The sequence below is a fragment of the Oryctolagus cuniculus genome, chromosome 3 (genome assembly GCF_051225735.1).
Source record: "Oryctolagus cuniculus isolate XC-2025 breed Fujian yellow rabbit chromosome 3, ASM5122573v1, whole genome shotgun sequence".
Taxonomy (NCBI): Eukaryota; Metazoa; Chordata; class Mammalia; order Lagomorpha; family Leporidae; genus Oryctolagus; species Oryctolagus cuniculus.
Genome location: NC_142869.1, coordinates 75,356,647 through 75,500,825, shown reverse-complemented (window position 1 = coordinate 75,500,825; position 144,179 = coordinate 75,356,647). Strand labels below are relative to the sequence as shown.

The following is a 144,179-nucleotide window of genomic DNA, read 5'->3' as shown; positions in this document are numbered from 1 at the left end:
AGTCTTCTCTACACACTGGTTAATCTGATTTCAAGAGGAAGAAATTATTATGAATTGCTGATAATTCTTTCTTCAAACAATTACCTTTCTTTGACAGTTTTAGACAGGGTCCAGGACATATGTTCAGTTCAGTGATTTAGAACTCATTTAGCAATTTAGAACTTATAACAAATAAAACAATGGAAACCCTAAATACAGTTACCACCATTGACTACAAAGTTGAGGGTATATGTCCCACAACCAATGTTTTATTTGGCTAAAAATGATTTTATCTCTTTTTTAGAAACATCAGATAGATGAAGGAAAAAGAGACTCTAAGTTGGATAAAGACACTACCAGGGGCCGACGCTGTGGCTCACTTGGTTAATCCTCTGCTTGTGGTGCTGGCATCCCATATGGGCGCCAGGTTCTAGTCCCGGTTGCCCCTCTTCCAGTCCAGCTCTCTGCTGTGGCCCGGGAAGGCAGTGGAGGATGGCCTAAGTGCTTGAGCCCCTGCACCCCATGGGAGACCAGGAAGAAGCACCTGGCTCCTGTCTTCGGATCGGCGCAGCACCAGCTGTAGCGGCCATTTGGGGGATGAACCAACAGAAGGAAGACCTTTCTGTCTCTCTCTCACTGTCTATAACTATAACTCTACCTGTCAAATAAATAAAAAATATTAAAAATATTTTTAAAAAGACACTACAGAGTTTATCTGTGTTCTTTGAGAACAATGAGGTGTTTTATGTAAGAGATTCATCACTTTGATCACTTGACGATTACTTCTTTTTGGTTAACCTCTTCCCCTTTAAAAAATGTTCTAGAGTGAATGAAAACTAACTCCCTGCCGTTAGGCATAGAATCTTGATGTACCCATCACTGGGTTTACTGTGCTGTAACACAGCGATGTCTATGAGGGCCACCAGAGCGTGAGGGCTTGTCATTGTGCACACAACTCTGAACTTCCACTCCTTTGTTACAAATCCATTCTGCCTTTCATTGCAGTTTTCCCCATCTTCTCTTACTTCTCTCTCTACCATGATTTTTTGCCCTTCCTTGGCAATCCTCCTGCCTGTTACAATCAGATTTTTTTTCTCCTGTGGGAAAGGAAACCATGAATTTGGGGACACCCATGTAGAGAAGTTAACTTTTTCCTTACTCAGTGTGCATGTGCATCCATCCATCTTACACACCCAAGGAAAATTCCAAAATTTTATGCTATCAAAAATGAGAAATATTTCCTGTTTGAACTTATTTTCTCATTTGATCTTATAACTTAGAAAATTTTTGATTCAGTTCATTTGAAAGCAGAGAGAGAGAGAGAGACAGAACCATCTACTGGTTTACTCCCCCAATGCCCTCAATAGCCAGGGCTGGGCCACACTGAGGAACTCACTAAAGATCTCTCATGTGATGGCAGGGACCCAAGGACTTGAGCCATCACCTGCTTTCTCCAAGGGTGCTTATGAGAAGGAAACTGGAACAAAAAGTGGAGGCAAGGTTTGAGTCTAGGCACTCCAGTACAGGATGTGGGTTTCCCAAGCCATGTTTTAACTGGTACACCAAACACTCCCTGCACCCACAATTTATTTTAAATCAAAATGTCAAGATTTTCACTTGGGATTTTGTATCTACCAATACATATATTTAGGGTTCACAGTTAATTTCCTTTTTTTTTAAAGATTTATTTATTTATTTGAGAAATAGAGTTACAGACAGTGAGAGGAAGAGACAGAAAGAAAGGTCTTCCTTCCACTGGTTCACTTCCCAAATGGCCACAACAGCCAGAACTGAACCAACCCAAAGCCAGGAGCCAGGAGCTTCTTCTGGATCTCCTACATGGGTGCAGGGGCCCAAGTGCTTGGGCCATCTTTTACTGCTTTCCCAGGCCATAGCAGAGAGCTGGATTGGAAGAGGAGCAGCTGGGACTAGAACCGGCACCCATCTGGGATGCCAGTGCTCCAGGCATAGGGTTAACCTTCTGTGCTACAGTGCTGGCCCCCACAGTTAATTTTGTTCTGCAGGATGATCAACCAGAAGCACAGACAACACTGAATTAGTACATACTTCATTTTGCAGCTCATGAATTTAACTGTTGAGTGCAAAATCGTTTAGTCCTTTTCTTTCTTCTGCTAACTCCAAAATTTTTGGAGACTAACAAAATCTGAATCATATTTGACTCTAGTTATAGCAACAGTAAAATTTGGCACTGGAAGGTACAAGCATTACATCATCTGAAGAGGTATGAATAAAACTTTGCAGCCTTTTTTCTCATTAGAATGCTACTCTCCAGACACATAGAGTAAACTTCATGCATGGAATTATGGCTGCATTGAGCTGTGGTGTTGTAACAAAGTCCTAGTAATCACCCTTTCATGAGAAGTCCTTGGATATTGGCTCTTAGTGTGACTGGCAGATCCTAAATAGTGATCTTCAAAAATCAACCCTTCAAACACCTATTCATAGAAAGTACTCTACAAATAGCAGAACATCATTTCCCTTCATTTAATCCTTAAAATGACTTTAAGTCGTAAACATTGTTCTCATTTTTGAGAACAAAAAATATAACAACAGCTTGGCAACTATAGTCACTATGAAAGACGATGTATCTGACTATCCCCACTATTTACACATGGCTCAGTGCAAAGAAATTTCGGAACTCATCTTCATTCTTCCTTAAGCATCAGCCACCATTCATCGTTGTTTACAGATTTTAAAATTTACTTTGGAAAACATTTAGATGTGTTTGACTAACAATCATTGTGCATATTTAGGAGGTACAGTGTGAAACTGCAACACCTGTACAATATGTACTGGCCAAATCATGATTATTAACATTTTCCCTCTTTGTTATTATTCATGATTGGTGCCTTGGAGCTTGTCTCTTGTTTTACAGAGAATATATAACATGTTATTATGAATTACAGCCACCCACTATGCTGTGTAACACCAGGCATTTGTTCCTTTTCGATGTGGTGCCTGTTATCCAAATCCTTCCGTCCACTCCTCTCCCCTTTGGCTGCCTCTATCCCTGCCATCTCTCTTTGCAGAAGTGCAACTGTTGAAGGAGGGGATGGTCTGGCTTCTTCACCAGGCGATGCACTGCCAGTGCATTCAAAGGACCACCAGAGCCGCTTGGGAACGACTTGAAAGCATACATGAATAATTCTCAGTTATTCTGACTGTGCTTATAGTCAGAAGGTACACAAGGATAGCAACACTTAAAAGGTCTAGAAAGCTGGCCTTTGAATTGCAACATGCTGGGCTCCTACAACCCAAAAGAGAGTGTTGGGCTCACTAATCTAATAATGTCTTAGACCTGTATTAAAAGAAAATCCTTTTCCAAGCGTTCATAGGTACTTTTCCTGAAAGAAATGAAACAATGCTAGATTATCTTCCAATTCTTATTAATGTTTCTTTAATATTATTAAATAAATAAAAATGCACAGTCAACCCTGACATTATATTTGGAAAAGGTTTCTATATAAATTTGGCATGCTCATTATGCTCTCAAGTCACAAATATGACTGTATCACAAGTTCACACATGATAGACATTCCTCCAGAAAGGACCTCATTCCTTAAAAGGTGACAGAGGTTTTAGGCATATTTATGAGCAGTAATAGACAGCTAACAATTTTCTTTTTCCATTAAATGAAATTAACTTAATCTTTTGTTTATTTTCATTTTATCTGAAAAGCAGACAGGGGGATCTTTCATTCACTGGATCACTCCATGAATGCCCATAACCACCAGGGCTGGGCCAGGTGAAGTCAGGAGCCCATGACCTTATCAGGTCTCTACATGGATTGAAGGGATCCTAGTCCTTGAACCATCTTCTGCTTCCTCCCAGGATGCACATTAGCAGGAAGCTGGACTGGAAGTGGAGTAGCTGAGACTCCAGCAGGCACTCTGATACAGGAATGCAGGTATCCCAAGTAACAACCTACCTGCTGTGCCAAATGCCCACTCAGGTGAAAACTTTCAATGAAGAAAATTATTGAAAGTAATAAAATCAGTTCACCACTAGTGGCAGAAATAAACTAGTTCATACCTGATGCATTCTGTGATATTACAAGAGTACTTCAAAAGTAGAAAACAGGAAAAATGATGTTCATTTTGTGCAAAAATGCTTCAAATCTGTACAAAGCTTCTATAATAATGTTTACCTTCTAGGAGCTTTTTGAAGACCCTCCCTCAAATAAAAACTTTTCAACGATGGTAAATGCAAAAATAAATACATGCAAATATAAAATTTTTTCTAGTGTGTAAACATGCATATAAATTAGAAGGAATATAGCAGAAATTAAAATTTTAATGAATTCTAAAACTTGGTAAAGAATGTCCAATGTAAAAGTTCTTTCAAAGAATAATACAACAACAATGAAAATATTTACAATTCATTAAATTTAAGAAGAATGCCATCCTTACACTTTCTACCTTAAAGGTCAACAGATAATCCATAATCCACATTATAACAATCCCTTCCATAATTTGTTTCAATTAAATAATATACTTGTAAGATAAATTTTTCTGTAACTTCCCTTTACTATTAAACAACTAAAAGTTTCTCAAAATGTAGGTATTTGGTTACTCTTGATATATAGCAGAAGATTCTTTTTTAGGAAAAGATTTATTTATTTATTTGAAATACACAGTGAAACTGAGAGAGCAGCTGAGATCAAGAAAAAGAATTCTTCCATCCATTGCTTCACTGTCCAAATGGTCACAATGGCAAGGGCTTAGGCTGAAACCAAGAGCCAGGAACTCCATCCAGGTCTCCTCCATGGGTTGCAGGGGCCCAAGTATTTGGGCCATCATTTGCTGCCTCCCATGTGCATCAGCAGGAAGCTGGATAGGAAGCAGAAGAGCCAGGACTTAAACTGGCACTCTGATATGGCTTAAGCCACTGTGCCACAAATCCAGCCCCAAGGGACTGCTTTTCAAAAAATACATGTGAAATGTGAGTGGGCATTCAATTATAGATTTTTCTTGGTCTAAATCAGGAGAGGGTAGAGGGGAAAATGCTCACAGTAAGGTAACTGTCATCCAGACTCCAATCAGTTCATTTTATGTTTTCTTACTGGATAAGAGAAACAGCAATCTTTTCCATTCCCAGTGAGTGACTCTGCAGTATATGCTTCCTCTGATCATCTACAGTCAGAGAAAAAAATACATATCTAATGTCACTGCCTTACTCCAGAAGACATTAAGATCAGCAAGAAAACTTTCTAGAAGAAATACAATGAAGTCACTGATGTAAACAGGCATTTACACAAACCATTGCAGGATGAACACTTTGCTAAATGATCTGCAAAATTAGGAGATGATTTAGATTCATTGTTGAAGCCCATTACGTAAAGAGTACACAGTGCCAGAAATTCTGTTGCTTCCTTCATGACAATCAATGTGACTGACATTAATAAGAATTGTGTAGCTTAAAAAAAAAAAAAAAGAAGAAAAATAGAGAACTACTATTAAGCCAAGAAACAAAAGGTGTCAACAATGTTCATTTCCCAATGTGGGAAAGGCTTACTGAAATAACATACCATCTTTTTCCTTCTTCTAGTATATATGAGTTAAACATCTCCAGTGCTTCTTTAAAAGACCTTCATCACAGGGTCCAGCATTGTAGCATAGCAGGTAAAGCCACTGCCTGCAGTTCCAGCATCTCATATTGGCACTGGCTCAAGTCCCAGCTGCTCCACTTCCAATCCAGCTCTGTGCTAATGTCCTGGGAAAATCAGTGAAGATGGCCCAAGTGTTTGGGCCCCTGCCATCCACGTGGAAGACCCAGATGAAGCTCCTGGCTCCTGGCTTCAGCCTGGCCCAGCCCTGCCTGTTGTAGCCATTTGGTGGGTGAACCAGTGGATAGAAGGGATAGAAGATCTCTCTCTCTCTCTCTCTCTCTCCTCTCCATCTGTAACTCTGCCTCTCAAATAAATAAATAATTTTTTTAAAAAAAGTTTATATCACAAACAATATACTCTAAATGCCATTGAAGAGTCATTCTTGAAATTTGGCTCAATTATATTTTTTTACTTAGCAAAAATGTCACTATGCATGCCAGTCAATGCCTTACCATTGCTTTGTGTCACGTGTACTAGTGTCAACAATTTTGCCTTATAACAGTGGTCTTCTTCCTTCTGTATCTGAATACACCTGATGTAAAGTTGATTCTCCCATCAGCAACAGAGATTCCTGGCAGCAGTCATGACATTCTCACAGGAGGGGTTAAAATGTGAAACTGTTTCTCCACTTGGAAGATAAGCAGGATGTGATCACCCATAGGTTGTCAAGACCTTCATTTTTGGAAAATCATGAATCTTCTCTGGGGGTTATAAAGTCTCTTCTTTAAGAATCAATGATTTTTGAATAAGCAATAAGAATTTGTACTTTTTCTTTACATCAGGTTAACATGATATATATGCTAGAACATTAATTAACCCACATTTGGTAGCACTTTCACTTTGATTCTTATAACAGTAAAAGATTTATGCCTGTCCACTGGCTTTGTTATGATCACTCGCATAAGAACGTTGTTTGGGGTCAAGGGTCTAGTCAGGGCATGGACTAGAGTGAAGTTTCACTTTGGTTTATTTGCTCAGCAATTTTAACCAAAGCTAATGAGCCATAGATCAAAGTGATATGTTGACAATAATATTAATGGGTAGCCTGGGGTCTAAGTGAATTATCTGGACCTTTTGCTTAGTTATTTGGCTGTCAGGAAGATAGAAGGAAGAGGTCAGGCATAGGCTGGGCTGTGGCTACATTCACTACCACCTGAAACAATTAGCTGTGGTAGCCAAACAAGTCTTTACAGATCCCTATGATTATTATTCTATCCAAGTGAGTGAGTAGAATTATGTGAAAATAATCTCTTTGTAAGTAGGTATCATCACCCTGCAGTAGATGCTATGGCAGGCTGCATCCTTCTATTGAGGATCAAGACATTCATCTACCAGAAGTCTAGAATTTCAGCTGTGAAGGACTCACAGCTAAACCCTTCTTTAGGAATTGTTCTTGGCCTAAGATTATATCCCCACTCTGGAAGAGATGAGAGCCATTTCTCATGTGCCTCAGCTTTGTCCATGTACAACACAGGGCCAGGACTAGGGTGAGGCATACGAGAAACTTGGCTTGTGCATGACACTTAACGGGTGTCAAAAACTCAGTCATCAAGATAATATTTTAATGTAATATTTTTAAAAATATAAATTGTAAAGATTCTGTGATCATCAAAATATCACAATTTTTAAATAAAGATGCCATCAGTATGGCAGTTTTTCCTTTTGCCATGGACTTCAATATGGCTTGACATAGCACTCTCACTGATCCCACCTTTTCTGTAAGATTTTAATTTGGGGACCTCTAGTGGTTAAGGGGTCCACACCGCTCACTGGAGAGTCTGTAATCAATTCCTGTCTCTAGTTCCTGACTCCAGCTTTCTGCTAATGACGACCATGGGAGCCAGCAGTTGATGGTTCAAGGAATTGAATTCCTGCCACCCAGATGGAGAACTGGATTGAGTTCTCAGCTCTTGGCTTGGGCATTTCAGGAGTAAACCAAGGGATGAGAGCTCTCTGTTTCTGTCTCACACACAAGTAAATAACAACTTTAAGATACTTTTAAAATGAAATTTTAATTTGTTTAGTGATTTTTAACAATGCATTAAAATATTGTTTGTCTTGGTTATTGAGTTTTGTTGCACTGCTAAACGTTGTCTTTGTGGCAAAAGCCCTCGTGTGGCCTCACTGCTGTCTGATTCTGACTCTCTTATTCCCTTATCAGTGTTATTCCCTAGAGCACCCCTGCAGGTAAGTCTGTCTGAGTCTCTCTTCTGGAACACTCCCATAGAAGAGAAGTGGAGACTGAGGCGCAGAGAGCTTGAGGAACTTGCCCAGGTTCTTAGAGATGTTAAGTGATGAGAGCTCAGTTCATTCTGATTTAAAGCCAGCATTTTTCATCGTATCACCCTGTAGAATTGGGGACTACTGCCCAAAACATCAAAGGAAAACCTAGATCCCAAGCATTCCAGTGTCCTACCCTGATTGAAATTCCTAATTTTGAACTAGAAATCAGGCTGCATGATTTCCAGAAAGTAGCAGTCTGATCGTGTTGGACTGTGTGACAAGCAGAATAATGAACTCCAACTATGTCCACACCCTACTCTTTATCATTGTAGACATGTTAATTTACATGGCAAGAGGCTTTGCAGTTGTGTTAAGGGTTTTGAGAGTATCCTGCATTATCTAGGTGGATCCAATATGATAAAACAAAAAAAAAAAAAGGCTTAGTAGAAAAAGAAGGAAGCAAGGAACTTAGGGAAGGAGATGTACTGACAGAAACAGAGGTGGGAATGCTGTAATCAGGAGCCAAAGAATACAGGTGGCCCTTGCAAGCTGAAAAAGTCAAGGATCAGCTTCTTGTAGAGCCTCCAAAGGAATACAGCTGTGTTGCCTCCTTGAGGTTAGCATTAAAGACCTATTTTGGACTTCCAACCTCCAGAAGTATAAGAAAAATATTTAATGTTTAGTGGGGCCAGCGCCCTGGCTCACTTGGTTAATCCACTGTCTGCAGCGCAGGCATCCCATATGGGCTCCGGGTTCTAGTCCCGGTTGCTCCTCTTCCAGTCCAGATCTCTGCTGTGGCCCGGGAAGGCAGTGGAGGATGGCCCAAGTGCTTGAGTCCTGCACCCGCATGGGAGACCAGGAGGAAGCACCTGGCTCCTGGCTTTGGATCGGTGCTGCCGCCGGCCGTAGCGGCCATTTGGGAGGTGAACCAACGGAAGGAAGACCTTTCTCTCTGTCTCTCTCTCACTGTCTAACTCTATCTGTCAAGTGAAAAAAATAAAGAAAAGAAAAGAAAAAAAATATGTGTTATTTGCAGCTACTGAGGTTGTGGCAATTTGTTATAATGGCAGTAGGAAGCTAGCACAGGTCGCTAGGGCGGTGTTTGATGCCCTGGTGTCCAGTCATGTCAGCCTGAGTCATAATGGAGCCCCAGCAGTCATCAGGCAGAACCGCTACAGGAGTGGAACAAAGACTTCTCAGTTGTATTATATTTTTTAAAAACAATATTTAAAGAACGTGGATATGTGGCAAGATTGATGATCTGTACTGACTCCAGATGGTCATGTTCTCCTGATGACAGATGGAAGTCTAGGACAGGCGGGGCCATCTACGCAAAAGCAGGAGAGAAATGATTGTTACAGGAAGGCCAGCACGATCCAGGAACTTGTTATACAAGCACAGTTTTTACTTTTCTGAATATTCAGTAATATTTTTTGAATTGTGGCAGGAGATGAACATTCCCATTACTTTAATATGGAACCAGCTGTTCTGTTTTTCTTCTCTTTCTTTGTGGTACTGGAAGTGTTTGGAATTTAAGCTCCTCTTGCATTTGAGCAGAAAATAGACATTTTGCAGGGAGGAGGTTCTTGTTGTTGATTAGACATTTCAGTCTAATGGGCCATCAAAGTTTATTATGTAAAAACTGAATGCTAGAGAATTCTTTTTTTTTTTTTTAAAGTTGGTTATAAGGAAGAGGACAAAATACCTTGGCTAGAAGCCAGAGTAAGAGATTTGGGAAGCACTGACAAAATATATTTAACGGAAACAGGAGAGCACGGCTTGTCTCCAGGCAAGGAAGCGGTTCTCCCAGTTCTCCCATGAGGATGGGCTAGAAGATGAGGGAGGAAAGAACCCTGTGGGTAGGAGTAGTGGACTGAAAGAGAGAGGTCAAGGGGACAGGGACAGTAATAGCTAAGTGCGTGGGACCTTGGGCAACCTTGAATGATATTCTTTCCCCAAGTGCATGCCAGCAAGATATGGCTTTTTTGCCAGAGACCTCATATGGGCATCTCCTGCCCCTGGGGGCTCAGCTACCACACTCACCATTGTCTCCCCAAGAGGTCCTCTTGTCAGGCAGAATTTTACTTGCTGAAGTCCCAGAAGGAGTGATACCAGCCCATCTCAAATTTTGCTTCATTCTTGGTTGACTTCCTCATACCTGTCAATGCTTCAGGACACGTGTGTATCCAAGAAACTGTGGGTGGAGTCTTAGACATTTACTGGGGCAGCGTGACAAGGAGTCCCAGGAGCTAAATTAAGTCAGCTTCCTAGCATCTCTGTCTTTCACATGAACTGGGACAGAAACTAAAAGTAAATTTTATTTTATAAATTATTTATTTATGAGAGAGAGGAGAGAGAGAGAGAGAGAGAGAGAGAGAGATGGCTTTCATCCATTGGTTTATTCCCGAATGTTCACAATGGCTCAGGCCAGGCTGAGCTGAAACTGAGAGCCAGGAACTCAATCCAGCTTTCCCATATGGATGGTAGGGACCCAACTACTTGAGCCATTACCTGCTGCCTCCCATGGTGCCCATTAACAAGAAGCTTGAATTAGGAGTAGAGCCACATATTGAACCCAGCACTCTGATAGCAGATGTAGACATCCCAACTGCATCTTTAATGCCAGGCCAAAGGCCTACCCTTGTGCTTGTTAGATGTAGTTGGTCATCTATGTAGTGCCTTAGTGCCATCTTTGCCCTTCCCCTGCCAAGCCCCTTTGCCTCTTGCCCCTTCCCATTGATATTTAAAAAAAAAAAAAAATCTTGCATTAAGTACTATGGAGGGAGAGGTGTGGATCAGAAAGCCTGTCTGTGGTGGGTCCTCTGGGGTTGTCTGTCCAGTAACCTTCTGATCCCTAGAGACAGACCTCGGTAACCTCTTCCAGGTGGCGACTTTCCTCCACCCTAGAGTAGAGGAGACTGGGGACAAAGGGACTACACATCAGGCGTTGTACGTGGCTAAACTTGCGGCACAGGAGCCATGAAATGTTTGTGAGAACTGGAGAAGGTACAATGGACCAGTGTGAGACCCTGCATCTACTGGGCACAGTGCTGGGTGCAGCAGAGGTTACATTTGTTAGTCTCTAATCATTTTAACTAAAATACCTCAAAGGAGCTTCATGGGAAGTGTTATTATTGAATCAGCAGCAGATAAAATGTTTACAGGAAAGTGTGCCAGAGGAGCTGGCACTGTGCCATAGCGGGTAAGTTTACTGCCTGCAGTGCTGGCATCCCATATGGGTGCCAGTTCAAGTCCCGGCTGCTCCACTTCTGATCCAGTTCTCTGCTATGGCCTGGGAAAGCAGTAGAAGTTGGCCCAAGTCCTTGGGCTCCTGCACCCTCGTGGGAGAGCTGGAAGAAGCTCCTGGATCCTGGCTTCTGATTGTTGCAGCTCTGGCTGTTGTGACCAACTGGGGAGTGAGCCAGTGGGTGGAAGACCTCTCTCTCTCTCTTTCTCTCTCTCTCTCTCTGCCTCTCCTTCTCTCTGTGTAAGCCTGACTTTCTAATAAATCAATGAATCTTTTAAAAAAAATTTGGCTGTACAACAGCAGTGAAGGTTTTCCCTGTGAACTGGCCCTGGAATACACCTACAAGGAGTGCCATGTTAGCACGCACAGCACGCTGGTGGAGATGGCATACAATTGGAAGTGTCAGAAAGGTGGATAACCAGCAGTCACGGTCCTCACGCTTAGCTGCCCTCTTTTAGGATGGGATCTCAAGATCCCTGCAACGTCAGGCACAGCATGGGGGCATGAACCAGGTGCTCATTAAACACTAGGTGGCTGGTTCAGCCAAATTCATAGACATTTGAATCAGGTGTGTATTTGCCTGTTTTCTGTTGCTATAACAAAATGCTTAAAGCTGAGTACTTTATAAAGAAAACAGATCCGAGGCCGGCATTGTGGTGTGTCAGGTTGGGCTACAATGCCAGCATCCTATACAGGCCCTGGTTTGAGTCCTGGCTGCTCCCTTTCTGATCCAGCTCCTTACTGATGTATCTGGGAAAGTAGCAGAGGATGGCCCAAGTCCTTGAGCCCCTGCACCCACGTGGGAGGCCTGGAAGAGGCTTTTTGTTCTTGGCTTTGGCCTGGCCCAGCCCCAGCCATTGCTGCCATTTGGGGAGTGAACCAGCAGATGGGCGATCTCTATGTATCTCTCTCCCCACCTCTCTGTGTAACTCTACCTTTCAAATAAATAAAATAAATCTTAAAAAAAATGAAAGAAAAAGAAAAAAAGTAAGCAGGTCTATGTGGCTCACAGCTTCTGATGTTTCAAGTCCCAGGTCATCTTTTTGGCTTCTGCTGAGGGCTCTCTTGGCTGCCTCACAGCATGGGAGGTGGCATCATGGTTGGAACATGTGTGAAAGAGGGCGATCACATGGTGAAACAGGAAGGCAGAGGGATTCAGGGACTTGGCATATTCTTTTCTTTTTTTAATAACCCACTCTCACAGGAAGGAATTATGGGCCTGTAAGAACTACATTAATCACTTCCAAACTGGCACACCTAATGACATATCCACCTTCCACTAGGCTGCACCTCTCCATGGTACCATCATATCAACACCAGCCTGGAGGACCAAGCTTCCAGTTCATGAAACTTTGGAGGATGCACTCAAATAACAGCAAGGTGTGTCACATAAACTTTTTTTTTATTATAAACACTTTTATTTAGTAAATATAATTTTCCAAAGTACAGTTTATGGATTACAATGGCTTTTTCTCCCCCATAACTTCCCTCCCACCTGCAACTCTCCCATCTCCCACTCCCTCTCTCATTCCATTCACATCAAGATTCATTTTCAATTATCTTTATATACAGAAGATCAATTTAGTATATATTAAGTAAGGATTTCATCAGTTTGCACCCACACAGAACATAAAGTGTAAAATACTGTTTGAGTACTAGTTATAGCATTAATTCACATTGGACAACAACAATTCACATTAAGGACAGAGATCCCACATGAGGAGTAAGTACACAGTGACTCCTGTTGTTGACTTAACAATTTGACACTCTTGTTTATGGCGTCAGAAATCTCCCTAGGCTCTAGTCATGAGTTGCCAAGGCTATGGAAACATTTTGAGTTCACCAACTCCGATTTTATTTAGACAGGGTCATAATCAAAGTGGAAGTTCTCTCCTCCCTTCAGAGAAAGGTACCTCCTCCTTTGATGGCCTGTTCTTTCTACTGGGATCTATTTGCAGAAATCTTTCATTTAGGTCCTTTTTTTTTTTTTTTTTTTTCCAGAGTGTCTTGGCTTTCCATGGCTAAAAACTCTCATGGGCTCTTCAGCCAGATCTGAGTGCCTTAAGGGCTGATTCTGAGGTCAGAGTGCTGAGTGCTATTTAGCACATCTGCCATTCTATGAGTCTGCTGTGTATCCCACTTCCCATGTTGGATCATTCTCTCCCTTTTTGATTCTATCAGTAGTCTCAGACACTAGTCTTGTTTGTGTGATCCCTTTGACTCTTAGACCTATCAGTGTGATCAATTGTGAACTGAAATTGATCACTTGGACTAGTGAGATGGCATTGGTACATGCAATCTTGATGGGATTGTTTTGGAATCCCCTGGCACGATTCTAACTCCACCATTTGAGGCAAGTCCGATTGAGCATGTCTCAAATTGTACATCTCCTCCCTCTCTTATTCCCACTCTTATATTTAACAGGGATCACTTTTCAGTTAAATTTCAACACCTAAGAATAAATGTGTGTTAACTACAGAGTTCAACCAATAGTATTAACTAGAACAAAAAAATACTAAAAGGGATAAAGTATTAAATTGTACACATAAAACTTTCTTATTTCACCCTATCAGCAACCTCTCGTTTAGTCCCATTTTACATATTAGGAAGCTGAGACATAGAAAACATCTGTGGGTCGGCATTGTCACCTAGCGGGTAAAACCGCCACCTGCGACACGGACCTTCCACCCAATATGAGTGCTGACCAAGTCCTGGTTGCTCCACTTCCAAGCCAGCTACCTGCTAATGGCCTGGGAAGAGCAGTGGAAAGATGGTCCAATTGCTTGGCCCCTGCCCCCATGTGGGAGATCCGGATGAAGCTTCTGGCCCCTGACATCTCTCTCTCTCTCTCTCTGTTTCTTTCTCCCCCCCCCCCCCCGTAACTCTGCCTTTCAAATTAAATAAAACAATTTTTTTTAAAAAAGAAAAAAACATTAGGAATTTGCCCTAAATCACATTACTGGTAAGTGGCAGAGGATGCAAAACCATGTTGTTTGACTTCAAAGCCCACTAGGCTATATTCCTCTCTTCTCACTCATAATGAGAGACAGCTGAACCTAGCATACTGCATTCTGCTGGGCACTTGTTTTAACTTACACAGACACTTATAAGACGACACCCGTGTGGGAGGCCTGGAAGAAGCTCCTGGCTCCTGGCTTTGGATTGGTGCAGCTCCGGCCATCACGGCCATCTGGGGAGTGAACCAGTGGATGGAAAAACCTGTCTCTTTCTCTCTACCTCTGCCTCTCTGTAACTCTGCCTTTCAAATAAATAAATCTTTTTTTTTTTTTTTTTGACAGGCAGAGTGGATAGTGGGAGAGAGAGAGAGACAGAGAGAAAGGTCTTCCTTTTGCCATTGGTTCACCCTCCAATGGCCGCCACGGCTGGCGTGCTGCGGCCCGCACAACGCGCTGATCCAAAGCCAGGAGCCAGGTGCTTATGCTGGTCTCCCATGGGGTGCAGGGCCCAAGCACTTGGGCCATCCTCCACTGCACTCCCTGGCCACAGCAGAGAGCTGGCCTGGAAGAGGGGCAACCGGGACAGAATCCGGCGCCCTGACCGGGACTAGAACCGGTGTGCCGGCGCCACAAGGCGGAGGATTAGCCTAGTGAGCCGGCATACATACATCTTTAAAATAAAGATGACACTGATCTGAACCATAATGTTCTCCTGTCTAGCATGATCTGCCTAAACAATACAAGGTAGCTTCCCAAAGATCATGGAAAAACAGAATTAAAAGACAATGTGAATTTTGCACAAACGTTCTGAAGGCCCCTCATAAGGCTGGGGTGGGGTTCATAAGTGATCTCCAGAACTGTACGTAAATATTGTGACAACACAAATTTCTATTTCTTCCCCATTGTGTTTTCAGAGATGTCCAAAAGGGCTGCACAGCTTGTCCAGCACTCTTCTCATCTCACATGGGTTTCACCTGCAAGATATCACTGGCCCCCTTTCTCCTGTGTGCTGAAGGTAGGGCACTTCTGTCACCACTGAAATTCATTTTTAAAAAGAGAACAGCTTTGAGGAAATAGCAGAGTGGTTTGTTCATTTTTTCAAGTTAGTATGGAGCAAAACGGATTGAGCAGGCTCTTTCCAGAAGTCTGATTTCTGGTCAGCATGCTGCTTGAGTCCCCTGGTTGAACACATTTCAGCCATCCTGTGCCTAAGGAGAAAACCATCACTCCTGGCTCACGTCGCTATGGTAACTGATGCTCAGCAGGCAGTTGCAGTTCCATTTAACATAACTGGCTTTAAGAACTTGAGGGGACAGTATGCTTTCATAGAAGAGAAAGGGGAAGCTGAGTGGTTTAATTAATGTGTCTCAGTTTTACGTAAGGATACGGGTCACTTTCACTGTTTGACCATATCATGTCTAGTCCTGTTTTATCTCTGTATCAGATCTAAGGCATCAAAGGCTGACTATTTCTCTCATCATGTGTGAAGTGCAGAGTGGGCAGAAGAGGAGAAACGGGTTGTGTTGGACCCTTTGCAAAAGGTTTTTCACTTTACAAAACCATCTCGGCTTGAGAGTGTGTAGAAGAATTGCTTTCTCTTCTCTCCTCCACAAAGGAGGCCTGAGAGATGGGTTGCTAGGCAACCTCACACCGAAGACTGGGGCGCTTTGAAATTAACATAGCTGACCTCCCCATCATCTCCGCAGTGATGCTATTCAAAATCATTTCATGAGGCCGTAGGACTCAAGGAGATAGATATAAAATGTAAACACTAAACTAAAGCATAAGGGAAATAAATCTAACTTTTTTCAAGATTTTCCAGGATTCACTCAATGAAAAAAAAAAAGGCAGCAGTTTGAAAGGACAGGTAGAGGGAGAAATATAGTTAATGGTTGTCAACCAGAAACTTGCATTATATAGGTAAAATATAGGAGGAAAATTTCCCTATTCTTTTAGAAATATAAATATTTTAATGGCCATGTAAGAGATTAACAGCAAAGGGTCTGAAAATACTGAAGGCCAAAGAAAAATAAATCCGTTTACAATCATGCGATTCTATTAAACATATATATTTTAAAAATTCTTAACTCTCAACCTTACCACGTGACAGTCTGTTTGATCTGCAGACTGCTCCTCTCCTCCCTGCCACTACCTCACTAATATGACACTGATTGGCGCGGGAAGGGATGGCATTTATTTTGCAGGCAGATGAATATTGGAAGGAAACTGCAAAGCTGGTCTATGAAGCAGATCATAGGCTCTCATCAGCAATCAATTGTTGAGTTTGAGTTTTAACATACCTCACACGACTGGGAAATGGTGATAGTGACATTTTAAGATAGGTTGTTAAATTTATCAACATTAAAAGTCGACTAAAGTTGGTGGTAGTGTGGGAGGTTGGGGACAGCAAACAAACACTGCATTTTTTTTCTGCAGGGTTTGTGTCTTTTACTATGGGCTTTCAGTGAAGCACTTCAGAAACTATTTTAGTTGGATTATAAGATTCAAGAAATGAACAAATATGTCGAGGTTTTAGGATTCAAGGTTTTACTGTGGAAGAAGGGTCATACAAATGAAAAATTGGGAAGGCAAGGAGGGCTCTTTGATGATGAAATGGAATTGGAGGCATTGAAGTAATTTTACGATTTTTAGATATATGTGCAAACACATATGTGTATGCACACATGTATGTATGTGTATGCATATGTACATATTCATGCATATGTTTCCATCTGTGGAAAGGGCCTGGAAACAATTACATATTCTCATAGCGATGAGCAGATTTGGGAGTAAGATCTTATTTCTAATATTCCTCAATAAGGAAAACCAGGGTTCACTGGAGAGATTACTGATTCCAAGGTAGGAGCAGGATACATTAGTAGCTGAGCCTGGGACACCTTGTTATGCTAGAAATAAGTGCATAATAAATAAGTAAATAAAAATAAAACAAGAATCTTGGGGACAGTCACAAGGTCATAGGAGCCAGCTTGAAGAGGCGCCTACTGGCCAAATAGGAAAATAATTAAGCCCCACAATTAGGCAGGACATTAATGAACATTGAAAAAAACAGCATCTTCCAAGCCTACATTTTTACATTTAAAAGGTAAAATAAAAATTAAAGTAAGCAAGGGAGAGGCTCTTGCTTAAAGTAAAATGCTGAGTGCTGAGTGCTGGGTACATGTGGAGGAAGCGCTGATGTGAGAATGCTGTCCTTTATAACTATGATAGTGATGACAGATCAGGCAAGAATCATGATAATGCAGGGGGATATTTTTGAAGAGGAGCAGGATATTTTTATGATCCAAAAGTGTCTTCTTACAGATTGCTTATTAATTGCAAGGGAAAAATAATAACTACATAGTGGAGAAATTTGTCTGAGTAATCAAAATTAATTCACCAATCAGGGCAGATGGACATATGGGCTTCCAGATGTCATACCCTGAGGACACAACATCATTTATAGAGCGGCAGGGCCAGGAATTCTTAGCTCACAGCGATTCTTGAGAAAGTATTAGACAAACCCCAAACGAGGAATCTTCTCTTCCAAAAAAGGAGAGGAGGGGAGAGGACCGAATTCTTTAAAAATGTCTATGTTATAAAAGATGGAGAGAGGCTGTGAGGATGCCCCAGGGTGAAAATACCACAGAAACTCAATGATAAATGCAGTGTCCGATCCCAGGGAGGATCTGGACTGAAGGGACAAGGGGCATGACTGGATCAACTGGTGCTGTTGATTACTGTGTCCATGTTAAATTTACTGAAGTTGATAGCTGCATCCCTATTTGTAAATAAGACACCAAAGTATTTAGGGGTACAAGGGTGTATGTATAATGTATGCAACTTCCTCCCAGAAAGACATTTTATGTATTTATATATGTGTAAGTATATATATATATATATGAATGTGTAAGTGCATATGGAAAGTACAAATGATCAAGTAAAAAGGGTAAAACATTAACAGTATTTTACTATTATGTATTTTACTAAATTTATATTTACTGGGTAAATATATATACTGGTATGTGGCTGCTTTTTACATTCTTATTCATCCAACTTCCCATATACTTGGAATGATTCCCAAATTAAAAGTTTAAATCATGTTTTCTCTTTTCATGAAAACAAAATAATTTTATTGTAACCAGAATTATGAATATTTGACATTTTAAGAAATCTATAAAACAACAACTCAACATGGAGTAAGACACACTTTAAAAGGCAGATTTCTGTGCCTAAGCCAGAAAAGTGACATCAGAATCCAGACACATCTCATCTGTCCCATTTCTTCCCCTTGCCTCTTCATGTTCTATGCATTCAATCATAACGTTGCTCTTGGTTTTTCTCAGTATCCTGGACTCTCCCCATGTCTACACTCTGAGACTATCCCCTGCAGTTTGTGACATAAGTCAACGTGAAAAGGGGACTGAAAGATTTTCAAGAACCGGTATGTCAGGAGAGTTTTCCTTTATCGACTGAAGCAACTTCAAGTATGTAACTTAAACTGTATAAAAAGAGCATTTATGTAACTGTTTAGCACTTCTGTGAATGTCCTTCTAAGTGCTTTCAAAGTTTAACCTCTACATAACAAGACCTAGGACCCTGACCGCATTGTAAGTCAGGATACTACTGAACACTTCACAGCTCTGTTCTTCATGCCTCGAGTATTTCTCAAGGTTCTTACATCATTTTACTGGTTAAAAATAACACTAGGCTGCCTTTGCCGGAAACGGAAATAGTAATTACTCTCTCAAAATATCCTTATTTTTTTTTTTTAGAGTTTTCTTTTACAGTGCCAAAAGGATTTGTTTAAAGAAAGATAAAAATAACATGCATACTATTTGAAAACAGCCCCGGTTTAAAGATTGCCATTGGTTCCAAGGTTATGCCGCTTGGAAGGAAGACATTTAGAACCTGCTCATTACTCAGCTTTCCTCATTTACGGGATCACATTTCTTTTATGGGCACTGTGCCAGACTCATTGATGTGCACTGGGAGGCGGATTGTGGAGGGAAGCTCTTTTCTAGAAAACATCTGGTTCTTAAGAAAGTATTAGAAGGAGGGTAGTACATTTTCCCTCTTCGCTGTGATTTATTATGTTACAGTAACCCCCTTCTCATCTGGCAGGCCCGCTCCCAGCAACCACAACCCGGAACCTGGAAATAAGTGAAAAATATCTCAGAGTCCAAGGAAAACAGAGGCCTAAATTCCATTGCATATGAAGGAGCAGTGGTGCCCTTGGGTCAAAGTCTGTGTTATTTGTTATAAAACTGTTGGAGCCAATTAACATAAGGGCTCCTGAGGCCACCTTTCTATGTGGTGCCTTTCTTTGCAGTTATTTTGTTCCATCTCTCTCCTTAACTAAACTCATCCATTCCCCCTTTTCCTACTCAGTTTTTCTCTTCTCTTCTCATAACTCAACATTGACTGCCTTTTTCACATGAGCATTTCAAGATGTTCGGGAAAATCTTCTCTCAGACCTCTGCAGTCATGGCCCCCTTGCCCCCTTCCCTCAGCCTTCTGTGTACACAATTTTCTCTACTGTCCTTAGTTCCAGTCCCAGGGCTGCCCCCCCCACCCCCCACCTAGGGGACAGTTTTGCTCAAATAAGAAAAGGGAGACCTTGTCCTCTGAGGAGACGCAGTCGGGAGTGTGCGATCTGGAGGCCTTCAGCCTCATCGACCGCCCCCTGGGCTGGCTCCCTGTGACACAGCCCATGCACTGCACAGCCACACACTGTACTCCTGTTGGGCTTCACTGATTTCCACGGGGTCTTCAACTTGTTACATTTGCAATGACTGACATTAAGACTCTGTTCCTAGGATGATGGACTAGAAGTGCAGAGACGTGGTCCTGCTCTCAGTTCTTTCTGAAGCTGCAGAACTGTGTCCTGGCCCCCGTGGCAGGAGAGCCTCTGGATATTCCCTTGGGAACCCCTCTTCTCCCGCCACTGCTGTCATCACCGCCATCACCACTTTCAGGCAGTCTTTCCTCATCTTACACTTCCTGAATCTTTCCCTCTGACAACTGAAGTAAATTAGATTACATTTTTTATGAACAACTGGAAGTAAAGCACGAGTGTTCAGAGTTGAAAGAATATCTGCTTTTGTTTATTTTTTTCCTCACTCATCTTTGCTCAGTAAAATCGCTTAAACAGGCAGCAACAAGCAAGTTTGAGGCTGATGTTAAAAAGCAAACAAGAAAAACCTTTTACTTTTAATGTAGACTACACATTCATTGCAGAACTTTTACAATCGCAAAGAAATAAAAATTCTCTGGTATGTCATCACTCACATATAACCATGTTAACAACTGAGTTTCATTGAGCTTCTGTGTTATCTATTATACACACTTTTTTTTTTTTTACAAATTAATGCACTGTTTCTAGTTTTATGCTTTTTAAATTACTTTGTGAGAATTTTAACAGTTAAAAAATCTGTGAGGGGTGGGTGCTGTGGAACAGTGGGTTGCCACTTGGGATAGCCACATTCCATATCCGAGGGCCTGGGATAAGGTTCTGCCTCTGCTTCTGATTGGGCTTCCTGCTGATGTGCACTCTGGGATGCGACAGATGATGTCTGAGGTACTGGGGCTCCTGCCACTCCTGTTGCAGTCCTGGATGGAGTTCCTGGCTCCTTCCTAAGGCATGGCCCAGCCCTGACTAGTGCATACATTTGAGAAGTGAACCAGTGGATTGAAGTTCTTTTTCCATTCATCTCTTTCTCTGTTTGCTTTTTAAACAAATAGAAATCAATTAAAAAATATGTGGGAGGCAGGTATTTGAGTGTAAAGGTTTAAGCTGCCACTTAGGATACCTGCCATACTGGAGTGCCAGTTTGAGTTCCTGCTACCCCACTTCCAATCCAGTCCTGTGCCAATGCACCCGGGAAGCAGTGGATGATGGTTCAACTACTCCAGTCCTTGCCTCCCATGTGTGTGACCCAAAGGAAGTTCCTGGCTCCTCAGTTCAGACTGATCCAGCCTTTGTTGGTGAAGGTATTTGGGAAGTGATTAGCAGGTGGGAGATGTCTTTCACATAAATAATTTTTAAAAAGGATTTTTTTTTATTTGAGCGGCAGAATTACAGACACAGAGAGGGAGAGACAGAGATGTCTTCCATCTGCTGGTTTACTCCCTAAATGGCCGCAACAGCCAGAGCTGGGCTAACCTGAAGCCAGGAGCCAGGAGCCTCCTACAGGTTTTCCACGTGGGTGCAGAGGCCTAAGAACTTGGGTCATCTTCCACTGCTTATCAGGCCACTGGCAGAGAGCTGGATTGGAAGAGGAGCAGCCAGGACATGAACTGGTGCCCATATGGGATGCCGACAATTTCAGTGTGGGCTTAACCTACTATGCCACAGCGCTGGTCCCAACACATAATTTTTTAAAAAATAACTGTGAAAGAAGTTTAAACACATATTTTTAAAGTTTTTAAGGACCACATAGTACTCCATTATTGGAAAAATCTTAATGTATTTGACCACGTCTTTCATGTTAGATGTTTTGGTAACAACTAAAAATAGCAAAAAACATTGCTGTCACACCTTTTTTAGCTGAAAAACTTTTGAGAAAGTTTTTGAATACTTCCCATGATGGATTTCCCTAAATGGGACCACTTGATCAAAGGCCAGGCTCTTAATTCATATTGCCCAGTTCCCTGTCAGGAAGGCAATGCTGCACTTCTACTAGCATTGTATGTACATGGTAGTTATCTTTGTACCTTTGCCCAAGCTTGCTTTTAAAAACTGCTACTAATCTATATGATCCTATTTTAAAACTACTCAGTTGTCATCTACAGTGCCAGGATGGCTGTTGTCAGATTCTTAATTGGTCTTTTGGTTTCCATAGCGATTTCAGTATCTCCTTATACCCTAGTGCAAAGTTCAAGGAAGCTTCCTCAGCTGTGCAGCATAAAAGGGCATTTCCAGATTTGCTCAAGGTCCCTGACCTCTAGGGAAGAAAGCTATTTCCTCTGGGGACCCAGTTTGTTATACTGGCTGGATTAAGGTCAAAAGTGAATTAAACTTACAAATGTAGATCTCAGGTTCACAGAAAATTCTTTCATTCCAGCTATGTCTCTCTTTTCCATCCTGAAAACCTGGAAGTCTCATTTAACATTACTGGTTCCTTTAAGTAGCAGTTCAGAGCAGTCTGGAATCAATACTGCCTAGTTTGAGTCACAACTGTCACAGATTTGTGGTCCTGGGCATAAGATATGTTTCATAGAGAGTTTAAAAATGGCGGCATGATAGAATCACAGGATGCTGCTTTAGATTGTGATCCTGGACGTAGACAGGTCTGAGATGACAATTGATACTTGATGCAAAGAAAAGATTAAGTCTAAAGGGGGAAACTTGGGAACCAGAGGCAGGGCAAGGAATAGGGAGAGAATACCAGATAGAAGAGGTAAGGGCAAAAGTATGCCTGGAGGTGCATGAAATGAGAGTCTGCATGTCAAGAGTCTAGCCTAATGTTTGGTGTGGAGAGACAGAAAAAGAAGGAAGGAAGAAGACAGGGAATGAATGAGAATCCTGAGTCCTGGATGGCCGAGCTTTCTAAGGGAATTTACTTATCCTTCAATCTCGCTTTGGACATTGTCTCTTTTCGTCCATGAAGGTTCTTTTCTCAGTTGCAATTTCTACATGGAGTATAAGAAGCAAGGAGAGCTAACATTTTAAGAGCCTCAGTCATTCATCATACGTTTTATATATGTTCCCTCCTTCCACCCTGAGGCAGGTTATTATGCTTATAAACTTCTTTATGAATGAGTGAACTGAGACTCAGACTTCTACTAAGTGGTAGAGTCAAAATTTAAACCCAGTTTGGTCTGACTGCAAATCCATGCTCCTGACTATTATAGCACACTTATCCTCAATTGATTCCTCTTTGATAATATCTACACCGGTAGGAACTGTTCATTCCACTCAGTTCATCTTGTTCCTCATTACTTAGCTATGTCTGAGATAGAACACTTTGTTTCATTTGACAGACAGATGTAGACAAGAGAACATTTTCTTATAGATACTTTCTCCCTTAGGTTTGAAAGGCATTTCAAACAGTAAATAGGCACAAGCTTCAAAGATGGCTAGGACAGGATGAAATAAAATTCTGACTTTTTTTTTCCATGACCCTGAGCAAATCACTCACTCCAAGTCTTCTCTTCCTCATCTGAAATATAGGAATATTATTTCTGTGGCAAGTTGAGAATTCAAGACATAAAGTAAGGAAAGTCCCTAGAATAGCATCTAACAAATGGCAGTTGCAAAAAAAAAAGTCATCTTAAGAAACAAAAACAAAATCTTCATTTTACAGATAGAAACACTGATTTGCAAATGTCTTGCTGGGAGAACAGATGCTCGACTTTATCCAATTTTCATGACTGTAGCATCCCATGATCCAAGTTCACTTGGATTTACAAAGCATTCTGTTATATGATTTCTGCCTCTGTCAGCTCCCGCTGCTATAACGAAATATCATAAACTGGTTGGTTCACCAACAGCATGAATTTCTTTTTCACAGTCCTGGAGGCTGGATTCTGAGATTCTGGTTTAGGCACGGCCAGGTCCTAGTGAGGGCCTATTTCTGAGTAACAGATGGCTGACTTTTTAAAAAAAGACTTTATTTCAATTTATTTATTTGAAAGGCACAGTGATAAAAGGAGGGACAGAAAGAGGCAAATCGAGAGAGTGAGAGAGAGAGAGAGAGAGAGAGAGAGAGAGAGAAAGAGAGAGAATCAACCATCCACTGGTATACTTCCCAAAAAGGGTCAGGTTGAAGCCAGGAGCCAAAAATTCCATTTGGGTCTCCCATGAGAGTGGTAAGAATCCAAATACAAGGGCCATCAGCTGCCTCCAAGGTGTATTAGCAAGAAGTTCAATGAAAAACGTGGAGTACCCAGGACTCGAATAAGCATTCTAATACGAGATTTTTTTTTTTTTTTTTTTTTTGACAGGCAGAGTGGACAGTGAGAGAGAGACAGAGAGAAAGATCTTCCTTTTGCCGTTGGTTCACCCTCCAATGGCCGCTGCGGCCGGCGCGCTGCACCACGCTGATCTGAAGCCAGGAGCCAGGTGCTTCCTCCTGGTCTCCCATGCGGGCACAGGGCCCAAGCACTTGGGCCATCCTCTACTGCACTCCCTGGCCACAGCAGAGAGCTGGCCTGGAAGAGGGGCAACCGGGACAGAATCTGGCGCCCCGACCAGGACTAGAACCCAGAGTGCCAGCACCGCAGGTGGAGGATTAGCCTGTTGAGCTGCAGCTCTGGCCTCAAGTGGTGTCTTAACCCACTGTGTTGCAATGCCTGCCCTAAAGCTTAGCTCTCCGAGTCTGGAGTCTGACTTCTTGTTATGGCTTCACCTGTTGGGAAAGACAGCCAGAGAACACTCTCAGATCTCTCTCTCTTTTTTTTTTTTTAAAGGCACTCATCCCATCCCACCCTCCTGCTTCCTGAAGGCCCTACCTCTGAATACTACCACATGTGGGATTAGGATGTTAACATGAATTTTGGGGGATACTCAGTCTATGCCTTGTGCTCAATAATGCCCATTCAGGCTGTAAGATATTTTTCCTCTTGAATTGATGATAAAGAAATAATTTTTTCACAGCTTCAGTCTGAGAACAGGGATAATGATGCCTGTATTATATGGTTGTGAAGATCAAACATAATAAGACATGTATAAGTATTTAACAGACATGAAAGTCTTCACATATTCTATTATTGTTAAATGTTTTCATGAAACACCATAAATAAAAGGTAGGTGGAAAAAGTGGACTGATTAGAATTTTATAACGTAGAATTAGAATTAAAAAGAGTTTTGAAAACTTGGAGAAGTGATCAGTCACAAGAGAATACAGCTCAACATGGGCATTCATTGTTTTAAAATTTGCTTTATTTATTTGAAAGGTAGAGAGACAGAGAGAGATGTAGACAGAGATCTCCTACCAGCTGGGTTACTCCAAAATGCTAGCAACAGCCTGTGCTGGTCAGGCCAAAGCCAAGGGTTGGGAACCTAATCCTGGTCTCCCATGTGGGTGGCAGGGAACCAAACACCTGAGCCACTACTGCTTACCAGGGTGTGCAGGGATAAGGAGCTGGAATCAGAAGTAGAGCTGGGACTCAAATCCAGGCCCTCTGATATGAGATGACAGCATCCTAAATGGTATCTTAATTGCTATGCCAAATGCCTTCCCCAGGTAGAAGACACTTAAAGAAAAGCAGCAAATGACTTTTAAAAACACTCTGTGTTCATTGCAAATGTAGGAATATTGAAAATCGTGTTTTTGATTTTTGAAGACAATTGAGAAATATGTAGACAAAAAATTTAAAATAATGATAAGGACTGTATTTATTAAGAAGAGGTTAAATTTAGTGTAAAAGAGGGATAACTGCTCTGATTGGGTATTGTTAGGCATAGCTGGGTGAGCAAGTGATTTTCACATGGTGAATCTTGTGAGCTCCTTTTTCAAATCACATTGGAAGAATGAGCAGAAAGGGAAACTGACACTCTGTACTTTGCCAGAAAAGGCTTACCTAAGAAAGTCCTATTTTCTGCAATATTGCCCTGAGGAGTTTAACCTGATTTTGCAAAACTTTTGACGCCATGTGATTTCTAAGAGGAATATAAAAAATATAGTTACAAGATCTTTATTAAAATATAGATTTAAAATATATATTGTCTTTTTCATAAATTTACATCGAGGTTTACTCAAACTTTTGAAACACAGACTATCACAAAAAATTTAACAGAGAACAATGCATTTTACATATATTCCCTGAAATAAGCAAGGGACATTGCTTAGGAAAAAGACAGAATGTTTGATTATCCAGATTTTAACCAAATGTTCTTTGTAGAAATGGTTTACAGTCTTTACCACAGAGCTGCCATATCTACACGTCATCAAGAGACAGACGGGTTCTCATTCACCCTCTCCATTAGCAGGCATGCGTTTGGCATGGCTTTCTCTTTATGTGCAGCAGCAGCCTCTGCTGGAGAAAGGAAAGGATGCTTCTATCATGAAACATTAGCTCTAACCAATTCTGAACCGGAGGAACTCAAAGCTCCTTTCATTTCTCACTTAACCAACAAACTAAGTTAAAATTCTCCTTTTCAAGGTCTTAAAGACATGCGTGCCTTGTCAAGTATATCCTTTCTGATTTTTGGATAAGCTGGATGTGCTTCAAGAACCTGCAAAAAAAAACCACAAAGAATCCCAAAGAACCTGCAATTAATTATCAAGAACTAAGGAGTCACAAAATTCACTAGCAAAGAGCACTACAGGTGTAATATCATTGTAGTAATGCTACAGCAACTACAACACCTTTGAAAGGTGACATTTTGGATGGAACATGGTTCATCTACATTCCAAATGACAACAGTACAATATGTATAACACATGTAGAAAACACAGCAAAAACAATACCTTCCTTAATAGATAATGGTGGGAAAAATTATTTATCAATGACTTACAATATTTCATGATTAAACTATTTATTCATGATATTTAGTAAAGCCTTGGAAAGTGATTTTTAATCAAGATCAAATATCAGATTTACCTGGAGTAATTTTGAAACATGAATTTCCAGACCCACTGATCTAAGAGGAGATCTCCATTAAAAAAAAAAAAAAAACTTTTACAAATGATTCTAACATATAATCTTAAATTAATGTGAAACCATAATTGTAATGTACAGACTCATTCATTGATTGCCACCACTGAGGCTAGCATCTGTTAGAATGATGCCGATGTGCAGTTATATGGGATAAGGGACATTACAAAATTCTTTTCTAAGGAGCTTTTCTTGGAACTCTTTACAATATTTAATGTAATGTTTTATACAGAATATCAGTAAGACAATGTATATATAAGGAAATTCTAGGAATTCAAAAATATAACTTGAGAAATAGTCATCTGTAACTGAATGACTTCTAAATTACAGAATAAAACATTTTATCAGGTTTATAAATCTCAATTCACCACTGGCCAGACTGAGACATTCACAAGAGTTTATATTCAGAACAATGATCTGGAGAATCAGTATTATATCAAAACATCTTCTAACTTGAAAATTAAGTTTTATTTAACATTTGTTCATTAGCCTCTACCTTGAAATTGATACAAATATTTCATTTTGGTTCCAAATTAAAAATACATGTTTGTTTTACATAAACTACTATTTTCTAAATTTCGAACACAATAATCTTTCCAGAATATACTTGATGTCATTTAAATAAAATACTAAGTCATCTACTCAAAATGTACATTTTATGATTAACTATAGTACGAAATTATGCGTTTGGAACAGTTTAAGAAATCTAAATTTCAGTGTTTACCTGATGACAAATGTCAATTGCATCCACATATCTTTTTGCTTTTAAGTAATTAAATGCCAGTTTGTATCCTGTTAAGAAAACAACAAAAAGATACAGTACTGTGCATAGAACCCACTGCTGGTTTTACTATTATTATTAGTTGACTCATCCCTTGTTTATTTAGTTATTGGAGAGCTCATTATGGCAGCTGGTGACTGAACTGCACAGAGGAAAGTGGTGTGACAATAGAAGACAGAGTGACACTGAAGAAGGGTGAGGAGAAAGAGGCTGGGGAGGACAAAGGGACCTCAGCGAAAATCCAGTTAGCTTAAAAGACTGCCACTCCACAAGGGTGGTTTCTATAGCCTGCTAGAGAGGACTCATTTATCTCAGGTTAACAACTCAACTGTTCATTTATACAGTGTAGATGGGCTTGGAACAACATACCAGGTCATCTGACTCCTACAGTCATGAGGTTTGCATTCTCTTAGGAGAGAGTACATTTCTCAGATAATTGCATGGGTAATTGAATCATTTCAAAACTGAGATAAATGCTGTGAAAGATTGACACAAGTCAAGATCCAAGCCAGGAGACTTGTAACAAGGAGTCTGACTGAGACCAACAGGGTGCCAGAGGATGCGTGGAACCCAAAGCGCGAAACAGAAACCAGGCCAGGGTGTGAATCAAGAATCATCAGCGAGAAGGAGGCGAGTGTGTAAAGGCCAGTGGTAGCACACATAGGAACCAAACAAACAGAGAGTGAGTGACGAGAAGACATAGCTCAGACAGGCACAACACAAAGGAGGGCGGATTAGTCACCGCATGTCAACACTGTAGTGATCAGGAAGAATGACCACAATTTCTGATTTAGAAACGCCACAGGGTAGGTGTTGACCATCAGAACAAAGTTTTAAGATATTTTAAAATGATTGCTATTCTCCAATAAGAACGAGTGAGAGTGGGGCTGGCACTGTGGCATAGCAGGTAAAGTGGGTAAAGCTGCCACCTTTGACTCTGGCATCCCATATGGACGCTGGTTCAAGTCCCAACCGCTCCACTTCCAATCTAGCTCCCTGTCAATGTGCCTGGGAAAGTAGCAGAAGATGGTCTAAGTCCTTGGGCCCCTATACCCATGTGGGAGACCCATAAGAAGCTCCTGGCTCCTGGCTCCTGGCTTTGGCCAGATCCAGCCTTAGCCTTTGTGGCTATCTGGGGAGTGAACCAGCAGATGGAAGATTTCTTTCTCTCTCTGTCTCTCCTCTCTGTAACTTTGACATAAATAAATCAATCTTTTTTTTTTAAAAAAAGAATGCATAAGAAAATTGAGGAGACAATAAATAACAGCAGCTCTGTATCTAGTAAATAAAATATAACACCATGTAAAATCATATGCAGTAATACCTCACTTTACCACTTAGAAATATGAAATAGGGAGACGTGAATGCTGCTCGTAGGTGCTCATAAAAGTGGCAGAACAAAGTTTTAAACTTCCAAATAAAACTTGACAAGAATTCCTGGCTAATACAATCATATGGTAGCCAAAAGAACAGTTATCTAAAATTTATAATATTTGATATATACATATTCATCCCAAACTCATCTATATAGATATACTCACAGAACTACCAAAATTGAAAACAAGAAGTTTCAGAGAGGCAGACTCAATGTCATAGCTAAGGTATTGTAAAATTGACTAGTAAATAGAATTTGTGACATTTAAAAAGGAAAACAATTTAGGCCATCATACCAACCATACTTTGTGTAGGAACTTGTCATTAAGTGTGGTTTTAGGTTTGGTTTCTGGCTTCTTCACCAATTTGGGGAGGTTAGGCACGTAATTTGAGCTGTCAATTTTAAGTTTCCTCATCCATAAAATAGAGATAATAACTTCCTTCTAACTCTTGGTATAATTTTATTTTTTAAAAATATTTATGTGTTTGTATTTGAAAGGCAGAGAGAGAGAGAGACAGACAGACAGACAGACAATCACCTGGTTCTCTACCCAAATGCCTGCAATAGTCAGGGATGGACCAAGCCTCAGCCAGGAGCCAGGAACTCCATCTGGGTCCATGTGGGTGGCTGGGACTCAGGTACTTGTGGCACACCTGATGCCTTCCTAGCAGTAGGAAGTTGGACCAGAAGTGAAGGAGCCAGAATGGATATGAATGTCCCAAGTGGCAGTTTAATCCACCACACCAAAATGTTCAGCCCTCTTTTAGTAAAATGTCAAAGATTAAATGGAGGATGTGAGTGTGATGTGGCTGCAATATCTGTTACCTCATTGATCACTAGGGTTGATCTGACTGATCTGGCTGGCTAGGCGGCTGTCCCCTTCCTCCCTCACCACTCCAAGTGCATCCCTCCCGAAGCTGTAGTTGAAGAAGATGACCTTCCTCACTAGAGGAGGACTCGTATCTGAGTAGCTGCACTCCCCTGCTACAACCTCCAAACAAGCTCTCAAAGATTAAATGGAAGTCAGAGGTCTTTAAAAAGTCCAAAAAATGCATATTATGAAAAATTCTGTGTGGATTTCACAGTATGAAGTTTTTTAAAAAAGATATATTTTATTTATTTCAAAGGCAGAATAATAGAGGAAAAGACAGAGAAAGAGATATTGTCTGTCTGCTGGTTCACTCCCCCAGATGGCTGCAATGGCCAAGGCTAGACCAGGCAGAAGCCAGGAGCCTGGAATTCCATCTGTGTTCCCCCTTTGGTGGCAGGGGCTTAAGCACCTGTCCCAGACACATTAGCAGGGAACTGGATTGGAAGTGGAGCAGCCAAAACTGGAACTGTTGCTCTGATACGAGGTATCACAGGCTGGGGCTTAACTGCCACAACACCAGTCTCAATAATAATAATAATAATAATAATAATAATAATTCTATAGTTTTTGTACCAAAATAAACATGTTTTAATTCCACTTTTTAAGTATCCTTGCTTGCACTTGTAATAAGCTTTTAAAAATTTTGAATACCACACAAATGTTAACAATTTTTCTGTGTAAACGAACACTACATTAGAGTCACAGAGCTATAAATGTCAGTATAAATTTCATAGATGATCCAGCCCAAAAAAATTTAGAGAGAAAACAAACGGAAAAGAGGGCAAGGTACATGAACACTGCAGCCACATTACACCTGTCAGATTTAACAGAACTCAACTATATGCTATCAGGAAAACCAGAGAGAGAGAGAAAAACAAAAAAACAAAAAAACAAAAAAACAATGTAAATACTTCAGGCTGTCCTGCAACCTGGGAATGGTTGTGAATGGAGAACAATGAATACATTGTTTTCTGTTGTCTCACTGGCTCTCAGTTCCTGCTGCCTTTATTTTTTGAATTTTATTTAGGTTGTACAAATTTCATGTATTTCATATATACAGATTTAGGCAAATAGTGATACTTCTCCTACCTCCTTTCTGCCCACACTCTAACCCTTCTTCTACCTCACTCTCACATTCTCACTCTTTATGTTCACAAAGATGAATTTTCAATTTACTTAATGATTGTATAGTTAATCCTACACTAAGTAAAGAGTTCACCAAACATTCTGAAAAAAATGTTTCTTAACAGAAGAGACAATCATCAAATCTCACAATCTGCTGCCCATTTTTTTAAAGTTCTTATTATATATATTTGAAGTGTGCAGCATTATATATAGACAGGATGACATGATTACGCAGTCAAGCAAATGATCCTATCTTTCCTGGTGGCTTTCCCAGTGGCAATCTTCAAACTTGCCACCTACAGACAGAGTATGAGTGTGATTTTAAGGGTTTCCTGAAAACTGAAAAAAGTGTAATGCATTGTTAAATTGGCCAGATTGGGGCGAGTATACAATGACAATTTTGCAAAGAGTTAACTAAGAGTCACAGAGAAATGTTTGCTAAATCCAAGTTGGAGTGACTGATAAAGCCATCCATAAGATACCATGATGATACACTGAAACACCTAGTGAGCTGCAATCTACTTGCTGACCTCTGGCAAGGAACAGAATATACAAATTATTTTTAAATCCATTGTTTCTGTGGAATAAGGTGTCAAAATTACTTTAAGGCCATTTAATAAGTTTATTTCTACAAGCTAACTTCATTCTGTAAGATATATGAGGGTTCTTCAAAACATTCATGGGAAATGGGTATTACAGAACAACTATGCATGGGTTTCAAGTTTTTTACACCAAATAAACTTTTCTTGATTCATAATTCTATAATTTTTTGAAGTACTCTTGTATAACTCCTGAGAATGGAAAATACTGAAAAAATCATCTGTTCCTGTGCTTTATACAAGACCAGTAAAATAATAAAGCCCAGAAAAACATAAGGTGAGGGGAGAGCTGAACTGATGGCTGTTAATGTGAGGATGACTGCATCCGAGGCTATGCTGTGCCATGGCTGCTGAAAAGACTGATGCTATCACAGGCTGAATTAACAATTAGGAAATGCCCAGTCAAAAGAAAAACACTGATTCACCTAAGGAGCATGGACAAAAAAAAAAAAAAAAAAAAAAAAAAAAAAAAAAAGCCAGTGTTTTGCAAACTTATTTGCTGATGAAAATACTCCCTTCATACTCAAGTCTTTTTTTTTTTTTTTTTTAATATAAATAACTATTAACATCTCATCAAGTGTTCCAAAGCACGGTTAGGGAAACACAATTTTAGAGCTTGCAGCTGACAGCAGCAGAGAACCAAGTCTCAGGAAGTAAGGACAAGTAACTGAGGGTGGTTTGAAGTGGGGTCTTAAGCAGGGACACGACATAAAGTCACAATTCAAGGGCTATCATCAGTGAGAAGAAAAGGATCTGTGGGTCGCTCCAGAGAGCAGACGTGGGCAACTGCAATGCAGCCTATTTCAGCTCAGCACAAGGAGAGAGAAGAGCATGGGGATGGGCTGTCTCACAATCGGGAAGCTTGGTCACTGAGTGTATCCCAGATGCCTCCCGTCTGTTAGGAACGCTGTCAAGGAATGGTTTACAAATACTGGAACTAGATTAGGTTTCTAGATGCTCAGGAGGGGGAAAAAGGCCCCATTGTAAAATAATTGTGGGAAATTTTGGCCCTCTGTGATGTTCATCACAATACGTAAGTGTTTGAAGGCTTTGAGAAGTTCTGCAGTAATCTGTGTGTGTAGATATATTGGAATGTTTTCTAACTTGATTGTCACACACATTATTCCACAGTGCTACCATTTTTTAAATAGCAGAGAATGAAGGGGGAGAAAACAGCAGAATTAGACTAGATGTCTTCTATGGTGATGAAGTTTGGACCTCAAAAAACTATACTTAACTATTGGTGGCTAATAATTTATTATGAATATGAACTTTCTTTCCAGAAACGTCTAAGAAAATTGGTTGTTATATTTTGTTCTGCATTTGAATGAAGACTTATGAAAGAAAAACTCCACAAGTTTCCTATGAAAACACAGGGCCCAATTTGCTAAACTCACCTACTGATGGATTTGTCTGACTGCCATGCTTCCATGCCATTTCATAGTTGAAGGCAGCATCTGTATATGCTTGCTCTTTTTCCATAATATATCCCATGTATTCATAAGCTTTGCAGCAGGACTAAAGAAAAATGGAAGATTATCAATGGATTAAGTTTGATCCCAGATTCTAAGGAATGTTTTTGACTACAGAAGTAACTTATATTAAACAATTCAAATGACAAATAAAACAATGTTTTTCAACTTTGGGCATACAATCAAATAGTTCATAAAACTTAATAAGTAATTATGATACCAAGCCCCCATTCCAAACCTACAGAACTACAAACTTTTTATAGAATCAGAAATACACATCAGGACATATGTATTTTATGCATATACATGTATACTATTATGAGTAATTTTAATACAAATATAGGAATAAGAGTATACTAAGACTCAAGAACCCATAACTCATCTTCTAAAATTAATACATGACCAGTACTCTTTCACCTCTATCCTACACACTTTTCTTTCCCTATTACCTGAAAAAAAGTCCTTAGATACTGATCATTCCATCTATAAATGTTAGTGGGTCTCTCAAAAAAAATACATTCTTTAAACATAATCACAGTTTATCACACCTGAAATGTAACAACTCTGTAATATCACCATATATCTAGTCACTAATCCAAGTTCAAAGTCTCAATATAATTTTTAAAGACATTTCAGTTAGAATGAGCATGCAAGTAGGGCTGAGAAACTGCAACTGGCTGAAGTGTCTCCCAAGTCTATTTTCATGTAAAGATTTTCTCTCTCCTACTTTTGCAATCAAATGTAGTACAAATAAAAGTATTTGTCTTGAAGTTTCTCATAACCCAGATTTAGTTGACTACATCTTCATAGTTTTATCTAATATATTCCTACATCACTAATGTCGAAAATTTTAATCAGGTCCAGAGGTTTGGATGATTTTGATTTGGGGGAAAAACAAATTAATCTACTCCACAGGTCAGTGCCAAGCAGAACCACATCTTAGCCCGAAGTGAAAGGAAATATGTACAACCCTGGATGTATATTTTTGTGCTTTTGTAATTTTTCTAGAACATTAGTTTAAAAATGGTGAAGAATTAAAAAAAGATAATATAAAGACATACTATTTAAGTCTCAATATTTTATTTATAACTAAAATGAATTTATTATAATTTAACTTGCCTCAGTTTAATGGAAGAAATCTCATCAATCATATTTTCATTAAAATTGTTATCATTAAAAAGACATAAAAATATGAACATAGGGACATATACTGATGTAGGCTACAGCTCAGCACAGCACAGTAAGATCCTCTCTACTGAATAGTTGATTCCATTTATTTTGATTAAAAATATTAAATTTTCATTTATCTTAATTACTTAGTGTTTCACTTGTCTCACTTCTGATAGTCCTGGCCCTGTCATAGATATTGTATTCTTCCCTCAGGAAGCACAGAATGTCTGACTGTCCCTCTTTTGTGATGCTATTTACATTCACAAATTCTCAAGGTTGAAACACAGTTTCATCTTTCTTCCTTGATTAGCAGGAAAATGACTGTAATGAGAAGTGTCTCCTTATCTGCTGTTTGGTTACCCCATCATGCAGCTTGTACAGAGAAGGCAAATGCATGTTTACCTCTTTTTCTTCTCTTGCTAGCTTTAGGAATAACAGTCCATTCATTAGCTTACGAAAGTAGTGACCAATTAGGATTTTCCTTCATTTTAGAATCTTTGTGAAGTCATGAATTTAAATGTATTTGATGTGAGAGTGTCTTCAAGTTTTCTTCTAAGTCTTTGACATAATTCATATTTGATACTTCCCTGCCATCTGGTATGACAAGATGGCCTAGTATTATTTTGTATACTTCCTGCCTTGATCTGAATGGTTTCCATTTGTTAATTATGCAATTCAAGGTTCCTAAGCTTTAGTTCCTGTCTCTCATGCTTACATTTTTTAAAAATATTTATTTATTTATTTGCAAGTCAGAGTTAGAGAGAGACAGAGACAGAGACAGAAAGAGACAGACAGAGAGGGAGATCTTCAATCTGCTAGTTCACTCCTAAATGGTGGCAACTGCCAGAACTGGACCAGGCCCAAGCCAGGAGCTTCTTTGGGACCTCCCACATGAGTAGTAGGGGCCCAAGTACTTGTGTCATTTTCCATTGCTTTTCCCAGGTGCCTTAGCAGGGAGCTGGATCAGCAGTGGACTCACACTTGCACCCATAAGGGATGCTGGCATCTCAGGAGGTGGCTTTATCTGCCATGCAACAGCACTGGCCCCTCATGCTTCCCTTATTGATGAGCCTAACCAGCAGGGCTGAATGAAATTGCCCACGCAGCCATCATACTTGACCACACAATGTACTGCTATCAGCTGTCTGGAAAACCAAAATTCTACCTCCATCAAAACCTTAATTCTCACACAATCTTGCTTAATCCTAGACTAGACATTTAAGGGTTAACTCTTTAGCAGTTTAAGTTTTCAAAGCCTATTGATGAATATTCTCTGTTTTTCAGGAACAATTTAACTTAAAACTGAGCAGTCAGAACTGTCTATAAATTGATGAATGGCATGGTGTCTTAGGCTTTTAAATTCTTAAGAAATTTTCTTAACAGTACTAGATAATCTTAAATTCTCTTTAAAAACCAATTGACCCATTTTGTAATCTAATTTGTTGAAAGAGAGTAAAACATATTTTCTGTGATTAAGATTTTAAAGTAAGGGGTTGGTGTTGTGGCATGGTGGGTAAAGCTGCCACCTGCAATGCAAGCATCCCATATGGACACCAGTTCAGGTCCCAGCTGCTCCACTTCCAATCCAGCTCCCTGTTAATAGCCTGGGAAAAGCAGTGGAAGGTGGTTCAAGTGTTTGGGCTTCTGCTACTCATGTCATCTGGAAGCAGCTCCTGGTTCCTGGCTTCAGCCTGGCTCAGCCCTGGCCACTGCAGCCATCTGGGGAGTGAACCAGCAGTGAACCTGGGGAGTGAACCTCTCTGTATCTCTCTCCCTCTGTACCTCTGACCTTCAAATAAATAAATCAGATCTTAAAAAAAAGATTTTGATATAATTGGTATGGATCTGTGAAGTTATATATCCTTAAGTTCCTGAGTACAGAGATTTTTTTCAACAAATAAAAATATTTATCTTCCCAGGCCATTAGCAGGGAGCTGGACTGGAAGTACCCATATGGATGCTGGCATTGTAGGTGGTGGTTTTTACTGGCTACACCACAATGTCAGGCCTCCCACATTAACTTGGAAAAAAAATTGTTATAAAACATTCTTTCTGTGGTAAAACATCAGAATGTTAGTAGAAGTCTTCAATTCCAAGGACTTTAAGATTTTTCAATTTTGCACCTATAGACGAGGAACTTTCATTAAAAAAATCAAATTAAAAGCTAAAAAGACTTTCCTCACAAAATCTACTCTGTGTAGTGCATTCTAATAACGTGAAAATGACATGCAGCTACAGTAAATTCATTAAGAGAATTTCTTAATAGGAAGGACAGGCGTCTGCAACTAATCTTCTTTTGCAATTTTCATTAGTTCTGGGATGAGCTGGGTAATCACAGGCAAACACTTGACATTCCAAAATACTTCCTGTAAGAAGGGCATCACCACAGCTGAAATTTGAAACTGTATAAATCTCCTTTTTTCTTTTATTTTCAAGGGCAAATGGCTTCTTATTAATATTTATTTGTGGCTGTGGTAAGTATAAATGTTTCGTTCTCAAAACACACACAAGAACGCTTGGAGATGGCACAATACTTTCTAACAAATGTTAAAGAAAGCTAATGCAACAAAATGTTAACAAAGATTTTTACTCTTCAAGCACCTACTTTATTATGACGCAGGCATCGTTTTAGTAATTCTTCTGCCATGTCATACTTTGCTGACTGAATATAAATATCAGCAAGTAGCAGCCAACTCTTCTCAAACTCCTCAGCATCAATAGGATTCCAGTTCATTTTTGCAATCCGCTTCAACTGATTTCTGGCTTTTGGAGTCTGTTTCAAGATCATAAAAGCTGTTGCCATCCCCAGGAGTGCTGGGATATGATCTTTCTGCAATAAAACAAAGCTTTAGACCACTACACACACACACACACACAATAAATGTGCTCTGTTGAAAGAAAAACACAAAGAAAGCAGCAAATGCTATGTCCTAGAATTGGTCTGTGGATAATAACAGTTTTTCTAGTTCTACCACAGATATGTGTGTCATTATAGTCATTTAAAACATCAAGTAACCTTAAGTCAGTGTGAAAAAACTTGGCCAGACACTGGGTGTGGTTAGGATAATTCAATAACTATGCAGATGCCATAAACATAATTCCAACAATAAACATGACTCAAACTTTAATGAGATTAACTGGTTGTTTGGGTTTTGTATAGAATCAGAAAAAAACATTATATGTCAGTATAATCCTTATTGAACAGCTTTAATGTTTTGGCTCATTGATTCTTTCACCTGACAAAAAGGAATAAAAGAATGATTTACCCACAAATAAGGAGTCTTTATCCACATTGACTTCTATTGTTTTTTTCCCCTTCCTTCTCTTTTTGGTCAAACACTTCTCCAAATAAAGTTTATCCAACTAAATGTTATAAATATGGTATGCAATTAATCACTCGGGAATCATATGTGCAATCAACTCATTCTTTTAGAATGTGTTAGATTCAGGGTCTTCAGCTTTTTATGGAGTCTGATAAGCACAATACTCTTTCACATAGAATTCAAAATTACTCTGTAAAACCCAACAGGTTCATAAGAATTGATATGAAATGGAGGCCATTAGCGATCCATCCAGAAAGCAGTTAAGAGGTTTGCTCCTGTTTAAGATAGGGTGCTTCTTAAAGTTCAGCAGAGGGATTATGATGCTTTTATACAAAGATGCTATCAGTTTCAAATACAAATACAGGATGAGACATTGCAACTTGGAAATTGTGATATAATGCCTATAGAAAGTGGCAACATAAGACATAAAATTTGAGTAACTAATAAGGAATATTGCAAAAGGAGAGGATAGTGGCAAAATACTCAATGGCCAACATAGTTCTATTACAAATACAGCACTTTCATGGTCAAGGTAGTATGGTGAAAGCAAGGGGAAACACTTTACTTGGGCTTACTATATCTGCCATGACTTCCTGTCACATACCTCTTCTTCAGTCCCTCTGAATGACCCATACAGTTGTGAATATATCCTCTTTTTTCCCTTTGCTTGTATTTTCCCCTTTATGTATAATATGCTTTGTTCATTTCTTCCTGTGAAACTATAATTTATTCTGGTTCTTCAAATCACACCTGTTTCTTAAATCATACTTGTTCCACAAAAGGGTTCCCCCACTCTCCTTACAGTGTCTCCTACAACACGTTTATTTGCAACTCAAGGAGAGAATGTAATACATGTTGTTTTGTATTGTAGTTGGTATGCTTGCCTCATCTTCTGTAGATTATGATAAATTTGGAAAAAGGGAACTTATGTTATCTTTGAGGTTTCCACTATGCTTAGCAACTACTGGCTGCTTAACATTATTCATTACTTTGAATATATGCAGTCTATGAGTTAAAAGACAAAAATGTGAGATGAAATGTAGTGTTTACGAAACTTCATCTCACATATCATTATCAATCGAATAATATGATCAGTAAACAGACTGGCAGATGGTTTATCAGCAATCACATATGGTAGAATGATTTAAAAAACAGTGAAGTCTCATCAATACAGGAAACTGGCAGTCTTTCTAGGCAGGAAATAGCTAAAAAGTCACTCAATGCTTTTGATTCTTTCACTGTTAACCTGCATAGTAGGAATAATTGAATTCACTGAAAATAAACTCTCTTATTGTTATATGGAAGAACATCACCTCACAACATGCTGCCACCTTACCAGAAACTGTACTTCATCATGTTCTCACAGATTTTCGTAGACTTACGTGGCTGTGGCACTTTCATTCAGCAGTTATCATCTGTCCACTGCACAAAGCCCATTCAATAGTGCACAGCCTCTGAAAGCACTGCTTGAATGTCTGTGTTGCTGCTGATGCTAACTGGCTGTTTTCTTTCAGGGGTGGCTTAGTGGTAATTCAACTGCCAACTAGGATAGTCATACCCAAAGGAGCAGTTATAGGACTCCTGACCCCCTGAATCACCTTCAGGGTTCTGGAAACAGGAGAGGGGCAGGGGGACATGATAAAAGGTTTTCTCATAGTTTATTCCTGCCACTGAGACCTTAGAACCACAGGAAAATACAGCAAGACTCTGTATAGCCTCTTAGAGGCACAAACTTATGAATTTACGGTGGTCTACGGCATTGTCCCATGGAAGAATAAACATGAAACCCAAGGAGTGTACTTTGAATTGTTACCAATTGCTGATGGGGCAGGCGTCATAATTCTTTCCTTGATAACAAGTAACTGAGTGGGCAAGGGGAAGGAAACACAGAACACCCAGAGAGTGAGAAACGAAGTGAATTTCAGTGGAGAGAGAAAAGAAGCCTTGGATCTTCTTAGAATACCAATAAATAATAATAAACAAGCTTGTAGGAGATTACCTCAGTGTTGCTAAAGAAGAACACCATTGTTTGTATTAATGAATTATAAGTCGTATTGATCTCAGCACTACATTTGGAAAAATCCCAAGTTTACAAGCTGATAAGGTGAGAGACAGAGGCAACCAGGTATTGATTTTAACTTGGGAAGTTAACCTAGGCTACATTTTTACCACAGAAATTCTCCAGAGGGAAAAGTTGCTCCCAGAGAATTAATTTATGACCTTTTGTATAATTCCCTGTTTGTAGAATTCAACATTCTAGTTGAGATAAATACATCAAAAACATATCAAAACAGCAGTTGTGTCTATTCTGGAAGCAAAAGTACATTACATAAAATTAGGCCTAAGGATGTGAATGTGTGTTTGTATAATTTTTAAAAGAGAAATCATTTAATGAATCTTCAGAAAATTAAAAAACTAATTAATTGTATACTTATGTACTACCAAGGAAAGACAGCATACCAGGTTGAAAAAGAAAATCTACTAACCTCAGATGTTGCTATTTCAGTGAAGACATTTAGTGCTTGCTCAACATTAGATTTCTGTTTGGTAGCCATTAGGCAATAGTTTTCCATTATGTGAAGTTGTACCTGTCCCTGAGCCGTCTGAGGTTTTAATTCTTTGAGGAGTTTTTCTGCTGTTCTCACTGCTAATTGCATACACTCCTGCTTCTCAGTTGAATTACTGCATACAATTAAAAATAAATCACTTAGGTATATCAGTCACAAGGCAAAATTCTTTGAGATTAGAATCAGAGTTCTGGTTACACTAGTTTCACATTTTATCACTCATTTAAAAATAATCAAGAAAATCACTTGTTATCCTAAAATACAAAGTAATGCACAGTTATATTGTATTTATTTAAACTAAAATTAACATGGCCCCTGAAAACACCATTAAACCATAATTCATTCTAGAATGAAGTAAAAAAAAAATCAATGAAGACAATATCAACATGTGGTACATGTGTTCATTTCAGCTAATATGAATCTAGAATAAAAGTAGAAGCATTAAATTTTCAAATGTTTGGGTCGGCACCATGGCATAGTAGGCTACACCTCAGCCTGTGGCGCTGGCATCCCATATGGGTGCTGATTCGTGTCCTGGCTACTCCTCTTCTGATCCAGCTCTCTGCTAAGGCCTGAGAAAGCAGCAGAAGATGTCCCAAGTGCTTGGGCCGCTGTATTCGTGTGGGAGACCTGAAACAAGTGGCTAGCTTTGGACTGGCTCAGCTCTGGCTGCTGTGGCCACTTGGAGAATAAACTAGCAGATGGAGGACTTTTATTTTTGTCTTTCCCTCTCTCTGTCTGTAACTCTACCTCTCAAAAAATAAATAAAATCTTATAAAATTTTTTTCTAATGTTGAATCTACTGAGAAAGTCAAAGCAAAGAAAGGAAGAAGGGAAAAGGGCCAATTATCATATTACCTCACTCAACCTACATTAAATTCATTTTACAGATAGGCAAAACTGAGGTTCAAACAGGTGAAGTAATTTGTCAAAGATCATATAGCTGCGGCTGGTGTTGTGCCATAGTGAATAAAGTTGCACATGCAACACCAGCATCCCATTTGGTCACTGGTTCGTGTCCTGGCTTCTCCACTTCTGATCTGGCTCTCTATTAATGGCCTGGGAAAAGCAACAGGAGGATGGCCCAAATGTCTGGGCCCCTGCCAACCATGCTGGGGACCCAGATGACGCATCTGGCTTCAGTCTGGACCAACCCTGGCCATTGTGGCCATCTGGGGAAAGAACTAGCAGGTAGACTCTCTCTTTCTCTCTAACTCTGACATTCAAATGGATAAATCTTTTGCAAAAAAGATCATACAGCTAATAAATGGTAAACGTGAGATTTCAACGGAAGTTTGTCAGATACACAAAATATATACTCTACTTTGCTCACCATGTTGCCTATTAGACTTTCAGAAAAGAAATAATATGTGTCAAAAGGTTCTACATTTCAAGTACAATAAAATCTGAATATTTATTGGCAAGTTTCTTATTTTTACATTCACAAATAGACAGATAAAGATAAATATCAATTAGTAAAGGAAATCAAATTCCCAGAGCCTGATCTCTGAAGCCATTGGTCCTTTTCATAGGCTTTGGGCTTTTTGTCTTATCTCAAACCTTGCACTCTGTGGGTTACCATCTTCTAAATTCCTCTCCTTCAGCTTCTTCTTTTTTTTTTTTTTTTTTTTGACAGGCAGAGTGGACAGTGAGAGAGAGAGACAGAGAGAAAGGTCTTCCTTTGCCGTTGGTTCACCCTCCAATGGCCGCTGCAGCCAGCGCACTGCGCTGATCCGAAGCCAGGAGCCAGGTGCTTCCTCCTGGTCTCCCATGGGGTGCAGGGCCCAAGCACTTGGGCCATCCTCCACTGCACTCCCTGGCCACAGCAGAGAGCTGGCCTGGAAGAGGGGCAACCGGGACAGAATCCGGCGCCCCGACCGGGACTAGAACCCGGTGTGCCGGCGCCGCTAGGTGGAGGATTAGCCTAGTGAGCCACGGCGCCGGCCTCCTTCAGCTTCTATTACCAAGAACAGCTTCGTTTTTTTTTTCCACCACAGTGATTGCCCTTTTCTAATCTCCCTTACTCTCCAGACCCCTTGAATGCAAACACGCCCAAATTTGTTCTCAGTCTTCTGTATTCTGCTCTCAAAGAGGTCATTCATGGAGTTCTAACTAATTGCTTGGCAGACATCTGCCAAATCTATCTTTTCAGTTGTGACTTCCCTTCTGGGTTCCAATTTTCAGTATTTTTTACCTTTATTTATTTGTTTATTTAAGGTGGGGAGGTTCTGTGTGTGTGTGAGAGAGAGAAAGAGAGAGAGGGAGGGAGGGAGGGAGAGGGACAGAGAGAGAGAGAGACAGAGAAAGAGAGAGAAAGTGATCGCCTGTCCATTGGTTCACTGCCCAAATGTCCACAACTGCTGGGGCTGGGCCAGGCTGAGTCCAGGGCTCAAGAACACAATCTAAGTCTTCCATGTGGGAGGCAAGGACTCAAGTACTTGAGTCATAAGTGCTGCTTCCCAGGGTGTGGGTTAGCAGGATGCTGGGATCAGAAGTGGGGCTGGGATAGACCAAGGCAATCAAATATGGGGTATGGGTGTCCTAAGCAATGTCTTAACCATTGCAACACTCACTCCAAGTTTTGTATTTTTAACTGCTTGATGAAGATCTCCATTTGGAGAGCATATAGTTCTTTATTATATTTTATATCAAATTTTCTAAAACAATGAAAAATAAACAAGTTACTCCCCTCCTCTCAAACTTTCCATGGTCTATATAATCTGAGCCTTAAAATCTGTCACTGGAAAGTGTCAGCAACCTGTTGCTTTCTACTGCTCCTTCATGCAGCCTCCCTTGACCACCATGCACTGCTCTGACTTCTGTGAATTCCTCTGACACTTCATACTTATTTCACTCATTTCTTTTGAGTTGGAGATGTAGTAGTTTCAGGTATCTTTCTTGCCTCCTAAGTAAATTTCCATGCTCCTAAAGGCAGAAAGTACCTCATATATTCTCCTTACACCTTTATACATTCCCCAATCATGCCCTGTCCAATTCTGAGAGAAGCAGCAACAAACGCAGCTGGATGGAAATGTAAGCATTTCATAGCAGTATGCCACAGGTCTAACAGCAGGGGTTCTGAGGCCAGGTGGAACTCAGACTAGTCTTGATCCATCACTATGATCACATCATACAAGGTAACTCTGAGCTTATTCAGGTCGGTCTGTCTGTCTGTCTGTCTGTCTTTCTCTCTCTCTCTCTTTCTTTCTTTCTTTTTGACAGGTAGAGTTACAGACACACACACACACAGAGAGAGACAGAAAGAAAGGTCTTCCTTCAGTTGGTTCACCCCCCAAATGGCCGCTACGGCCAGTGCTGAGCCGATCCCAAGCCAGGAGCCAGGTGCTTCTTCCTGGTCTCCCATCTGGGTGCAGGGCCCAAGCACTTGGGCCATCCTCCACTGCACTCCTGGGCCACAGCAGAGAGCTGGACTGGAAGAGGAGCAACCAGGACAGAATCCAGCGCCCATATGGGATGCTGGCGCTACAGGTGGAGGATTAACCAAGTGAGCCACGGCACTGGCCCTCATGTTACTCTTGTAGGGAATAAATGAGGTTATACATGTTTATAATGTATGTGCTCTACACTGAGCACAGGGTTTGGTGTATAATTACCATTTGTTTAGTGGTTACTATTATCATTGCCAATTTTTGCCACAATTGTCAATTTCTATTATTTATTTTATTTTGTATAGAGTCATTGAGGGAGTATCTTCATAATGTGTCTACTCTGACTTAGGAAACAACCTAAGAGCATTTTATGCCTGATTAGAGAATAGTTCTATTCGCTATGAATTGAATTATTCATCTGAGTTTCATTAGTGTTATACCAGTATTTAATTTTCTTTCATAAAATATCCAGCACATTTTCCCCAGAAGGGGAAATTTTTTTTGTTTTGTTAAAAAAAAAAAGTTATCAAACAACAGGTCAAACACTACTCACCCCAGATCTTCATCCAAGTTCTCAAACACTTCACCTCCAATAGTTTCATTATCTGGATTTAAGCAGATTTCTATCATATTATAGAGGGCATTCTGGCCCCAGTCACTGTCTTTCCGAGCTTTATTAAAATTTCGAAGGGCATCATTCGGTTCTCCAGTATACCTTGTTAAACATTAAAAAAAATATTTCAATCAATGACCAAAAAATTTGTACCGGTTTATATTCTGGAGCATAAAACTATTAACATTTTAAAATGTAAATATTTCACTGTAAAAAAAGCGCTTATGTTTTTTAAAGATCTATTTATGTTAAAGTCAAAGTTATAGAGAGAGAGGGTGAAAGAGAGAGAGAGAGAGAGACAGAAAGATTTGCTTTCTGCTGGTTCACTCCCAAGATGGCTGCAAATGCCAAGGCTGTTCTAGGCCGAAGCCAGGAATCAGGAGAAAAAAATTTATTTTACTTTTTCTAGAATAAGAAAAAAGCCACCATGTAAAAGTGATTTGTCTGTGGGTTTACCAAAGATATAGTCCTTTACAGTACTGATATCCTGGCTCCAATTTCGCTCTGGAGTTATGTTTCTCAGCCATTAAGAAAAATCGTGGAACGTCCTCAAGTTTTCCACATCTTCTTAGGATATCAATCAAACGAAACAATGTCATGTAGTTATCTAGAAACAAATGATACTTCAGACATGGACAACAGAGATGATCTTTCATTTTGGTCGTTATAATCTTACATAATTTAAATGTGATTTATTTCAAATAAAGTACAATTTAAATATAAGAAAAGGAATGCTTCAGGGGTTATAAGTCCTTAAGAAGATCACATTGCTATTCTGTCAAGTGGTATAGGCTGGGCTGGGCTGATCACAGTGAGAAACGTTTAAATGGGTAAATCTAGAAAAAAACGTGCACCATTTTTATAACTTACTTTAAAATGCTCCTGGAATCAAAACCTTCTAGAAATAGTCTCTACCTTCACAATCCACACTCTATCTATGGAATTCAGGAGGACTGATATGATGGCACAGGGTAAACCACTGTATTTCTGGGACACCCTTTAACACTTACTATAGGTGGAAAGGCAGTGAGAACCGCACATGTTGACAAGGATGTTTGAGTGACAATGAAAAATGTTATTCCTGACTTTTACATGTATATGGCCTAACCCACTAGACACTAGCTTACTAGACTATAATCCTAACATCTGATCCAATTCATCTTTTCTTTAAGGAAAAAGAATTAATTAACTTATTTGGTTTCCAATATTTTTCCAGCAGGTTCTCAGGAAGTCTCCTTCTCCTAGTTCTAGTTCTCTTTTATCACAAACATACCAAACTTTGAGAAAACAATTTATTTCACTATTTTTTTAGGTTCTTAGGATTCTAAGATATATCCATAGATAAAGTTATGGATCTGTTTATGTTAAAAAGGAGGAAAATTCTGATACAAGCTCTAACATGGATGGACTTTGAAGACTTTATATTAAGTGAAATGAACCAGAGACAAAAGGATAAATGCTGTAGGGTTCCACTTCCCCAAGGCTATCAGATTCAGAGAGCAGAGTGGCAGTTCCCAGGGGTGGGTGGGGGAAGGGAGGAATGGGCAGCTGGCATACAGAGTTAAGTCTGCAGTCATGAAGTTCTCTAGATGGATAATGCTGGCGGCCTACACAACAATGAGAACGTACTTAATGCCACTGAACCATAACTTGAAAATGGTGAAGATTATAAATTTTACATTATGTTTTACCATAAAAATTATTTAGAAGGAGAAACTCTGTATCTTTCTCTGAAGGGATGAGAGAACTTCCACTTTGACTATGACCTTGTCTAAATAAGATCGGAGCTGGCGAACTCAAAAGGCTTCCATAGCCTTGGCAACTCATGACTAGAGCCTAGGGTGATTACTGACTCCATAAACAAGAGTGTCAATTTGTTAAGTCAACAACAGGAGTCACTGTGCACTTACTCCCCATGTAGCATCTCTGTGCTTAATGTGTTGTCCAATGTGAAGTAACGCTATAACTAGTACTGAAACAGTATTTTACACTTTGTGTTTCTGTGTGGGTGCAGACTGTTGAAATCTTTACTTAATATATACTGAATTGATCTTCTGTATATAAAGACAATTGAAAATGAATCTTGATGTGAATGGAATGGGAGAGGGAGCAGGAGAGGAGAGGGTTGTGGGTGGGAGGGAAGTGGGGTGGGGGGGAAGCCACTGTAATCCATAAGCTGTACTTTGGAAATTTATATTTGTTAAATAAAAGTTAAAAAAAAAAATGGAGAACCTCGGAAGGTTTTTCACATACTCTATTACATGAAGCCAAAATCATCCCAGCTGATAATATGATCATTTGCCCTCCCTGACACATAATCTTGATTCTGTAGATTTTATTCTTGCTTTTTGGCATCACTAAAAGAGCATAATAAAAATATTGTTTCAGAAAGAGGCTTCAAATATTAGTCTTGTACATTAGTCATACAAATTCATGCAAATTGGCCAAGAAAAAATTGTATTTGACTTAGATTGCTATGTAAATGAAGAAAAGGCCTAAAAGAGATGAACAAACTAAAATGCCATTATTAATATACAAAAGTTTTGACAGGAAATAGGATGGCTGCTCCATAATAAAGCCATAGACTCTGTGGTAGATGAAGGAGGAGCTAAATATTAAAAATTTATGGCCAATTTTTGGAAAGATTTATTTATTTATTTATTTATTAACTATTTGAAAGGCAGGGCAACAGAGAGCAGACAGACAGACAGACACACACACACATACACACACACACACAGAGAAAGATTCCATCCCTAACTGGCTGCAACAGCCAGGTCTGGGCCAGGCTGAAGCCAGGAGCCAGGAAATCCATCTTGTCTACCATGTGTGTGGCAGGTACCCAAGTACTTAGGCCATCATGTTCTGCTTTCTCAGGTCCATTAGTAAGAAAGCAGATCAGAAACAGAGCAGCCAGACTTAACTAGCACTCGTTAAGGAATACTGGTATCACAAGTGGTGGCACTACAACACTGGCCCTTGGCCAAATTATTTGTCATGATACTGCCAACATGTGTGATGTATGCTATTGTTAATATTACCCAGGACAACACTGGGAAGATAGCTTTTTGAATAATTTTCTCCTTATAATACTATATTATTAGTTCAAGTTTTAATTAACTACTAAAAGATTAAATGACATTTACTTGTCTTGTTAATCATGAAATTTGCAGAAGACAAATTTCTTCATTTAAAAAATCCATTCATTAACTGAAATGTATCACACTTTGAGAAACTTAGCTGGTCCATGTTTACTGATGGATGGTAAGAAGGTAACATACAGTGTGATAAAGATAAGGCATGAAGGCAGTGCTGTGGAATTACAAAGCATAGAATTTCTAACTTTGTCTGGAGGAGTCCAGAGAAGCTTCATGTAGGAGTATATCACTGGGAAGTCTCAATGGACAAAGGCGTTTGGAGTGGCATATGACCATAGAGCCAGGCGAATAAGAGCAGCGGGTGAGGGAGTGCAGGTGGGAGGTAGTGGTGGTCATGGTGTTATGTTTGGTATTATTAGATATTAAAGTGAATGAAGAGAGGTAAGAAATATGAATGGAAGGATAATTTGGGGCTATATTATTATTAAAATAATGCTATGATGTTAGACTTTACTCTGAAGTGCCATATCATATTTAGAACAAAGGTATAGTTTTTAATAGAAAACTTTTATTTAATAAATATAAATTTCGAAAATACAACTTCTGGATTATAACGGTCCTTCCCCCCCATAACCACCCTCCCACCTGCAAACCATCCCATCTCCTACTCCCTCTCCCAACCCATTCTTCCTTAAGATTCATTTTTAATTATCTTTATATTCAGAAGATAAACTCTATACTAAGTAAAGATTTCAACAGTTTGCACTCACACAGAAACACAAAGTATAAAGTACTATTTGAGTACTAGTTATACCGTGAATTCACATAGTACAACACATTAAGGACAAAGGTCCTACATGCGGAGCAAGTGCACAGTGACTCCTGTTGTTGATTTAACAACTGATACTCTTGTTTATGGAGTCAGTAGTCACCCGAGGCTCTTGTCATGAGCTGCCAAGGTTATGGAAGCCTCTTGAGTTCGCCAGCTCCGATCTTATTTAGACAAGGTCATAGTCAAAGTGGAAGTTCTCTCCTTCCTTCAGAGAAAGGTACCTCCTTGTTTCATAGCCCCTTCTTTCCACCGAGATCTCACTCACAGAGATCTTTCATTTAGGTCTGTTTTTTTTTTTTTTTCCACAGTGTCTTGGCTTTCCATGCCTGAGAAACTCTCATGGGCTTTTTAGCCAGATCCGAATACCTTAAGAGCTGATTTTGAGGACAGAGTGCTGTTTAGGGGATTTGTTATTCTATGAGTTTGCTGCGTATCCCGCTTCCCCTATTCTCTCCTTTTTAATTCTATCAGTTATTATTAGCAGACACTAGTCTTGTTTATGTGATCCCTTTGACAGTTAATCCTATCTTTATGATCAATTATGAATTTAAACTGATCAATTTAACTAGTAAGATGGGATTGGTACCTGCCAACTTATTGGAAGTTGGATTCCCATAGCAAGTTTTTAGTTTTACCCTTAGGAGTAAGTCCAAGGGAGCATGTGCCGAACTGTACATCTCCTCCCTCTCTCATTCCCACTCTTATTTTTAACAGGGATCAAAAAAATATAGCTTTTGATTTTTAGAATGGAGATGATGGCATCATGATGGCTGGGGGCAGCAAGAGCCCAGAGACTGAAGATCAGTTGGGAAACTACACTAGTTCAGGTGAGGAGAGTAAATGTCCCAAATCATGACAGTGGGCTAGCAGAAGACAGACTAGATGTGATAGCTTTCAAGCAGGCAGAACTGGTGGGGCCTGTTAACTAGTTAGTGTGAAGGAAGGTGAAAACTCCACAGTGATTTGGAGAGTTTGAGAGAGAAAAGACACAATCAGTCAAGGCAGCAGTAATTAAATATGTATCTAAGTTAAATCAGACTGCACAATGTATTTTTGAAGTAAGCTAAAACAGAGCCTTAATCTAAAATATAAGATGGTGGGGCCAGCGCTGTGGCATAACAGGTAAAGCTACTGCCTGCGGCACTGGCATCCCAAATGGGTGCCGGTCCTAGTCCTGGCTGCTTCACTTCCAATCCAGCTCCCTGCTAATGTGCCTGGAAAAGCAGGGGAGGACAGCCCAAATACTTGGGGCCCTGCAACCACATGGGGAACTCAGAAGAAGCTCCTGATTTCTGGCTTCAGATTGGCCAGCTCTGGCCATTGTGGTCATCTGGGGAGTAAACCAGTGAATGGAAGATCTCCCTCTCCCTGTCTCTCTGTCTCTCTAACTTTCCCTTTCAAATAAAGAGATAAATCTTTAAAAAATTAAAATATAAGATATGCTACTGAGAATCACCAATGATGACACATTAAGTGTGGATGCGTATGTTTTAGGTTAATTCTGACGTAACAAATCTGTGGGTAAGCATGTAGAGTTCCAGTATGAATAAAGGATACATCATGAGATTAAAAATATAAAATATCACATAGACAACAGGAATTTATATTTGTAAAAAGTGATGTGGTATTTGGCAGGAATTGAGTGACCCATTCAACCAAAAAACATTTTCTCTGCATGGTCTATTTGCCCAGCACAGTGCCTGATTTTGGGGATAGGAGATGAATATGATATGATTGCTGAACTTGAATTTATAATCTAATGGGGCAAATAAATGTGCACATAAAAATATTTTCAGTGAAATACTGTAAGTGATGAAAAACGTATGGATAAAGTGATCCAGGATTAGAGTGACCAACTCATGTCAGGTTGCTTAGGACTTTCTGTTAACATTTAACATCCTGTACCCCGGAAACCCTTCAGTCCCGGGCAAACCAGGGCAGCTGCCCATCCTTCACAGCACCACAGAGGATGTTTTCCAAGGTAAGTGGTGCCACTGAGAAGCAGTCTTATTTTTTTTTCCCAAAGGGCATTTATTTTAGATAATGTGTTGAGAAAGACAGAGATAAAGGATAAGGAAGGCAAAGTGCATGACAGATGAAAAGAAAACACCCACATAAAGACCTGCAGATGTGGTTGGGTTGTCCTTTGGTATTGCTGGAATCTGTAATACATACCCTGAATTTAGAAATAACTGACTTTATATTTGTTCATAAACACTCCAAGGCAGTCTACTAAGTCAATTTAACTATTACCTATGTGGAAAAAATGCTAGTGCCACGTAGCAGAAATTTAAGTGAGAAAACACCTACATGACACATAACATTTTCTATAAGTAAAGACAATATTGCCAAAAATGGCTGAGAAATATTCACAAGGGAAGCAGCCTGCTTTACAAGGATAGATCATTCTTTCGAATGCTGTGAAAAGCTGTGAAATGGGAACAATCTGAGATAGAATGGAAATATTATGTGTATTACCTTTATATGGCAGTTCAGAGAACGAGAAAAAGGCAAAACAGACTCTGGGACCCAAAACAGAAAATGTGGAAAAGACTACAATGTGTTTGATGTCCAGTCATCATATGAAGTAATACCTACTACCGCTCCCATCCTTTCATCCTGTTTCTTGTTTGTTATTGGTTGGTTGGTTGGTTTTGTTGGACTTTGTTTTTTAGAAGGTTTTATGAATCAGAAAGCCCTAGTAAAGCAAAAGAAAACAAAAACTATAAATCATGAAATATAAGAATTTGTTGTTGCCATCAAGGAGAAGAGCTCAGCTGAGTGGAATTACTTCCCTTCTGAATTAAAAAAAAAAAAAAAAGAAGAAGAAGGAGAGAAAATTTACCACACCAAACCCAGGTGTGTCACTTTTGGCATACCCTTAACCCTGAAGAACTGAATAGAGCTCTCTGGCCACACCCACCATAAGCCTCTAGAGATCCACCAAAAACAGACAGTCCACTTAAGCTAGAGTCATAGTATAACAAGAAAAGCCACCACAGAGAGGAAAAAAAAGGGAAGAAACCAAAGAGTATCTCCACAATGCCAAACAACAAACACAGAAATCGAGGAACCAAGAACAAGGAAGACATCATGATGCTCCCAGATGAACATGACACTCCAATACAAGATTATGAAGATGATGAGATAGAAGAAATGCAAGATAAGGAATTCAAAAAATTTATGATAAGAACATTTAGAAAACATTTAGAAAAAATTATTATGAAACATCTAAAAAAATTATGATAAGAACATTTTTCAAAAACAAATGCATGAACTACAGAAATCCATACAGGACAGGACAGAAAATCTCTCTCGTGAAAATGAAATCTTAAGAAGAAATCAAAATGAAATGAGGAATTTACTAGAACATGAAATTGAGATATTGAAGAGAAATGAAAATGAAATGAAGAATTCAATAGATTAAGTGAAAAACACATTTCAGAGCCTTAAAAACAGAATCACTGAGGCAGAAGAGAGAATATCAGACTTAGAAGACAGAGCACAGGAAAGTATACAGTCAAACGAAAGAAAAGAAGAGGAAATTAGAAATCTAAAAAATATTGTTGGGAATCTACAGGATACTATTAAAAAACCCAACATTCAGGTTCTAGGAGTTCCTAAAGGCATGGAAGGAGAGAAAGGATTAGAAGGCCTTTTTAGTGAGATATTAGCAGAAAAGTTCCCAGGTTTGGAGAAGGACAGAGACATCCAAGTACAGGAAGAACACAGAACCCCCAATAAACATGACCAGAAGAGATCCTCACCACGACACATTGTAATCAAACTCATCACAGTAAAACACAAATAAAAGATTCTAAAAGGTGGAAGAGAGAAACACCAGATTACTCTCAGAGGATCTTCAATTAGACTCACAGCAGACTTCTCATCAGAAACCCTACAGGCTAGGATGGAATGGCAAGATATAGGCCAGGTACTAAGACAGAAAAACTGCCAGCCCAGAATATTATACCCTGCAAAGCTCTCATCTGTGAATGAAGGTGAAATAAAGACCTTTCAGAACAAACAGAAATTGAAAGAATTTGTTGCCACTCGTCCAGCCCTGCAAAAGATGCTTAAAGATGTGTTACACACAGAAACACGGTCATCAATATGAAAGAAGGTAAAGGAAGAAAATCTCCCAGTAAAAGATCACAGAAAGTTCAAAGCATATATTAGAAATATCTTTGGGAAAATGGCAGGGCAAAGTAATATCAATATCAATATCAGTATCAACAGTCACATTGAATGTTAATGGCCTCAACTCTCCAGTTAAAAGGCACAGAGTGGCTGAATGGATTAAAAAGCAAAACCCATCTATTTGCTGCTTACAAGAAACACATCTTTCAAACAAAGATGCATGCAGACTGAAAGTGAAAGGTTGGAAAGATATTCCATGCCAACAGACCAAAAAAGAGCTGGTGTAGCCATCTTAATATCAGAGAAAATAAACTTAAACACAAAAACTGTTAAGAAAGACAAAGAGGGGCACTATATAATGATTAACAGATCAATTGAACAGGAAGATTTAACTATTATAAATGTATATGCACCTAATTACAGGGCACCAGTTTTTTTAAAAGATATGTTAAGGAACTTAAAGGGGTACTTAGACTCCAATACAATAGTATTGGGGGACTTCAATACTCCACTCTCAGAAATAGAGTGATCAACCGGACAGAAGATCAGCAAGGAAACAGCAGATTTAATCGACAATATAGCCCAAATGGATCTAACATATATCTATAGAACTTTTCATCCTACACTTAAAGAATTCCTCTCAGCAGAACCTACTCTAGGATTGACCACATACTAGGCCATAAAGCAAGTCTCAGCAAATTCAAAAGAATCATAATCATATCATGCATCTTCTCAGACCACGATGGAATGAAGCTCGAAATTACCAACTTAGGAATCCCTAGAGCATGTGCAAACACATGGAGACTGAACAACACGCTCCTGAATGAACAGTGGGTCACAGAAGAAATCAAAAACTTTCTGGAAGTAAATGAGGATAACAACACAACATATCAAAACTTATGGGATACAGCAAAAGCAGTGTTAAGAGGAAAGTTCATAGCAATAGGTGCCTACATCAAGAAATTGGAAAGGCACCAAACAAATGAGCTTTCAATGCATATCAGGGATCTAGAAAAACTGCAGCAAACCAGACCAAAAACTAGTAGGAGAAGAGAAATAATTAAAATCAGAGAAGAAATCAACAGAACTGAATCCAAAAAAAAAAAAAAAAAAAACATTACAAAAGATCAGCCAAACTAAGAGCTGGTTTTTTGAAAAAATAAACAAAACTAACACCCCATTGGCCCAACTAACTAAAAAAAGAAAAGACCCAAATCAATAAAATCAGAGATGAAAAAGGGAATGTGACAACAGAAACCACAGAAATAAAAAGAATCATCAGAAATTACTACAAGGACTTGTACGCCAGCAAACAGGGAACTCTATCAGAAATGGATAGATTCTTGGACACATACAACCTACCGAAATTAAACCATGAAAACACAGAAGACCTAAACAGACCCATAACTGAGACAGAAATTGAATCAGTAATAAAGGCCCTCCCAACAAAGAAAAGCCCAGGACCAGATGGATTCACTGCTGAATTCTACCAGACATTTAAAGAACTAACTCCAATTCTTCTGAAACTATTCAGAACAGTCAAAAAAGAGGGAATTCTCCCAAATTCTTTCCATGAAGCCAGCATCACCTTAATTCCCAAACTTGAAAAAGATGCAGCAGAGAAAGAGAATTACAGACCAATTTTCCTGACGAATAGAGATGCAAAAATCCTCAATAAAATTCTGGCCAACAGACTACAACAAAACATCAGAAAGATCATCCACCCAGACCAAGTGGGATTTATCCCTGGTATGCAGGGATAGTTCAACGTTCACAAATCAATCAATGCGATATACCACATTAACAAACTGCAGAAGAAAAACCATATGATTATCTCAATACATGCAGAGAAAGCATTTGATAAAGCACAACACCATTTCATGATGAAAACTCTAAGCAAAATGGGTATAGAAGGAACATTCCTCAATACAATCAAAGCAATTTATGAAAAACCCATGCCCTGCATTCTACTGAATGGGGAAAAGTTGGAAGCATTTCCACTGAGATCTGGAACCAGATAGGGATGTCCACTCTCACCACTGCTATTCAATATAGTTCTGGAAGTGTTAGCCAGAGCCATCAGGCAAGAAAAAGAAATCACTGCCGGCGCCGCAGCTCAATAGGCTAATCCTCCGCCCCACAGTGCCGGCACACCGGGTTCTAGTCCCGGTCGGGGTGCCGGATTCTGTCCCGGTTGCCCCTCTTTCAGGCCAGCTCTCTGCTGTGGCCCGGGAGTGCAGTGGAGGATGGCCCAAGTCCTTGGGCCCTGCACCCCATGGGAGACCAGGATAAGTACCTGGCTCCTGCCTTCAGATCAGCGCGGTGTGCTGGCCCCAGCGCGCTGGCCGCAGCGGCCATTGGAGGGTGAACCAACGGCAAAAGGAAGACCTTTCTCTCTGTCTCTCTCTCTCTCTCTCACTGTCTAACTCTGCCTGTTAAAAAAAAAAAAAAAAGAAATCAAAGGGATACAAATTGGGAAGGAAGAACTCAAACTATTCTTCTTTTACAGATGATATGATTCTTCATTTAGGGGATCCAAAGAACTCTACTAAGAGACTATTGGAACTCATAGAAGAGTTTGGCAATGTAGCAGGATATAAAATCAATGCACAAAATTCAACAGTCTTTGTATACACAGGTAATTCCTCAGCTGAGAAACAACTGCTAAGATCAATCCCATTCACAATAGCTACAAAAACAATCAAATACCTTGGAATAAACTTAACCAAGGACTTTAAAGATCTCTACAATGAGAATTACAAAATCTTAAAGAAAGAAATAGAAGAGGATACCCCAAAATGGAAAAATCTTCCATGCTCACAGATTTGAAGAATCAATATCATCAAAATGTGCATTCTCCCAAAAGCAATTTATAGATTCAATGCGATACCAATCAAGATACCGAAGACCTTCTTCTCAGATCTGGAAAAAATGGTGCTGAAATTCATATGGAGACACAGGAGACCTCGAATAGCTAAAGCAATCTTGTACAACAAAAACAAAGCTGGAGGCAGCACAATACCAGATTTCAGGACATACTACAGGGCAGTTGTAATCAAAAGAGCATGGTACTGGTACAGAAACAGATGGACAGACCAATGGAACAGAATAGAAACACCAGAAGTTAATCCAAACATCTACAGCCAACTTATATTTGATCAAGGATCTAAAACCAATTCCTGGAGCAAGGACAGTCTATTCAACAAATGGTACTGGGAAAATTGGATTTCCACGTGCAGAAGCTTGAAGCAAGACCCCTCCCTCACATCTTACACAAAAATCCACTCGACATGGATTAAAGATCTAAATCTATGACCCAACACCATCAAATTATTAGAGAACATTGGAGAAACCCTGCAAGATATAGGCATAGGTAAGGACTTCTTGGAAAAGACCCCGGAAGCACAGGCGGTCAAAGCCAGAATGAACAATTGGGATTGCATCAAACTGAGAAGTTTCTGTACTACAAAAGAAACAGTCAGGAAAGTGAAGAGGCAACCAAAAGGATGTGAAAAAATATTTCAAACTATGTAACCGATAAAGGATTAATAACCAGAATCTACAAAGAGATCAAGAAACTGCACGATAACAAAACAAACAACCCACTTAAGAGATGGGCCAAGGACCTCAATAGACATTTTTCAAAAGAGGAAATCCAAATGGCCAACAGACACATGAAAAAATGTTCAGGATCACTAGCCATCAGGGAAATGCAAATCAAAACCACAATGAGGTTTCACTTAACCCAGTTAGAATGGCTCATATACAGAAATCTACCAAATAGATGCTGGCAACGATGTGGTGAAAAAGGGACACTAACCCACTGTTGGTGGGAATGCAAACTGGTAAAGCCACTATGGAAGTCAGTCTGGAGATTCCTCAGAAACCTGAATATAGCCCTACTGTTCGACCCAGCCATCCCACTCCTTGGAATTTACCCAAAGGAAATTAAATTGGCAAATAGAAGAGTTGTATGTACCTCAATGTTTATTGCAGCTCTGTTCACAATAGCTAAGACCTGGAATCAACCTAAATGCCCATTAACAGAAGAATGGATAAAGAAATTATGCGATATGTACTCTATAGAATACTATATAGCAGTAAAAACAATGAAATCTGGTCATTTGCAACAAAATGGAGGAATCTGGAAAGCATCATGCTGAGTGAAATAAGCCAGTCCCAAAGGGACAAATACCATATGTTCTCCCTGATCTTTGACAACTGATCACCTAAAAGGAAACCTGTTGAAGTGAAATGGACACTATGAGAAATAGTGACTTGATCAGCCCGTGTCCTGACTGTTGAGGAACAACTTACTACTTTTTTCCTTTTAGTATTTTTTATTTAATACTATTGGTTGTACTCTGTAATTAACACACAATTATTCTTAGGTGTTTAAATTTAACTGAAAAATGATCCCTGTTAAAAACAAGAGTGGGAGTAAAAGAGGGAGGAGATGTACAGTTTGGCATATGCTCACTCAGCCTTGTCTAAATAAGATTGGAGTTGGCGAACTCAACAGGCTTCCATAGCCTTGGCAGCTCATGACAAGAGCCTCGGGTGACTACTGACTGCATAAACAAGAGTGTCAATTGTTAAATCAACAACAGGAGTCACTGTGCACTTGCTCCCCATGTAGGACCTTTGTCCTTAATGTGTTGTACTATGTGAATTCATGGTATAACTAGTACTCAAATAGCACTTTATACTTTGTGTTTCTGTGTGGGTGCAAACTGTTGAAATATTTACTTAAGATATACTAAATTGCTCTTCTGTATATAAAGATAATTGAAAATGAATCTTGATGAAGAATGGGATGGGAGCGGGAGTGGGAGATGGGATGTTTGCAGGTGGGAGGATGGTTATAGGGGGAAAAAGCCAATATAATCCAAAAGTTGTACTTTGGAAATTTATATTTATTAAATAAAAGTTAAAATATGTTGTGACATCTAAATGGAAAGCAAATAGGAAGAAGACCTATGTGCTTGGGACACAACAGTATATGCATGGGATACAAAGCATGGGACTTGTAAAAGTTACCTAGCGGGTGAATGTAAAATAGGAGAAAAGATTTGGGAATTGAGGTCTAGCAAGTTCTAATGGCTAAAGGCTACAAAGAGAAGAGTAGCTCTAATAAAGGAGAATGGAACAGATTGTGCAACTGGAGAGAATAAAAACCAAGTGGGAAAGTCTTTCATTTTGGAAGCTGGATGAACTATGTCAAATATGAAAACTGAAGTAAGAACTGAGAATATCATACTGGACCTGGAAGCCCAGAGGTCATTGGCCACACTGCACAAGTAACTTTCTAGGAGTACAGGAGTGAAAGATACAAAAGTGAGAATAGCACATTTCAAAATCCTTTATAAGAAACTTGCTGTAAGGAGTACACAGGCAGAGAACAGTGGTTGCATAGGGATGAGACTTAACAGTTGGCTTTTATTGAGTTTATTGAAAGCAAGGATATGTCACAGCATGGCTCTATGCAGATTAGGAAAAAAAAAAACCACCTGGTGATGCAGTAGAGCGAGAACTGCAGAGAAAAGCCCTTCAGTAGATGAGAGGTGGTATCTAGGGCACAGAAAGAAAAGCTGGCCACAGATGGGACCACAGACTGAGGGAGCACAAAAGCAGGGGAACAAGCAGATTTGGTGATGCAGAATGGAGAATTTCATTTCTATTTGCTCATGATTTCTCAGTGAAATGCAAGGCAAGGATTTTACTTGAGGACAAGGAAGGAGGGAAGCATGTTGGAGGTTTGAAGAGAAAGGAGGATGTGTAAAAGTGTTCGGTGTAAGTGAATTCATTAGAGTCACACAGTAGATTTGTCAGGCAGCTCCTGAGAGGCCACTGAAGGTTTGTGGTCATAATATGAAGGGAGAGCTGTCGACAGTGTTGCATTTTCTGTGTAGCCATCCAAGTTACTGATGTCCATGTGAGTAATAAGCAGAAAGTTGGATTCATCCAGGGTTGGGGTTTTTCCAAGAGTTTAACAGCTAAGAAAAGAAAAAAGGCAGGGCAAAAGAATCGATTGCATTAGAATGCATATAATCAGTGGGTATTTACCTGGTTTGCGTTCTAAAAGCTGTTGTAAGTGAAATGCTGCTTGCTCATAGTCCTGTTTTCTGAACATGAGATCAGCCATCATCTATGAAGACAAAAGTTGGCTCTAAAAATACTGCAATATATTTTACAAAGCATATTCTTCTAACCAAGAGTTAGCACTGTGAAAATACATAGGCAAGACAATTGATAAAATGGAGCCATTTCAAGTTCAAGCACCTTGAACAGAATGGCTTGGAGAACAGTGTAAAGAAGATAATCAAGAATATGAAACAGATTGCTCTGGTCATGAAGCTACATTTTTAGCAAAAAATATGTTTGGAGTAGGAATTTCACACTCTCTGTGATATCATAGAAAAAATGTCTTGGTGGATTCAGCTACAATGGTAATGAGAAAATTAAAAAAAAAACAATTCAAAACTTAACTCATAAATTTTTCAAAGGAATTTAAAACAAGCAAAACCTACTGAAAATTTTAAATTATGTGTTTTAAAGGGGAGACTTCTTATATTCCTCTTTATAACAACTCCAAATGAAGCTCACAAAATGTCAGCCAGGCAGCTGTTTGAAAAGCCAACTACTGCAAGTTAGGTAAAAATGAGGAAGAAAAGAAAAAACTCTATTGAAAGTCCGATTGTTACAGAATGATAAATAGCGTTTACTTTTCTTAATTCTTAAAGTTCCAGTGGAATTATTAAATTAGTCCAGCATGTCTTTGTAAGTATTTAAAAGGTAGTATTTGGTAAATTATATCTTTGCCACATGAACTCTGCCTGAGCAAGCATTGCCTTGAGCATAAAGAAAGATTAACTAGATGCAAATTCTCAAGTAAAGGCCTGACCTAGGCTTGTTATTATTCTTATAAATAAAATGCTAATGATCCTTGGTCTCTTTTTTTTGCTGTTAAAATGTACTAATGTTAGAAATACCTTATTTCTTCCAAAAGTCAACATGAGCCATGCCTATCTAGTGTTAGCACTACGGGGTAAAATTTGAATCTTCCACTTGGAGTATTAAACACAGCTGCCTTCGTATAAGTGCTGAGGGATTATGGACTAACCATGGTGGCTGCTTCATTATCCTGGTCACTCTGGAGGAGCAGGGCACAGTGCCGCAGGCAGGCATCGGGGTCATCTTGCAACAGGTATAAGCGGGCTAGTTCCAACATTATCTGTACAGCACAAGTCAAGGTTAGTCAGAAACAGCTTTGGATTAAAAAGAGAATGAGAAAAAAATGTGTGGACACAGAATGAACTTTAATTGACCAAAAGTTACAGCAATGACAATGTCAAATGTGAAAGATAAGGAAAGCTCTGGGCTTTCCAGTCTCTTATTTTTCTTTTACTGGAGAAAGAAATAGAAAAAAAAAAACAGGTGGCAACGCACTTAAAAGGCAGAGAGACATAAGGGATTATGAAAAGAACACTAGTCTTAAAATCAGGAGATTGGTTTCTGTTCCCAGCTTCCTCATGATGGGGCTGAATCAAGTTCCTTTTACCTCTCTGAAAAAGAAAAGGCCTCAAGTAGATAATTTCTAAGGTACACTTCAGAGTTACAATGAGAATTTTGACTACTTTAGCAACTACTGAGAAAGGTATCTGTTTGGTTAAGCCAAAATAGAGATTGCTTTACCATATATATGAGAGTCCTGGTAATAAAAAAATATTCTATCTTAATCCGTAATTCTGGAATGTGGCTGTCTTTCATTCTGCATCGCCTCATTTAAGTATTAGCTATTTCCAGGATATTTTTTAAGAAAAATTATTCATATACCTAGCACTTCTCAAACCTTGATAGAACAATGGTATTTGGGGCTGGTGCTGTGGTGTAGTGGGTAAAGCTGCCTCCTGCAGTGCAGGTATCCCATACGGGTGCTGGTTCATGTCCTGGCTGCTCTGCTTCTGATCCAGCTCTCTGCTATGGCCTGGGAAAGCAGTAGAAGGTGGTCCAAATCCTTGGGCCCCTGCACCCCTGTGGGAGACCTGGAAGAAACTCCTGGCTCCTGGCCTTGGATTGACACAGCTCTGGACGTTGTGGCCATCTAGGGATAGAACCAGCGGATGGAAGTGCTCTCTCTCTCTGTCTCTCCATGACTCTGCCTTCAAATAAAATAAGTTTTTAAATATTTATTTATTTATTTATTTGAAAGGCACAGTTACAGAAAGGCAGAGAGAGAGAGAGAGGTCTTCCATCTGCTGGTTTACTCCTCAACTGGCTGCAATGGCTAGAGCTGCACCCATCCGAAGCCAGGAGCCAGGAGCTTCTTCCAGGTCTCCCACATGGGCGCAGGGACCCAAGGATTTGGGCCATCCTGTACTGATTTCCCAGCCCATAGCAGAGAGGTGGATTGGAAGTGGACAGTCAGGACTTGAACAGGCACCCACATGGGATGCTGGCACTGCAGGCAGTGGCTTTACATGCTACGCCACAGCGCCCACCCCAAAATAAATAAATCTTCAAAAAAAAAAAACCAAAATAACAATGGCATTTTGGTTTACACACCAGCCATGAACATGAGCGTATTCCACAGGGTTGGAATAGTCACTTCTTCATCCTCAGAACAAACACAACTGAAACACAGGTGTTTAACAGTTTTTTAGCAGAGTGCATTGAATCAGCTAGATCCAGATTGCTGACTGAGAAACTGCTTTAAAGTGATGATTAAAACATTGGTGTGTATTAAAAACAAAGAGCTTGTAGGTTTGCCTTATCCTGCTTATTTCATTATAATTTTTATATTCTAATGTTCTCAATTTAAGGCAACATGTAAATATTTTGAGCAAACTTTAGAAACATTACTTTTTTACTTGCATTTTTGTTATTATTGTCAAATCTACATATATAAGCTAGTAAGAATTTTACATTTGAGAGAACTAAGCAACATCCGAATGAAAGGTACTTAACATTTTATCAAAGTACTGACCTTATTATCTGTTTCACAATGAACCAGAGCCTCTCTATAAAACTTAATTGCTTTTTCGTAGTCTTGCTGAACAACAGAATGTTTTGCAATCTCTGCACAAATTTCAGCAGCTAACTGTTTCTGTGCAGGAACTGCATCTGGCTGTTCCATCTGAACACGTTTTAGTACCCGAGCTTGTAATTCTCGAGCCTAGAACAAGATAAGAATACAAACAAATTAAAAGAAAGGTAAAAAAGAACAGAAAGAACTTTAAACAGTCCTCAGCAACTCACACACTGTGTGCTTTCACAGAAGATTTATCCCAGCAATATTGGCTCTTGAGGTAACAAAGTCTGGTCCAAAGAAAATTTCTTTTTTTTTTCCTAAGAAAAATGTTTTATTGGCAAATAAAATAGTATGTATTTATCATGTACAACATGATGCTTGAAGTACACAGACATTGTTGAACAGTTAAATCTAGTCAATTAATAAACGAATCATCTATGCAGCATCATATCTATAGAAGAGCACTTACCATCCACTCTGTTAGCTGTTTTTCTTTTTTTGTTATATACTCCTTTATTTGGTATTAAGATTGAGATGGAAGTTTTTTTATTTATTAATATGAAGAGAACAGATTTCATGTATTTTACAGATATGATTCTAAGAATATAATGATACTCTCCTCTCTCCCTATTCCATTCCTCCTCCTTTGTTTTTCTGCTAAGTTTTTGTAATACACTTTTGATTTACTTGATAATCACAGGCTTCATGCTCCTCTAAGTTCTACAAGTAAAAAGCTGGAAGACCACTGATCCACAGGACTACAGACAAAGGTCATAAACAATAAGCAAATCACAAGATGCCAATTTCATTCATATTAAGTTGTTTTGGTACTCTATGCATTGGCTTCCACAAATCAGAGAAAATACAGTATTTGTTTTTTGGGTCTGGCTTATTTCACTAAGTATAATGGTCTTCAGTGACATACTTTTTTTTGTAAAAGACAGTATTTCTTTCTCTTTTACAGCTAAGATCTAAAAAATGTGCTTGTTTGCAAATGAGCTTTCATGCACGTATCTTTCCAACAAAAGTAGTATAAAATTACTGAGTCTCTTCCTATTTTTACAAGGATATCTAGGAGCAGCATAAAAAAAGGAAATGCTGTCACAAACCAACTACTTGGAAAAGATACATAGATGATGCAATTAAATAATTAAAATGGTTATTAAATTAACTAATAGTGGAGCCAGAGCAGTGGCACAGTGGGTAAAACCACTGCCTTAAGTGGTGGTATCCCCTATGGGCACTGGTTCGTGTCCTGGCTGCTCCACTTCTGATCCAGCTCTCTGCTATGGTCTGGGAAAGCAGTAGAAGATGGCCCAAATTCTTGGGTTCCTGTGCCCATGTGGGAGACCTGGAAGAAGCTCCTGGCTCCTGGCTTCGGATCGGCGCAGCTCCAGCCGTTGTGGCCAATTGGGGAGTGAACCAGCAGATAGAAGACCTCTCCTCTCTCTCTCTCAGCCTCTCCTTCTCTGTAACTTCTGTGTAACTCTGACTTTCAAATAAATAAATAAATCTTTTAAAAAAATTATTTATTTGAGAAGTAGAGTTACAGACAGTGAGAGGGAAAGACAGAGAGAGAGGTCTTTCCATTGGTTCACTCCCCAGATGGCCACAACGGCCGGAGCCACGCCGATCCAAAGCCAGGAGCCAGGTGACTCCTCCCAGTCTTCCATACAGGTGCAGGGGCCCAAGGACTTGAGCCATCTTCCACTGCTTTCCCAGGCCATAGCAGAGAGCTGGATTGGAAGAGGAGTAGCTGGGACTCAAACCGGCGTCCATATGGGATGCTGGCACTGCAGTCAGAGGATTAACCTCCTGCGCCACAATGCTGGTCCCTGTGGGGAGCAACTGGGAGCAACTCGGACTAGACTAAGTTACTGGAATTAAGACTTATTCTATGCATCTGCTCTCCCACAATATGGTGCTGAGAAGGGAAACAGCTTCTACACAGCTGCCTCCAGTTCAATCAATAAACTGTAGGACCTGCTCCTGATTGGAGGAGAGCAGCGTACTTGGCGTGTGGGTAGCAGAGTTGGGATTGGCGGAAGAGGACTATAAAGGAGGAGAGAGACAACATGCACCAGGAACATCTAAGGGGAACATCTATCTGAAGGAACACTTGTGCAGCCCCCGAGAGAGCCAAACGGCGGTGTGCCGCTCCCCCGCGGAAGTGGGGAAAGTGGCCAGGGGAAACCGCCCTTCCACAGAGGTGGAAGGGACAGTAGCCAACCCGGGAAGAACCAGCAGCAAACCCGGGGAGGGCTGAGCAGACAGAAGAACAACGCAGGGTCCTGAATCGTTCCTCTACGAAGAGGGGGAGCGACAGGTCCCTAAATAAATAAATCTTTTTAAAAAATTAACTAATAGCCAGCGCCGCGGCTCACTAGGCTAATCCTCCGCCTTGCGGCGCCGGCACACCGGGTTCTAGTCCCGGTTGGGGCGCCGGATTCTGTCCCGGTTGCCCCTCTTTCAGGCCAGCTCTCTGCTGTGGCCAGGGAGTGCAGTGGAGGATGACCCAAGTCCTTGGGCCCTGCACCCCATGGGAGACCAGGATAAGTACCTGGCTCCTGCCATCAGATCAGCACTGTGCGCTGGCCGCAGCGGCCATTGGAGGGTGAACCAACGGCAAAGGAAAACCTTTCTCTCTGTCTCTCTCACTGTCCACTCTGCCTGTCAAAAATAAAAAAAAAAAAAATTAACTAATAGTATCCAAAATTCAGCCCAATACTGTCAGATTTCAGGCAACAAATACATTTATATATTGTTCATGGGATATGAATTAGTACAGCATTTCTGAGGAGCACATTAGCCAAACATGCCAACTCAATAACATTAACCAGGCTGCTTGAACTTGGTAGTTTCACTCTTGGGAAGGTATTAAGGACCTTATTTAGAAGGAAAAAGGGGAATGTATTATCTGTTGTCAAATGAAAACAGTCTCGGGGCCAGCGTTGTGTAGCAGCTTAAGCTGCCACCTGCAGCACCAGCATCCCATATGAACACAGGTTCAAGTTCTGGATGCTCCACTTCTGATCCAGCTCCCTGTTAATGTGCCTAGGAAAGCACTGGAGGATGGCCCAAGTGGTTGGGCACAAGCCACCCACTTGGGAGACCTGGAAAAACTTGGTTTCAGCCTGGTCCAGTACCAGCCATTGTGGCCATTTGGGGAGTGAACCAGGGATGGAAGATCTCGCTCTGTCTCTCCCTCTCTCTAACTCTGACCTTCAAAAATAAATAGATAAATAAAGAAATAAATCTTTAAAAGAGAGAGAAAAAAGTCTCTGTTATTTGTTGTAAGAACAAACCATGAAAGAGTAACAACAAAAGCAAAACAAAAAACTTGGTAGCAACCTCAGTGTCTAAGGGCAGGGCAACCACTCAGCAGCTGATGGAGTATATCAACATGGGCATATGTTAAGCACATGCTGCATGCTAACAGGAGGTGGGAGCCTTTTCCAGAGTAATTATATATAGTTGGTTGTTATATTAGAAGAATCCAAGTTTTTCTATTCATACATCTGGTTTGTGTAACACTGAAATTTTCCTCTAACAATAACAGAAAATTCCTATACTTTAGGACTTCACAAATAAAATTTAACTTTGAGCTAAAGAAAAGCACTCACTAAGGCATTCACACATCCATTCACCAAACTATAAATGCCTACACCAAGGGCCATACATTAGGTACACAAAGGGCACCCTTCAGGGGATTTCTGTCAAACTGTTGGTTGACAACTGGAAGTTGGTAAAGATGGATTAAAACAGAGGCTGCATCAAATCACAGGTTTAGGGTGTGATAATAGCATTCTTTGGGGAATGCAGGAGAAAAGATCAGAAAACATGAGCATACAGAGCATGTGGTAAAGAGTCATACTGCTCCACAACCTTTTTCTTTAGATTATAACGATGTATATTTAGTTACATATGGCAGTATGTATAAAATTGTGTTCTGGATTTTACATGTGTTCATGGTTTTACTCATGCAAGTCCACACACTCACTCATACAAAAAGCAAACCACCACAGAAACCTCTGAAACAATGGGACTCAATGAGATCTCTGTCCCGCAGAGATTCTGCAGCCCTGCACATTAACACACTCAGACATCCTGCGCTGCAACTGCTTGATGGTCAGGAAAGTAGTGAGAGGCCCCTAGGGTCCATCCCCAGCACCAAAGGGGAGAGCTCTCACCCCAAGAATCCAAATGCCCAGACAGCAATCTCCAAGCATTTTGCTGAGACCTGCCCCATGTTTTGCAGGAGAACTCTGAATTAGTGGGGTAAGAAATAAAGTGAAAATGAAAGAGAGAGCAGAACAAATATTTGCAAGAGACACCCACTGCAAAAGGCCCTCAGGGAACAGCTACCCCTTTATATTTTATACTTAACATGACCATATAATTTATCATTCAAAAAAGAGAACTTTTGCAAGAGAAAAAAGGATGAAATTAGTAACTAGGCTTATGCAATAGGTATAAACCTTGAGGCTGTCCTCAATGCCATGGTTCAAATGATATCAGTGCGGCCGGCGCCACAGCTCACTAGGCTAATCCTCCACCTGCAGCGCTGGCACACCGGGTTCTAGTCTCGGTTGGGGCGCTGGTTCTGTCCTGGTTGCTCCTCTTCCAATCCAGCTCTCTGCTGTGGCCCGGGAGTGCAGTGGAGGATGGCCCAAGTCCTTGGGCCCTGCACCCGCATGGAAGACCAGGAAGAACCACCTGGCTCTTGGCTTCGGATCGGCGCAGCGCGTGGGCCATAGCGGCCATTTGGGGGGTGAACCAGCGGAAAGGAAGGCCTTTCTCTCTGTCTCTCTCTCTCACTGTCTAACTCTGCCTGTGAAAAAAACAAAACAAAACAAAACAAAAAACCAGCATTTATAATGATCATTTAGAACATTTATATATGGAATGCAGTATTAGTGAAAAAATTTTATTAAAGAATTGATGTGATTTTGCATTTGATGTGGTTTTATGAAAAGAATAGTCAGGCCAATGAGTATGTCATCTGCTTAATCATTGTCATGTCATAAATTAGTACTATTTCATTTTAAGATTTACTTATTTATTTGAAAGTGAAAGTTACACAGAGAGAGGGAGAGACAAAGAGAGAGAGAGAGGGATCTTCCATTCTTTGGTTCACTCTGCAGATGACTGCAGCAGCCAGGGCTGGGCCAAGCTGAAGCCAGGAGCCAAGATCTTCTTCCAGATCTCCCAGGTGGGTAGCAGGGCCCAAGGGCTTTGGCCACATTCAGCTGCTTTTCCCAGGCCATTAGCAGGGATCTGGATGGGAAGTGGAGCAGCCAGGACATGAACCAGTACCCATATGGAATGCCAGTGTTGCAGGTGATGGCTTTACCCACTATGCCACAATGTCAGCCCCTAGTATTATATCTTAAGAGCTTTGTCGTGATACATTTCATCATCTGTGTCAATGACCAGCTCAAGCTTTTGAGACTCCATGGCTATGGGTAAATTCTGGATGCAAGTTCAGGCAACAATAATAAATACCAACAATGAGGATCCAAATAAGTAAAAAGTTAGCATTCCTGAGGTGATACTGTTTTTTTCTTATTGTCATTATGTTGGTTTCTATACATGCAAATAAAATGTGTGTTGGCAATAACTTGTTTTGTGAATATTTCTACCCAAGATTGTGATATTTCTATAGGCAACATAGAGGGATATGTTCTAGATATTTAGACATCAGATGGAGGGTAAGGATTGGGTAGACTATGAAATAAATCATAAAACACTAAATAAAGGCAATGTGCTTGAAAATAAATATATGAGTATAAATGCATAATGGTATTTTTTCACATAAAGCTCTGAAATGTTTTATAATTGCTAATTATACAAAGAATTATTCAAAAATATTTCAGTTATCTGACAACTAGAGGGGAATATATTCTGTTAACTATAAACAAAGTTTCAAATAGTGTGCTTAAAATGCAATAAAATAATGGAAGAAAAGGTAGAGTAAATGACTTTGGAAAAGACAGTATGTGCATTGCGATCCACTAACTGCACAATATAGTAAAAGTATATAAAAGTAATAAATTCGTAGAGGAGAAAATGGGCTAAAGTTACATAACCAAGAAAAAAAGAAATGAAAGAAAAATGAGCATGACATTTTAAAAGTTCAAAAAGAAATCATACTATAGCAGATGGAAGTCCCAATATAATCCATATTACACTAATATAGAAGATAAATATTCTAATGAAAAGATTGTCAGAATAGATAAAAATAATTAATTATATGCTGATAGGCTGCCAAAATAAGGACAAAAAAAGCTGAAAGAAAAAGGATAGAAACAGATATATCATCAAAACGCTAACCAAAGAAAGCTGGTGTAGCTTTATTAATACCTGACAAATAAGACTGTACACAAGAAACATTACTAGAAATAAAGGCCACTTTATAATTATAAAGGGCTTAACTCACTAGAAAGATAAATTCTAAATCTGGACAAACAGTATGTCTGAGAAAAAAATACATGGGACTAAAAGGAAAAAATATAAATTCTAAATCTGGACAAACAGTATGTCTGAGAAAAAAATACATGGGACTAAAAGGAAAAAAATAATCAACAATTAATTGAGACTTTAACATATCTATCCTAACAATAACAGGACTATAAAAGAGGCATTCTTTGCAGCACTTGCAGACATTGAAAGCATAACACAGAATAAAGAATTTATGTCAATAAATTTGACAATTAACTAAACAAATTAAGAATGTAACTATTCAAAATGACATAAGAAATTTTTAAATGACATAACTGTACTATTAACATTTTGGATCTGTTAATAAAAATTTTCTGTCAAGAAGTCTTGAGACCCAATGATTTCACTACTAAATTGGGTCAAATATTAAAGAAGCAGCATTAGCTGTATAGACCAATCTCTGTAACAAACATAGACTTAGTGTTATAAATAAAACATTAGGAAACATCTTTAAATTCTTGCTATACCTTTTTAAAAAATAAAAAAGTGACTCATATGTCAGGAATATCTGGGTGTTGTTTAACACTTGAAAGTTGATAAATTTAATGTACTACATTAACCAAAAATTAAGAGAAAAAACAGGAGAAACATATGACCATTTTCAATGATGCACAGAATGTATTTGATCAAATTTAAATCACTTACATAATAATTGTGAGCCAACCAGAAACTGGGAAATCATAGCAAACATCAACCATTCAGGAAGGCACCTATGGGAATGCATATAGATCTTCTACTTTGAAAATCACAAAGTACGAAGAGAAATTAAAGTCTAGGTAAGTGGAGGAAGAAGCAACTGAAACAAATCGAATGGCACTAGTCATTGGATTTCATACAAGTTATTAAATTCAATTTTCTTAGATGTAAAATAGGATGAAAAATATCAACCTTTGTTAATATTTATGGTATTTTGTCATAATTTCTGTGATTGTTGAACCAAGAGATAGTTTTTATACTAGATGTGGATTATTGCCTTCACAAACACACAGGTTTACCTGTTGCAATGAAGCAATTGCATCAGCAGGTCTATTCATTTTACTGTAAACTTTTGCTAGAAGAACTTGAGAACGCCCATCTTCCATGAGGGCTGAAAGTTCATTTACTATGAAAGAGTGGAAGATAATGGAAAATTATTAACCTTAAATAAATACTATAATTCTTAAAATTAGTCTTTGGATAAAATGACTTTGAGAAACAGTAAATAAAGTTTGTAAATTATCAGTTAACTTATGATCAAATCTTTAAAAATTGGCAGGAAAACTGGATGGAAGTAAAGTTAAAGAACTTGACAGCAACTAGAGGATTTTCCTATATATACAATAAGAAATAACCATCTAACAACACAATATGAATTTATATTTTCATTCTTATGTGTATAAAACTTTATTAAAACCCATATAAAGACAGAACAGTTGTTTTATACAGTTAAGAAGATAATGTGCTCTTTAAAAAAATAACAGAAGGTTGATAAACAATAAAGTATAACCTTAAAGAGAATCAACTTTGGAGGCTACTAATCCAGTTTCAAATTATGCCTCACTACTTACTTACTAACCATTTAATCTTTTCTATCTCCTCTGTGTTATAAAGCAAGGAAAAATAACAGTACCAATATCACAAGGTTACTGTAAGATTTAAAAAGCTAATAAGATTAAGTTAGCATATGAAAAACTATGACAATAAGTCTAGTAGATGGTAAACACTACCTAAACATATGATTAATACTAAATTATTTTGTGACCTAAGAACATTACAACAATCCAAGATAGTTAACAAAAATGGAGTTTTTTTTTTCCATTTATTGAGTGTACAGCCCACATCACACACATCACATACATTATATCAATACTATTTCAACCTAAGAAGTAGGTTTTCTAACAGCTAGTTAAAAATTTTATTTATTTGCAAAAGGGAGGAAGGGAATATGGGAGAAGGAATAAGAAGAGGGAGAGGGAGAGAGAGAGATAGGTGAGCATTCCCATCCTCTGGTTCATGCCCAAATGCACACAACAGCCAGAGCTAGGCCAGGCTAAAGGCAGGAGTCACAAATTCAATCCAGGTCTTCCATGTGGGCGGCAGGAACTCAAGTATTCAAGTCAGCGCTGCTGCCTCTCAGGATGCACATTAGGAGGCAGCTTGAATAGGGAGCAGAGACAGCACTTGAACCCAGGCACTCTGTTATGATATGTGGGTATTCCAAGTGGCATCTTGACCACTAGGCAAAACACCCACCCCTATTACACTTAAAGGAAGAAAAGCACTAAGATAGGTACAAGGAACAGGAGAATACTGTGTGTTTGAGAAGGCAGAAGGAAAAGTCAACGAACATAAGAAGGGTCACAGAAACCACTGTGAAGACTTGGGCTTAACTCTGACAGCCGTGGGAGGAAACAGAGAATGTGAGCAAACATTGCTGGACTTTGCTGCTTAAAAGTTTTAAAGTTGCTGCTGAGTTGAGGGAGGTTGTGGAGGGAATAGGGGGTTAAGGACGGAAGAAGGAAGATCAACCACCACGGCCGAAATCCAGCTAAGGGATGGTGGAGGCTTAGACGAAGGTGGGAGTAGTAAAAATTGTGAGATACAGCAAGGCTCTGGATATATTCAGAGAGTTGACTCTGTAGCATTTCCCAGACATGTAGCAAGGCTAGGGCATGGAGTCTATTGTCTATTAGCAGCTACAAAAAGAGTTGAACTTGTAATAAAAAGATGAAGGAAGCTGCATGTAAAATAGATCTAGGGAAGAATGTCAAGGAATTCAACAGTTTTAAAGTTCAATTCTAAGTGCTATTATTTACTAGTTGAGTAAACCTGTTCAAATGAAGAAACTGTGAGTCTAAGATTGCTAATTGTAATGAACCTGCACTGTGCTGTAGCAGGTAAAGCTGTTATCTGCAGCACTGGCATCCAATGCAGGCACTGGTTTGAACCTGGCTGCTCCACTTCCAGTCCAGCTCCCTGCTAATGTGCCTGGGAAAGCAATGGAAGATGACCTGAGTGCTTGAGCCCCAGCACCCATGGGAGACCCAGAAGAAGCTCTTGGCTTTGGACCAGTCCAGCTCTGGCTATTGTGGCCATCTGGGCAGTGAACCAGTGGATGGAAGATTTCTCTCTGCCTCTCTGTACTTTGATTTCAAATAAATAAATATTTAAAAAATTAGGGGCAATTACAATTTTTTAAAGAATTATTTTATTTTTATTTGAAAGACAGTAATAGAGAGAGGCAGAGCCAGAGAGAGAAAGAGAGGTCTTCCATTTTGCTGGTTCACTCCCCAAATGAATGCAATGGCCAGAACTGAGCTGATCTGAAGCCAGGAGCCAGGAGCTTCTTCCAGGTCTGCCATGCAGGCACAGAGGCCCAAGGACTTGGGCCATCTTCCACTGCTTTCCCAGGCCACAGCAAAGAGCTGGATCAGAAGAGGAGCAGCCAGGACTTGAACAGGTGCCCATGTGGGATGCCAGCACTGCAGAATGGGGCTTCAACCTGCTGTGCCACAGCGTCAGCCCTGGGGCAATTACAATTAACTCAAAGACTAATGGGAAGGGGTTCATGTTTGGCCTAATGGTTGGCCTTGGTTGGGAAGGGTCACATCCTATATTTAAGTGCCTGAGTTCATATCCTGGGTCCAGTCCTGATTCTGGTTTCCTGCTAATGTTCTAATGCTTCAGGGAGGCAGCAAGTGACGCTGTGTGGAAGGCCAGGATTGAGATCCCAGCTTGGCCAAGTCCTGGTCATTGGGGGCAGTTTGTGGAACGAATCAATGGATGGAAGCTCTCTCTCTCTCTCTCTCTTTCCTTCAAATAAATAAATAAATATAAACGTTTTTAAAAAGATTAATGAGAGCACTAATGCAATTATAAGTGAAATGTATACGAAAGCATGTAAGTATGCCATTGGGTGTATTCAACAAATGCTTATCAAATGAAAGCATTTATGTTACATAACTATAACATACCCAATATAACTCAAACTAAAACATGATACCATAAATTTATCTCTCCCCATAAACTTTATTTTTTTTCCTCCTCATAAACTTTCAAAATGCAATTCACTTTTAGAACTTTTCAGTGTTTCAAAGGAAGTTCTAACAAAAATGTGCATAGCCTTATGGAACTGATAATACTTCATACAATAAATGTATTCATAACTAGAGGAATTTAAGCAATAATTCCATTAAAACAAACTTAAATCAGAGTCAAGTATCTGAAAGATTTTATCATATAAAGGTGGAATTTCATTAAATAAAACTGGCTGTTTGGGGCCGGTGCCGTGGAGTAGCGGGTAAAGCTGCCATCTACAGTGCCAGCATCCCATACGAGTGCCGGTTCGAGTCCCGGCTGTTCCACTTCTGATCCACCTCTCTGCTATGGCCTGGAAAATCAGTAGAAGATGGCCCAAGTCATTGGACCCCTGCACCCATGTGGGTGACCTAGAAAAAGCTCCTGGGTCCTGGCTTCGGATTGGCTCAGCTCCGGTTGTTGCAGCCATCTGGGGAGTGAACCAGCGGATGGAAAACCTCTCTTCCTGCCTCTCCTCTCTGTATAACTCTGACTTTCAAGTAAATAAATAAATCTTAACAAATAAATAAACAAAAACTGGCTGTTTTGGAAACCATGTAGGGAAAATTGCATGTGGATTAAAGTACATGGAATAAAGTTTTCCATACAGAAGTTTGAAAACCCAAAAATGTCAAAAAAATATAAGAAAGCATTTTTATAACAAGATTAGGGAAGCTTTAAGGCCAGCACTAAGGTTAAGCTGCCACCTGCAGTGCTAGCATTGCTGGCTTTGCATAAGAACACCTGCTCTAGGCTAGGCTGCTCAACTTCTGATACAGCTCTGCTAATGTACCCAGAAAAATCAGGGGAGGATGGCCAAGTACTTGGGTCCCTGCACCCATGTGAGAGATCTGGATGAAGCTTATGTCTCCTGGTTTCTGCCTGGTCCAGCCCCAGTGGACATTTGGGGAGTAAACTAGTGAATAAATGATCAATCTCTCTGTCCCTCTCTTTCTCTCTTTGTAAGTCTTTCAAATAAATAAAATAAATCTTAAAAAAAAAAACAGATTAGGGAAGCTTTCCCAGAAAATGACAAGAAATTTACAAGCCAAAAGAGAAATAAAACAGAGCTAACATATGAAAATCACATATTCTATTTTGCCAAAGATATGAGAAATAAATTTGATAAAGGATAGTCTGAAAGAAAACATTTACAACAATAAACAGCTAAAGAATTAAAGACAAAAGATATAAATGAATAATTCTGGGAATAGGATCTATAACCAAAATAATGAGTAACTTTGTCAGTCACCAAGAAATAGAAATTAAAATAAATTGTTCTCCTTATTTCTCATGATTAATACCAATAATAGGAAATGTTTAGCCTTAAGAAAGAATAATGGGGGCTATACTCGATTTTAGAAAGCACATAGGGATATATAACAATGATTTTTGTTGCAGTATTGTTCCCAGTTTTGCTTCAATCTAAACGCCCATCAACAGGGGACTCACCAAATACAATGATATTAGCACACAGCAGAATACACATGCTAAAAAATAAACAGCAACATTTTCCAGTAAGGAAAGAAGTTATTAAAGGAAACATGCATAGAGTAGAATTATAGGAATAATACATGTAGCTAGGAAAAATGGTCCATGTAGCCATCCCTCAGTATCCATAGAGGGCTGGTTTCAGAACCCTTCCTGGATACTAAGACCCTCCACGAAATGGAATAGTGTTAGCTTATAGGATATGCAGAAACTTTTGCATAATTTAAATCATCTCTAGATACTTATAATGACAAATAAAATGTCAGTACTATGTAAATAGTTGTTATACTATATTCCTTAGGGGAATAATGCCTTTAAAAAATCTGTACATGTTCAGTACTGATTTTTTTTCTGAATATTTTAGATCCATGTTGGTTGAATCCACAGAAGAAAGGAGCACAGACTGAAATTACATGTGCAAGAGAGAGACAAAGGGCCATGGTGGCTAGATCAATTAAGATGACACAAAAGTTGATAAATGTAGTTTTCTCTGGGGAGTAGGAGAGGATACAACTTTGATTTACTTCTGTAATTTTAAAATTCTGGCAATGAGGGGCCAGCATTGTGGCATAGCCAGTTAAGCTGCCATCTGCGATGCTGGTATCCCATATGGTTCCAGGCTTGGCTGTTCAACTTCCAATCTAGCTCCCTGCTAATGTGCTTGGGGAGAAGCAGCGGAAGATGGCCTAAATGCTTAGGCCCAGTCACACACAAAGGAGACCGAGATGAAGCTCCTGGTTCCTGGCTTTGGTCTGGCCCAGCCCTAGCTGTTGTAGCCATTTGGGGAGTGAATCAGTGAATGGAAATCTCTTTCTTATCTCTCTCTATTGCTCTGTAACTCTGCCTTTCAAATAAATAAATAATTCTTAAAAATAAAAACACAGAAAACAAACCAAATTATCAACAGTCCAGGGAAAATTAAGTAACTTTGTGAGTTACAGAAAATTATGATGCCATCAAACTGAATGATAAAAATGTACTGATATTGAACTATATCTGGGGTGTAATGGATGAAAAACAAATTGGAAAATAGAAAGAACAATAAACTTCTGAAAAGGACAATTACTAAGCTTATACACATGTACAGTATGCATTAAATCAGAAATTACTTCTAAGAAGGTAATTTGAAAACAGGGCAAGTGGAATTCATGAGAGAAACAAGTGACACATTATATTCCTTTATAGTGCTTGACTATTTTCAAAAGAATAACATGGCACCTTTTTAACAAATAAAGACCATAAGAATATTAATCATCAGACATAAACATCAGAGGTAGCTGCAATTTAAAGAAAACTTGTTTTATATCATTTTGAAAAGTTATGTTATCTTTCTATAACATAATTAACTGTTTCATAAATCTGTTGGATTTTAAAATACTTCATTTTACAACAGTGGCATTGTTACACAAGGAAAATGTATCCATTTAACCAACAAATACATAAAATATTGGGACTACAAATAAATATTTACATGGCATATAAAAATAAAACAAACCAGCTTTATCAGGCATACTTTTTTCAAATCAGAAAGACTTTCATACCAGGTTCGTGAGTGAGAGAGTGTCGAAGAACTTTCTCTGCTTTGTCATACCATTTCAACTTTAATAAGAGCTCTGCTAGGTCATAGCAAAGATAATTCTGTTGTCCACTTTTCAAGGCAGCTTCATAATAAGTAATTGCCTAAACAAAATGCATTTCAGTCAGGAAAAAAAAAAGGCAATGAAAATGGTATTCAAAAGCATAGATATTTTATCTAATGCATAGAAAGTGAAAGCATATATGTAGTTGGAAACAAGCTAGGAAGAGTCTTAGGCACATATCTGCACTATTAGTTGGGTATTCTTTTAGAGCATTCAATGTCACATTAGGTAACTAATAATTGTTACCTTAAATGGCTGAAGAACAGTGCTTGGCAAAAAAAAATATGTTTTATCCCAGACAACATTTCATTGAACATAAATAGTTTGCCAGTGATTGCACATATACTTAACAATGAGTAGGACTAGGGCAAGAAAATAATAAATTAAAGGAAAAAATTTTTATTCCTAATAGGCAAAAATAACTAAAACTCACATATCTTGCCAAGATTCTTTCAACAGAAAGGACATTTATCATGCTTTGTCATATAATGGAAAATGTCAGAATAGCAACTTTATGGTAACTGTTTCAATTGCAAGGATATAAACGTGACATGAAGCCTGAAATAGATTCTAGGGCCCAAACATTCTCCACAAAATGAAGCAATGAAGAATTTGAGACACTGAGAAGTCCTTAACACAAATCCCAGTACATGAATACAAATCTGGAGTTCGCAAGCACCAAAGATGCAAATGGTACTTTCTGAAGTCTTCTCTAAGACAGGATAAGTTTGATCCAGTGGACACATTTCAAATTGTAAAGTACTTACCTTTGAATAGTTGTGGGTTTTGACTAGTGCTTTACCAATTTTGCTTGCCAATGTTCCATCTTTTGGATTCTGATTCAATGCCTGTTCATATGCAATTATTGCTTCTTCAGGCTAATATTGTGAGATACAAAAAAAAATTACAAACAGCATAACTAGATTGCACTAAGTAGTAACATTTCTATAATTATTATCTACATTTGAAATATTTTCTAAGAGTAAGCAATTACAAAAATGTGATGGTGAGTAGGGTAGCTGTAACTTATTAGGATAAACCTACCCATGTTCAAACTCTTATCTATATAAGCAACAACATGAGAACTAAGAGACAACTTCTTGACTTTTCAATTCTGGAAGTACCACCACAGTTACAGTGCTGTGACATTGTGTCCCTTTAAAGAAAATGCCATTTTTACTTGTAGCTCTCTTCAGACACGTGTCTGGCACCATATGTATTTCAAATAATGATAGGGTTCAATCACTGGATCTCAATTTGAAAAAAATTGTAATGGCTACCTCCCTCTTATTGTCATGACTGAATCTTCAGATATTAAATAAATATACTAGATATAATTTGTATAATTTATATAAATATAAATACAGAGAATTTCCTTTTAAAAGAAAGTTATAGTGAGCATAAATAGTTTTTTCAAAAGAAAATCTAAGTTTGGTAGCATCAGAAATTTTACCTCTTGAATATTCATATATGCATCACCCAGGAGAAGAAAAGATCGAGGGTTGGGCATTCTTTCAGCAATTTCTCTGGAAATCAGAATTTAGTATAATTAATATAAATATATTCTAAACCCATACAATGAACAATAATATGATATATTTAAATTAATTAGTGGACTTCAAAGTACCTTCCACATATCCAGCAGTGTAATATTTTTTAAAAAACCACACCATCCATACCCACACCCAAACTGTTTATTCTAGGTAAATTTTTTTTTCATTGAATCTGTTTTCTGAAATGCAAGTAACAAAATGTAAGTAGACAGTAACCATAAATTTTCATTAAACATAACTTTTCAACACATCTTTAATTTTGAAATGATGTGGGAGTGAAGGTTCTAAAAATGATGCTTCCTATACACCCTGAGCACTGACAGTCACAGAATAAATTAAATATTCTGAAGTGAGTTACCTTAAAAGAACATGAAATCTTTACTTCAATATTTGCTTATTATTATCTACAAAATTTAGACTAATTTAGTCGAAACATCAAATTATTCAAATAGTAAGTCTTTTATAGATAGCATTAATGTAATTAATCCAAAAAATTTTGATACAGGGAATTCTTATCCCAACATTACATATGACAAGAATTTACATCTACAGTTAATGTGTCAGATATGACTGAAACAGAAATCTATTAAAGATACTGCTATTTTTAGATGATATGATTTAGGTACTCCAATCCATTTTTCAAAAGATAGAGTGTTCCTCAGTTTTTCTGAATCTCTTGGCCCTCAGAATTTGAGTAGGTTTTTCTTTTTTTTTTTTTTTTAAATAAAGATTTATTTTATTTATTTGAAAGGCAGAGTTACAGAAATAAAGAGATGGAGAGACAGAGAGAGAGGTCTCCCATCTGCTGGCTCACTCCCTAAGTGGCCTCTACAGCCAGGGCTGGGCCAGGCTAACGCCAGGAGCTAGGAGTTTCTTTCGGGTCTCCCACGTGGGTGCAGGGGCCCAAGCAGTTGGGCTATCCTCTGCTGCTTTCCAAGTCACATTAGCAGGAGAGCTGGATTGGAAGTGGAACAGCCCAGACTCGAACCAGGCCCATATGGGATGCTAGTGCTGCAGGTGGTGCCTTAAGCTGCTAGCCCACAATGCCAGCCTACTGAGTACTTTAAGCTTTGGTATTTATATAATATAGCTGAATCAGTATTGAATTATTTCATCAGAATTTTGCTATGTTTTTAAGAGCTAAAAATATGAATTATTTTCTTATATGTAGTGTGTTTTTATGTTTACTCTTCTGTTTGAGAGGAAGAGTAACCTGTGTTTATGGGCAAGTTTGTGTCTTGTGAAGTCCCACAACTCCTAAGGGCATCAGTGTGACATAACTTTTAATGCTCCTGCCCTTCACCAAGGAAAATTTGTAATCCACACCATAACTTTCTTTGTGAGAATTGCTATATTGAGAACTAAATATGCCCCTACCCCACTGAGTGTGGTTACATGACACAATGCTGGCAAGTTATTAGAATCTTTGTACCTTCTCAAACACCAAGATTCAGGGGGCTAGAAACAGCATTTGATGAGGAGGGCTGAGAAACTAGAGAAAGCCACAGTTTGATGTCATCATAAATCATATTTTAGTGAGAGCAAATAACTTAGTTACACTGACTGTGATTGGTGGTAGGAGAAGGTAGTAACACCTCATTGGGGAAAGAATCTACAAAGTATCTGTCAACAGTGGAAAGGAAGACTAAAAGTGAAATGGGAATTAATTTCAGGAGGGAGATGTGTCAGATATAGTGGACTGAGATAACTGTTTACCTGTAACAAGTGATATACAACATTTTCTCTTTTCTGTGCTTCAGATAAATATCTGCCATTTTTTCTTTGACCTCTATAAAATAAGGCTGTTCTACTGTAACGTTTCGAAGCATGCTTAGAGCTCGCTCAACATCTCCCTGGACCAGAGCCAGGTCCGCATTGGCGATAGTAACACGCAGCTCTTCAGATGTTCCAGAAAACTCATGGATGGCATCCTGTAAAACTTTTGCTGCCTCATGCTGTCAGGATGAAATTAGAACACTCTTTCAAGAGATTTACCAAATCACAATAGAAAGAGAGATTTTCTAGTAATACAGAATGAACAGTGAATGCTGATGTAAGTATGGTATTCATTATACAAATTATTAGATTTTCTGAAAAGCACAAAATCTTAAAACTAAATCCAGTGACCAAAATAACATGATGCCACAACTATTTGTTAGCTGGATAAATGTTTTGATAACTAAGACAATACTAGTTGCTAAGCAGAGTCTTATAAAGTCTACTATACTTTAGTGAGCATTTACTTTACACACAGCATTAAATTAGCCCATTTAATTTTCACAAATCTCCTGTTAGATAGTTACTGCTATTATTTCCACCTTGCAGTGAGGAAGTTGTGATGTGAGGGTTAAAAAGTTATCTCCTATTCAAACTCAGGCAGCCTCACTTCCTAGTTCACTGCTAACTCCTTGAGGGGCCGAGTCCACAGTCACCACTGTACACACCAACTCTTCACCAGGCAGCAGACCATACAGCAACAACAATTTTGTTATAACTCAGATGAATAGCTGGCCTCATTCAAATGTGTACCTTAATAAATCTAAAGTATTATTCATTTTAAGACTCATCTCAGCTTTACAGATTATGACATTCTAATTCCAGAAATGCTATAATGTGAATAAAAGATAAACTTAAAATTAACTCTATATGGCTGAAATGCTCCTACTTACTAAATGTATTCTAAGTTATGTGTTAAGGAAATAGAAATTCTTTGTGATTTGCAAATTATCTAGAAACACAGTCTTCTTAATTTCCAATTAAATTTCAAAATAACTGATTAGCAACTGCTGAAACCTAAAAAACTGATACAAATGGCATTAAATTCCTTATTTTCCACAAGATTTTAATTCTCTCAGAACTATACTTGATCTATCTGTATATAAATCTGTCTACCTACCTATCTATACCTATTATTATTTTTATAGTATGACTCCATATTGAAGAGTTTACCAAAGTCATATTCAACAAGTATTTTTTTCTTAATTATTAAAATTTAAGGTGAATATTTTAATTTTATTCCAGTATAGCTTATGTGTGCATAAGTGGGTATATCTGTGTAAGTAAATCCTTTTAGGGATTCACAGGCTTAAAACTCTATTACATTATGACCTTTCATGCTAGCCAATATAATTATAAATTATACCATTACTTTTCTTGATAGTCAGCATAAGCATACTAGATTTAAAGTCCTCTAGGAGCTACTTATGTTTCACTTTCAGGGGCTTGCAGAAAGAACATGTCTTAGTACAAAGTAATAACAAAAACTTTTTTTCTAAACTTTACCAATTGTTCTACTGAATCATTTTAGAGTTTTCATTTTCTACTAATGTATACACTTGAATAACAAAGTTCAGGCCTGAACATTAAATTAAAATTCAACCTACCTGTTCTCCATTTAAGCGATGAACATCTACCAGTTCAAGAAACACTGACAAACGATGGCTTGTCTCGACCTCTGTTTTTCTGTATTTTGATTCTGAGGAAGCCCCGGTTCTCCTCATTCCTGGTAAACTCATTGCCATATGCAGAGTTTTAATTGCTTCTGCTATTTCTCCCATTTTCTTTTGTGACTGAGCTTTTATCAAATGGTATAAAGGATATTCTCTCACCTTCAAAAAATAATACAAAGTAATACTTTCTCGAAATGCCTACAACATAAACATGTAATTTGCTACCTATCAAATATTAAATAGGATTGGTGAGGAGAGTGCACATGTGATGTGTAGTTGAAACCTATTTCTGTCCCTTTATGAACCTTCTGATCATTCATTACACTAAGTTAATTCAGGGAAATTGTTGCTTCCAAGCACCCTCCTGAATGACAGAGTGGGGATCAGGTCACTCTACTATGGCAAAAGAGAAAACGCAAAGTTTATAAAACTAACAAGCAGGCTGGTGCCGCGGCTCACTAGGCTAATCCTCCCCCTGAAGGCACCAGTACTCCAGGTTCTAGTCCTGTTTGGGGCCCCTGTTCTGTCCCTGTTGCTATTCTTCCAGTCCAGCTCTCTGCTGTGGCCCGGGAAGGCAGTGGAAGATGGCCCAAGTGCTTGGGCTCTGCACCTGCTTGGGAGACCAGGAGGAAGCACCTGGCTCCTGGCTTCGGATAGGAAGACCTTTCTTTCTGTCTTTCTCTCACTGTAATAACTCTGCCTGTCAAAAACAAAAACACTAACCAGCACATTCAGAAAAATTACCAAGTTTTCAAGAAAAGAATTTCTTTATCTGAGATTTCTTGTACTGACATAGTTATTAGATTCCCAGAAACACAGTAAATGTGTGTATAACCATGTCTACTCTTCCTTATTTTTTAACTTTAGGATTAAATATTTCAGGACAGGTTTCAAACACTGGCTATATCTTTTGACACAACTCCTAAATGCAGTAACAAAACTTCCATATTTAACTGTCAACAGCATATACAGAGAATGACAAAATGAGGAAGAGAAGTCAAGGAGAAGGAGATGATCCAGGATTGATAATGAGGCCACTGTGCAGAAAGCAGGACGTCTACAACCCTACTGCTGCAGTTCTCAGTCTTAGCCAGGTGTTACATTGACCTGTAGAGCTTTGTGTGACTTCCTGTGCCTGTGCTCATTCTCAGGGGGCGGGGCCCCAGCACCAGCTCTCAGGAAGTACTGTCCCGAGAAGCAGGTGGTATCTTCTGTAAATCTTGCCTAGAACTTCAATTTTCCTCCTCATCAAGGGTTCAAGGTCTTGTCTAACAGGGTTCAAGATCCAGTGAACCAAATCAAAAGTCTGAGGGGTTCCTTTCTGACTCTAGGGAGCTTAGGAAGCATTAGGCATTTCTTCTCATGCTGAGGGAATACTGGATGAAACACCCAAAACCTCTTGGATGAAACAGAGTAGTCATTCTCAAAATGACTGAATCTACAAACTTATTAAAAACAAAGTTCCAAGAAACAAATAATTAGTAAAAATGTTTCATCCCTACACCAAAAATATCTGACCTTGGGGCCAGTATTGTAATTCAGTAGGTTAAGCCGCTGCCTGCAATGCCAGCATACCATATGGGCATCTGTTTGAGTGGTTTGAGTCCCAGTTGCTCCAATTCTGATCCAGTTCCCTGCTGATGGCCTAGGAAAGCAGTGGAAGATGGCCCAAGTGCTTGGGACCCTGCACCCTTGTGGGAGACCCAGAAGAAGCCCCTGGCTCCTGGCTTTGGATTGGCCCAGCTCTGGCTGTTGTGGCCATTTGGGGAGCGAACCAGTGAATGGAAGATCTTTTTCTCTGTCCTTCCCTCCCTCTGTAACTCTACCTCTCAAATAAATAAATCTTAAAAAAATGACAATGCTTTACAGTTTTGTTATTTTTACATACATTCATTATTACACAGAACAATAAATTATTATAAAATCAGTTTTATAGAAAAGAAAACTAAAGTGGAAAGATCAAACATTAACTTCAGGTCTTCTGTCACTAAGTTCAGATAGTTTTTTTAATTACACCAGAGTTGCTTCTATTTTTTTCTCCTACTGCTTGTGAATGTAATTTTTAGAAAAAACTTGTAAATTTTTTTATATATATTTGTCAGAAATGCAGTATAGGCTATAAAATATAAAATAGTTGAGTATATAAACATTCATTAATGATTCAAAAATGAGGGTATTAAGTCCTATCCATTAGAGTCTGGAATACTTACCTTGAAATCATAGCTCAGACAAAGTTCAAGAGACTGAGAACACAATTTGTATTTTTCTTGAGACAAATAGACCTGTGCCATCAGGAGATGAGCATCTGCATAAGAGGGACTGTGTTCCAGGCAACGCTGCAGGTTATTATAAGCTGCTTCAATATCACCTAAAGTGAAGGAAACAATGCACTGTCATACCTCAGACAGTTAAGACATGAATATCAGAGAGAGAAGAGTGAGGAGGGTATTTAGTTTAAGGATAGAGCTAGTGTTTAAAGTCCTCTGCTTACAAGGCCATGGCTTAATTTCTACCCTTACTGGTTAGCTTCCTTCTGGTCCACATGAAAGAATAGACCCAGAAGTCAGGCCAGCTCTTGACCTTAATGGAGACATTAGAGGAAATGTGAAGTGATGAGAGCTCAGCACCAGTGTTAGTGGGAGACCTATAAATGCACATTTATTTATGTTCTTTGTAAAAACATTTCAATTTACAATTTCATTAATGTAGGTTATGCAAAACATACAATCCAATAGTGTCACTTTTATTAACACAGAGGATATACTCATAGTCTAATAATCATTCTTTTTTTATTTTTATTTTTATTTATTTTTTGACAGGCAGAGTGGACAGTGAGAGAGAGAGACAGAGAGAAAGGTCTTCCTTTGCCATTGGTTCACCCTCCAATGGCCACCGTGGCCAGTGTGCTGCGGCCGGTGCACCACGCTGATCCAAAGCCAGGAGCCAGGTTCTTCTCCTGGTCTCCCATGGGGTGCAGGGCCCAAAGACTTGGGCCATCCTCCACTGCACTCCCTGGCCACAGCAGAGAGCTGGCCTGGAAGAGGGGCAACCGGGACAGAATCCGGCGCCCCGACCGGGACTAGAACCCGGTGTGCCGGCGCCACAAGGCAGAGGATTAGCCTATTGAGCCGCGGCGCTGGCCTAATAATCATTCTTGCCAGAAATTTTATTACTATAATCACAAAAAAGCCTAAGAATATATTCCAAAAATTCAGAAATGTATGTTACAAGTTTAAAATACCATTAAATACCAATCAAAATATCCAAAGTTTTAGAAAACACTGGCTCCGTATTTGGGAGTCTTAAGATGGAAAGAAATGATTAACATGATAGGAATGGAAGGATTGATCTCGGGCCAGCAGAGAGGAGAAAGAGTCTCTTTAGATAAAAACAGCACAGACTCAAGCAGTGGCTTTACCCAACACTTGCCCCTGACAAGCTGGTCTTAAATAGGTATAAGCAGGTCAGTTCTCCATTCAACCTTGCTAAGAGATTGGGAGAAGAAGATATTCTAAATTATTTGTTATTCAATTATGGTCCTCAACCTTATCTGATGCCACAACAGACAAAATAAACTATCATTAGGGCATCCAAGCTCCCAGAGGTTCAAGCTACTGGTAACAGAAATCCATTGAAGTAGAGTGCTGTTTTCAGAGATAGAGGACTGATGGACAACAGCTTACCAAAGATAGTTTCAAAGTTTACCAGTCAGCCATCAAGTAGAATTAATAGCAAATTATTTTTAATGCAATGTAGGCCAGGCAAAAATAAATAAAAATGCTATGCAGGACAAATTTGAGTGAAAATTCTTTTAGAAAGAGAAAGATTTAATGAGATAACTTGAAGAAAAAAGATTACTACTAAGGACAAAAGCATACAGAAAAATAATTAGAATTTGCAATAAACAGACTGAATGAAGACTGTACAGAATAATTAGGATCAGAATCTCAAGTTTCTTTTAAGAGCAAGGGGAAGGATATGTGGGGTTAGCAATACAAGGCCACAAGAGTGTTTCTGTTATTTGTGGTGAGCCTTGATAATTTATGATAATGAGGAAGCTCGTGGTAGGCCTCCTTAAACAGTTTATGCTAAGGATATAATTCAGAATGGCAGCTGACTATGCCAGGAAAACCAACCATATGATTAGAAGCTTGGGTTCTGAGCTACATATTATCAGCCAGGGTGGGACTGATGAATGCGTTCAATCATGTGGCCAATGATTTAGTCCATGTTTATTTAATGAAATCCCAATTAAAAACTCTAGAAACCAAGCATAGGGTGAGCTTCCCTGGTTGGTAATGATCTACAACTGTCACATGTCTGATGTTTCAGGAAGGTGACTTATCCTGACTGCACGGAGAGGAGACAATAAAAGTTTCACATTTGAGAATTACCCAGACCTTGATCCATGCATGTCTTCCTCTTGCTAGTTTGAGCTGGTGCCCATCCTATTGCAGTAATAAAACTATATGTCTAGTGCTGTCTTGAGTTCTCTGTCATCCTAATAAATTGTTAAGCATGAGGGGGTTGTAGAAACCCCCATATTTGTAGCCAGCTAGTGACAAGTACAGGCATCCTGGGAACCCCACACTTGTGGCTGGTGTCTAAAAATGAGGGTGGTTTAATGTAGGGCCATGACTTTAACTGTGATGTTCAGCCCAATTCCAGCTTGTTGATGTTAGAAGTCATTGCTGCTGGTACTGTAACAAGAACACTATTAATTACACACATGTGAGTATTAGTTCCAATGATTTAAGGCTGCTGTTTTTGAAAATAGGAATAATGTATGAAATGTTCAGCCCCAGAAATTCTGGCAAGTATCACTAGATTGCATATATATAGATATCTATAACACTTTCAGAAAATACAATATTTAATGAATTAATTTCAGAATCATCTCATAGCTGATACCAACCCCAATTTGGAAGAAAGGAAGAATATTACATGGCTTAACAGTAGAAAAGGGAGTGTGGAGCAGTAGGTTAATGTCCCGCTTGTGAAGCCAGTATCCTATATTAGAGTGCCTGTTTTAGTTCAGGCTGCACACCGTCCTCCCCCCCCCCCCCCATTCCAATCTAACATTCCTGCTAATATGCCTAGGAAAGTAGCAAAAGATAACAAGTACTTGGGCACCTACCACCCATGTTGGAGACCAGGATGAAGTTCCTGGCTCCTGGCTTTGTTCTGGCCAGCAGATGGAATCTCTCTCTCTCTTGCCCCTGCTCACTCTATTGTTCTGCCTTTCAAACAAATGCCACAATGTTGGCCCCAATAACATTTTTTAAAAATAGTAGAACTCAAGTCAGAAGGTATTAACAGAATCACTTCTTAAAAATAAAGAATTTTATCTAAGTGCTAGCAAAAGATGTATCATTCTTGGGGCTTTTTTAAAGTTAGTTTCTTAAAAAAAAAAGTGAAATTAATTTGGAGATGCAAGGACTTTGTCTTGACTGTGGAGGAACAGGTTTTTTTTTTTTTTTTTTTTTTTTTTTTTATCCCCTGTGCAAACTGGTGAACTCTTTACTTAGTATAGAGTTGGTCTTCTGTTTATAAAGTTAATTGAAAATGGAACTTAGTGGAGAATGGGACTGGGAATGAGAGAGGGAGGAGGAGGTAGGGGTGGGAGTGTGGGTGGGACAGCGGTATGGTGGGAAGAATATTCCTAAAGTTGTACTTATGAAACGCATGAAGTTTGTATTCCTTAAATAAAAGGTTTCTTTGGAAAAAAATTAGAGAATTTTAGAGGTGGAAAAACTTTTGAGATGTTTTTCTTAACAATTAAAACAGAAGTCCAAAACAGCAGTAAAGGTGATCTCTTACCTCTCTCCATTATATAAGGACTAATTACTTTGAATAGCATTCTGCTGGCAAGGTATGTGTGGACAATCCTAATGTGAGGGTCTATTTTTTTTATGTGTAGTCATTCATTTGTCTATGTTCTAAAAACTATTTGTTCCCCTTTGGCTATAAAATACTATTCACACAAACTAAGCAGGAATTAATAGGCTGAGGTCTGGCCACATTATCTTTGGTTATCACACTAAGTGGCAACTACAGATTAAAGTCAGCAATTCTTATTGCTTCTCCCCAGTCCCATCTGACAGATGTCCCCTGCCCCCTCTCCACCCCAACTTCATGGGGTACAGCTATGTTTTCCCAGGAATTGACTTGTATCACAAAAGTTTATGGTAATTTTCAAAGAATCCAATCCTAAATTATGTAATGTTATGTTTGATTAAGAGTACTAATCTATGAACATATAAAATACATGGATTAGTCTCCAATTGTGTGGCATGCTTAATTTATTTACACACGTTTTTACCAGCATCAGAAGAAAAAGGTCATTTTAAGCTTCGAAGGGATACTCTACCTGACAAGTACTTCACTTTTGCTATTAAGAAGACAGCCTGCAGAAGACCTGGCACAGTTCTTACGATAGTCTCCAAGACTGAGGTAAAACGTCTGAGAAGTGGAGAAAGAGGTTGCCCAGGACTTGCAGGCTAAACAAAAGAAATCAGTGCATCACTTTCTAAGCTTTGCAACAGTATTTTGCTAAAAATAAACATATGCTAACTTTAGTTTGACTAGTGAAAGTACCTATTTTGCTCAGTTTGTCCCCTATTACATTTATTTCACAGTTCCTTTACCATGACCAGACAAGTACCAACTAAGTTGTTTCCCTCCGATGTGTGGTCAGACTAGGCAAATAATGGTTTTCCTTCAGCAATTTTATTATGAAACTGTTACACAATTACTGGCTTGATAACATAAAAAGAACCTCTCTCTTCAAAAAACTTTATTAAAATAACTTATCTGTTCACAGGAAAGATCACTGAGAAGTAGAATTTCTTGCTGGAATTGATAGTCAAAGCAATTGGTGCTCAAATTCTAGACTTTCCTGTGATTTACTAAATTCAGTTATTTTAACTACTCCCCAGAGCACCTATAAAGTCAGCCTTTAAAGATTTTAGATTTATTTTCTAGTAGAAATCAGAAGGTAGAACAAAAACATGTACTACACTAAATGTCTCATACTTTCACATTTCCCCCACTTTTCTATCTGGCCTATTGTATACCTTCAAACATTTCTCTACCTCTGTTAACTAACTAAAACAGTACTAGAATATGGCTCAAGCCTTCAATTTTTCATATTTTTATAATAGCTGTCTACCCAACCAACTTTTTTTCAAAGGTCATCCGGATATTAGGATTTAAATAGCACATGTTCATCCCCTTTGTTTGGCCTTGTGGATGCTGCATCCCTTATATGAAGGATGATCCTCTCTATCCCCCCAACTTCACCTGACACATACAGAGGGAGAGGGAGAAGGATAAAGAGAGAATCTCTTCTATCTGCTTTCAAAAACTGGTTCATTGGTTCAGTCCCAAAATTCTGGCAACAACCAGAGTTGGGCCAGGCTGAAGCCAGGAATCTGGAATTTCATTTGGATTTCCTGTTGCCAGGAACTCAATTACTGAGTCATCATGCTTTCCAAGGAGCATTAGCAGGAAGACAGATCAGAAGAGGGGCAGCAAGGATTTGAACTGACACTACGATGTGGGGTGCAGGAGTTCCAGGTGGTGGCTTAACCTGCTGCACCACAAGCCTGCCTCCACATACAGATTCTTAATCAGACTGTATCCTCTTACAGAAAATCACTTCTGCAAGGAGCCACTGTCGATGGCAAGAAATTGCCACATCTCCGTATCTATTTTGAGACATAAAAACACGTGTACCCAAAAACATACTCAAAATATGACTACTGTAGCTTAGAATACTTCAGCTTCTTTCAATCTCTGCAGCACTTACAATCGATATAGTAAAATTCAGCATTATATGCTATCTCTTCGTCATAATAAGTTTTGCTTCTTTTTTAGGACTAAGTGTCTTGAAAGTCAGGATTTTATATTTCTTTGCACAATGTTACAGTAAAATCTTTAGATATGTGTTTTTCCAGCATAACCAAAAATAGGCAAAGTATAAATGATATGCTGAGAAAGTTCCTTGCTGTTCGCTAAGAATTACCAAGACCAGTCACCACTTTAACTTTACTTTCAGATGCAATCCCAGAAAAAAACAGAAGCACACAGACAACACTTAAGACAACACACATCTGATTAAAATTCAAAACAAAACTCTATCTAAAAGGGACAAGGAAGTTGGGAGACAATTCTGCCTTTCTGGTACTTTCCTCATAAAAACAGCAGTGTAAATGCTGCTTAGGTTCTATCACAGACAAAGATTTTATTAGAGGAAAAAATATGATGTCTAGTCGGACTGGAGACTCAACTACCTCTTCAGACATTAATTTTTTGTTCCACCTAAAATTTATTCTCAGTCCTGCTGCCAGAGAAATCCTTTAAACTGCTGGATCATGCTGGCACCAAATTAAAGCCAGCAGATGTAAGAGCAATGGCCAGGGCCCTTCCTGGTCTGGTCTCTTGTGTGGACTTCATCTCTGACCATGCTCCTCTACCTTCCTCCATATGTGCCCTACTTCTTTCCTTGTATCTCTTTTAACTTCTGTAACAAATGCTCCCTTTGTCTGAAACATCCTATTTTTAGATAACCCTTCAAGTCTTCCTTCAATGTCACTTTCTTAATAAGGTCTTCCTGACCACCTTATCTAAAATCACCACTGCTTCTACCTTGCTCAACTCTTTTCTTTTCTCCTCTGTGATATATGACATAATTAACCCCATTACATTATCTGATTCCTCTTGCTGGAATACATGCCTTGGGGCAAGGGTTGTTGCTTGTCTCCCACAAGTCATTTCCTCAACTCTAAGCGGAGTGCAGGGTACTCTAGAAACCTATGTAGAATGACTCCTGAATACTGAATTAATACTGAAAAAATGCATTCCAGTCTCCAAATAACTGAAAATGGATCATGACTGAGAGACTGAGATCACTCCTAGGTATGATTCTTCGAGGAGTCAACAAAGTTATGAAAACCTGGAAAAGGATATGGTAATAAAATCAGGGTGAGTTCCCTAAGGGAAGGTCATTTCGCTGTTAATGCAATCACTGAGGCTGTAGAGCAGGGAGAATGCTGAGAACTTAGCTTTTGGTAATGAATGATCTCTTGTGCCCCTGCTGACTCCCCTGTGTTGAAAAGTGAGCTCAGTGGTGCCAGCACTAGGCTAACAATGCGGTTAAAACACTGACTGTGATGCTCGACTCCACTATCAGAGTGCTGACTTGAGTCCCGGCTACCCTGATTCCGATCCAGTTTTCTGCTGATTCAGTTTTTCTGCAGAGGATGATGGCCCTTTGACCTGGCCACCCATGTGAGAAACCAGGATGTAATCAGCCTTGCCTAGCCCCAGCTGCCTAGCCCCAGCTATTGTAGCCACTTGGGAAGAGAACAAGTGAATGGAAAGATTGATCTGTTTCTCTCTCTCTCTCTCTCTCTCTCTCTCTCTCTCTCTCTCTCTCTCTCTCTCTCTCACACACACACACACACACACACACACACACTGTGCCTTTCAAATAAATAAATAAATGCTTAAAAAATAAGTTGTTCCAAACATGCAATTGTTCAGGTAAACATGAAAATGAATTTCCAAAATCTGAAGATCTATTTTAGAAATGAGAAATGTTCCTTGCTGACTAAGGAACTGGACTTGCTGTCGTTCCAGGGAGCAGAAGGACCAGCAAAGAGCATCCCCTCCTTTTTCTTAACACAGAGTTTGACTTAACATAGGACATCTAGTCTAATAATTATAGTTACATACTAAGAACTTCATTTCTGAGTATGTCCAAAGATTGGATGGGCACTTGATGGTGACGTTTCAGAGTAGAATAAAAAATTAATAGTTCTTCTAAACTAATGATTTTAAGAATTACAAATAAGTATTTACAACCCAATTCTTATATTATATAGCAATCAATACTATAAATACTCTGATTAAAAACTATCTCAAATAAGAGATAACAAAATTACCATTACATGTCAATACAGTCTAACATGTTAAAGATAACTTACTAGTACTTTCTGAAAAAAATCATAAATGCATCCTTAAAAGTAAGTCCTAGAATTGCTTACCTGCATTGGACAGAAATTCAGATATTCTGTAATAATTTCTAGCAAGAAATCAGGATTTAGCTTCTCAAAATACTGTATGCCAAGAGGTAGATCTTCTAAGTGTGACAAATGAGTGTCTAGGACATCATTTAACAAATCTATAACCTCTTCTTGGCGTTTATTTTTCTTCATTGCAAGAACTGCATGTAAATAGGTTAATTCCTGGAAAATAAGTCATTTTCAGAAATTATTCCATTCAATTACAAAGCCATTTATTTTTATTTAGACTTTAAATGTACATCAAGTGCTATTTACCTGCAACTATTTGTACAAACTTAAGTATTAAGTTAGATGGACTTGTACAGATATACTATATGTGGCTTAATAACTGCAATCACACGGTATAACCAGTGTACGCTTGTCCTTCAAAGAAAATCAATTCAAATGCCATATTTTATAAATAATAGCTAGGATCTATGAACTGATAAAAGAAAATACTATACCGCAGATTTTTCAATGGACTGCTGAATTTCACTCAGGAATTCTAGCTGCTGATCTGCATCCTCCAATTCTCCTTCTATTAATTGACATCGGATACATCCTAAAACAAAATAGGACAAAAATAGTTAAAGCTTACCCCAATTCAGTCACGTACACTCCAAACATGAACATTAATAAGATAGCTGTTTCCTCCACTATAATACATTAAAGTTTCAGATTAGAAAAATATAAAACAAAAAACAGAGTGAAAGCAAAGAAAATGGACAGCTTTGGGGCTACATAGGATGATTTACTATAGAATTTGTAATTTATAAGAGCTATTGTAATAAAAATGTATCATCTCAAGATGTTTATGAAATAAATCATTTTAAAGATACATGCTTTTATTCTGTTGTGGGGTTTAATTTTTGAAATCCATAAATATGCTTTTTTCTTTAATGACAAACATTTGAAGCAATCATAACTTGAGTTTACATTAAGAACATTTATAGAAACACCATACCAGTCAGTGCAGGGACACTAGTTTCGTCAAGCGTTATGGCTGTCTTATACCACTTTGATGCCTCTTTAACTTTTCCTTGTAAGATCATTTGGTATCCAAGTTCGGCAGCAAACTTTGATTGCTGAGGGTTTAATCTGAAAGCCCTTTCTAGTAATGTCTGAGTTTTCTGAAGAATGGGTTGACTACGTCCACACTAAAAAGAAAAAAAAATCAAGTTAAAGTAGAAAGCAAACACTTCCATTTTTTCCTAAATATACCTTCTACTTCACAATACTGAACAAAAAGGAATAAAAGTGTAAAATTTATAGAAAAGTAAAACATTAACTAGATGATTCATTAAGAAGTTTATACTGTATCTAAATTGATATGTCCTAAAGAATAGTGCTTTTATCAAACAGGTATCTTGGGGGCAAGTGTTGTGGGCGCTGGTTCAAATCCTGGATGCTCCACTAGTGATCCAGTTCCCTGCTAAGATGCCTGGGAAAACAGCAGAGGATGGCCCAAGTGCATGGGTCTCTGCATCCATGTGGGAGACCAGGAAGGAGTCTGGCTACTGGCTTAGGCCTGACTCAGCTCCAGCCATTGTAGCCATTTGGGGAGTGAATCAGCAGATGGAATTTCTTTGTCACTGCCCCCCTCTCTCTAATGTTGCCTTTCAAATAAACTAAGTTTAAAAAAAAAGATATCTTGAAAATTACTTTTTTGAATGATGTTCCAGAAATATTTTATGCACTCCTTTTTCAAATTCTTTCTTGATTGTTTTACAAATTAGAGAAGAAAACCATGATTTTAAGGATATATATGTATATTAATCAAAAGCTAGGGCTGGGACTAGAATACTGGTACAGTGGGTTATGCTGCCACTTACAATGACAGCATCCCATACTGGATTATCAATTTGAGTCCTAGCTACTCCAATTCCAATCCAGCTTCCTGCAAATGCAGCTGAGAAGGTAGCAGAAGATGGTCCAAGTGCTTGAGGTCCTGCCACTCATGTAGGAGACCAGGATGAAGTTCCTGGCTTCCAGCTTCAGCCTGGTCCATACTTGGCTGTTTCAGCTATTTGGTGAGTAAACCAGTGGATGGAAGAACTCTGTCTATCTCTCTCTCTCTATTACTCAGCCTTTCAAATAAATACAATAAATCTTTAGAAACAAAAACAAAAATCTAACAGTAGGGTCTGTTTTCCCCCTAAAGATTTTTGCTACCAGTGAGGGTATTTTAAAAGATATCTTAGAATCTCCTTGGAAACAACATCAAAAATTTCAAGAAATGACAATGTTGTTGGAATAAGTGTTTAATTTTTGAAAAGAACAACTTTTCAGAGAAAAATACTTTTACAAATGTTTGAACAAATTTAAAGAATTTCTGTAAGATTATTAGAAACTAATCAAAATAATGTTCCTGACAATAGTTTAAATTTACCTTAAAATACTATTTTTTAAAAGATTTGATTGATTTATTTGAGAGGCAAAGTTACAGAGAGGGGAAGAAACAGAGAGAAAGGTATTCCATCCTCTGGTTCACTCTCCAAATGGCCACAATGGCTGGAGCCGGGCTTATTCAAAGCCAGGAGCCAGGAGCTTCTTCCAGGTCTCCTGCCTAGGTGCAGGGGCCCAAGCATGTGGGCCATCCTCCACTTCTTTCTCAGGCTATTAGTAGTGAACTGGATTGGAAGTAGAGCAGCCAGGACTAGTCCCAGTGCCAACACAGGATGCTGGTGCTGCAGGTGGAGGCTTTAACCTACTATGCCACAGCACCAGTCCCTAAATACCCTTCTGAATTTCAACGTTTATAATAGTAGTGATTTTTCTTCCTCGATATTTCGCCCAATATGACAATCTTTGTTTTTAAATAAGTAGATTCAGTTTATGTCTTTTAACAATTAGTGTCTTTGATTGCTTTCTTTCAACTTTGTTTGCCATTTTGTTTATGTGAAACTTTTCTCTTTTTTTTTGCTAGTATAATTTTTCAATCCTGTCATTCATTATATTGGTTTTAAGATTCTGCTGTGTTTTTCTATTCCATTTCTGACCATCTTCCTTTTACTGGAAGCTTACAATAAAAGTTTGATACCAATCATTTCCCCCACTAAAGTAGTCTATTACTTATTTTAAAATTTCTTTTGTTCAAATAGTTTTATAAAGCAAAAGCAAAGAACAACTCCAGTCATAAATCCTATGCTTTGATTAAAATAAATAATTTTCTATTTCTTTTTCCTTGAAGACATTTCCCTACCCTTCAATGCCTAACAGGTACCACTTCCTACATGAAGTCTTCCTAATGGCCGCTGACAGCTGGAAACCATATCATCTCTGAACTGCCTTTCTCAATAAGGTACCACGTATTTAGATGTATATCATATTTTCACTCTAGTTATATGCTCTTCAGTGCCTCAGCCCTCTGATTTATTATATGTTTTCTATTACAGGTTGTAGGACTCTGGTTCATAGAAAGCAGTCTTACAGTTCTGCTGAAGGCTATGGTAATTTTATAAAAAAGGTGAGCATTCAGTGGTTCCATGGTATCCAGTGCATTTCCCAAGTTTTCCAGCTTGCTGGTAGCCTAAACAAAAATAATCATTATTAATTTTAAATTATACAAAGAAAAAAGAACATAATACATGCACATATACACTAACAGTATATCTTAATATTTTAAAAAAACTCTGGCTTTGAAAATTCTTCTCTGCCAATGGATTCTTACATTGTAAGGCATATTAAAAGTTACTTTAAAAATCCCAAAGTTAAAAAAAATTCTTGCATTTTAGCATGTTTCATGCATGTTATGAATGAAAACCTTTGCGTGGGTAAAGATACATATAATATTCATTTGGCTGTACTTGCCAGGCTTCCTCCCCAGTAAGTAATTCATGATGCAAATGAGATATGAATTATAACATATTTACAAATACTATTATATGAGATTAGCAATTGAACTGCCTAAACAGACTGACTTAAATTTAAAATATTTTCTATAATGAAAAAATCATTAAGGTACTTAATACAAGTAATTTCAATGTAATTAGATTCTTAAAATGTACTGAATATTTACTCCAACTAAGATTCTTTTACTGTTTACTGACTTCTTATTAGGCACTGTTACATCAACAAATTTAAACACTAAACACAATGTTAACCAGCTACTTGTTAACAGTGCTATTTGCTTCAGGCTGGATTTTGGCTCTCATAATCCAGTATACAGTTAAGATGTTCACTACCATTGAAATAGATGTACCTTTTTATAAAGTACAATGAGATTTTACCCTAAGTTCACATAATTTCTGCAAATTCAATTCATTGTAAAAATACTATGAATGATACTTTTTCATATCCAGTATTGCAAGTTACACTGATCTCAGGTACTATCACAAAAATTTTATACAGAAAGATACACAAAGTATAATTAATGATTTAAGAGATTTTCAAGTGTAATTTTAATGATATTAGGTTTCTGCTTTACTAGTTGATGTAAGAAGCTAACCTCTTCATTAAGATGTATTCCTAGCAGTCAAGTAAAAGCTTCAAGGCTCTACTGTATGACTGCCTGCATGTACACACTTGTGTGTACAGGTTGTACAGGTAACATAAATCATACAACTTACCTTCTCTATATCCCCTTCTCTACACAAGTAGTAAAGAGCCAGCATTCTTAACGCATCCACATTTTGACTATCTTGGATCAGTAGCCTGCAGGAAAACATTCCAGTTTATGTTGAAATCAACTTTGATATTTTCTTTTATTCAAGAACTTCGTTTGCTGGTCTAACTATTCTACTGTTCAAATAAATAAATTTAATTAGTAAATGACTCCTGCATCATGAAAATTGACAACCTATTTACTTAAATTTTAAAAAGGTCTTAGGAATTTATTTTTTAGAGATTTTTTATGAAGGGCAGAACTACAAAGACAGAGGGATAGACACAGAGAGGGATGGAGAGATAGATAATTCCTAGATAATAAAAACAAATTAGTATATAGGAAAATATTCTATTAATAATAAGAACAAAAATCAAAACAAAAAATATAAATTTAGTAAGAAATCTACAAAAGCTATTGAAATTCCTACACAACCTTACTCAAGGACATTTTAAAAAGGAACTGAACAAAAAGGATCATACACTATGTTTCTTAATATGGATAATAGTGTTCATTGAATTATTGATAAAGTTTTTCAAACTTCCCTGAGAAAGTGCTTCTGCCATTTAACTTTTTTAGCTCCTCCTGTAAAGGCTGGAGTGTACTTTACCACTCTTTGATGAGGGACTTGGTTATTTTCCTTATATTGGCCAATGGAACATGACCAGCAGTGGCAGTGTGCCAAGCCTAAATTTCAGAGGTTTTGCATATTTTTGTTTGTTTTCTTGAATCTCTGCTACCAATCACCAAGCGAAAAATTTTTCCAAGTAGCTGCCAGTTTTTTGTTTGTTTGTTTGTTTGTTTGGCTTGAGTGAATGAAAAATACCCCTGGAGATGACCACTACAAGGAGGTGCCATGACTACCACAACTGGATCTGATATTTGAAGCAGAAAATCCCAGCCAAGCCTGGTTGAGATCAACAGACCTTGGATTATCCATACTAACAGGAGGAATGGATGCTTCTTATCACATGCTGAGATTTGTGTTTCTTTTTAAAATGCTTTAGTTTGCTTTAATTGTACATGTTAGCAGAATTTGCATAGTTGCATGACCTATAAACACTAGATTAAAAGTCAGAAGCATGACAAGACCAAATCAGTGTTGTTATTTTACATTAGTCTGGATATTCCCAATGAATATAGTTAAAAAGAGAAAGAAATATGAATTTTTAAAAAGATAAATATTGCCATTGTTTCTGTAACTGTTTATCAATAATAATTGACTGAAATGCCTAGGAACAAAATAAACTCTCAAAACAATGGTTCTCATAGACAAAAGATACAACTGCTTCTGTGATACAAATATTCATTAGAAAAATACCAGTAAATCAAAACAAAGCAATATGGCACTGGTGAATTCAGACACACCAACAGTACAATGTTATTTATGTCTATTTTTTTAAAGATTTATTTTTATTTACTTGAAAGTCAGAGTTACACAGAGAGAAGGAGAGGCAGAGAGAGAGAGAGAGAGAGAGAGAGAGATCTTCCATCCACTGGTTCCCTACCCGATTGGCTGCAAAGGCTGGAGCTGCGCTGATCCAAAGCCAGGAGCTTGACTCTTGAGCTTCCCCCGGGTCTTCCATGTGGGTGCAGGGGCCCAAGGACTTGGGCCATCTTCTACTGCTATCCCAGGCCATAGCGGAGAGCTGGATTGAAAGTGGGATGCCAGCACTGCAGGCAGCGGCTTTACCCACTACGCCACAGCGTCAGCCCCTATGTCTATATTTTTCTAGTCTAGTATCTGTGCATCTATCTATATTGAGTCCTAGAGGTGAGATTCACTTGCACCCAGAGCAGCAGGAATGATGTGAAACAAATGCCAATGCTACACAGACAAGCAGTGATCAAGATCAAGGCAATGATTATACACCACGGAGCTCACTCAAATGAAATAAGTATTTTTAATAACCACTTCTTCTAAATTAGGGAAGAGTTTTCAATAAGAGTAAACAGTTAAATATACATAATACAAACAGAGACAGCAAATACACATGATACAGTGTTGCTGCCTACATGACTCTTTCTACTCCCAGGTATGGGAATGGCCAACTTTACTTCTGGGAGTGGGGAGAGAGATATCAGGAACCCGATGAGTTTCAGAAGACACTTATCTTAGCTCCCATCAAATATCCTTCCCTCCCCAGAATTCAGTGCAGAAGACACAAGGGACAGTTCTGGAGAGAAGGTAATGGTCACTATGTTATCAATGTTTGTCTACCACTTCTGGCAAGCAAGCAAGCAAAAAATAAATACATATATACATACATAGCAAGAGACAGCAATGTTCCTTATATCAGGAATATTCTGTCTAATGCCCAATCACGTCATTATTTATTCCAAGAGCCTCCGATGCCTAGAGTTCCTGGGGGGGGGGGGGGTATATTGACTAAAACTTACTATCCAAGGAAGTCCCCCTCCTCCCAGGTTTACGGATCTGATAAAGACAATAACTATTCCAAGTTCTTTTCTTCCCAACCTGTCCTACTGTGGATTGAGAAAGACAGGGAAGCAGGGAAGGGAAAAAGCAAGGAAGTGAAAAGGGAGCAGGGATGAAAATTTTCTGCTTGACAAGGATGCCCTGATTATTTGCTGGGAACTTCTCTCCTAGCCTTTTAGGGTAGGGGCAGAGCTCAGGCAGAGTCTAACTCAGAGGCATACCCTGAGGAAGATGAGCTAGAGCCAGGGCCCTCAGACATCTCCATTTTCATCCTTTCTGCTAGTCTTAGGAGTTAGTGCCTTCATCCCATTCCTTCACATCTTCTTCTGATAACCTATGAGGGATAGAGTTGATCCAAATGTTCTCTGATAAATCTGCCCCTGCAGCCTGCAGCTTCGGCTCCTCTTCTAGTCCATCTGGGAGTTTCCTCGCCCATGGGGACTGCAGATTTGCCCGTCTGAACTTGAGCTCAAGCTTCCTTGCCATGCTCATATTCTGTTTATTAGAGGTAGACTCTTGTGAACAGCGCACTGCTCAGGCCACAAACTCTTGAGCCAGAGATTCAGGTCCATCTCATACTGTTTCTGTAGCTCCTCAGTCTGGCTCTTTTGATGTTCCTTTAGGCTCTGTGGGAAGTACTGCCCACATCTGACAATCTCTACCATATGTTCCCTCAGAGGTAAGTATTACAGCTACTGACTCAAATATAAATCCTGGTATAACCTGTGACTTTTACTCATGGGTGGCTTCTTGGGCTCCCATGGATTTTCATCTTCTTGGGAAAGCCAGTTTCCTAGAATAGACTTTACTTCTTCCACATTTAATATTTCATTTGGGTTCAGTTCAGTGCCTCCAGGCAACAACAGATTTTGTATTATTTTGGACTAGGGATGCTCTTCTCTGAGTTGAGCAGTTTTTCCTCAAGACTCCTTCTTCTGGAAACGTTGAATATATTTGAACTGCAACTGCCCTGGGAGCTCCTTGACAGGACTTTGGTCAGCTCCCAGATGCTCAGCTCAGGATGCCATTGAGAGAACTGGAAAATAAGTATTCAAGGGCTTCTGGGAGAAGTCCAGATGTTTCTTGCATTTTGATTGCTTTTTTGCATTTTTTAGAAAGTCTTAACATGTTCCTTAGCTTCTTAGACTAATTCTTCAAAAGTATATACTTTTTTTTTAACTTTTATTTAATGAATATAAATTTCCAAAGTACGGCTTATGGATTACAATGGCTTCCCCCCCCATAACGTCCCTCCCACCCGCAACCCTCCCCTTTCCCACTCCCTCTCCCCTTCCATTCACATCAAGATTCATTTTCGATTCTCTTTATATACAGAAGATCAGTTTAGCATACATTAAGTAAAGATTTCAACAGTTTGCTCCCACACAGAAACATAAAGTGAAAAATAGATGATTTTTTAAATGATGATGAAATCAGATCAGACCTATTGTCATGTTTAATCCCAGTGAGAGTCAAGTTGGGAATTGATAATTTCTCTCTTTTTTTTTTTTAACAGAAGATCAGTTTAGTATACATTAAGTAAAGATTTCAACAGTTTGCCCCCCCATAGAAACACAAAGTGAAATATACTGTTTGAGTACTCGTTATAGCATTAAATCTCAATGTATAGCACATTAAGGACAGAGATCCTACATGAGGAGTAAGTGCACAGTGACTCCTGTTGTTGACTTTCCAAATTGACACTCCTGTTTATGGCATCAGTAATCTCCCTATGCTCCAGTCATGAGTTTCCAAGGCTATGGAAGCCTTTTGAGTTCTCCGACTCTTATCTTGTTTAGACAAGGTCATAGTCAAAGTGGAGGTTCTCTCCTTCCTTCAGAGAAAGGTACCTCCTTCTTTGAAGACCTGTTCTTTCCACTGGGATCTCACTCACAGAGATCTTTCATTTTCATTTAGGTGTTTTTTTTTTTTTTTTTTTTTTTTTTTTTTTTTTTTTTTTGCCAGAGTGTCTTGGCTTTCCATGCCTGAAATACAAAGTATTGTACTTTTTCAATTTACAAGAAATTTCTAACCATTTAAGTTCGTACATCTTCCCAGAAAAACCTTTAAAAGCCACCTTTTCCCTTTCCAGATATGACTACTGGGTTATTTCAAAGCGCTAGCCTTCATTCTTCAGCTGCTTAGAAGACTTCAGAACTTAGATTGGTTGTACCATGCTTTGGGAACTACTTTAAAGTGACTGCCTCATTCTCAGGAATCTACTATGCACTACTCCATCAGCTTCCTGGCTTCTGGTGAAGTCTCCAGTCATCTGTTCCAATGAGAATGCTCTTTTCCAGAGAATGCATGAGGCAAACAGTAGTTACTCTTGACAGGCAAGAAGAAATGCCAAGGAAATGCCATAGCACCAGTCAAATTTAGGAGGAAAAGTTGATAGGGTACCTTCTCACCACTGATGAGAAGGCAGAGCTGAAAATTTTATTTAATTAGACTCAGTTTCCTGAGTATTTTGCAAGAGTTGAAGGAATCAGAAATCTTTTCATAGGGTGGACTTTTGGCCAAGTGGTTAAGATGCTGATTAAAATGTCTGTGTCTTATATTAACGTGCCTGGGTTAGATATCTGGCTCAAGCTCCTGACTCCAGCTTCCTGCTAATGCAAACTTTAGGAGGCAGCAGTGATGGCTCAGGTGATTGGGTTGCCGCTGCCAATGTGAGAGACTTGGATGGAGTTTCCAGCTCCTGTCTTCAGTTCAGCCTCAATCTGGCCATTGTGGGTAGTTCATCAGAGATTGGGAGCAAAAGTTCTATGTCTGTCTGTGCCTCTCCAATAAATAAATAAAATTTTAAAAATCCATTTATAATTCATGTAACTGTAAACCTGAAGCACAAGCTTGGTTTCAGAATCACTAAATAAAAGGCAGAAAGAATGACTGGAAAGATATATGGTTCTTATATACCAAATAGCTGATATAATAATGCATAATGCTCAGTTTTAGATTAAAACCCTTTTCCCCAAGTAATCTATAGATTTGATGCAATTCAAACCAAATTCTTAGAAGGTTTCTTTTCTTTTTTTTTTTTTTTTTGGACAGGCAGAGTGGACAGTGAGAGAGAGAGACAGAGAGAAAGGTCTTCCTTTGCCGTTGGTTCACCCCCAAGTGGCCGCAGCAGCCGGTGTGCTGCGCTGATCCAAAGCCAGGAGCCAGGTGCTTCTCCTGGTCTCCCATGGGGTGCAGGGCCTAAGTACTTGGGCCATCCTCCACTGCACTCCCTGGCCACAGCAGAGAGCTGGCCTGGAAAAGGGGCAACCGGGACAGAATCCATTGCCCCGACCGGGACTAGAACCTGGGGTGCTGGCGCCGCAGGTGGAGTATTAGCCTAGTGAGCCGCAGCGCTGGCCAGAGGTTTATTTTTTTAAACTTGAGAAGTATATTCTCATGATCAATGACTAAAGAAGAGCCAGACAACAATCAAAAGAGAAACAAGATATCAAAGCTCACAAGAAATTTAGAAATAAGCCTAGTTTTTTTTTAAAAAAATATGTAAGACAAGTGGATATACAAAAGAAAAGTAACATTTAGCATGTAAAAAGATGCTCATTCTCAATACAATCAAAGAAAGTAAAACAAAACAAGGTATCTTATCAAATTGTTTAAAAAACAAAAATTGCATACTGAAAATAGCCAGAATTGATGTTGATGGGGGAGGGGCATTCAATAAGCAATTAGTGGCAGTAGAAATTAGTGTAACTTCGAAGAGAGCAATTTCGTAGTATCTATCAGAATTTTGAGTGTGTACAACTGAAGCCATGAATCTGTCTCAACAAATCCATTCTCTTATTTCCCTGGTCACATAGCTGGCCCATATCACAGCCAGCTCTGCAGTTAGATGTAGTCAATGTGAGGTAAATAATGTATGCCACTTCTTCTTAGACCAGGATTTTAGGAAAAGTGGAATGTCTCCTCCATATTTTCTTCTGCCTTCTACTATCTGAATCCCAATGCCATTATGGGTCTTAGGAGATGGCAAAATTGCAAGATAAAGGACTTATGGCCCTTAACAATAGTGTGAAGGAAAGCTGCCTGATCCATTCTTAACACTCACTCAAAACATGAAGTGGGGGGATGAGGGATGCCATTATATTGAACCATGATACAGCTACGCTTACTTTTATAGCAGTATAGCCTATCCCAACAAATACTGATGCTGAGTCTTTGACTCAGCAATCCTTCCTTTAGGAAAATTTCCTCCATAAGTACTCCTAGGTGTCTACAGAGGTGTGTGTGTCTGTGTGAGTTCACTGTAATATAATGAACAGTGAAAAATTGGAAATACTGTAAATGTACAAGAATGAGGAAAATCAAATAAACTGCTTGCATGTTTGCCTTACAGAATGCTACACAGTTGTTTAACAATAATTGTGGTAAGGAAAAACTATAACTGCTCTTGTTACAGATTACATGCACATTTAGAAAATTCAAAAGAATAAATAAGGATTGAAAAAAACTCCTGGAATTAGTAAATGATTATAGCAAGACTGTTGGATACAAGTTTAATGTAAAACACCAATTGTTTTGCTCTATTTTAGCACTTAAGTACATTTGAAATGAAAAGCACAATATCATTTAGATTAGTAACCCCTAAAATACTTAGGGATAAATCTAAGAAAATACGTATAAGATATATGTGAGGAAAACTTTTAAAACTCTGAAAAAGAAATTGAAGAAAAACTAAATAAATGGAGAAATACTTTAAGTGGTGGGCAAGAAGATAATATTATCAAAATATTAGTCCTCTCCTTTTGGGGACTGTGATGGTAGCAAGGTCCAGGCTGAGGACGTCAGATTTCAAGTTCCCCACCCACTCCTTCAACTTCTCAATAAAGCACTTTGATCTCAAAAAAAAAAAAAAAAAGTAGTGAAGAACAAAGTCAGACAACTTACATTACTTGACCTGAAGACTTACCATACACTACAGTAATTTAGATAGTGTGGTATTGGTTAAAAAAAAAAAAAAAAGTCAAATGGATCAATGGCATAGGAATAGGAGAGCCCAGAAATGGACCAACATAAAAACATAAATACGTTCAACTGATCTTTGACAAAGTAGTGAAGGTAATATAATGTGAAAAACATGGTCTTAACAAATGGTGCTGACATAATTGGATGCTCACATGCAAAAAGTGGATCTAGACACAGACCTTACACCTTTCACAGAAGTTAACTCAAAATGGATTACAGACCTAACAGAAAACTATAAAATTCCTGGACGATAACAGAAGAGAAAATCTGGATGACCTAGGGTTTGACAATAGTTTTTCAGATATCACACAAAAGGCAGGACGCATGAAAGAAAGACTTCGTAAACTGGACTTAATTTAAAATTAGAAACTCCAGCTCTATGAAAGACAGTGTCAAAAGAGAACAAGACAAGATAGATCTATCTGACAAAGAACTGTTATCCAAAATATATAAAGAGCTCTTTAAACTCAACAATAAGAAAACAACTGATTAAGAAATGGGCCAAAGATGTCAACAGACACCTCAACAATCCTAAGAAATGAAAAGATGCTCCATATTATACATTTTCAGGGAAATAAAAATGATAGGAATATTGAGAAAACACTGTATCTTTATTAGAATAGCCCAAATCCAGACTACCAGCAACACCAAATGCTGGTGAGGATATGGGCCAACAGAAACTCCCATTGCTGGTGGGAGCACAAGTTCAGCCACTTTGGAAGATAGCTTAACAATTTCTTACAAAGCTAAATATACTGTTACCATACAATGCACCAACCATGCTCCTTGGTATTTAACTCAAAGGAGCTGAAGCTTATGTTTATTTAAAAAGCAGCACATGGATATTTTTAGAAGCTTTATTCACATGTTGAAACCTGAAAGCAACCAAAAATGTCTTTCACTAAGTAAATAGATAAGTACACTCAGGCAATGGAATAGTATTCAGTATTAAAAAGAAATGAGCTATCAAGTCATAGAAAGCCATGGGAGGAAATCTAATTGCATATTGCTAAATCAATGAGGCCAATCTGAAAGGGCTGCATATGGTACCACCCTGTATTATTCGATATTCTAGAAAAGGCAAAATCATATAGTCAATAAAACAATCAGTGGTTGGAAGAGCCTGGGGGGATGAAAGGGATGAAAAGGGCAAACAAAGAATGTTTAGGGTGGTGAAACTACCCTATAATGCAGATACATGGCATTATGCATTGTCCAAACTCATAGAATGTACGCCAAGGGTAAAGCCTAATGTAAACTATGGTCTTGGGGTTATTACAGATGTGTAACAAATGTACCCCTGTATTGGGGATGTTGATAAGGGGGGGAGGCTACTGTGCATGGAAGCAAGGAGTATATGGGAAATCTCTGCAGTTTTCTCAGTTTTGCTATGAAACTACAATTGCTTAAAAATGAAGTCTTTTAAAAAATTAAACATAACTGTTTAAGTGTATGTAAAATGATATCAGTGAAATACTCAGTTAAGTAAAAAAATTTTAATTATATAATATCTATTTTTAATTTTAACCCCTTCAAAATGTATACTTCTTTATGCATTATACAAACACCACACACATTGCCTAGAAAAAAAAAGTTACTACAGCCATAGTCTGGCCTCTAAATATCACTTCCCACTAAAGGAGATTAGATTACCCTGGATAAATGGCTGATACCTACTTGGGGCAGTACAGACACAAAATGAGCCAGGTATAGCTTATCATAACAAATAGCAAGATAACTATCAAAGACTACTAGGATCATGTCAAATGGACTTAAGAACTAATACAAAGAAACTTCTAATGGCCAAAGATAAGACAATTTTAACAATTATAATAACTGAAATTGCTTTAAGTGCTCAAGTTTTGATTAAGTCATAAAATCAAAGAAACACATACCATTAATACCACTGAAGGATGCTAGTAAACCTTTTTTTTTTTTTTTTTTTTTTTTTTGATAGAGTTAGACAGTGAGAGAGAGAGACAGAGAGAAAGGTCTTCCTTCCGTTGGTTCACCCCCCAAATGGCAGCTATGGCCAGCCAATCCGAAGCCAGGAGCCAGGTGCTTCCTCCTGGTCTCCCATGCAGGTGCAGGGGCCCAAGCACCTGGGCCATCCTCCACTGCCTTCCCCGGGCCACAGCAGAGGAAGAGGAGCAACCGGGACTAGAACCCGGCGCCCATATGGGAAGCCACTGCTGCAGGCGGGGGATTAACCAAGTGAGCCACAGCGTGCCCCCCCCCCCTTTTTTTTAAACTCAAAAATAAAAGACTGAAGTTTTTATTGGACTTTTTGTTCTTTTTTTTAAATATTTATTTATTTGTTTGTTTACTTATTTATTTGAAGGCAGAATCACAGAGAGAGAAGGAGACTGAGAGAGAGAGAGATCTTCTATCTGCTAGTTCACTCCCCAAAAGGTTGCAACAATTAGGGCTGGGCCAGGCAGAAGCAAGGAATCAGTAGACTCCCTTGGGTCTCCTAAGTTGGTACAGGGGCCAAAGGACTTGGGCCATCCTCTGCTGCTTCCCCAGGCACATTAGCAGGGAGCTGGATCAAATTTGGAGCAGCTGGGACTTCAACCCACACTCATATGGCATGTCGGCACTGCAGGCCCTGGTTTAACTTAGTGTACCAGAGCGCTGGCCCCAATGTGGGTTTCTTAACCAGCATCTTAACCACTTAGTCAAACACTAATACTTTTAAGTTATTAAATGTGATAATGATATTCTCATTACACCTCAAAAAAGATTTATTCTATTTTTGTAATATTAATATTTCTATGAAAAAATATAGAATATTGAAAATTAAAGGAGGAAGGCATATAGAGGTTTGTCCATGTTACAGGGAATAGAAAAAGGATGCTTCATGATGCTACCCTGTCTGCTTTTATGTGTCTGGAATTCATACAATTAAAAGGTTAGGTTACTTTGGGAGGCAAGAAGGAAAAGCTGAAGCAATAATCTATTTTATTTCCTATGCAAATGTAGAAACTATAAAAATGGAAAGCTGTTAATGAAAAATCTTAACAGAAATTATAGAAGATGTTAACAAAGATGCTGCTATGATATTAGGCCCTAAGATGGCCATTAATATTTTGTCAGACATGGATAAAGCTGAGAAATCTTGCCAGTCATTTTACCATGAAGATGTGATGATTAGAAAGCTTAATGCAAACTGAAGTGAAGCTGACTTCCCATGCAGTTTATGCTTCACCTGTTTCTTTTTTAAAACTATTTTTTGAAATACAGTATACATACCAAGAAATGCACATAAGTATACAGATAAATGCATTTTTGTCTTCTGATCACAATCATAACCAACACTCCAATTAAGAACAAAACATTACTAGTACACCAAAATGCCTCACTAATCTCCCTCTCTCCATTTCTTGTTTTATTCAATGTAGGAAACATGAGCATATTGTCATTTGCATGGTATATTTCAGTGATGCAATATTTTTAACTACATACCAAATTATATGACACCCTCTCAGTTTTAAACTCAATACTACCACAACTCAGAGAAAACTTGGTATTTGTCTTTTTGGGTTAGGCTTATTTGATTTAGCTTAATGATCTCCAGTTGCATGCATTTTATTGCAAATGTCAGGATTTCACTCTTTTTTAAGTATAAATAATATTCTATTGCATACATATATCACATTTTCTTATCTAATCATCAGTCAATGGTTCACTTGTATCTTGAAAGGATCGTACCTAATATTTACATTACCAGCTCTATTTCACTATTTATGAAACTTACTTCTTGGTTTTTTAGTGTTCTTTAAGTGACTTGAACTCATTTATCAGTCAGAAAGTATTGATTGATGACTCTAAGAAATTTATTATCAATCAGTATGATGGTTTTAAATGGCATCTGTGTTTGTTAAAAAATACTTCTCTCCAGAACACCATATTCAGACATCCAACTCATACATTCTTTGTTACACTTATTTCTTTTTTTTTGGACAGACAGAGTTAGACAGTAAGAGGAAAGAGACAGGGAGAAAGGTCTTCCTTTTTCCGTTGGTTCACCCCCCAAGTGGCTGCTATAGCCGGCGCACTTTGGCTGGCGCGTTGCGCTGATCCAAAGCCAGGAGCCAGGTGTTTTCTCCTGGTCTCCCATGTGGGTGCAGGGACCAAGGACCTGGGCCATCCTCCACTGCCCTCCCGGGCCACAGCAGAGAGCTGGACAGGAAGAGGAGCAACTGGGACACAATCCAGTGCCCCGACCAGGACTAGAACCCGGGTAACAGCACCGCAGGCGGAGGATTAACCTAGTGAGCCGCGGCACCGGCCTGTTAAACTTATTTCTAAACCTCAAAATTATTATGTCTAAAACTGAACTTTTTTTAAAAAAGATTTATTTATTTATTTGAAAGGCAGAGTTACAGAGAGGCAGAGGAAGACAGAGAAAATTCTTCCATCTACCAGTTCATTTCCAAGTTGGCTGCAATGGCTGGAGCTGGGCTGATCTGATGCCAGGAGCCAGAAGCTTCTTCCAGGTCTCCCACGGGGGTGCAGGGGCCCAAGGACTTGGGTCATCTTCCACTGCTTTCCCAGGCCATAATAGAGAGCTGATCAGAGGTGCAGCAGCCAGGACTGAAACTGGCGCCTACATGGGATTCCAGCACTTCATGTGGCAGCCTGACCCACCACGTCATAGTGCCGGCCCCCAAAAGTGAATTCCTGACCTGCTCCCCTGGACCTTCAGCTCCTGTGGTCTCCCTGGGCCACTAAGAGAGAATTCTAACAATTTATTATTGTTCTTATTTCAGTTGTTCAGGCCAAAAACCTGGGAATTATCCTCAGCTACTCTTTCTTTCATCTTTCTAGTCAAAATACATTAAGATTCCCATCACTTCTCAAAGCACTTCCTCCACAACCAACTATCTGGGTGCCTGCCACTGGCACTTCTCTTAGATGATGGCAGTGGTTGACAAGATGATCTCCCTGCTTCTGCTCTTGCCCCTTCCCCACTCAATTCTCTACATAAAAAAGTAACTCTGTAAGTCTGTATTTCAGATTGTGGCACTCCTTTGGTCAAACTCTCCAATGACTTCGCACTTCAGAAGAAAATCTATCAACACTGGGGCTAGTGGTGTTTGCTTAAAAGAACATCTGCCCTAGGGACTGGTGCTAGATGTAATGGGTTAAGCCACCGCCTGTAATGCCGATATCCCATGGGGGCAGCAATTCAAGTCCCTGCTGCTCCATTTCTGATCCAGTTCCTTGGTAATGCACCTGGGAAAGCAGTGGAAGATGGCCCAAGTGCTTTGGTCCCTGCACCCACTTAGGAGACCCACAAGAAGCTCCTGGCTTCGGCATAGCCCAGCCCTGGCCATTACCACCATTTTGGGAGTGAACCAGCAAATGGAAGAATTTTCCCTCTCTCTTCTCTCTTTCTCTCTCTCTCTCTCTGAAACAAATAAATAAAATGTTTTAAAAAAAACTGAACTAAAAAAAGAATGTCCTAGAAAATGTACCCATATACTTATGTAAACCAATAAATTTAGTTTTTAAAGCAATATAACTTTGTTTCCTCAATTCTAGGCTATTTGGAAAAATCAGTTTCTATTTTGATTTTTTTAAAAACTTGTAACAAAAAAATTTCCATTTTTCTCAAAGTTAACATGAGGATAAATTTTTTTTTTTTTTTTTTTTTACTTGACCTTTGTGCTGTTTCAACTGTCAGGTCCCAATCCTGCAATGCTAGTTGTAGCTTCATTTTCTTTATGAAAGCGGGAAGGAAACTCGGAAAGTTCACAATTATCTGGTTCACAGTCTCCAGGGCACTTGAATACTTCTGACGCATCTCAAGGCACTGGGCCTAATGGGAGGAAACAAAAAGTTGCATCAAAATTGTGATCTTATATATTAAGGTTCTCACAGTCAGAGTATGTGGAATATTAGCTTTAATATTCCATGAATGTTCCACTAAAAAACAGTTATCACTTTTATTATGAGAAAAAACACAGTAAGTTTTAATATCTTCCAAAAGAATCACAAGACAATCAAATGATGTTTCTTTTTAAAATAGAAAAATCATCTTTCTGGAATAAAACATTGTCAGTTTATTTTCAAGTAGCATCTAAAACTTGGAAGATTTTAGAGATACTGCATGTATTTAAAAATTATTTTCAAGTTACAAGAAGATACAAGTCAAAGAACAAGCAAAGTAAGTTCAAACTACTCCCTCTGTCTCAACATTTTCACGTCTAGGAATTATTTTAAGGAAATAATTGGAGAAATCACAAAGAAGCATATAGATAATGCTGCAGCATTGTTTATATGTAATAGAAAATAACCCGAAATGTCCACAGAATAGCTAAATTATAGCAAATTTATTTAATAAAATTTTAGTCACTCTAAGTAACTATGTAAATGTACAGAACAATTTTTACTGACATACTGGTAAGTCATATGTAAGGACTTAACTGGCTATTTTGAGTGATGATTCAGATATTACTATATTTTCTTAATTATATTTACAATTTCAACGTATTTCTTTCATATTCAGAAAAAAGTGAAATTTAGTTCATTAAAATAGATAATGAAGCACATTTATCATATATTAAGGATTTTTTTTAAATTAGCTTTTAGATTTTCTTCAGAAATAAGTTAATACTGGTATAGCTCAGGTAAAAAAAATAAGTATTAGGGCTGGCACAGCTGCCACCTGCGACCCCAGCATCCCACATGGGTGCTGGCTCAAGTCCTGGCCGTTCCACTTCCGATTCAGCTCCCTGCTGATGCTCCTGGGAAAGCAGCAGTGAATGGCCCAAGTACCTGGCCCCCTGCATCCAGCTGGGAGACCTGGAAGAAGCTCCTGGCTCCTGGCTTCAGCCTGGCCTAGCCCTTGCTGTTACAGCCATTTGGGGAGTGAACAAGTGGATGGAAGATTTCTCTGTCTCTTCCTCTCTCTGTCTAACTCCACCTTTCAAATGAATAAATAAATCTTTTTTAAACAATGAGTACTAGGTCTCAAAAAATCTAGAGTAAAACTGAAACACATATCTGAACTCAGTTTAAGATTATATTCTCAGATAATTAAAAGTATAAGAAACACACAAAGATGCTACAATGTTAAAATGTTAGTATTTAAGCTTTTAAATCATTGACAATAATAGAAGAGATTATAGATAATTTTTTAATATTATATTCTCCCTGGAATCTATCTAAACAACAGATACTGAAAATAACAAAATCATACCACAAAGAACTCTACCATTCCTTAGACTGTCACCACCCACACAAATGCTAAGTATTGTATTAAATTAAATTTGCTGTGTACAGAAGCTCCATAGCTTACAATGATAACTTTAAGCTGGAAATGCATTTAATACAAACAACTTCCTAGATATCACAGCTTAGCAACAGAATGCACTGGGAAGGATCATCTGTTTTCTCACATGATCCCAAAGTGGACTGACAACTGGCTGGCAGCACGGAAGTGTGTGATACTGCAAATTGCCAGCCCAAGAAAAAAAATCTAAATTTAAAATTCAATGTATGGCTTCTACTGAAAGCACATAAATTTTGCACCATTGTAAAGTCAAAAAGATCCTAAAATGAAGCATTGTAAATTGGAGATAGTCTTTTCACCCACAAATGATTTTTAATGACTGCTAATTGCATATCCTTCATGGTATATGCCAGTTACTTCTCTGCTTGAAGCTTTTCATTGGCTGCCTGTTTATCTGAATCAAAATAAAAGTCAGCGCTCAGCCCTCTGCCTCTCTGCTGAGCCGCCAGCCTGGTCTGGCCAGGTGTACTCTCTCTACTCAACCATGTAACCTCACACCCCCCCCAAGTCCGAGTGACTGCGCACTATCTCTCAGGTCCTGTCTGGAGAGGTGCCCATCCATCCTTATGGATGTCCCTTCCCTAATAAACCTTGCTATTTTACCTCCCACTACTCTCTGTCTCACGTCGGAATTCTTTCTTGCACGAAGTCAAGAACCCTGCAATTTCACCGGTAACATTTTTGGCGACCACGGAGGGACTTTGAGAAGACATCGGAGGCTTTCGGGCAAGATGGCGGAATAGGAAGGGAGCACACTGATAGTCCGGGGAGAGATAGTTTAATAAAAGTGGAGATACTGCAGGTTCAAGGAAGAGTAGGGGAGGAAACAGCAGAAAAAACTCTTCCGGAACGCGTGATTCACAGCGGACCTGCGTGGAGAGCGTGGGAGCCCACAGTTCGGGACACCAGCAGCAGACTCAACACACCAGCGCTGGAACGCGAGGTGAGCCGAACCTCAATAGCCCGAGACACCGGCAGGCAAGCGGAGAGAGGAGACTAGAGGGAACGACCCCCCCCGGGGGGGGAGTTCACCAGGCTAACTGGAAGAGAGAGAGAGAGAGAGAGAAAAAAAAAGGTGACTGGTACGGACACAGGTTTCTCTCTCTCCGCTCACCTCTCAAGGGCGAGCAAGACAAAAAGCAGGCGCCATCTTGGACATACGTCATAAGCAGAGCGACCTCAGGTCTGCACTGGCCCTGAGCCTAGCAGAAAAACCTGACTCTGGGCGGGGCGAATTAACAGGAGATTAGGACCTAATAAATTTGTGGTGCTACTGAACTGAGACTGCGAAAAAAGAGAGACGGTGGGGGAGAGAACTCACAGAATTCACGTGAGTACTCTCCAGAGACGCTACAATTCCGTAACTTTGGCAACCCAGTGGGAGACTGAAGGAGAATTTGAGCCCACTCTGAGGGCAGAACAGATTCCCTGTGTGGTCCTTGGGAAACAGCTTCCAATCTCTGGCTCCTGTGGGTATATCATTTGCCTGCTAACTACCTCCAACTTCGTTCAGCTGTGCAGAATTACTTCCCTTTTGAATCAAAAAAAGAAAGAGAGAGAGAGAGATTTACCACGCCTAAACTGGGAGTGTCACCTTTGGCACACCAAACAGAGCTCTCAGGCCACACCCATCTCAAGCCCTAAGGCTCCATCAAAAACAGATAGTCCACTTAATCTAGAGTCATAGTATAACAAGAAAAAGCACCACAGTGAAGAAACCAAATATCTCCAATATGCCAAATAACAAACGCAAAAACCGAGGTAATAAAAACAAGGAAGTCACCATGACACCCTCAAATGAAACAGACACCCTAATTCAAGATTATGAAGATGATGACATAGAAGAAATGCAAGAAGCAGATCTCAAAAAATTGATAAGAACATTAAGAAGTTCTCAAAAACAAATTCTTGAACTACAGAAATCCTTAATGGACAAGATAGAAAATCTCTCTCGTGAAAATGAAATATTAAGGAGGAATCAAAATGAAACAAAACAACTAGTACAACAGGAAACTGTGATAGTGACTGAAGTGAAGAATTCAATAGATCAAATGAAAAACACAATAGAGAGCCTTACAAACAGAATAGGTGAAGCAGAAGAGAGAATATCGGACTTAAAAGACAGAGAACAGGAAAGGATACAGTCAGAACAAAGAAAAGAAGAGGAAATTAGAAATCTAAAAAATATTGTTGGGAATCTACAGGATACTATTAAAAAACCCAACATTCGGGTTCTAGGAGTTCCTGAAGGCATGGAGAGGGAGAAAGGATTAGAAGGCTTTTTTAGTGAGATATTAGCAGAAAATTTCCCAGGTTTGGAGAAGGACAGAGAAATCCTAGTACAGGAAGCTCACAGAACCCCTAATAAACATGACCAAAAGAGATCCTCACCACGACACATTGTAATTAAACTCTCCACAGTGAAACATAAAGAAAAGATCCTAAAATGTGCAAGAGAGAAATGTCAGATTACTCTCAGAGGATCTCCAATCAGACTCACAGCTGACTTCTCATCAGAAACTCTACAAGCTAGGAGGGAATGGCGAGATATAGCCCAGGTACTAAGAGAGAACAACTGCCAGCCCAGAATATTATATCCTGCAAAGCTATCATTTGTGAATGAAGGTGAAATAAAGACTTTTCATAGCAAACAGAAATTGAAAGAATTTGTTGCCACTCGTCCAGCCCTGCAAAAGATGCTTAAAGACGTGTTACACACAGAAACACAGAAACATGGTCATCAATATGAAAGAAGGTAAAGGAAGGAAACCTCACAGCAAAAGATCACAGGGAATTCAAAGCATATATTAGAAATTATCTTTGGCAAATGGCAGGGCAAAGTTACCACTTATCATTAGTCACATTGAACGTGAATGGCCTGAACTGTCCAGTTAAAAGACACCGATTGGCTGATTGGGTAAAGGAACAAAACCCATCTATTTGCTGCTTACAAGAAACACATCTTTCCAACAAAGATCCATACAGACTGAAAGTGAAAGGCTGGAAAAAGATATACCATGCCAACAGAAATGAAAAAAGAGCGGGCGTAGCCATGTTAATATCGGACAACATAAACTTTACCACAAACACTGTTAAGAGAGACAAAGAGGGACACTATATAATGATTAAGGGATCAATACAACAAGAAGATATAACAATTATCAATGTATATGCACCTAACTACAGGGCACCAGTTTATCTAAAAGATTTATTAACGGACTTAAAGGGAGACTTAGACCCCAATACAATAGTACTGGGGGACTTCAATACTCCACTCTGAGATATAGACAGATCAATAGGACCGAAGATCAACAAGGATACAGTAGATTTAAACAACACTATAGTCCAAATGGATCTAACAGATATATACAGAACTTTCATTCATACAGCTAAAGATTTTACATTCTTCTCAGCAGTACATGGAACCTTCTCTAGGATTGACCACATACTAGGCCATAAAGCAAGTCTCAGCAAATTCAAAAGAATTAGAATCATACCATGCAGCTTCTCAGACCATAAAGGAATGAAGTTGGAAATTAGCAACTCAGGAATCCCTAGAGCATATGCAAATACATGGAGATTGAACAACATGCTCCTGAATGAACAGTGGGTCACAGAAGAAATCAAAAGAGAAATCAAAAACTTTCTGGAAGTAAATGAGGATAACAGCACAACATACCAAAACTTATGGGACGCAGCAAAAGCAGTGTTAAGAGGAAAGTTTATATCAATAGGTGCCTACATCAAGAAATTGGAAAGGCACCAAATAGATGAGCTTTCAATTCACCTCAAGGATCTAGAAAACCTACAGCAAACCAGACCCAAATCAGTAGGAGAAGAGAAATAATTAAAATCAGAGAAGAAATCAACAGGATTGAATCAAGAAAAACATTACAAAAAATCAGCCAAACGAGAAGCTGGTTTTTTGAAAAAATAAACAAAATTGACACCCCATTGGCCCAACTAACTAAAAAAAGAAGAGAAAAGACCCAAATCAATAAAATCAGAGATGAAAAAGGAAATGTAACAACAGACACCACAGAAATAAAAAGAATCATCAGAAATTCCTACAAGGACTTGTATGCCAGCAAACAGGGAAACCTATCAGAAATGGATAGATTCCTGGACACATGCAACCTACCTAAATTGAACCAGGAAGACATCGAAAACCTAAACAGACCCATAACTGAGACAGAAATTGAAACAGTAATAAAGGCCCTCCCAACAAAGAAAAGCCCAGGACCAGATGGATTCACTGCTGAATTCTACCAGACGTTTAAAGAAGAACTAACTCCAATTCTTCTCAAACTATTCAGAACAATCGAAGAAGAGGGAATCCTCCCAAATTCTTTCTATGAAGCCAGCATCACCTTAATTCCCAAACTTGAAAAAGATGCAGCAGAGAAAGAGAATTACAGACCAATATCCCTGATGAACATAGATGCAAAAATCCTCAATAAAATTCTCGCCAATAGAATGCAACAATACATCAGAAAGATCATCCACCCAGACCAAGTGGGATTTATCCCTGGTATGCAGGGATGGTTTAATGTGCGCAAGACAATCAATGTGATACACCACATTAACAGACTGCAGAAGAAAAACCATATGATTATCTCAATAGATGCCGAGAAAGCATTTGATAAAATACAACACCCGTTCATGATGAAAACTCTAAGCAAACTGGGTTTGAAAGGAACATTCCTCAATACAATCAAAGCAATCTATGAAAAACCCACAGCCAACATCCTATTGAATGGGGAAAAGTAGGAAGCATTTCCACTGAGATCTGGTACCAGACAGGGATGTCCACTCTCACCACTGCTATTCAATATAGTTCTGGAGGTTCTAGCCAGAGCCATTAGGCAAGAAAAAGAAATTAAAGGGATACAAATTGGGAAGGAAGAACTCAAACTATCCCTCTTTGCAGATGACATGATTATTTATTTAGGGGACCCAAAGAACTCTACTAAGAGACTATTGGAACTCATAGAAGAGTTTGGCAAAGTAGCAGGGTATAAAATCAATGCACAAAAATCAACAGCCTTTGTATACACAGACAATGCCATGGCTGAGGAAGAACTTCTAAGATCAATCCCATTCACAATAGCTACAAAAACAATCAAATACCTTGGAATAAACTTAACCAAGGACGTTAAAGATCTCTACGATGAAAATTACAAAACCTTAAAGAAAGAAATAGAAGAGGATACCAAGAAATGGAAAAATCTTCCATGCTCATGGATTGGAAGAATCAATATCATCAAAATGTGCATTCTCCCAAAAGCAATTTATAGATTCAATGCAATACCAATCAAGATACCGAAGACCTTCTTCTCAGATCTGGAAAAAATGGTGCTGAAATTTATATGGAGGCACAAGAGACCTCGAATAGCTAAAGCAATCTTGTACAACAAAAACAAAGCCGGAGGCATCACAATACCAGATTTCAGGACATACTACAGGGCAGTTGTAATCAAAACAGCATGGTACTGGTACAGAAACAGATGGATAGACCAATGGAACAGACTTGAAACACCAGAAATCAATCCAAACATCTACAGCCAACTTATATTTGATCAAGGATCTAAAACCAATTCCTGGAGCAAGGACAGTCTATTCAATAAATGGTGCTGGGAAAATTGGATTTCCACGTGCAGAATCATGAAGCAAGACCCCCACCTTCACCTTACACAAAAATCCACTCAACATGGATTAAAGACCAAAATCTACGACCTGACACCATCAAATTATTAGATAACATTGGAGAAACCCTTCAAGATATTGGCACAGGCAAAGAATTTCTGGAAAAGACCTGGGAGGCACAGGCAGTCAAAGCCAAAATCAACTATTGGGATTGCATCAAATTGAGAAGTTTCTGTACTGCAAAAGAAACAGTCAGGAGAGTGAAGAGACAACCGACAGAATGGGAAAAAATATTTGCAAACTATGCAACAGATAAAGGGTTAATAACCAGAATCTACAAAGAGATCAAGAAACTCCACAAAAACAAAACCAACAACCCACTTAAGAGATGGGCCAAGGACCTCAATAGACATTTTTCAAAAGAGGAAATCTGTCGCTCCCCCTCTTCGTGGAGGAACGACACAGGACCCTGCGCTGTTCTTTCGTCTGCTCAGCCCTCCCCGGGTTTGCTGCTGGTTCTTCCCGGGTTGGCTACTGTCCCTTCCACCTCCGTGGAAGGGCAGTTCCCCCTGGCCACATTCCCCACTTCCGCAGGGGAGCAGCACTCCGCCGGCCGGCTCTCTCGGGGGCTGCACAGGTGTTCCCCTTAGATGTTTCCCTTAGATGTTCCTGGTGCATGTTCTCTCTCTCCTCCTTTATAGTCCTCCTCCGCCATTCCTAACTCGGCTGCCCACATGCCGAGTACGCTGCTCTCCAATCAGGAGCAAGTCCTACAGTTTATTGGCTGAACTGGAGGCAGCTGTGTAGAAGCTGTTTTCTTCTCTCCCAGCGCCATATTGTGGGAGAGCAGATGCATAGAATAAGTCTTAATTCCAGTAACTTAGTCTAGTCCGAGTTGCTCCCCACAGATCCCCCTTTCTTTTTATTTTTTGGCGTTGATATGCGCCTGTCTTCTGTGCCCCGTGGCACACACTCTGCTCTGCTTGCTAGAGTTGCCACAGGTTCTTACAAGTCCTATAAATCAGGCAAACCGAATCCGGGTCCTCTCTTCACCATGTTGTGAGGAGGTTTTTAGGCGCTGATGTGTGCCTGTGTTCGGTGCCCCGCAGCGCATGCTCTGCTCTGCCTGCAGGTGCTTACAAGCCCTATCAGGCAAACCGAATCCAAGCCTTCTCAGCACCATATTGTGGGGAGGCTTATTGGTGTTGATTCGTGCCTATCTTCGGTGACCTGCAGCGCATACTCTGGTCGAGCTGCCTGCTGGTGCTTATCGCCCTAATCAGGCAGACCGAATCCAAGCCTTCTCATCGTGGTATTGTGGAGAGACTATTGATGTTAATAACGTGCCCGTCTTCGGTGACCTGCGGTGCATAAGCTGCTAGCCGCCCACAGGTGCTCATCGCCTCACTAATCAGGCAGACCGAATCCAAGCCTCTCATTGCCGTGCTGTGGGGAGGCCTTACTTCTCTATTTCTCTATCTCCGGGCATTCCTATCTCTCCTATTTTACTTCTATCTACCAACATTCCTATTTCTCTTACTTTACTTCTAAACTTCTGTTTCTCTTATCCCCGCGGCTTCCCGCTCTCATTTTACTTCTAAACTTCTGTTTCTCTTATCCCCGTGGCTTCCCGGCGCCCGCCCCGAGGCTGCTTCTCGGCGGCTTCCCGGCTGAGCCGCTTCAGCCCGCTTCTCTTATCTGCGCGGCTTCGCGGCTCTGCGCAGCTCGGCTTCGCGCGCACACTCCGCGGTCTCGCACTAGCCCAGCGTTCCCTATCTACTTGTGCCCCGCACGCTCTCTCTGCGTGCGGCAGCCTCCGCGAGTCACACAGCGTAGCTTACGTCTCCGCCACTAGCATTCAATCTAAGTTCCCCGGGCTAGCCTGGCGAATTCAACCCAGCTCACGTTTCCGCCCCACGATCTGGCTTCCCGTCCTTTGCTCCCCGGGCTAATCAGACGGATCCCAACCTGGCTTACGTTTCCGCTTCTGGTTTTAACTTTTCGCCCCTTATTCCCGGGCTAACTTGAGAATCCCAAAGTGGCTTTCGTCTCCGCCTCGGCCTGCCCCCCACGGCTTCAATTTCCCTAACATTTTTCTCTACCCGGTATGTTTCCCCAAGCTTTCCTCCAACAATACTCCTCCCTCATTTCTCCTGGCCTCTCCCCACAGTCCGCATCCGAGTCTGTTTGTTCTAGCTTTCACTTTCGCTTTCGACCTTAGAGATTTCTCCCAGCTTCCCCCCGTAGTCCGTATCTGAGTCTATGCCTAGGCTTTCAATAGCTTCTTCCGGCACCTTTCTCGTCCGGCTTTTCCCTAGGCTGTTTGCTAGTCTCTCTCTCCGGTATTTTCCCAGTTCTTCCTGTTTCTTCCCTCCTAAGTTTCCTATCTGTCCTAGGTTTCCTATCCAAGTCACGGCACCATTATGTCGCTCCCCCTCTTCGTGGAGGAACGACACTAAACCCTGCCTAGGCTTCATATCCGAGTCACGGCACCATTATGTCGCTCCCCCTCTTCGTGGAGGAACGACACAGGACCCTGCGCTGTTCTTTCGTCTGCTCGGCCCTCCCCGGGTTTACTGCTGGTTCTTCCCGGGTTGGCTACTGTCCCTTCCACCTCCGTGGAAGGGCAGTTCCCCCTGGCCACATTCCCCACTTCCGCAGGGGAGCGGCACTCCGCCGGCCGGCTCTCTCGGGGGCTGCACAGGTGTTCCCCTTAGATGTTCCCCTTAGATGTTCCTGGTGCATGTTCTCTCTCTCCTCCTTTATAGTCCTCCTCCGCCAATCCTAACTCGGCTGTCCACATGCCGAGTACACTGCTCTCCAATCAGGAGCAAGTCCTACAGTTTATTGGCTGAACTGGAGGCAGCTGTGTAGAAGCTGTTTTCTTCTCTCCCAGCGCCATATTGTGGGAGAGCAGATGCATAGAATAAGTCTTAATTCCAGTAACTTAGTCTAGTCCGAGTTGCTCCCCACAGAAATCCAAATGGCCAACAGGCACATGAAAAAATGTTCAAGGTCATTAGCAATCAGGGAAATGCAAATCAAAACCACAATGAAGTTTCACCTCACCCCGGTTAGAATGGCTCACATTCAGAAATCTACCAACAACAGATGCTGGCGAGGATGTGGGGAAAAAGGGACACTAACCCACTCTTGGTGGGAATGCAAACTGGTCAAGCCACTATGGAAGTCAGTCTGGAGATTCCTCAAAAACCTGAAGATAACCCTACCATTCGACCCAGCCATCCCACTCCTTGGAATTTACCCAAAGGAATTTAAATTGGCAAACAAAAAAGCGGTCTGCACCCTAATGTTTATTGCAGCTCAATTCACAATAGCTAAGACCTGGAACCAACCTAAATGCCCATCAACGGTAGACTGGATAAAGAAATTATGAGATATGTACTCTTTAGAATACTATACTGCAGTAAGAAACAACGAAATCCAGTCATTTGCAATAAAATGGAGGAATCTGGAACACATCATGCTGAGTGAAATAAGCCAGTCCCAAAGGGACAAATACCATATGTTCTCCCGGATCGGTGACAACTGACTGAACACCAAAAAGGAAACCTCCTGAAGTGAAATGGACACTATGGGAAATGGTGACTTGATCAGCATAGCCCTGACTGTTAATGAACAACTTAATATATTATCCCTCTTAGTAGTTTTTTGTTTGTTCTACTTAATATGACTGGTTTAATTCTGTAATTAATACACAGTTATTCTTAAGTGTTGAAAATTAACTGAAATGTGATCCCTGTTAAACATAAGAGTGGGAATAAGAGAGGGAAGAGATGTATAATTTGGGACATGCTCAAGCTGACTTGCCCCAAATGGTAGAGTTAGAAACATACCAGGGGATTCTAATTCAATCCCATCAAGGTGGCATGTACCAATGCCATCTCACTACTCCAAGTGATCAATTTCAGTTCACAATTGATCATAATGAAAGGACTAAGAGTCAAAGGGAGCACATAAACAAGTCTAGTACCTGCTAACACTAACCGATAGAATAAATAAAGGGGAGAGTGATCCAACATGGGAAGTGAGATACTCAGCAGACTCATAGAATGGCAGATGTCCTAAATAGCACTCTGGCCTCAGAATCAGCCCTAAAGGCATTCGGATCTGGCTGAAAAGCCCATGAGAGTATTTCAGGCATGGAAAGCCAAGACACTCTGGCAAAAGATCTCTGTGAGTGAGATCCCAGTGGAAAGAACGGGTTATCAAAGAAGGAGGTACCTTTCTCTGAAGGGAGGAGAGAACCTCCACTTTGACTATGACCTTGTCTAAATAAGATAAGAGTCGGAGAACTCAGAGGGCTTCAATAGCTTTGGAAACTCATGACTGGAGCATAGGGAGATTACTGATGCCACAGACAGGAGTGTCAATTGGTAAAGTCAACAACAGGAGTCACTGTGCACTTACTCCTCATGTAGGATCTCTGTCCTTAATGTGCTGTGCATTGAGATTTAATGCTATAACGAGTACTCAAACAATATATTTCACTTTGTGTTTCTATGGGGGTGCAAACTGTTGAAATCTTTACTTAATGCATACTAAACTGATCTTCTGTAAAAAAAAAAAAAAAAAAAAGAAATTATCAATTCCCAACTTGACTCTCACTGGGATTGAACATGACAATAGGTCTGATCTGATTTCATCATCATTTTAAAAATCATCTATTATTTTTCACTTTATGTTTCTGTGTGGGAGCAAACTGTTGAAATCCTTACTTAATATATACTAAGCTGATCTTCTGTATATTAAGATAATCGAAAATGAATCTTGATGTGAATGGAAGGGGAGAGGGAGTGGGAAAGGGGAGGGTTGTGGGTGGGAGGGACGGTATTGGGGGGAAGCCATTGTAATCCATAAGTCGTAGTTCGGAAATTTATATTCATTAAATAAAAGTTAAAAAAAAATAACTAAAAAAAAAAAAAAGAAAGATAAAAAAAATAAAAGTCAAAACTCTTACAAAATGGGCCCACTTTTCCTCCTCACCCCATGTTTAACTGCCCCTCATCTACCCTCCTTCCTCTATATTTCATTTCTACTCACTTTACTCATTCCGTTTTGTTCTACCGGTCTCCTTACCACTCCCTGCACACGCCTTAGAATGTGTGAACTTGTTCTATCCTATTTGTAATACTTTTTCCCAGACCACAACAAGGCTTGACCAGCCACCTCCTCCAAGTCCTTGTTCAACTGCCACTTTCTCTGACCACTGCATACAAAATTACCAGTACAAATCCCAACTCACCTTCTTCCCCATTATCTTATTTTTTCCACTACACTTCTGACCTTTTAATAAACTACTAATTTGCTTATTTTGTCATCTATCTCCACTTTCAGAACATAAGCTCCAAAAAGTAGGAAGCTTTATTTTGTTCAGAGCATTCCTAGGATCTAGTGTGATACCTTGCACATAAAGTAGATGTTGAGAAAAGACTGCACAGACCACCAACAACAACTAAAAACGATCCTGGATATAGGAACTTTGGTAGGAATACATTTCTCTAATTTTTTGTTCATTGTCAAACACAAATGCAAGTCCCTTTTACAGTGGAGAGTGACAACATTGTCATGAAAATTATGAACTCTTTTGAGCTACTTTCATATATATTATGCATAAACATTTACTTTAACTCCAACTCACCTTACCCAGCAGAGCAAAAATATCGTTTCCATCTTGCAATCCCTCTTCAAAATATCTTAGTGCTTTTTTAGTATAAGGTTCTTTTCCTCTTGTAATATCAAGCCATCCTCTTAAAACTAGTCCCTGTAAAATAAAGAATTCTATCATATTTCTATTTTTGGGGGTTGAAGTGGTAGAGTAGGAATGGGACTGAAGCAATTAAATGCTGATGAAAAGTCAACCCAATGTCACTTTTTGATAATTAATAAGAAAAAGGCTTCTAACGAGTAATATTATAAACAATAAAATTTCCTGCAGTGAAATTATTTTTGAACTCTTGTCAGCCTAGAGTATTGAGAACTATGTTAGGGGATTAAGCATTTACATTTACTTCCAGGTTCAATTATAATACCAAGAAGCTTGTCAAATATTTCATTAGTGCTAAATCTAGTACGCTTATCTGAGATTGTGCTATTACTAATAATCAATAAACATGTTATTCAATATAAAAATAAGATACTTTTGCCTCTTTTTGGGTAAACAGCCCAAATTAAGTAAGGTAGAAAAACAGAATTTGTCTTTTTCACATACATTAAAGATTCTGGTAATTTGACAACTATCTTCTTAACCTCTTTGACTACTCCAGTCCATATCAAATGAAAAGATAAATGGCCTGAAAATTGAAAACTGAAAAGGCCATGGATATTTACCTTTAGCAATGTGAGTGAGTCAATGGGTTGCAAGATATACAGAATTAGAAATAAAATGGAGACTGATTGTTTTTGTTCTGAAGGTCAAATAAAAAAATTTGAAATGTGCTCTTCCATTTAAAAAAGTCTAGATTTATACATTTATGAATCTTTAACTAAGGATATATTTACCTTCCTGTATTTCACCTGAAAATACAGAAAGGATCTTAACAAATGCTATTTCCAGTCACTAGGTCAGTGTCATTATTTGAATGGTTTCACCTACTGTTTTTGTGTGGATGATTCCTTTTATATATGGGTATATGTATAGAGATATATATGTACATATACATACAAAGATTTAATTTATCGTATTTATTTAAAAGGCAGAGTTCCAGAGAGAGAGGGAGGGAAGGAGAGGGAGAGAAACAGAGGGAGAGGGAGAGGGAAGGGGAGAAGTAAGGGGAGAGGGAGCCTCCATCAGCTGGTTTATCCCCAAATGACCACAACAGCTACTGCTGGGTCAGGCTAAAGCCAGGAGCTTCATCAGGGTCTCCCACATGGATGCAGGGGCCCAAGCACCTAAGCCACCTTCTGCTGCTTTCCCAGGCATATTAGCAGAGAGCTGGATTGGAGGGGGAGCAGGGGAATCAAACCAGCACCCACATGGGATGCAGGTGTCTCGGGCAGCGGCTTACCCGCTGCAACATAATGCTGGCTCTATCTGTTTATATTTTTAGTCCAAAATTTTCTCTAGACTTTTTCTTGCTTTCCCAAAACTCATCTACTATTACGAACTCTCTGTTCTGCCAGCACCTAACAATACAACCTGTTTTCTGACAAATATGTCACTTACCTCCGAAACTAACTTCTCATCTGAAGTGTATCTTCTATTGATGTGAACTGGTCTCTGAATTGCCCAGGCTTAAAATCCCAGGGACGCCTCTGATTTGTGGTACCTTGTTATCCTTTCCCCACTATCAGTTATCAGTTGACAGGTTATGTGGGTATATAAAACTCAAATTCTCAAGTCTGTAGGTGCTGCACAGTATTTTAGCGTAGTTCTCAAAGCCTTCTGCCCAAAAGTACTAACTTTGTAGGGGGAACTGCATTCTAGTTTCTCCTCAGGCTAGTTCTTCCTACAAATCACTGCTAAATTAATCTTCTGAATTTATGCTCTAACAACATCATGATTAAATTATGCTCAAAAATTCAATGATAAAAATATTCAATGGCCTCTCATTGTGTAGCAAATTAGATTCAAATATTTGTACTTTGAAGTCAAGACACTTGAATTTGTCCCAACCTGCCTCTCCAATATTTTATTATACTTTCTTCATCTCTATATCCTGTGTTCTCATCAAATATGACATTTTCACTATGTTCAGAATCAACTTGTCTCATTTTCGTGTGCAATTTCCTACCTCCGGACTATCTACTTGTATTTTCAACAATCTCTCTCGAAACTGTATCCATTTGTCAGGATTTAGCTCAAATGCTACTTCCTTCAAGAAATTCTTCCTCATTTTTCTAAAACTCATGGAAATCATTTCCCATTAATGTAAAATACTGCCTAGCACGACACATGCAATAAATATTAATTATTTTCTTACACAATTTATTCACATCTCTCATGCCATTTACAATTTTTCTCAACATATGGGCTGAGTATGTGCTCTGATGATTTGTTCACGAAAGTAAAACTTATGTATTCCTTATCTTAACGTACCTTGTATCTAGAGTTGTTCGACATGGAGAGAGGGAGGGAAGCAATGAAAGAGGAGGAGAAAGGAAAAGTAGAAGAGGGAAGAGTGATCTTTTGGAGACTTAACTGCATAAGAATAAACACCCTTAAAGAATCTCTATTTTACAATGTAATAAAACATGAAAATAAAGTAATTACCCTTAAAGAATCTCTATTTTACAATGTAATAAAACATGAAAATAAAGTAATTTATAAAGTGAGAATAGAGCAGATGACAAAGAACTAAGTACTGCATATTGCTGAATACATCATAATACAGGCTTCCTTTAATATTACTATTTCAAAACAAGAAAGGCAGCTACCTCTTTGCTGTTATTCGACATTTTGATCATTCTGTCAATGTAGTCTCTTGCCTTATCGTGTCGACCAATGTGCCATAGAAACAAGCCTGCATAGTATAAAGCTTTCTGTCCAGCTCCTTTACGCAGCTCCTTCATTCTGGAATCTAACTCCAGAATAGCTTCTTTGTCTGGGAAGAGAAAATGATTTTAATGAAAATTAAATTCTAGATCAAGTCTTTATAATAAGTTAGAAGATTAACAGCCTGGGGAACTCAGTGTGTTCCTCTATATCTAATAGAAATAAAAAGTAAGCCATGTAAGTAATTCAAACTTTACAGACTCAATTTTAATAATTAAAACTATCATCTCAAAACCTAACTGATAAAAACTAATGAGATACTTTGCACTCTGACTAAATCTTTGAAATCTGGTGGTTGTTTTACACTTGCAGCGTATTTCAATTAAGATGCTGAATTTTCTTCAGAAACACTTGATTCATAGATTTCATAAATCTTACAGCTGAAAAGCAGATTCACAGACAAGTTGTTCCACATGCAGGTTTTCTAGTAAGTGAATATCAGTTTTAAATTCAAAATATAAATTAAGTAAGATTTAAAACTTAGTTCCTCAAACTAGATACATTTTAAGTGTTTCCAGTCATGTGTAGCCAATGATGACTATAAGGTACAATACAACTGCATAGTTTGTAGCATTTACAAAGCTAATGTTATTTTAAAAAATGACTAGTATAGTTTATAATGATGCTAAACTAATGCATTGTTAGGGGCAGGTTCAAGACTAGCACTCAAATTATCTCTCAAATTCAACTCTAAAAAATAGGCTGGGTTAAGGTTATGTGCCAATGAAAGGAGCATAATTATCATGATATTCATATGTTAACACTGACTACTCAACTACTCCCTTAAAAGGAAACCTTTCTTTGAATAATTCTATTTACTTTTATTAAATCTAGTAAATATGAATGTTTGCTTAGAAAACATATGTCAGTTATGTCCAAATCCCAGACAGAATCAGAATCAGGCACAGAAAAATGAAGAAGAAATTTTGAAGTTGAGGACTGTGATTCTAACAACTTTACCTTCCTGGGAACAGTTATCAAAAAAAGAAGGTATGTGAATCTTCCTTTTAAACTGAATAATACAAATTTAAATGTGAAATTACAAAGGTACAACTTCATGCACGGAGGTAACAAAATTGTTTCTGGAGGGTTACACGCTTGCCTGACACACGAACCCTTTCCCCTCTTCCCTGCCCCTAATCTACTCAGAAATTTTCATTAATAGCCATGATAGAGAAATGGAAAAGAGGTCATCAGTGCTGGGGCAGCCATTGTACGCCTCAGTCCAGATTTTTATCAGATCCCTAAGGTTACAGCTGTGACACTGTCTACACCAATTTGGCTCTTGGCAGATCTCAGCTTAAGTCTTTGTACAATCAGGGCTTACACCATTCTGGAACAATGTACACCAAAAATCTACACCTTTCCCAGGAAATCTGTACTGACATCTAGGCCCCTACTAGAGTGCAGGCCCAGCACAAGTTATAGAGGGTAGAAAGCAGAGTTACTGCTTCTAAACAATATTCCTGAATCTATCTTTACAGTGTCTTGAAAACATATTTCCAAACATAACAAACAGAATAGGGAATATTCAGTTAAATGAAAATGTTTCTACTAATTTCTTTATTATAGAATTATTTACTATGGTTCTCCAATGAGATCTCTCTGTTCCAGCTAATCCCACTCCCACTAGAGCACAGAAAAAGGGGATCCACAGAAGGGCCTAATCCTGAGCTACTTCCATGTGTTTACCCATCCATTTCCCTGTATGGCAAGTATAAGTCAACTTTAACCTGTCCTACAAAGACCAGATAAAGTCATGGTCTTTTACAAAGTCTTCCTAGCCTAATTCAATGTACTAATAGACCTTTCAATTTCAACTAATTATGGATTCATTTGTCTCTAGTTTTTTTTAAATCATTGTATTTGATAGTAACACTGGAATTTAAGCTTTGTGGTTTTTACATTTTATTTTCTCAACTAGATCATAAACTTGATGTCATGGATCACTTATGATCATTTTGTATTTTTTAATTGCTTTGACACATTTCCTAGCAGATAGTAAGCACATATTGTTAATTTGTTTACTTGATAAATACAATGTTTTATTTATCTTTAATTTGAAAGGCACAGATACAGAGAAAGAGAAGGAGACAGAGACAGAGACACAGAGAGAGACAGAGAGAGAGCGAGAGAGGGAGAGAGAGAGAGTTTGATTGATCTTCCATCTGCTGGTTTACTTCCCAAATGGCTACAACACCTGGGGCTTGAGCCAGGGTGAAGCCAGTGGCCAGGAGCTTCTTCTGGATCTCCCATATAGGTGGCAGGGGACCAAAGATTTGGGCCTTCCTCCACTGTTTTCCCAGGCCATTAAGCAGAGAGCTGAACTGGAAATGGAGCAGCCAGGACATGAACTGGTGCCCATGTGGGATGCTAGCACTGCAGGCAGTCGCTTAACCTTAATACAGCACCAACCAGCCCCAGACATAATGTTTCAGATAACATTTTATTGATTTGCGCATGTATGTGTACAGTGAAGGAGGCATGTAATACTTGGCTTAAGTAAAGAACAATTTTCTAGGGGCCGGCGCCATGGTGCAGCGGGTTAATACCTTGGCCTGAAGGTATTGGCACCATCGGCTGCTGTACTTCCCATCCAGCTCTCTGCTATGTCCTGGGAAAGCAGTAGAAGATGGCCCTAGCCCTTGCTGCACCCACATGGGAGACCCGGAAGAAGCTCCTGGCTCCTGGCTTTGGATCGGCACAGCTCTGGCCCTTGCAGTCAATTGGGTAGTGAACTAGTGGATGGAAGACTTTTCTCTCTGTCTCTGCCTCTCCTCTCTCTGTGTAACTCTGATTTTCAAATGAATAAATAAATCTTTAAAAAAAGACCACTTTTCTTTTTATTATTTTTTTTTATTTTTTTATTTTTTGACAGGCAGAGTGGACAGTGAGAGAGACAGAGAGAAAGGTCTTCCTTTGCCATTGGTTCACCCTCCAATGGCCGCCACAGCCGGCGTGCTGCGGCTGGCGCACTGCGCTGATCCAATGGCAGGAGCCAGGTACTTATCCTGGTCTCCCATGGGGTGCAGGGCCCAAGCACTTGGGCCATCCTCCACTGCATTCCCTGGCTACAGCAGAGAGCTGGCCTGGAAGAGGGGCAACTGGGACAGAATCCGGCACCCCGACCAGGACTAGAACCTGGTGTGCCGGCGCTGCAAGGCGGAGGATTAGCCTAGTGAGCCGCGGCGCCGGCCCCACTTTTCTAATATTTAAGAAACCATTAAATATTTGGTTACTGCTTATTTGAAACAAGATCTATATTACAAATCCACTGGCTGCTCCTGGATATATATTAGAAAATACAATGCAATTTCCTCCTTATTTCTTATAATTTGGATAGTCTCCTGCCTTAGTCATTAAGTTATACTGTACAATAAGACAATTCACACAACTTTAATTGCTGGTTTATGCATATGGTTCCTTCTATAATCTAGTCATATTTCCCAATATACTACTGGATAAAAACTGAATATTTTCCAAGAGCCAGCCCTCATATAGGGGGTAAAGAGGTTTAATATATAGAAGAGAAAAACTATACCCATTTGTAACTATATATTTGCAGATTAAAAGTCATCTGATGCAGAGAAATTTATATACATACTTGCTTTCTGGCTGTCTTTTTACTGCCTAAGTGTAACTGCCAATATACATTCACCTTTAAGTTAACTCAAACAATACCTATGTACTACCAAAACCTGGGCCATGGAATATAAGAAATATGAAAGGAATACAAGATGTATGTTTCTTGTGTTTGCTGAATTTATAATCTTGTCAGAAATATAACACATACATGATATAAATGGTACATACAGATAAAATTTAATATAATAAGATCAGACTGAATGTTATGGTAATTGAGAAAAATAAAAATGATTTGAACATGAAAAACTGTCCTGAGCAATGTATTTAAATACCATACCTGGATGTAGACTCATTTTATGAGTGTGTATTAGTGCAATATGAGAACAGAGTGATACATCTTGTTTATTTTTAGTAGTCTCGAATTCTCGAAGAGCTTCTTGAGTTTTACCTGAAAAATCAAGATGATGATATGAAGAATTGTTCATGGTGCAAAGCAAGAATTTAAAACCATGGAACAAGTTCAAAAATTAGTACATACCTTCCATTAATGTACCATAAGCATGATAAAGCCTGAAGACAGGGTCATTGCCATACATCTTAATTCCTTCACTGGCAAAAAGTACCACATGATGGAAATATCTCTCTTGACAATAGTAATCGATCAAAGTCTAAAAGGAAGCAATGATGACATGTTAAGATGTTCTGAAACACTTCAGAAAGCAGATAGTCATCTGGAAAAGCCAAAACTTCTCTTCTTCCAAGTGCCTTATAGAACTGCAGAACATAAGGAACACAAAATGAATGTTACTTCAATCTTTTCCAATAATTTCAACCTTTATTCCTAATTTTTTAACAGCACTAATATTGGACTACATTAACCTCTTTCTTTCCCTTTGCCCACATTTTCTTAAATATTTTAGAAAACTGACAATAAAGAATAGAGAAAAAAAGAGGCTGCCATCATCAGAGTATAGATTTTTTTAAAAAAAGATCTTGCTTCTCTTAAAATATCTATTTTGTTATCACAGCATTACAAAGTGATGAAACTTAATAATTTATTTTCAAATTCAATTGTATTTTTTTCAAAAAATTTATTTATTTAAAACACAGACTTACAGACAGAGGGAGAAAGAGAGAAAGGGATCCTCCATTCACAGTTTCACTCCCTAAATTGCCACAACGAAGTCAGGAGCTTGGAATTCCATCTTGGTCTCTCACACAAGTAGTAGAGGCACAAGCATTTGGGCCATAACCCACAGATTTCACATGCACTTTAGGACATGAGATTAGAAGTGGAGCAACCAGGACTCAAAACAAGGCCCAAATGGAATACCAACATCACAAGTGGCAGCATAACCCACTGAGACACAACACTGAACCCACATCTTTACTTTTATGTCTGAGTCCTACAACAAATAATCATCAGTGAGAATGAATAATCTCAAAGGGGTTTCAATGGAAATGGCTATCTTCAAGCTTTTTTGCAAGGCTATATTATTTTGTTGAAAGATGTACTGAGGCCGGCGCTGTGGCATAGCGGGTAAAGCCACCAGCTGCAGTGCTAGCATCCCACATGGGTGCCTGTTTGAGTCTTGGCTGCTCCACTTTCGATCCAGTTCTCTACTATGGCCTGGGAAAGCAGAAGATGGCCTAAGTCCTTGTACCCCTGCACCTGCATGGGAGACCTGAAAGCAGATCCTGGCTCCTGGCTTCGGAATGGCGCAGTTCCAGCCATTGAGGCCATCTGGGTTGTGAACCAGCGGAAGGAAGACCTCTCTCACTCTCTCTGTTTCTGCTTCTCTGTAACTCTGCCTTTAAAATAAGTAAATAATTTTTTTTAAAAGATGTATTTATTTGTAAGGCAGAGATACAGAAAGAGGAGAAAGAGGAGAGAGAGAGAATGAATGAATGAATATGAATGAATCTTCCATCTGCTGGTTCACTCCTCAAATGACCTCAATGGCTCTGGTTGGGCCAGGCTGAAGCCAGGAGCCAGGAGCTTCTTCCTGGGTGCAGGGGCCTAAGGACCTGGGCCATCTTCCGCTGCTTTCCCAGGCCATTAAAGTGGCATAGCCAGGTCTGGAACCGGTGCCCACATGGGATGCCGGCAGGCATATGAGATGCTCTGTGGGCAGAGGCTTAACAGTCTATGTTACAGTGTTGGCCCCTATACTATTTTATTATTTTGGTTTACAGAGCAAACTCCTCAGGAGATACTAAATTCTCATTAGTTATTTCTATGCTTTACCTAGGGCTATTTGCTATTCTAATCTAAAAGGGAAGTCACAATCTCACTACCACTAGGATGTACCTGATTCACCAAAGCTGGTTCAGCAGAATTGATACAGTTGAATTCCGAACTGACAGGATTAAAATATGAGTGTATCCAGACAGTTCTGTTGTGTAGGCTATTGTTCCTGCAGAGCTACAGCCCATGCCCTTCTCTGTATCATTTAGGTAAATGTTCTGTATGAATTTTATTCTGCATCACTCCTTGTAATTACTGAGTTCTGTTCTTTCTTAGCCACTTTTCTTGAGAGTGTGATTCACACTCCATCTCTTAGAAGTCTATCGCACATCTCAGTAAACTGTACCAACCCCATAATGGCACAAATGACCTCTTAGTTTGTCACAGCTAAGAATACTTTCATTGGGGCTGGCATTGTGATATAATGGGTTAAGCCACTGCCTGCAATGCCAGCATCCCATGTGGGCACCAGTTCTAGTCCCAGCTGCTCTGCTTCTGATCCAGCTCCCTGCTAATGCACCTGGGAAAGCACCAGAAGATGGCCCAAGTGCTTGGGCCCCTGCACCCAAGTTGGAGACCCAGCCCACCTAGCCCAGCCCTGGCCACTGCAGCCATTTGGGGGGTAAACCAGCAGATAGAAGAGCTCTCCCTCTCTGTAATGCTGTCCTTCAAATAAATAAAATAAATCTTCCTGAACAGCAGTTAGTATTGCTTAGAATCTACAATTTTGCTGAAAGACAGCATGATATTACATAGATTTAAAAGTAAAACCTGATTTCAACTCTTTGGGTCCATTTCACACTACCTCAGTTGGCTCATTCGTAAAATTCTGATAGTAAAGCAAATTTACAAGTGGTTGTAAGAGTTCTGTGAGCATAGTGTAAAGTCCTATCTTTAGGCTGGCGCCGTGGCTCAATAGGCTAATCTTCTGCCTTGCGGTGCCGGCACACCGGGTTCTAGTCCGGGTCGGGGCGCCAGATTCTGTCCCAGTTGCCCCTCTTCCAGGCCAGCTCTCTGCTATGGCCCAGGAGTGCAGTGGAGGATGGCCCAAGTGCTTGGGCCCTGCACCCGCATGGGAGACCAGGAGAAGCACCTGGCTCCTGGCTTCGGATCAGTGCGATGCACCGGCTACAGCGCGCCAGCCGCGGCGGCCATTGGAGGGTGAACCAATGGCAAAAAAAAGAAGACCTTTCTCTCTGTCTCTCTCTCTCTCACTGTCCACTCTGCCTGTCAAAAAAAAAAAAAGTCCTATCTTTAAAAATTATTTATTTATTTATTTATTTGAAAGTCAGCTACAGAGAGAGGGGAAGAGAGAGGAAGAGAGAGGCACAGAGGCAGGGAGGGAGGGGAGAGAGGAAGAGAGAGGGAGAAATTGATTTTCCATCCATTGGTTCACTCCCCAGATAGCTGGGACTTCCAAGTGGGTGGCAGGGGTTCAAGCACTTGGGCTGTCCTCCACGGCTTTCACAGGTGGAACAGCAGGGAGCTGGATCAGAATTGGAGGCAGCTGGATGCCAACTGGCACCCATATGGGATGTTGGAGTTGCAGGCGGCAGCTTTACCTGCTACACAATGCTCACCCCAAAAGTCCTATTCTGAAATACAAAAAGTTCGTTTGAAGCTCGTATGTTGATTATATGAAAAATGATTATGTCCAGCTAAGACTCTTGTCTTAAGAGTAAAATTAAGGGAAAGATTCCTGGGCAGGACTTCAGAAACCAGCCCTGAACTGCGAACTCTGCACTCCCCCTCCACACACAGACAGGCCTTCCTATTTCTTCTCATGACTCTTGAGGAAAGTGTAGAGGTTAGCCAGAGATGAGCTGCAATAACAGAGAGAACACGCATCAGTTTTCCCCAGGGGGAAGAGTGTTGACCTAGAGCATTAACAGACCATATAAGGTGACTACAAAAAGTTTGTGGGGGGGGGGGAATGAAATTAAATGTTTTAGGGCAAGCATTTTGAAATCTAGGAATCACGTTTTCATTAATGTGCACCTTCCAAAAAGTTGTCGGAGCACGCTGGTAGCTGGTCCTTTGTAGAGGAAGCCTGTTGTTTCCAGGGGAAGGCAGCTCAGGTCATGTTCAGGACGTTCTACTCAAGTCGTGGACTGGATCCTCTAGACTCAGTGATGGGGATCACATAGCAGGTTTTAGCATTAAGGTGTTTTTTACTGAAGAGTTTATGTGGGTGGCCGTGTAAAGTATAAATTAAAGGGGAGTAAAAAAAAAATGTCAGACACTTCAGCGCTGCCCAACCTTCCACACAGCCAAATCCTCCTCTATCCACTTATGAGGCTCACAGGGTGAATACTTTATTTACCTGCTTATTGTCTGAGTCCTACTCAAACGTAAACTCTGGAAGGGTTTTCCTTCCTCCTATGGCTGCAGTATCCTCGGGGGGGGGGGGGGGTTAGAACGGCGGCAGACCCACAGGGGACATTCGATGCGCAATGCATCGCGGGAGGGTTTTCCTCCAAGATCAGACTGTCAAGTTGTGAAGACGGAGACTATCTGCTCCTGCTACCTCCAGCTTTTGAGGGCCATGGACAGAGACCTCGACAAATACCGAGAGAGTCGACTCATTGGGCAAACGAGTCATAAAGGTCATCATCCAAAAAGAACACTTTTCAAGCCTCATGTCTTCAAGTGCTTTATCTAGTTCTTAAGTGGGCCGTCTGAGCGGACGAACCCCTCATCTTCAAAGACAACACCTCCGCGCGAAGACGCCTGCATGTTTACGCCGCCGGTCGAATTGGTTTCCCAGGGTTGCAGCGGACACCGGTTGGCTCGGAGTCCTTAACGGTCGCACCTGGACGCACAGCGTCACAGGTCCCCCGGGCTTTCCTAACGAATGCGACCCCAGAGTAAAAGGGAACACCACAAACGGCAGAGGACGAGCGCTCCACCGGCCGTCCACACAGCAGCGCGCGGCCCAGAGCCCCGGGGCGCGGCCGGCGCCGAGGAGGCGGGGAGGTGGGCTTCAGGCCCAAACCCCTCACCGGTGCGGCCACACAACCCAGGACACGGGAGCCACAAAAGAGCAACCCCCGAGCTCCCTCCCCTAGCTCATCGCCACCACGAAAAGCCCCGTCCGCCCGTGCGCTCACCTTGAGCCCCTGCGAGTCCATAACTTTCCCGAGGCCCAACCGCGGGCTGCAGGGCGTACGCCCACCGGCGCCCAGGCAGAGCCCAGGGCTCAGGGCCCAGCTGCCACGGCCCCAGCTCCGCGCTAGCGGCTGGACTCGGTGGGCGGGGCGGGGCGGAGCCGCGCCGCCATTGGCTGTTCAGAGAGAGGGGGCGGGCCCTTGAGGCCGGGATTACGGGGGCGCGCGCGGAGCAGGCGCTCGAGGGGACCCTGAGGGAGTGCTGCGAGGGCGACCACGGGCGGGCCAGCGTTCGAGAAAGGCGTGCGACTGGTTGGTTGGTCAGAAAGGAGGCCGGACCTAGAAAGAGACCTCGGAGACCAGGGGGTGGGTTGACTCGAATATATGGAGTTAAGGAATAAAGCAAATGGTGGAGGAAGGGGGAAGAGGGGCAAGTATTCGCGCTCACTGGCTACAAAGAAAGACACCATTTTCTTCAGGTTTCTACTGGCCGGTTTCCGCAATGCGGAAGCTGCAGGCTTCCCCAGCGCTGGGAAGAGCGTTTAGCTCTCACGTGTAGTTGGGTTTTGACCACAAGGTGGCGCAGAAAAATCACAAGTCTTTAGCAGAAATGAACGGCATTGAGCTTCATGGGCCTGTTTTCCTTGGCACGCATTCTTGCAATACTGTTTGTTGCTGAAATGCAGATTAAATTAGTCCGTTCTTACCAGCCCTCATCATAAGAAAGACAAACGAGGCAAACTTTTTAGTGTTTGTGTATATGTTTAATAGTACTGCCGCCGATTATAGGAATAAAATTAATCCCTATGCAGGTTTTTATTTTTAATACCCCTTAGGCAACTGTCAGCTGCACGTATATTGCCTCAGAGAATTAGATTAAATACACTGGACTAAGGCTTTTCTATTCCTGTTTAAAGATATTGTAAATAGTGCATTGGGTTTGAAGTTTAACTGATTTTCGCTGCATTGTTTACGTGGATTTCAAATGTCTATAGTAGTCTTATAAGATATGATATGCATAGTTCCCCTTTTCAGATTTCAGATAAATGTCTTAAGGAGTTTGTGGACATTAATTTTTTCCATGCCAGTAGGTTGCATAATGACAATCTGGAGAGAAAAGTTAGCTACTACTGCAGGCTTTAAAACAAAACCATATTTTTCATTAGTTTCCCTGTACAGTGCATTCCACCCAATGAGACATATTTTTATGAGAATTTTTGTTTGCTTCCAGTCTTAAACATTTGTGGTCATGGGCAGCGGGTAACACCTGCTGGTCTGATGTTCAAAACTGTGCATTAATCTGCCCTTGGTATGGGGAGGCCAAGATGCTCACTGAAGTGTATCATTGTGTACAGTAGACTTTTGCTTCCCAGGCAAAAGTTCATCTAGAAGCACACACCTAAGGATCATGATCAGATGAACAGCGTATCAACTCACCTTTCTGAGATCTTCAAAGACTAAACTTGGGCTAAGTCAGACCACAGAAAAGCTGCATTAATTTAGCCTAAGGTGGACTTTCTTTTGCTGAATTTTGTTGTGAGGTTAAATTTTTCAGTGCAGCAATCATGCCAGGCACACCAAGAGTGTTTTCTGAGTTAAAACTCTTTCGAGATTAGCTTTGTCACACATGGTGTTCCCTGAATCATTCATGTTACAGATTTCTTTTGGATCTCAGGCCAAGAAAACTCTTTCCTAAAAAAACAATTATGAACTCCTTACCGTAAACATTTTTAGAGCTCACATTATCTCCATGCTTTTGAGCCCAGCATCCAGGACCTTTCACCTCATTGTCTTTCCAAGGCTTATCTCCTTTTCTCCCATTCAAAGTCTTTGTTCCAACCACACAGGACAACTATTCCTTCTTCTAGGAACACTTTCCCTTGGGCTCTTCACCTGATAAAATCTACTTTTTCTTTGGAGTTTATCTCAAATACCACTCTTTTTTTTTTTTTTTTAAAGATTATTGTATTTATTTGAAAGAGTTACAGAGAGAGGTCCTATCACATTTCATGCTTTTTCTCAGCTGGTTGTTCCAACTTGTGTGCCCTAAGTACCTTTTATTCTGCCAGTTTGACTCCTTTATCTGTAAGAAGCTGGGCCACAAGCATGTCAGAGGATCACTTCACACTGATGCACACAACATTTTGTTGATGACACCCACACTCTGTCTCCCTCAGGAAGAGAATCTTTCCTACCCAGAGTTATGCCTGGAGGCAAAGGCTGTTACTCTCTATCTCCTGAGTTTCTTTGTTTGTTTGTTGCCATCTCAGAAGTCCAGGCTTTCTCTCCTAATATCTAACTCCTGGTTTCTCAAGTGCTGTCCTGGTATTGACTCTTCCACTTGTCTAAATTGGCTGAAGAAAAACAGCTGGAGCTCACATTTCAGGAACTCCATTCATAAATCCATTTGTAACTGGACTTTAATTTGTAGCAGTAAGTGTATTTTCCCCAAATGTTTATTTTGAGAATTTCTGAAGATATGGAAAGGTTGAATGAGAGTACAATGGACACCCCTGTACTCATCACCAGAGTACAGTTCGATTTTTCAGATGGATTCCGTGTTGCTCCCCATGACTTCCATCCTCTTGTTTTAAGAAGATAGCTATGTCATCAGTATTCTTGCAGCAAGGTAGAAGCAAAAGCCTTTAGAACTTGCTACCCAGTAGGTGGTCATGCTAGCCATGTGAGACTGTTTAAGTATATAGTAAAATTAATTAAAATTACATAAGAGTAAAAAGTAGCCAGTTGTAGCAGGCACATTTCAAGGTTCAGTGGCCACATTTGACTAGTGGATATTGTACTATATAAGTATAGAATAATTTCAGCATGTCAGGAAGTCTATTGGCTAACACTTCAGAAGCTTTATAGGTTTATTATAAAAGAATAAGTTTATTGAAAAAATGATTTTTATGGAATTATGATTTTTTAGGGATCCAGCCTGTGATCTGGAGCAGTGATCTAGAAAGAGTCTAAACTTCAGGAAATTGGTTGCATGGTATAGTCAGCAGAGCTGAGTGTGGGACACAGACCTCAAGAATGTATTTTAGTTTGGACAACAGGAGGACACCAGAGGCTATGACAGATTGGAAGGTCAAGAAACATCTCCTGCTTTCTGAATACCTTCTAAGCCTCTTGGTTTTTTGTTGAGTCCTAGGCAAGAAAGGTGTTCAAGATACTAAGAATTTACTGCTTATCAATCCAGTGCACTGACGCTCAGCCTTGGATTTAATTGCATTAAAACAAAGAAGAAGGGATAAAATTTTCTAGCACAGATGAATTTTGGGACTGAGTTTCAGTAAAAGTAAAATTACCTTTGTGATTATTTTCAATACAGTATACTTTTACTTAAAATTAGAATGCACATGTTATTGGCCACTGGGGGACATTGTTTTCCCATACGTAAGATAAAGTTATATAGCATCATTCTCAAACTGGAGAATACACCAGTATTACCTTGAGGGTTTTTAAAATAATCTTTGTTTTTTTTTTAATAGTTTTTTTTTTTTTTTTTTGACAGGCAGAGTGGACAGTGAGAGAGAGAGAGAGACAGAGAGAAAGGTCTTCCTTTGACGTTGGTTCACCCTCCAATGGCCGCCACGGCGCACCGCGCTGATCGGAAGCCAGGAGCCTGGTCTCCCATGGAGTGCAGGGCCCAAGCACCTGGGCCATCCTCCACTGCACTCCCGGGCCACAGCAGAGAGCTGTCCTGGAAGAGGGGCGACCAGGACTAGAACCCAGTGTGCTGGCGCCGCAAGGCGGAGGATTAGCCTAGTGAGCTGCAGCGCCAGCCTATCTTTATTTGTTTTAAAGACAGAGAGATAGAGAGTGATGCAGACAGAGAAATATAATTCTCCTATCTGCTGGTTCACTCTCCCAAATCTTCAACAGCCATGGCTGGGCCATTGTGAAGCCAGGAGCCAGGAATGCAAATCAGGTCTCCCATGTAGGTTGCAGGGAGCCAACTTGAGCTCTCATCTGCTGCTTCTAGGGGTGTGCATTAGCAGGAAGTTGGACTTAGAAGTGGAGCCAAGACTAGAACACATGTACTTTGATGCAGAATGTCAATATGCCAAGGGGATACTTAATAGATGCGCTAAATGCCTCCCCCAGAGGGTATGTTAAAACACATATTACTGGACCTCTGCCTACACACATTCTAATCCAGTGGGAATGGGAGGGAGGCAAAGATATGAATATCTAGCAAGTGATGCTGATATTGCTAGTCTGTGAACCACACTATGATAACCACTTCTTAAATAAAAAGTTTAACACACATTATTAAGACTACTTATTGACTGGACTTGCTTCATCATAAGGGTGTTGTAATGTACACAAAGAACCATATGCTTACTGTACTAAGAGCTGGTCTTTGTCTATCATAAAAAGGTTGTGTGTGATTATACCCTATTTAAATAAGTGTAGTAAGAGCTCTGCAGACAGTTATAGTGTCTCTATGGTTAAAAAAAGAATGTATGCAGTGAGTGGGGTACAGTAATGAAGTTTAAGACCAAAAAACTTAACAGTTTATGAGACTAATTTACTAAGGTTTAGATAAAGTCCTGTCCCTAAATGTCAGTATAGGAAAAGCACCCCTCCCCCAGATATGGATAATGTTTATGACTGGTTCTAAAAGATAGTAATTCATTTCCAAATTATAATTCAAGGAATAGTCAGTAGCTATATTTGTTAGGGTAATCCAGGATTTGGCTTTGTTTAAGAGCTGAATTAGACATTGAGATGTGAGCTTCCTGAGGACATTCAGCCTTGCAGAGTAGAAAAAGCCATCTTCCATGGATTCCTAAGAAATGCATATGAAAGAGTTATCTGTACTCATATGTTTATAACAGCTCAGTTCACAGTAGCTAAGGTATGAAATCAACCCAGATGTCCATCAACTGATGACTGGATAAAGAAAATGTTGTATACACACTCTATGAAATACTACCTAGCCATAAAAAAGAATGATCCTGTATTTTGCAACAAAATAGATGCAACTGGAAACTATTATGCTTAGTGAAATAAACTAGTCCCCAAAAGACTATATAACATGTTTTATCTGACATGAGGTAGTTAATATGGAATATAAAAAAATTATAAGAACAAAACTGAAATTTTATGATCTGATTATTGTTAATTACCCTTATGTATATTACTGTGAAACAGTGGCCATTTTACTTTTTAGTTGTTGAAAATTATGGTTAGTGATACATTAAGCTTGTGATTATAAAGTAAATTGAAAGTATGTTATTAAAAAATTAAAAGAAAAAAGAAAGGAAGAAGGGGGATTGAGGGAGGGAGTGAAGGAGGGAAGTGTGGTAGCTTTTTATAATCATACCTATGAAATACATGAAATCTGCTAACTTTATATCAATAAAAATGAGAAATAAAAAAAAATGAAATCCAAGAAGTACAAGGTCTTCTCTAGCATTATCCTTTCTCTGTAGGAGAACCATAACAAAGTCAGTCCATTGACAGCAGTTACCCAGTCTATGCAGTAAGGGAGCAGCCTGGCTTCTCCCAACTACTTATATAAAATCTGAGAAGAGAGAAATGATGTAAAGATGGAATTGTTAAGCAAAAATGAATAAAAACCTAATGATTTAGAAAATTCTCGGTCTATCTATATAGAAAAGAATGAGAAAACCTGTTCAGGGATGAACAGTAAGGGTGGTTATGTGATCATTTAACAAGGAAACTAACATAGGTGTGAACTATGAACTTAATAAGCCACCCTACTAGGAAAGCCACTTGTTTAAACTGAAGAGGAAAAGGTAACAGACAGATGTCAGCTGTTCTTGGATTTCATGGGATGAACCACAGAGCTCTGTGACTGTGAATGTGTGCTATTTTTTAAGACCCTGGAAGAATGACTCTGAAGGCAATTCAGAGATCATCAGGGCTGCCCCCTCGGTTTCTAGAGACGAACCATTGCCTTGCTTTCAACAGGCAAGACAAATTCACCCACAGCCAAAACACCAGGACCTCTGCCCCAGTGAGTCCAGAAGGCGGAATCTCCATGCCAGTGGGTATAAAAGGCAGAGCATCTGGCCCAAAATGATTATTCTCAAGCACTATGGGCTAACGCTATTTGCTTTGTTAGATTTTATATCTACTTAGGGCCTTTCACTCCTTCCTTCTTTCCTATTTCTTCCTTGTGGAATGAGTAAGCCTCCTTCACGTGCAACCTGTCATTGTATTTTGAAAGCACATAACATGTTTCATTCCACAGGTTCACAGCTGGAGAATTTAACTCAGGATGCATCTCATCCTTATATCTGATTTGAGTGAAACCTAAGGTGAGAATCTGGATTTAATGTTTAAAGTGGGTACTGGAATGAGTTCTGATATTTGGGGCTATTGGAGTGGAGATGAATTTATTATGTATTTTAGAAGGATTTGAATTTTGGGGGGTAGAGGGAGGGATACTACAGGTGAATGGAAGTAGGCCCTCACCAGACAATGAATATGTTGGAAACATGACCTTAGATTTCCAGCTTTCAGAACAGTGGAAAGTAAATTTCTGTTATGTATAAGCTGCTCAGGCTATGATGTTCTGTTATGTTAGCCTGATATTACTAACCCATAATTCTCCAATTGAAATCTGACTTCATTTTCATTCTCAAGTCTGCCATTTGTTTTTGAAATTTCATGCAAGAAATTCTTATAGTCTAGCAAGTAATAACATATCAAATATGACAGTCTCTATTGTATTTAGATTATATCATTCCTCATTTTCATCTCTTCTGAGAGAAATAGTTCACTATCCTTCATAAATCCTATTGTCTACTTCTTTACATAGTTATATTCACAATCTATGGTTATTGTATTTTGTTTTAGTATTTCGCTATATCAGGTTATCAATCAGTATAACTCAATATATATTTTCCCTAAGGTTGAGCAAATGGCTACACTTATGACTGAGACTGATCCAAGGCACAATTTGTTTGCCTTTAAAAATTTTGTTTTCTATGACTGCAAGAAATACTGCTGAACAAGACATTTCTTCACCATCCTTGATGAAAGATGAACATTAATAATGCAGTTAAAAATCAGGCCAAGTAATTTTGAAGAGAAAACAAGGTCCAGAAGCCCTAATTCCTTTTAGAATAGATTTAAAATGGCAAGCTCAATAGTTCTACCACAGCAGAGAACAAGGTGAGTATTATGAAACCCTTAAGTTTTAAGGAGTTAAAAATCAATTTATAGACTCACATCTTAGAAATATTTGTGCTATACATATTTATACCCTTATCTGCTCTTACACCTATGTCTGTTTCTTTATATATACTGAGAAGTGTATCAATTGTTTTATATATCTGATGTTGCTGTAATATGTCAAAGTTGGTTTTCATTTATAACTTTTGTGGTGTTTTATTACATTATACATCTTACCCAGTGACAGCTCTATTATATAGAAAATAAGTAAAACAAAAATATCTTGGAGGAATTAACAACTTTTTAAAAAAGAAATATTTACAGCAATGCTAAAAATTAATTTTCTCACTTTTTAAACTGTTAGTACTTTGCATTTACCACGCACTATAGAGAATCATGTCTGCCTATCAGGCACCACGTAGTGTGTGTGTTGTTATGCTAGAGTGGAAGATGAGAATGATGAGATGAAATCTGCTTTCCTAATTACAGAGAAAAGCAGATTAAAGTGCCATGAAGTGGCATATAAAAGGTAGCCCTTTCTGTCCCTGTGAATCCTAGTTTATGGCTCTTGTTTTAGCATAATTGTTAATATTACCCTCTTCATTAGTTGTCCAGGTTTGGACATATACACCAAAATCTCACAGAAATCCACAGAAGAGAAAATTCTTTTCCAGTAATAAGGTAGCTGTCACTAAATCTTGAAAACCCTACAGCATCAGGCAGGTAACAAAAGTGCATAGGATAAGAAGGCAAGGACTAGGGCACTGAAGCTATGGCTCTATCTACTGGGGTCCTGAGTCCTTCAGAATACAGTCCAATATTGCCAAATCTCATATCTCCAGGTCTATGCATGTTGCCTAGAATTTAGCAGAAGACACTGTAGTTTGAATGTAATTAAATTTTAGACTAGGTTAGGTAGCCCATTTGGAAAATCTGGTGCAAATGGTATCACAATCTTATTTGTCCACAGAAGTGTCATTTACAGGACATATATTAACTTCGTAGAACTATGTCAAAAGATACTGCCGTTGAAAGCAAGTAACTTGCTCTCCTAGACTACTATGGAATAAGTACCCCTGAACCCAAGAGTAAGTAATTTCAGCATTTACTCAAATTGAAGTTGAAATTAATACCCATGTTGTTGTATCTTTGTATAGAAATGCTTCTCTTCTCATAATACTGGCCCTTGCAAAAACACACTTCTAAATAATCATATCACTTAAGATATCCTTACAATTAGCCTTTTTTATAATTCTTAGAAAAGCAAAAAATTCAACTTAATTGTGAAAAATAACATTGACCTGGATTAGATATGAGAAACACTCTTCATCATTCTAAAACAGTTTTGAATATGAAAGTAGATGGGCAAGAATTTAGAATTTTGGTTGAGTCTAGTAGCCCTTTCAAACACTATTATATTCACAATATGACTTTTCTAAGACAGAAAGCCTTTGTAGTTGATTTCTGTGCTTAACTCATTCTAAAAATTAGTTTAGAGAACCTGACATTGTATGTACAAGTGCCTAATAGTGTAGAACAAATGTAGTAAAACAGTACAAATGACTTGAATCATATGACAAATTATTTTCTTTCCCTGGTGTCTCTTTGGTTCCTATTCATTTTGGTGGCTTCTTCTGACTGCTAAATTCTCCATCATGATCCAGAGATCAAGCATTTAATTCATTGCATTTCCAGAGCTATGAGAAAAGCGATATACCTATAATGGTGAAGTGAGACTCATTTCTATTTCCACATGGGAGAAATAAAACCCAGAATATACCTTGATTTGAAACCCTGAGGGAACCTACAAAAAGTGACATTTGTACTTACATATAAAACCAAGAGATAAAGATGAAATGCTGCCAAATGAAGTCTCAAGTCAGATTTGCTGGTTAAGTCCCATTCCCCTCTTCCCAGTAGTTTCTTAAATAGTGTCTTTGTTTTCTACTTACTTTAAAGTTAAAATTCTATTCACACGAGCCTATTTCAACTACTTTGACAGATCACTAAATGAATGGGTCTTCATCACTAAATCCATCAGCTTGCATCTAAGGCCCATTCTTATCTGGGCCTTGTTTCTGTCAGCCACTGTCAGTGTTCACATTTCCCTCTTGCACCAGTGAACTGTTGTAAGTGTGGAGAACAGGCCAGTCTGTGTCTCATTTCCATTATGTGTCTTTGATTGTTGTCTTCAAACCAAGCACATACAGTAGTTCTTGTGTGCCTATATTTGCCTGTAACTATTGATCTGAAAGCTTCTGTTAACACATGTATCTCTAACAAAATTGGCATTGCCATTTTATAGATGATAAAATTGAAGTCAAGAGTGTCGCTCCCCCTCTTCGTGGAGGAACGACACAGGACCCTGCGTTGTTCTTTCGTCTGCTCGGCCCTCCCCGGGTTTGCTGCTGGTTCTTCCCGGGTTGGCTACCGACCCTTCCACCTCCGTGGAAGGGCGGTTCCCCCTGCCACTTTCCCCACTTCCACGGGGGAGCGGCACACCGCCGGCCGGCTCTCTCGGGGGCTGCACAGGTGTTCCTTCAGATAGATGTTCCCTGGTGCATGTTGTCTCTCTCCTCCTTTATAGCCCTCTTCCACCAATCCCAACTCTGCTACCCACATGCCGAGTACGCTGCTCTCCTGCAATCAGGAGCAGCATCAGCTCCTGCAGGTCATCACTCAAGCTGGCGAGAGGCAGCTGCGTAGAAGTTGTTACTCCCTTCTCAGCACCATATTGTGGGAGAGCAGATGTATAGAATAAGTCTTAATTCCAGTTAACAGTCTAGTCCGAGTTGCTCCCCACAAAGAGTGATTAAGGTACCTCTCAAGGTAATTCAGGTAGTAAATAATGTCAGTACAGCAGGTATTTTAATCTAGGAAGTTTAAATGCAGAGTCTTTACCTTTGACTACTCCTCTAGGATGTTTTTGCTGTTCAGGCTGTCCTACCCCTCTTATTTGTCAAAACTCAGATCAGAAATCACTCAGTTAAAACCTTCTCTATATCCTTATAGTTACTCATTTGTTTCCAAATATATTGTATGATTATATTTATTTTTTTATTAACTACAGGGGAAACTTGACCAATAGCAGATATTGGGAGAGCAGGTTGACTTCTGGTCAGTTTTATTGGTGGCTGAGGGCAATAAAATATGGAGGGATCAAGAGCGGACATACAAAGTTTAAGGCAATAGCCAGATATGAAAGAAGGCCAAACAGCCAATTGGAATTGAAACACCTGTTGAGCAGAATGGCTGATGCCAAAATATAAATCTAAAAGGCAAGAGAAAATGACAAAGAATAAAAGCAAAAAATAAAATATACAGAAATGAGACTTAAGATGGTCTAGTTTTATGGAAAATATCATTTAAAGAAGGAGGTGGCAGTGATTATAACCATCAAATTCTAGCAACCTACCAAATATAGTGAAAACTGTATAAAATCTATTTTATTTGGCTGACTGTAGACTAGTAGGAATGGGAAGCAGATGTGAGAGCATTAAGGAGATAGAAGGTGCCTTGGAAGAATCATATTCAGGATCGGTTTGGCATTTGAATCTGATCTGTTACAGTCACACTTTATTTCAAACAGCTTGAAGAAGAAAGCTAAGAACTGTGTCTTAATGGTTACTAATAAAATATACACCTGCATAGTGGCCGGTTTATTTTATAAAGTGGAAATAAATTCATTAACAGCTTAGTAGAAAAATTAAACATTATATAATGATACATTTTCATGAAAAATTATGCTTAAGAAAATTATTTCCTGTAAATTTATGTTAAGAACTTTCTGATCTCTATATCTTCATAAATAAATGTTATATTCCTGGGAGAGAAAACAAGCAAACAAACCACACTTCACGGAACAATTGAATAGCTCTGTGAACATCATGCCCTAAGTGAGGATTGAATAGAGGAGATGTAATTCATGATAACCAGAAGAAGTGTATGCATAACTTTGCCCCATATGAATAATGTTCTTTGTTCGTATGTCAACCAAATAGATTTTCCAGCCTTTCAACATCATGCTATTGTTAAGTATAGTAACTTTCATAGCATTTTGAAAACTCAACAAACCATTGTGATTATTCACAGACAAATTTTCTCATAATTATCACTGGCACCTATATTACTTTTAATTTCAACCAAAAATGAAGATGATGAGAACAGAGTCCTGGTTTTAGAAGGTAATCTTGAAAAAGAATGAGATAACGGGATAAAGGATAAAGAGGTATCAGGGTTGACCAAAGCTATTTTTCTTCTTCTCCTCCTCCCCCTCCTCCCCCTCCTCCCCCCTCCTCCCCCTCCTCCCACTCCTCCCCCTCCTCCCCCTCCCCCCTCAACCTCCCTCTCCTCCCCCTCCCCCTCTCCCCCTCCTCCTCCTCCCCCTCCTCTTTTTTTTACAGGCATAGTGGACAGTGAGAGAGAGAGAGACAGAGAGAAAGGTCTTCCTTTTCTGTTGGTTCACCCCCCCAATGGCCGCTGTGGCTGGCGCGCTGCGCTGATCTGAAGCCAGGAGCCAGGTGCTTCTCCTGGTCTCCCATGCGGGTGCAGGGCCCAAGCACTTGGGCCATCCTCCACTGCACTCCCGGGCCACAGCAGAGAGCTGGACTGGAAGAGGAGCAACTGGGACAGAATCTGGTGCCCCGACCCGGACTAGAACCTGGGGTGCCGGCACCGCAGGTGGAGGATTAGCCTATTGAGCCAAGGTGCCAGCCTGCTATTTTTCAAGATTAGGAAAAATTGATTTTGAAAGTACAAGGGCAGACAAAAACATGGGCAGACAAAAACATATCAGTCAAGACAGAGGAAAATGAAGATA

At 39.4% G+C, this 144,179-nt stretch overlaps 1 protein-coding gene and 1 long non-coding RNA gene across 6 annotated transcripts; one reads left to right on the top strand and one right to left on the bottom strand.

The window, feature by feature from the left end:
- Positions 1-25,656: 25,656 nt before the first annotated feature.
- Positions 25,657-132,508, bottom strand: TTC21B (tetratricopeptide repeat domain 21B). 5 transcript variants are annotated; one of them, XM_089329076.1, is made up of 30 exons: positions 132,209-132,343; positions 131,097-131,272; positions 127,389-127,624; positions 127,188-127,298; positions 123,148-123,314; positions 120,413-120,535; positions 107,471-107,628; positions 94,347-94,431; positions 93,209-93,307; positions 90,743-90,935; positions 90,243-90,340; positions 89,761-89,961; positions 86,082-86,211; positions 81,922-82,079; positions 79,646-79,870; positions 77,979-78,217; positions 76,163-76,235; positions 75,477-75,587; positions 74,611-74,749; positions 68,518-68,624; positions 60,977-61,165; positions 59,114-59,224; positions 58,057-58,138; positions 44,377-44,527; positions 43,861-44,022; positions 39,838-40,033; positions 36,634-36,858; positions 32,784-32,904; positions 27,360-27,427; positions 25,657-26,213 (listed from the first exon to the last, which is right to left on the bottom strand). In XM_089329076.1, exons 3-30 carry the CDS (start codon positions 127,444-127,446, stop codon positions 26,136-26,138), a joined length of 3,858 nt encoding a protein of 1,285 aa, XP_089185202.1. In that variant the 5' UTR covers positions 127,447-127,624; positions 131,097-131,272; positions 132,209-132,343; the 3' UTR covers positions 25,657-26,135. The 5 variants fall into 5 exon arrangements, with proteins under 5 accessions (XP_089185202.1, XP_051704509.1, XP_002712293.1 ...); XM_051848549.3 differs by having other exon boundaries at positions 127,389-127,518; XM_002712247.6 differs by lacking the exon at positions 131,097-131,272 and having other exon boundaries at positions 127,389-127,518; positions 132,209-132,508.
- On the top strand, positions 132,449-139,230 carry LOC103348769 (uncharacterized). Its single transcript, XR_007920390.3, has 3 exons — positions 132,449-132,571; positions 138,435-138,501; positions 139,098-139,230. It is a non-coding gene; the product is annotated as an uncharacterized LOC103348769 (long non-coding RNA).
- The last annotated feature ends 4,949 nt before the right edge of the window (positions 139,231-144,179 follow it).

Coding starts and splice junctions, on each gene's coding strand:
- TTC21B (XM_002712247.6), bottom strand. CDS start 132,229: ATGGACTCGCAGGGGCTCAAG. Junction 123,315..127,187: donor TAAAATGAGTCTACATCCAG/GTATGGTATTTA, acceptor TTCTCTTCCCAG/ACAAAGAAGCTATTCTGGAG. Junction 74,750..75,476: donor AAACCCACAACTATTCAAAG/GTAAGTACTTTA, acceptor CATTTTGTTTAG/GCAATTACTTATTATGAAGC.